This window comes from Taudactylus pleione, unplaced genomic scaffold (genome assembly GCF_031769625.1).
Source record: "Taudactylus pleione unplaced genomic scaffold, aTauple2 ptg000762l, whole genome shotgun sequence".
NCBI lineage: Eukaryota > Metazoa > Chordata > Amphibia > Anura > Myobatrachidae > Taudactylus > Taudactylus pleione.
Window position 1 is genome coordinate 3,461,497 of NW_028285164.1, and position 141,004 is coordinate 3,602,500.

General features: G+C 46.0%; 1 protein-coding gene across 2 annotated transcripts; it reads left to right on the forward strand.

Moving 5' to 3' along the window:
• The first annotated feature begins 61,915 nt into the window (after positions 1–61,915).
• On the forward strand, positions 61,916–117,064 carry LOC148476924 (NACHT, LRR and PYD domains-containing protein 1b allele 2-like). Of its 2 annotated transcripts, XM_088457515.1 has the most exons (10): positions 61,917–61,992; positions 63,651–63,749; positions 65,163–65,266; positions 70,094–70,140; positions 76,676–76,896; positions 91,174–91,463; positions 103,913–104,035; positions 107,217–107,364; positions 113,036–113,077; positions 115,270–117,064. In XM_088457515.1, exons 3-10 carry the CDS (start codon positions 65,165–65,167, stop codon positions 115,566–115,568), a joined length of 1,272 nt encoding a protein of 423 aa, XP_088313641.1. In that variant the 5' UTR covers positions 61,917–61,992; positions 63,651–63,749; positions 65,163–65,164; the 3' UTR covers positions 115,569–117,064. The 2 variants fall into 2 exon arrangements, with proteins under 2 accessions (XP_088313640.1, XP_088313641.1); XM_088457514.1 differs by lacking the exon at positions 63,651–63,749 and having other exon boundaries at positions 61,916–61,992.
• Positions 117,065–141,004: the final 23,940 nt, after the last annotated feature.

A 141,004-nucleotide genomic window follows, 5' to 3' on the forward strand; every position in this document is an offset into this window, starting at 1 on the left:
AGGGTTAGTCACCCCCCCGGGAGGTTTAGGCTGTGGGAACAGGGGGGGGGTTAGGTTTAGGCACTTAGGGGGGGTTAGGGTTAGGCACTAGGGGGGGAGGTTAGGGTTAGGCACCCGTAAGGGAGGGTTAGAGGGGGGAGTAGGGTTAGTTTTACTTACCTTAATCCCCTGTCGGGATCTTCACTCATTCATACTGATTCCTTTAGGGATATCCGTAAAGTTGTGTTGGTTTGTTTACGTTGGGAATACAGATACTTGTGAGTTTCTCAGTCAGGCGCTGGCGGCCTGGAGCGAGAGGTGAACAATGGCGCCACATACGAGACACATGCCCTCACCCCCACTATATCTCCAACTAAGGGGGAAATTAACTGGAAATTGTCATGGTATTGGAATATGTCATGATTTAGGGACAAGGAACCAGTCATCACTGGCGTAACTACCATTGGTGCAGGGGCTGTGGCTGTGTGGAAGGCTGTGCTGGGATCACGTGTTTGATCCCAGCATCAGCCGAGGTGCAGGGGCAGGCAGAGGGGATGTGTCCTCTGCGGGACACATCCGTTGCCGGCGCTGGGACAGTAATGTCCCTAGCGTCAGTGCAGACACCGCGGGCACCTGGTGAAGGGACCGCCTGGTCCCTTTCACCAGTGCCGGCGGTACTGTGGCGCCGGGAGAAGCTTGGCTCCGGGCGGAAGCTCAGCGGAGCTTGGCGCCCGGCAGCCAAGAAGCGGCGGGTAGCCGGCGCTGGGAGAGAGTACCTGCTCCCAGCGCCGGTCAGGCGTTGGGCGCGGCAGTCAGTGCGGCGGGCATTTGGCTCTGGCCAGCAGCCAAACAGAGGCGGACGCGACGAGCCAATCGCGGCTCGCCGCGTCATAGCCCTGCCCACTCGTGCCGTCTTGTATTAGACGGCGCCGAGTGGGAACAGTCGGTTCGGCGGCGGAGAGGGAGGAGAGAAGACCTCCCGAAGAGCAGAAGTTCGGCGCGTCAACAGGGGCGGCGGCCGCGGAAGAGGCCAGAAGATGCCACTGTCAAGAGAGAAGACAGGCGGCGCCGGCTGGAGGAAGAGAAGAAGAGGCGGCGCCGCTGGCCAGGACGGGCCAGCGGCAGAAGAATGCGGCTGAGGACCGGGGAGGACTGCGGGGGAGGGAAGTAAAAGAGCGTCACGAAGTTCCCCCCCGCAGCCTCTTCCAACGTCGCAGGTAGGCCCTCCGTGAGGCCCACCATATACCCCCCTCCCTAGACCGCCAGGGTTGTTGGGCGCTAGGCCCGTGGAGCATTGTCGGGCACTAGGCCCGTGGGCAATTAGTCGGGCACAAGGCCCGGGGCACAGTAGCGGGCATTAGGCCCCATAAAAGGATCCCCTCTTAATCAGGTATAAGTGGCCTGGGTACTAGGCCCAGGTCACTACTCAATAAAGTAGGCGGGCACCAGGCCCTTGGCCATAAATCAGGCATAGGCCTGTACCCATACAGGAGGGCACTAGGCCCTATATATGAGCCCCACCGATAGGCAGGCAAATAGGCCTGAGCCCCATAATAAGTGGTCTGGGCATTAGGCCCAGATCACTACCAGAGCCCACCGTTTGGCAGGCACCTAGGCCTGAGCCGCAGGTAAGACCCTGGGCGTTAGGCCCAGGGCCCTGAGCCCATTAGCTGCAGCGCTAACAGAGAGGCGGATGAGAGGTGTGAGCAGTGGTGGAGAGCTGTACGGCTTCCACCCATGAGATAGTGGTTTCCCCAGTCACCGAGAAGAGCAGCTGGCCAGCTCTGGATAGGTAGGTAGTAGACATTTAAAGAGACAGTACTGTGTTTTACTCTTGTATATTTAGTCTGTGATTGGTGTTCCGTGCAGGGCAAATGTTTAGTTGTTGTTATATCTGTCGCACTACACACAAAATAGGTTGAGGATGATGCCGTTTTAGTATGTGTAGTTGCTTGACATAGGTTTAGGCCTTGCACGGCTGTGTTGTGTATCTCCTTACAGGGACCTGTAGGCGAGTGAGTGGACGAAGAGCAAGAGTGGACACGGTGAGGAATATCTGTGTGTACTGTCTCTCCCTGTTTGTCACTATCTATCTCCTTCCTTCTGGGCGGACGGTGAACCTTGCAACCCGGTGCAAGGACGGATCTTCACCTGGTGCGTGAGTACCGACAGGTGAAAATTCGGGATCTGAGGCCAAAAGTGCCAATGATGATCTTCACTTAAAACCTGAATTTATCCCCCGGTTCGGTAGGGCGCGTCAGTCGACGTGAGGAAGGACGGTCCTCACCTCGTCTCCTTCCCCCTAGGTCATCGTGTCCGTGTTCTATTTGGAGGTTCCAGGACCGTCTGCTCAACACACGGCCTGAAGGTGAGAGGGTGCGACGCAAGGTAAGTAACAGACGTACACCTGCACGGCAGCAGGCTTTGCACCGCACCCACCCCTCACATTTTGGCGTAGTCGGCAGGATCACGGACACGATGTGGACCACCAGCAAGAGGACCCCCCTATGGACAGCTCCGGAGTGGAACCATCCCCGGGCGTATGAGGGCAAGAGTGACTGGATTACGGTGTCGGGAGAAGACATCATGAAGATGGTGCAGCGGTCGGTACAGTGCGGCAAGGAAGAGCGCCGGGAGAAGGGGCGCAAGAAATCCGCTGTGACCCCCTGCAAGACGTGTCAGCGGCTGGGACATGATGCCAGCGAATGTCCCTGGCGTGAATTTAGGGCGACAGAAGAGGAAGAAATGTCCCCGTTGGAGATCACACAGATGGCCCAGAAAGCGGTCCAGAGATGTGGTCAGAAGAACTCTGTGAAGAAGAGACTCTGGTGTATGCTCTGCGGAACCTAAGGGCATGAGCATAATAGCTGTCCACGTGATGAAGAGTGGCACCAGGAGGACGAAGAATTCCGGTGTGAAGGATGTGGAGATCCAGAGCATGAGCTTCGAGATTGTCCTTGGGACAAAGACCGGATGATCTTGGGTGGCAGAGCCCAGAAATGGATAGAAGCAGCCAGGGAAGTGGAGCAGAAGAGCCTGCTGGAAGTACGTTCGCAGGTGCCCATTGTTCCTGAGCAGGAGCCGAAGGGTAGAGACCCCTTTGTGATGAAGATGGCAACAGCACCCCCATGCTGGAAGTGTCGGCGGCAGGGACACTTTGCCCATGAGTGTTCCTGGGAAGATGCAGTGGCACTGTTATTCCCCGAAGAGGTCCCAGTGAAGAAGAATCCTTGCCCGCAGAGGACGGATGTGGATGACTGGGAGGTGAAGATGCCACGCTATAAGGAAGAGCGTGATGACCCAGTGGCAAAGAAGTCTAGGATCTCCCCATGCTGGAAGAGTCCGCGACCTGGATACCCGGAGATGTCAGCGGAAGAGATGGAGTACGCTGAAGGAAATTGTCGCCTGCTGCAGGAGTCTGTGGAGAAGAGTCCAGATTCTTGTAAAATGTCGGCAGAGACCCGGGAAGAAGAGGATGCCCCGGAGGAAGCGACTATTGGGTGGTGGTTAGTGCCACACCTTGAATACAGTGAAGATGCCCCAGACCAGTTGGAAGAAGAGTGGGTGGCTGCGGCACCCTCGGAAGAAAATTCCCCATGGTGGCCCATCGTGAGTGGCACTTCCGAGTTGCCACTCCCACAGAGGATCCGCAGAGTGAAGTCAGGAGGTACGAAGATGGAGAGCCCGGAGCCAGTGGAGAAGGAATGTGGGGTCATGGTCGGCCCCGGCTGGGCCCTTGAACAGATCCTCGCTGGAAGGACCATAGAATACCCTGACCCGCGGACGATGGAGATGGAAGAAGACTTTGTAGGGACTTCAAAGGAAAAAGGGGGGGGGAAATGTGGAAGGCTGTGTTGGGATCACGTGTTTGATCCCAGCATCAGCCGAGGTGCAGGGGCAGGCAGAGGGGATGTGTCCTCTGCGGGACACATCCGTTGCCGGCGCTGGGACAGTAATGTCCCTAGCGTCGGTGCAGACACCGCGGGCACCTGGTGAAGGGACCGCCTGGTCCCTTTCACCAGTGCCGGCGGTACTGTGGCGCCGGGAGAAGCTTGGCTCTGGGCGCAAGCTCAGCGGAGCTTGGCGTCCGGCAGCCAAGAAGCGGCGGGTAGCCGGCGCTGGGAGAGAGTACCTGCTCCCAGCGCCGGTCAGGCGTTGGGCGCGGCAGTCAGTGCGGCGGGCGTTTGGCTCTGGCCGCGAGCCAAACCTGGCTCGCGGGCCAGCAGCCAATCAGAGGCGGACGCGACGAGCCAATTGCGGCTCGCCGCGTCATAGCCCCGCCCACTCGCGCCGTCTTGTATTAGACGGCGCCGAGCGGGAACAGTCGGTTCGGCGGCGGAGAGGGAGGAGAGAAGACCTCCCGAAGAGCAGAAGTTCGGCGCATCAACAGGGGCGGCGGCTGCGGAAGAGGCCAGAAGACGCCGCTGTCAAGAGAGAAGACAGGCGGCGCCGGCTGGAGGAAGAGAAGAAGAGGCGGCGCCGCTGGCCAGGACGGGCCAGTGGCAGAAGAATGCGGCTGAGGACCGGGGAGGACTGCGGGGGAGGGAAGTAAAAGAGCGTTACGAAGTTCCCCCCCGCAGCCTCTTCCAATGTCGCAGGTAGGCCCTCCGTGAGGCTCACCATATACCCCCCTCCCTAGACCACCAGGGTTGTCGGGCGCTAGGCCCGTGGAGCATTGTCGGGCACTAGGCCCGTGGGCAATTAGTCGGGCACAAGGCCCGGGGCACAGTAGCGGGCATTAGGCCCCATAAAAGGATCCTCTCTTAATCAGGTATTAGTGGCCTGGGTACTAGGCCCAGGTCACTACTCAATAAAGTAGGCGGGCACCAGGCCCGTGGCCATAAATCAGGCATAGGCCTGTACCCATACAGGAGGGCACTAGGCCCTATATATGAGCCCCACCGATAGGCAGGCAAATAGGCCTGAGCCCCATAATAAGTGGTCTGGGCATTAGGCCCAGATCACTACCAGAGCCCACTGTTTGGCAGGCACCTAGGCCTGAACCGCAGGTAAGACCCTGGGCGTTAGGCCCAGGGCCCTGAGCCCATTAGCTGCAGCGCTAACAGAGAGGCGGATGAGAGGTGTGAGCAGTTGTGGAGAGCTGTATGGCTTCCACCCATGAGATAGTGGTTTCCCCAGTCACCGAGAAGAGGAGCTGGCCAGCTCTGGATAGGTAGGTAGTAGACATTTAAAGAGACAGTACTGTGTTTTACTCTTGTATATTTAGTCTGTGATTGGTGTTCCGTGCAGGGTAAATGTTTAGTTGTTGTTATATCTGTCGCACTACACACAAAATAGGTTGAGGATGATGCCGTTTTAGTATGTGTAGTTGCTTGACATAGGTTTAGGCCCTGCACGGCTGTGCTGTGTATCTCCTTACAGGGACCTGTAGGCGAGTGAGCGGACGAAGAGCAAGAGTGGACACGGTGAGGAATATCTGTGTGTACTGTCTCTCCCTGTTTGTCACTATCTATCTCCTTCCTTCTGGGCGGACGGTGAACCTTGCAACCCGGTGCAAGGACGGATCTTCACCTGGTGCGTGAGTACCGATAGGTGAAAATTCGGGATCTGAGGCCAAAAGTGCCAATGATGATCTTCACTTAAAACCTGAATCTATCCCCCGGTTCGGTAGGGCGCGTCGGTCGACGTGAGGAAGGACGGTACTCACCTCGTCTCCTTCCCCCTAGGTCATCGTGTCCGTGTTCTATTTGGAGGTTCCAGGACCGTCTGCTCAACACACGGCCTGAAGGTGAGAGGGTGCGACGCAAGGTAAGTAACAGACGTACACCTGCACGGCAGCAGGCTTTGCACTGCACCCACCCCTCACAGCTGCTAAGGGGCCTGGGGCCTTCCCCCTGCACCTGGGGTGCCAGGTCAGCCATGGTCATGTCCTCCTTCAGCAGCAGTGTGCTGGGCTGCGCAGGGCAGGCACATCTGCCTTCCTGGTTGACTCCGCATCTGTCTGCCTTCACTGACTGATACTGGGAGGAGGCGTGGCCATGATTCGGGGATATCCCAGCAGGCTCAGCACGGCTCCTCCCAGCATCAGTCAGTGAGAAGAGATGGAGTCGACCGGGAGAGGAGTTGGGCCTGCCCTGCGCAGCACACTGCTGAAGGAGGAAGAGACCATGAAACAGAGGTGTCATGGAGGGGGAGGGAAGAGTGCAGTGGGGGTGGGAGGGGGCGATTGACCTAGAGTGGCCCGTGAAAATGTTGCTATAGGTCCCCCCTAGGTCTAGTTACACCCCTGCAGGTCATTAATATATTTTGCAGATAGTCTCACTTATATTAATATTGAGGATTTTGAAAGGTTGATACTCATTTTATCCCAGTCTTTCGGGTCAAAGGATTCTATAATGTCCTTCTCCCATTTGATCTCACGTGGATCCATTTGGTTGATTATATTTCAGCATCAAGCTACAGAGAGTTGATATGAGAGCTCTAGAAGAAGTTCTGTATAATTAAAAAGTCTCCAAGGGTGTTACATGTGCCGCTGCGGCTCTCTGCCTGATTGGCTCTCAGTTGTTATCCTAGCTACCTGGACGGCTGCTATGTGCAGTTACTCACCTGTTGGTAGTCTCATTACCTGACCTCAGCCTGATGGACCAATCACATCTCCCTTCATTAGGGATTCAAGTCAGTTTCAGCCTGCCGGTGATATTAGCATATCAGTGGCCCATGATACAGGCCTGCCCACCAGCGTCAAGGTCACCTCATTGAGCAGGTCCCTAACACTCTGGACTTTTCAGGACATGCAGTATAGAAATAACACTGAACAAATGCTGACAGGTACAGGATACTGGAACTGTGGCACTTGGGAAGAACGGCAAAAGTTCAGACGTCAGAGAGCCATGCATACACTGGTAGTCAGACAGTATAACCGGCACTTGATGCAGAATCCAAGTCGCAACTATGGCTGGGACCTGCAACAAAGATGATCCACTACCCACGGATCATAACAGTACCCCCCTTGAGGGTGGACTCCGGACACCCCAATGTCACTAAGGGGAGCATGAATCTTGGTGTAACAGAGAATGATTAATGTTTCTTACGATATCTCTTTTTCTTCCCCACCTGTTTAGGCTTCACAATGGGGAGACGTTATTATCGTCCACAGGAAGCTCCACCAAGAATCTTCCGTCTGCTACTGAATCATAGTCAGAACTAGAGCCATAATCTACAGGCTGAACCATACACTTTATTTATTAGAAAATGTTTGCTTCACAGATAGAGAAGCTAATGACTTACTCATTTCCAAATTCAATGGAGATCCCATCCCTTGGTATGTTAACAAGCATCTAGAGTGGAGATATGTAGGGCGAGTCTCATGTGGATATGAAGATATAGTACACTCCTGAGGAAGTTGAGACTTGCTGGTTGATTTAGCTGATCTTGATTTGGATAGTCTTTTGGAGGTGCAAGTAGAACTTCTAGAAGGCTCAGCAATAAATATGTCCAGACCTCCAAACCTCCTAAGGACAGCACAGACAAATAAATCTAGATGGTAGAGAATGGCATCATTAGATGTAATATAGGGTTCAGCCCATTTCTTAGCTTCTCCTTTAAATGCCAAAAGCAGGAACATAATTTTTTTAATACGAGATAGACCTGGATTTCAAGCATTAAGTCCCGAAATTGTTCTAATTCCCCATTAAAGATAAAGCAATCAGGGTCCTGGTCTTGCTTCACTGACTGAAGAGCCCCAGCTGGAATAGATACATAAGACTCTCCTCTTGGGAACGGAACATCAGACTTCTCTTTCGGGATTGGTAACTCGAATGCCCTCTTGGTGTTGGTACTTAACACCTCTCCTCTGAGGTTGGTACATCAAACTCCCCTCCTGGGAGCGGTACTACGGAGACTTCTGAAAGCGGTACATCAGGCACCTTTTCTGAAGTCGATACATGGGACTCTCCTTTTGAGGTCTGGATAACTGGCATTTTGGAAACCCATTCAAGAGTTGGAACATCAGACTCCTCACTTGAGGTCGGTACATCAATCCCCCCTATTGGAGTTGGTACTTCGGACACCTCTATTGAGGTTCGTACATCTGAGACATTGGAAACCCCTTCAGGAATCGGAACATCAGACTCCTCACCTGGGAGAGGTACTACAGAGACCTCTTCTGAGGGCAGTATATCGGACACCCCTTCTGAGGTAGGTATGTAGGACTCAGAATCTAGGGTCTGGATGACTGGTATATCGGAAACACCTACTTGGGTTGGAACATTGGACTGCTCACTTGAGGTCAGCACATCCGTCTCCCCTGCTGGAATCTTGATGATTGAGACATCGGAACTCCATCAGGAGTGGGTACATCAAACACTTCAATAGGTGTCGGTACTTTCGACACCTCTTCAGAGGTGGGAGCATTAGTCATATTCTCTGTAGACACAGTCGAAGTCAACACACCAACTTCAATATGGGATGTTTTTTTCTGCAAACAAATGTACTGAACCCTTGCTGGTAACATAGGAGTCTTTATGTAAGCGGTTCCCAAATTTGAGATTTGGTCCTCTAGTAACAGGACCCCAAGTATAAATAACTGGCTCCTTTTGGGGAACATTAGCACCTTTATTGGGTATTACGGAGTCTGTGGCATAAATAGGCTTACAAGGCGAGTTGACAAACTTGAGGCCTAGGACTTTGTGACCGGTCATTTTTCCTGGGTTTGCACAAAGAATAGGCTACAATAAAATGATCAGCATTCCCACAGTATAAACAGAGGAGATTTTTCTTATGCCGTTGCTGCTCGGCTTCAGAAAGCCTGGGTCGTAAGTAGCTCTGAAAACCACTTATTTTCTGCATAGTGGATAGCACAGTAGAAGCGGGTGGAATGGAGTCTGTCACCTCAGTTTCTGTTAGGAAGGGTGGAATAATATCAAAGTCAGAAAAATTCCCAAAAAGTTTTTGTACTAACAGATTAGTACTACACAACAAATTCTGCAACTGTTCAGTCTTTAGAAATTCCTGTAGCAACTCAGGATCCATCAATCCAAAAGACTGAGATGTTCTGAAACAGTTTTCACTTGGGGTGCCGTCCAATTTTTCCTCCCTAGATAGATGTTTGCAATGCCTAGTTGCTTCCACTGAATTCTGGGAGGCTTGAATTGTTTGCTGCTGCAGCACATCCACCCAAGGTGATAATCCTAGGAAAGCCTGTAGCAGCAGTGTTTGCATACTCTCCAGGGTCAGAATTTTATTTGTAAGTCCCAAATCAGGGTTCAAGTCTGAGGTCTGATTTGGCAAGACCTGAACTGGATTTGACAAAATAGAGACTATGTTGAACACTCCAGTAGCGTCTGTTCTGTGGCCGGTTATAATGTTACGAACTCACACGATGGTGAGGCCGCAGGACTGCTGACTGAGGGCTAAACAAGATGATGAGGTGGCAGTCCTTCCACTTCGGGGACTAGCTGGAGTGTGGCTGTGGAAGGATAGCACTATTCAGAGCAATCTGGTCGTAGGTAACAATACTAATTGCTGCAGGGCAGGAGTGACCTGGACTGAGATGTAGCAGGATACAGACAAGACTAGACTGGAAAAGACAAGAATAGACTATGACAAGACTGACAGAAAAAACAGACAGGAACTAGACGGACACAACAAAATAGATACAAGGTACTAGATGTGGCCTTGAGGCCATGGTGCGGCTTAGACAGCCAGGATACGGCTTTGAGAGCTGGGTGATACTTGGCTGAGACAGCCGAGGTGTGGCTTTGGGAGTCAGGTAGTACTTGGCTAGGAAGCAGCCTGCGGGCTGAGGTGCAGCTTTGAGAGCCAGGTGATACTTGGCTGGAAGCAGCCTGCGGGCTGAGGTGCGGCTTTGGGAGCCGGGTAGTACTTGGCTAGGAAGCAGCCTGCGGGCTGAGGTGCAGCTTTGAGAGCCGAGTAACACTTGGCTAGGAAGCAGCCTGCGGGCTGAGGTGTGGCTTTGAGAGCCGGGTAGTACTTTGTTAAGAAGCAGCCTGCGGGCTGAGGTGCGGCTGAGACAGCTGAGGTACGGCTTTGGGAGCCGGGTGATACTTGGCTGGAAGCAGCCTGTGAGCTGAGGTCTGGCTGACACAGCCAGGATGCTGAAACCAGATGGCAGGCAGGCGAACACAGATGAAGCCGAAAAACAGACTAAAAGCAACTTGAGAGAGCACAGCAGGTTGAATAGCTGAATACTGACACTCAGTTTGACAGGACATGCAGTATAGAAATGACACTGAACAAATGCTGACAGGTACAGGATACTGGAACTGTGGAACAAGGGAAGACTGGGAAAAGTTCAGACTTCAGAGAGCCATGCATACACTGGTAGTCAGACAGTATAACCGGCACTGAGTGCAGGGCTGTCTGTAACTTAAAGGAAGCAGGGTCCAATCAGAACCTATTCCTAGAGAGAGCAATTCCTAATCAAAGGCTTGCACACAGACAGCTAGTTAATTAGTGAGCACATGAAATCAGCACACAGACAGGCAGGAATGACAGGCTATGAGCTGTACACAGACAAGACAGGATTAGATGCAACTATGGCTGGGACCTGCCACCAAGATGATCCGCTACCGCACGGATCCTAACAGCTTGATGGTGAATGTTGCATAAATCGGCCTCTTTTTTAAAATTCCTGCACATTTTTGTTCAATTGTGCATGCAGTCTGCAGATATCTATGCAGATATCTATGGTGGTTTCTAGAGTCAGTGCCTATTCCCTTAGAAAGTGAGTGCGTGTGGTATTGTTACATATATAACATAGTGTGTCCCGTGTCAGTTCCATCTGTATGTGCACCATAGTCACATTTCAATGTTTACAACTTCAGCCATACCACATGTCTGTATAGATTCTGTACGATCCTGTATTAAATGCATGTCTGTACATTCTCACATTATTCATACAGTAGGCAGATTTCATCAATATCTCAGGATCCTATTTATCCTCCCCCTCACCAAACACAAAATTGGCAGTCTTATCCACCGCTGCATCGCCAGCCAGGCTTAGATGGGTGTACCCCTGTTACTTTTTGGAACTGTCTGCCAAGTCCCTGTAGCAGTATACAGTATGCGCAGTTCGGAATTGCAACCACGAGTCTGACACATAAAACACATCATCAGTTATTTATTATTATTTATTAACAGTTTCTTATATAGCGCAGCATATTCCGTTGCGCTTTACAATTGGAAACATTGATAGAACAAAACAGGGTAATAACAGACAGACATAGAGGTAAGAGGGCCCTGCTTGCAAGCTTACAATCTATAGGGAAACAGGCATTGATACACAAGGATAGGTGCTATATATATTGCAATTTGGTCTGGCCAGAATGCAGAGTTTCTTGGTGGGCTGCATGATCCAGTCACAAAGGAATGTCGGCCAAATGTCAGGAGTATGTGAAAGAAAGACAATATGTGAGGTAATGTGTGGACTGTGAGAGGGGATGTGATAAGACATGGAAGCTATGAAGGTTATGTGGTCGGTTCTGGAATCTGATAAGCTTGTCTGAAGAGGTGAGTTTTCAGGGAACGCTTGAAGGATTGAAGAGTAGAGGTAAGTCTTATTGTGTGTGGTAAGGCATTCCATAGAGTGGGTGCAGCCCGAAGAAAGTCCTGTAACCGTAAATGGGAGCAAGTAATGCGTGGGGATGAGAGACGCAGTTCTTGTGCTGAGCGGAGAGGTCGGGTTGGGAGATATTTTGAGATGAGTGAAGAGATGTATGTTGGTGTAATTCGGTTAATGGCCTTATGTGTAAGTAACAGTATTTTGTATTGAATACGGTAGAAAACCGGCAACCAATGGAGGGACTGACAGAGCGGGGCAGCAGACGATGAACGTTTGGCAAGGAAGATAAGCCTCGCAGCTGCATTCATAATGGATTGTAATGGCGATAGCCTGTTTTTGGGAAGACCAGTAAGGAGACTATTGCAATAGTCAATGCGGGAAATAATGAGTGCATGGATTAGAGTTTTTGCAGTGTCTTGTGTGAGATATGGTCGAATTTTGTATATGTTTTTTAGATGTATGTAACATGATTTTGAGACAGATTGAATGTGGGGAACAAAGGACAATTCAGAATCAAGGATGACACCAAGGCAACGAGCTTGTGGGGTGGGGTGGATTGTTGAGTTATCAACAGTGATAAAGAGATCAGATTGGTAACTGTTATTGGCTGGTGGAAATATAATTAATTCTGTTTTAGAAATATTAAGTTTCAGGTAGCGAGATGACATCCAAGATGAAATGGCAGAAATACATTCAGTGACACGGACCAATACAGATGGTGATAAATCTGGAGAGGATAGGTAGATTTGAGTATCATCCGCATACAGATGGTACTGAAATCCAAAAGAGCAGATTAGTTTGCCAAGAGAGGTGGTATAGATTGAGAATAGCAAAGGACCTAAGACAGAGCCTTGCGGTACTCCAACTGATAGAGGTAGCGAAGAGGAGGCAGAATCAGAAAAACGAACAGAAAGAGAGCAATCAGATAGGTAGGAAGAGAACCAAGCAAGGGCTGTGTCCTTAAGACCTAGGGATTGTAATGTTTGTACGAGAAGAGAGTGGTCAACAGTGTCAAAAGCAGCAGAGAGATCTAGAAGAATTAGAAGTGAGTAATGGCCTTTAGCCTTGGCAGTGACCAAATCATTTACTACCTTAGTCAGTGCTGTCTCTGTGGAGTGCTGGGAACGGAAGCCAGACTGAAGTGGGTCCAATAAGTTGTGGGTGTTAAGAAAGTGTGTGAGGCGGGTGTAGACAAGTCTCTCCAGTAGCTTGGAGGGGCATGGGAGCTGGGAGATAGGATGGTAATTAGAGAGAGTGTTAGGGTCAGAATTTTGTTTTTTCAGAATGGGAGTAATCACTGCATGCTTGAACAGTGATGGAAAGATGCCAGTAGAAAGAGAGAGATTACAGATTTTAGTTAGGGTTGGGATGAGCACAGGAGACAGAGCTTTACTAATTTGTGAGGGTATAGGATCTAGAGGAGAGGTAATAGAGTAGGCGGATGAGAAGAGTGTAGATACTTCATCTTCATTTGTGGGGTCAAATGAAGAGAATGTGCCAGAGGGTTCAGGTACGGAATTGAGTAGGTCACTAGCTGAGGAAGAGAATAACATTTCATTTCGGATATTATCAATCTTGTCCTTGAAATAGGAAGCAAGATCTTGTGCACAGATAGTAGCAGGTGGCTTGGGTGAGGGAGGGGTAAGAAGCAGTTTAAATGTATTAAAAAGTCGCTTGGGGTTAGAGGCTTGAGCAGAGATAAGAGATTGGAAATATATTTGCTTGGCAGTGTCCAGAGCAGTACGATAAGAGTTGTAGATAGACTTATATGTGAGGAAGTCACTTGGAGTGCGAGACTTTTGCCACTGACGTTCTACTTTACGTGAGAGTTTTTGTAGATGCCTTGTTAAGTTAGAATGCCACGGTTGACGTCTGAGTCTACGCGGAGTGTGATGGGTAGCTGGAGCTACTTCATCGAGGGCTTTTACTAAAATCTGGTTTAGCTGTGATGCAGCAGTCTCAGGAGAAGTGAGTGCAGAAATTGGTGAGAGTTGTTGTTGTAGAGAGGTAGATAGTTGTTGAAAGTTAATCACATTAATATTTCTGCGGGTTTTAGAAGGTTTGGTTGATTTCACTGACATTGAGGTTGATGTAATGGAGGAAAGTGTGCAGGTGATAAGACTGTGATCTGAGAGAGGGAAAGGAGCATTAGTGAACTCAGAAACTGAGCATAGTCTGGTAAATACAAGATCAAGGCAGTGGCCCTCCTGATGAGTAGAGGAGTCAGTCCATTGGGAGAGGTCAAGAGAGGAGGTTAGAGAGAATAGTTTGGAGGCATGAGGAGATTGTGGACTGTCAATGGGGATATTGAAATCACCCATAATGATGGTGGAGATGTCTGAGGATAGGAAGTGAGGGAGCCAGGCTGAAAAATGTTCCAGAAATTGTTGCGGTGGCCCAGGCGGGCGATAGATAACAGCAACTCGCAGAGAGAAAGGGGTGAAAGTCCTGATAGAATGTACTTCAAATGATGTAAATGTGAGTGAAGGTACCTGTGGGAGAACTGTGAATGTGAAAGATTGGGAGAGTAATATTCCTACCCCACCTCCTTTACAATTGCCAGGCCTGGAGGTGTGTGAGAAGTGTAGGTTACCATGTGAAAGTGCAGCAGGGGAGACAGTGTCTGATTGTGTTAGCCATGTTTCTGTTATTGCCAGAAGGTTGAGGTTGGTTGAAATAAAGAGGTCATGGATGGATGTTAGTTTGTTGCAGACAGAGCGTGCATTCCATAAGGCACATTTTAGTGACTTGGATGGTGAAGGGAGGCATGCAATATTTATGAGGTAAGCTGGATTTATAGTTCGTTGTGGGTGTGGCATGTGGGTTGGGCCTGGATTTGGAGATATGTCACCAGCTAATAGAAGCAACAGGAGCGAGATATAATATATTTGTGGGATTTGACTGAATGTTTGTTATGGCGAGAGGTTGTGGATGTTATTGTTAATGTGTTTAGATAAGTTAAAAGCTCATATGTGTTTGTAAGAGAAGAGGAAAGTACTGAGGCAGCAATATGTACAAAAGGATGAGCTGCAGGGAGAGTAAAGGATGTAGTAGTCTTAGAGATGATTCCATGGAGTGAGATCATTAATAGAAGTTTCTGATACATTTTTGCAATACATTCATAAATGTACAACACACAAACTACTGGTAAGGAATGATATTGTAATTACCTTGTCGTAGATGTTGTTCAACTGTTATATAATTACACTTTGTGTTATAACACACTTAGTGCTTATAATACACGACTGCCATCGACATCCACGGCTGCCTCTATACTGATTCTAAACTTAAAGAAAGTCTGAATGAAACATGCTACAGCTGACCACAAATGCTAACTAATCAATGAAGAAATTTGGCACTGGGTTTGTGTAAACACAAGCAGTATCCTACCATAAACTAGGCATCACTGAACAACATCCCCCACCCAGGTAATACAAAATACAATCAAGTCATTACATCTAAATCTTTGCTAACAGAAATAAATTCCATTATGCAGAAATGTAAGAGCAATATGTTGCTTGCTAGATGGGAATGGGTAACATACTTTTTAAAATCCAAACAGCTGATCTGAGTGATTGCAAAGCACTAGTTAGACTATGCTGCTTGTAAAATGGGTAACATACCTGCAGGGATGACAAGAAATAGTTCAGTTCCAATAGCTCTCCAATTATTATGTCATAAAACAAAACAGTTAAAAAACATACTAAGGTGGGGTATCCAATTAGCTCAGGAAAATTTTAATCCGCAAAAAAACTATTTTTTGTTCCGCCAATGTTCGGGTCTTTTTTGCCGATTTTTTATCTGTGCTATCCAATTAAACCCCCCGTATTTTACGCCCGAACATTTTCTGTTTTTCTCATGAAAAGACATAGGATCCGTGAAAAGTCGCGGACCTATGTATTTTTACTGCCGCGATCGGGAGAAAAAAAGTTTCTGAGGCAGGCGACACAAAATCCCCAATAAGTGCCGGCATAGGCGCTAATTGGATACCCCCCGAATAAATTCTGAATTCTCTTTCAGTATATTTAATTTGGACAAGCAGCACAAGGTAATTAAATAATGCCGCTGAAGTACTGATCATTTGTGTGGCAGTGATAGGTTAATGAGAAGCATCTATGTTGTAAAGTGCAACAATAATGACTCCAGTAATGACACTGAGGTGGTGAATATATCACCTCACACTTGGGACAGTTCAATGATCTATGATGTGATACGACAGCATCAAGGATTTACAGATGTGTCCTACTGCACCTAGCCTCAATAGTCCATAAGGCGCTCCGAGAAAACTATTAGTGATTATAAATAGGCCCCTTAGTGTGGAAGACTGTATCTGAAGATTTCATCCATCCTGGCCGCGGGCGGTCTTCTTTTGGTTGACGTTTCTGACGTAGAGGAAGTTGCACTCGCCCTAATGACATTTAATTTTTGAAGGAGTTTGATTCCTTTGTCGGGAGTCTTTGCAGTATAGTTACTAGGGGTGAGCGGGTTCGGATTTCTGAAATCCGAACCCCCCCGAGCCCCCCCGATCCGAGTCCGATCCGAGTCAGGCTCGACTTTTCCCGCCTGACTCGGATCTGAAATCGAGGCAAAACGTCATCATCCCGCCTTCCGAGTCTCGCGGGTTTTGGATCCTATATAAGGTACCCGCGTCGGCGCCATTTTCTCACTCGGCTGTGGACAGTGAAGAGGGAGGGTGGGAGTTAGGGCTGGCTGGGCTGTGCAGTGTAGTGTAGTGTAGTGCAGAGTAGTCTTGTGCTGTGCTGTGCTGCGCTGTGCTGCTGTTGTCCACTACTTCAAAGTCCATAGGGGCTGGCTGTGTTGTGCTGTGCTGCTGTTGTTAATAGGGGCTGTGTCCACTACTTCAAAGTCCATAGGGGCTGGCTGGACTGTGTTGTGCAGTCAGTTCTCCATAGGGGCTGTGTCCACTCCAAAGTCCTGTGCAGTGTCCCAGTCCTAAAGGGGTGCTGTAGTGTTGTCCAGGGGGTGCTCTGTCCATCAGGGGTGCTCCCCCCAAGTGCTAAAAAAATAATATATTTTCTGTGTTTGTGAATTGTGTGCGCAGTAGCCGCACGTGCATCAACAAAGTAGTGCCAAGCGTGCGCCTGTGTCATAAGTAAAGGGCCGGCTGGCTTGACCGTTAAAGGGTGCTGTAACCCCCAAAGTACACTCCAGTCCAAACCAAAAAAATATATATTTTCTGTGTTTGTGAATTGTGTGCGCAGTAGCCGCACGTGCATCAACAAAGTAGTGCCAAGCGTGCGCCTGTGTCATAAGTAAAGGGCCGGCTGGCTTGACCGTTAAAGGGTGCTGTAACCCCCAAAGTACACTCCAGTCCAAACCAAAAAAAAATAATTATTTTCTGTGTTTGTGAATTGTGTGCGCAGTAGCCGCACGTGCATCAACAAAGTAGTGCCAAGCGTGCGCCTGTGTCATAAGTAAAGGGCCAGCTGGCTTGACCGTTAAAGGGTGCTGTAACCCCCAAAGTACACTCCAGTCCAAACCAAAAAAAAAATTATTTTCTGTGTTTGTGAATTGTGTGCGCAGTAGCCGCACGTGCATCAACAAAGTAGTGCCAAGCGTGCGCCTGTGTCATAAGTAAAGGGCCGGCTGGCTTGACCGTTAAAGGGTGCTGTAACCCCCAAAGTACACTCCAGTCCAAACCAAAAAAAAAAATTATTTTCTGTGTTTGTGAATTGTGTGCGCAGTAGCCGCACGTGCATCAACAAAGTAGTGCCAAGCGTGCGCCTGTGTCATAAGTAAAGGGCCGGCTGGCTTGACCGTTAAAGGGTGCTGTAATCCCCAAAGTACACTCCAAACCAAAAAAATAAATATTTTCTGTGTTTGTGACTTGTGTGCACTGTGGCTGCACGTGCATCAACAAAGGAGCAGCGCCAAGCGTGCGCCTGTGTCCCATAAGTAAAGAGCCGGCTGGCTCATTTCTTAAAGGGTGGTGTAACCCAAAAAGTGAACTACTCTCCAGCAAAAATAAAAAAATATTTTCTGTGTTTGTGTGCGCTTTAGCCGCACGTATATATCAATATAACATAAATGGAGGACCAAACTTTCTCCGATAAAAATAAAATAGGGAAAGATCAAGAACCACTTCCTCCTAGTGCTATTGCTGCTGCTGGGAGTTGTTCATCATCCCAGAGAGGAAGTAGGAACATCACTACTTTTACTAAACAATTGACCCTCCAACAGTCCCTAGCGATGAGGATGAAGTACGACAGCAGTCATCCTGAAGCAAAACGTATAACTGAGGCCTTGACTGCTATGTTGGTGTTAGACGTGCGTCCGGTATCCGCCATTAGTGCAGTGGGATTTAGACAATTGATGGAGGTAGTGTGTCCCCGGTTCCAAATCCCGTCTAGATTCCACCTGCATCCTCAAAGCAGCAGCGACAAGCGTGCGTCTGTCTGTTAAAGGGTGGTGACACCCTCAAAGTGTGCTACACAAACAATAAAAATATTGTTCTTTTTTTTCGGTGTTTGTGATATGTGTGGGCTGTAGCCACACCTGCATCCTTAAAGCAGCAGCGACAAGCGTGCGTCTGTCTGTTAAAGGGTGGTGACACCCTCAAAGTGTGCTACACAAACAATAAAAATATTGTTCTTTTTTCTGTCTTTGTGAATTGTGTGGGCTGTAGCCGCACCTGCATCCTTAAAGCAGCAGCGACAAGCGTGCGTCTGTCTGTTAAAGGGTGGTGACACCCTCAAAGTGTGCTACACAAACAATAAAAATATTGTTATTTTTTTTTCTGTCTTTGTGAATTGTGTGGGCTGTAGCCGCACTTGCATCCTCAAAGCAGCAGCGACAAGCGTGCGTCTGTCTGTTAAAGGGTGGTGTAACTCTCAAAGTGCTCCAAAAAATAATAAACTATTTTTTTAATGTGTTTGTGACTTGTGTGCGATGTAGCCGCACTTGCATCCTCAAAGCAGCAGCGACAAGCGTGCTACACAAACAATAAAAATATTCTTCTTCTTTTTTCTGTCTTTGTGAATTGTGTGGGCTGTAGCTGCACCTGCATCCTTAAAGCAGCAGCGACAAGCGTGCGTCTGTCTGTTAAAGGGTGGTGACACCCTCAAAGTGTGCTACACAAACAATTAAAATATTGTTCTTTCTTTTTCGGTCTTTGTGAAATGTGTGGGCAGTAGCCGCACCTGCATCCTTAAAGCAGCAGCGACAAGCGTGCGTCTGTCTGTTAAAGGGTGGTGACACCTTCAAAGTGTGCTACACAAACAATAAAAATATTGTTCTTTTTTTTTTCGGTCTTTGTGAAATGTGTGGGCTGTAGCCGCACCTGCATCCTTAAAGCTGCAGCGACAAGCGTGCGTCTGTCTGTTAAAGGGTGGTGACACCCTCAAAGTGTGCTACACAAACAATAAAAATATTCTTCTTTTTTCTGTCTTTGTGAATTGTGTGGGCTGTAGCCGCACTTGCACCCTCAAAGCAGCAGCGACAAGCGTGCGTCTGTCTGTTAAAGGGTGGTGTAACTCTCAAAGTGCTCCAAAAAATAATAAACTATTTTTTTAATGTGTTTGTGACTTGTGTGCGATGTAGCCGCACTTGCATCCTCAAAGCAGCAGCGACAAGCGTGCGTCTGTCTGTTAAAGGATTACATCGGTGACAGCATCCAAGTAGGCATGTCAGACAGTCCATACCTGTACTGGCAGGAAAAAGAAGCAATTTGGAGGTCCCTGGACAAACTGGCTCTATTTTACCTGAGTTGCCCCCCCTCCAGTGTGTACTCCGAAAGAGTGTTTAGTGCAGCCGGGAACCTTGTCAGCGAAAGGCGTAGGAGGTTGCTTCCACAAAATGTGGAGAAGATGATGTTCATAAAATGAATTATCAACTCTTCCAGGAAGACCAGCCTCCAGAACGTACAGAGGGACCTGTGGTTCCAGTGGGGACGAATTAATACTCTGTGAGGATGAGGATGTACACACTGAAGAGGGTGAGGAATCGGTGGATGAGGAGGATGAGGATGACATCTTGCCTCCGTAGAGCCAGTTTGTGCAGGGACAGATTAATTGCCAGCTTGTTTTGTGGGGGCCCAAACGAACCAATCATTTCAGCCACAGTTGTGTGGCAGACCCTGGCGCTGAAATGATTGGTTTGTTAAAGTGTGCATGTCCTGTTTATACAACATAAGGGTGGGTGGGAGGGCCCAAGGACAATTCCATCTTGCACCTCTTTTTTTTCTTTGCATTATGTACAGTTTGGGGCCTAGTTTTTCAAACTGCCATCCTGTCTGCCACTGCAGTTTCACGCCTAGATGGGTCACGTGTTTGTGCCGCCCACTCGTGTCGCTTAGCATAGTCATCCAGCTACCTCGGTGCAACCTTTTGGACATAAAAACACTATTGTGAGGTGTGAGGTGTTCAGAATAGACTGGAAATGAGTGGAAATTAAGGTTATTGAGGTTAATAATAGCATAGGAGCAGAAAAACCTACAAATTCTGTGATTTTAGCTGTTTTTATGCTTTTTTTCAAAAAAATACAGATCCAAAACACAAAACCCAGAACCCAAAACACGGAAGGGTGGTTTTGGCAAAACCAATCCAGATCCAAAACACGAAGAAAGATCCAGATCCAAAACCAACACACAAAACACGAAAAGTGGCCGGTGCACACCCCTAATAGTTACATCTAATTTCGTGAGATCATAGAAATTTTTTATTTTTCTTCAGCAAAATCTCACCAATTTTTCCAAAATTGTTGCAGCCAGGTCCTTAAAGATGAGGGCGTTTGTCCCAGACTAGATGTTCTTAATATTTATGATTCTTCTGGATTTTGAGTGGGTAATAAATGTTAATACAAGATGTGACTGGATGACCTCACTTGCCGGCCGATCACAGATTGCGTTTTGATCCCCACTGGATCTTTGGGTATCAGGGCTTCCCTTTACCATCAGTAACTGCCTGTTACTGACTCTGCCCACTTCCTGATTGGTGTCGGCTGATACCCCCTGATCCCTCGCAAATGGTCCAGGCTTTGTATGGTAGCTGGCAGAGGGCATGAGCTTGGAGGCACAAGGGCTCGATCCAGAACAGCCGGAGAACGGAATTGCATTTGGCGCAATTCTGTTGTCACAGGACTTGGATGCAGTCGTTGTTAGGCAAAGATGTTTATTGCGCAATAGTCTTACATTGCATTACACAGTTTGGGCCAATTGTCCAACAATGTCACTTTAGCCACTCTAGATGTCACAAGCCTCTATACTTGTATACCCCATGAGGTGAGTTTGATGGCTGTTAGACATTTAATAATAGGCAGTATACAATACAATGGACCAGATGTGGACCTTTTCCTAAAGCTTCTGGAGTTTACGTTAACACATAATTATTTCTTAATTAACGGTAGATTTTACAAACAACTAAAAGGCTGTGCCATGGGTTCTGCGGTGGCCCCGTCCTTTGCCAACAGTTTTATGTGGGAGGTAGAGAAGGCCCTGTGTTTTGAGAACCCTGTGATTGCTGAGGCCATGAGGCTGTATTATCGGTACATAGATGACTTGTTTATCCTGTGGCAAGGAGATATACAACTGCTGATAGAATTGGTGTCCCAACAAAATTCATCTAACAGTCCCAATAAATTCACTTTGTTGCACGATAGGGAACAAATTTGTTTCTTAGATATTCTGATCAAGTTGGGGAGGGTGATATTGTCACCACCCTATATTCTAAACCGACAGATCGCAATACGCTATTACACTTTAACAGCTTTCATCCCAGGGTGACTGTCAGAGGTTTACCTTATTCCCAATTTATTCGAGTGTGCAGGAGTAATAGCAAAATTGAAGTGGCTAAGATACAATTGGATGCCATGCTGTCCAAATTCTTGGAGAGAGGGTATCCTTTACAAGAATTCATTAAAACAAGAGATAAGGCATTATCCATTGAGAGAAAGCAACTTTTATCTCCTGAGCCAGGGATGGGGAACCTCCTGCCTGGGGGCCTTATAAGGCCCTCGGAATCATTTAATCTGGCCCTCTGAGCTGCCAGAATAGCACCCTGCAGCCAGAATCTATGCAGCAGTGCCGCCTGGATCGTCCTCAGGATGCTTCAGACAGTCACACCGCTGCCCTTACAGCTCCCTGGAGCATCCTCAGGATGATCCGGGCATTGCTGTAAACACTGGCGATTGTGGCCCCGTCCCCATGTGATGTCACGCGGAGGGGGCATGGCCTGAACCAGGCCCGCATATAATGTTATATATATATCAAAATGGCCCTCGACAGAAAAAACGTTCGCCACCCTTGTCCTAAGCGATGCAAAGATACCAAAAGATCATGTCATGGGTTAATGAATGTAACACCAGTAGTCAGATAACCAACAAAGAAGCTAAAAAATTGTGTCCGGCACCCCCCCCCCCTTCTTGCATCACTGCAGACCAGCACACGCTGTTGTGTGCTGGGTTGCACTGGAGACTGCTCACAGCGCTTCCCCCCTCCCCAGTGCGCAGCCTAAAGGGGCGTGGCCCCGCATACCACGATTAAGCCACGCCCTCTTTTTACCTGGGCAGCTATTGGCGAGCCTGCCTAGCTATACAAGGGGGAGAAACATTAAAGATTTTATTGTTAAGACAGATGTCACAGGGTTTTGTACGAATAAACCCAAAAATTTTGACCCGGAAAAATGGATGCTGTAAGTGTCTCGGTTGTACCACTTGTTCATATTTGAATACAGGTGACACTATTATACACCCATACTCTGACATGAGGTTCAAGATCAGAGGGCCTTTAACTTGTAGTACTAGCTACGTAAGTTATGTGATCCTATGCCCCTGTGGTCTGTATTACATAGGGAAGACCACATGTCAATTTAAAATTAGGATGGCTCAACACCATTGGGCCATTAGGGCTGCTCTTCAATCTGGTAATAGTGAACAACTGATGGCCCGTCATTTTGCAGTTCTAAAACACAACATGGCTATGTTAAAACACAAAATTATTGATCATGTGCCAGCCTCTATCTGTGGTGGAGACAGGGCTAATAAATGATTACAACTGGAATCCAGATGGATATTTCGTTTGGATACCCCAGCCCCACAAGGTTTGAATGATTCTCTGGGTTTGGTTCATGTTATATGAAATTTATTTTTTCAGCTTTTTCCCATTAATTTGAGATTGATCTCTTTTATGCATGGCATTCTATTTTTTGTCCACTAGACGGCGATAATTAATCTGGACTGATGTTTTCTGCTGAATATAAGCCAAGGTGATACTGATTCTAGGGAATCGGTATGAAATACCGCCAACCGCACGTCAGCAGCGCTTGGCCGACAAAAGCAGAGTTCCCGGCAGTGGAAGCCCGACAGCGCTGGAAATCCTGATCGTCCCTAAGGTAAGTATAAACTAACCTAACCCCCTAACCCTATCCCTCCTTAGGGGTGCCTAACCCTAACCTCCCCCCCAAGTGCCTAACCCTAATCCCCCCTCTAAGTGCCTAACCCTAACCCCGCCTTCCCCGCTGCCTAATCCTAAATCCCCCGGGGGGGGTGCCTAACCCTAAGTCCCCCCCGTGAGTGCCTAACCCTAACCCTCCCTCCCTCCCCCTAGCCTAACCCTAAGTCCCCCCCGGGTGCCCTAAACCTAACCCCGCTCGCGGCGGCCGGCATCCCTTCGATTGGGATGCCGGGCGCCGGTCTCCCGGCGTCCGGTAAATGTCAGGCGTCTACATCTAGACGCCCGGCATTTCACCCTCGCGGGATATGACAGTCGGGAAGCCGGCTGTCAGTATTAAGGCAGCCGGCTTCCATTGTATACCAATTCTAGTTATGATGTTTTCAGTAATTCTATATTTACCATGGTCTGGAGTCTGTAACCTGATCAAGATATTTTTGATATATTGAATATGTAGTGTGTTGGTGTTATATATTTATATACTTTAATACAGTCTCAATATGGTGCCACAGCACAGGGTTAACCCCTTCAGTGCCGCTGCCGCCATTAGCCACGTGTATATTTTATAGTTCTATTCTGCTAGTTTTATACTGGTAAAGGAATGTACTGTAACTATAGGTAATGCAGATGTTATCTTGAAGCTTGCTTAATGGTGCCCTCTTGTGGTGTTTAAGGGCAATGCAGCTCTGTTAAACAATTGTAACCACTTACTGGTGCTTTGTTGTTTAGGGGCCTAATTATTAAAGATTTGTTTGCACAATTATTAAGGATCCCCTGAATGTATCTATGGGGGACTGCAGCAGATTTTGGAGATATCTGCTGCGATCCCCAGTTTCCTTTGGCAAAAGCAGCCTCCATAGATTTCTATAGGGGCTGCTTAAATGCCAAATTTACCAAGAAGCATCCTTAGATGCTACCTCTACGGACTACATTCTGCACATTTTATTTGGGAGAGGGATGTCTCCCTGGCGCTGTCCACTTGCACATGTGCAGTAGTGCTGCGGGGTTCTCAAAGCAGGTAATAAAGTGATCACATATGCCCTGTATATATATATATATATATATATATATATATAGCTGGTGTTTGCAGATCAGCTATAAGGCACCAAAGGGCTGTCAGGCACTTAGCTGGGATTAGCAGGGAATCTGGACAGGTATGTGCTGGAGGTGGTCCCAGCGTGGAAAATGCACTTGAGCTGTGGTATTGTAGCCCTCTAATCCGGTGATAAATACATTAATATCTATTGCAGGACACTCATTGTCCTGTGCATCTGAACTGCTTGCTTACCATGTAATGACTAAAAAAACACCTAATAATGGCACTGGATTGGTATTCACCAACATCTAGTGCTGGGGCCCGGCTGTCAGTAACAGGCTCCTCTCCAGCTCTATGCAGGGAACCATTGGATGGACTTTGTGGGCACATCAGACAGTTCCAAAGCTATATGAGATATGACCGTAGGTCTAGATATCAGTAGCTTTACTTTATTAAATGTTTGAATGGGTCTATTGCATCTGCATTCAAACATTTTTTTTGCCATATACAGACCTTTCCCTGGTGTGCTAGAGGGGTGCCTACAGAACCTGGCCATCCACACAGGGGAACCCAATGCTTTTCAAGCTGGCTGCAGTGCACTTATCCATTCTACACACCAGCTCCCCGCTGCCCCATGTCACTAATGTAATGAGATGTGTCTCTGATTATCACTCTTACCCCATGCACTGACACGGTCCTGCAGCTGGAGAGGAACGCCTCCGGATAATTTATTAGTGGCTGTTGCTCATCGCCGCACATTATTTAGAGTAACAGGGTTCAGACTGTCCACGGATGGCGGAACTGCTTAGTGGATGCCTCTGTGATCAGCAACAAAGGGGCAGATGCTGCTTCGGACGCAGTTCCGGTAATGGTTGATGCTTTTAAACTGAACGTGCGTCGAAGTAGCTAGAAGGTTGCACAGCGCACGCTGCCCATGGTGTGTATGCACAGAGGCACACTAGCAATTGAGACACATAATATCAGATAAGCATTGGAAATGTATTGGGTGGTGACTGGGAGGTGGCTTTTCAGACGCACGGAGGTGCACTGTCTTATGGGGGCGTTACGGGAGTGTCTCGGGCGTGTCACATTACTGATTGTAAGCTGACGTGCTCAATTGCTTACTCTGCTGGAGATTCTGCACCTAGAATGGCACCGATGCAAGTTTTGTATGGTGCCATCCGACAGCGGCATCAATAGTCGCACCCAGCGGGATTGGTGTAAGTGGGCGTCCCAGCCCTTGCACTGTCAGACACACACGTGTGTACCATGTGCTGCACATAGGTCGCACAGCTCAGTATATATTACATTGAGGATTCCCTGCAAGCTACAGAGCGTAAACTATATATTATAACTGGATACTAATTAATACCATGCTCTCGGATGTATTTTGCCAGGCTTTGTGTTTATACAACTGACTCGTGTGGTCTTATGCTTAATTTACTCACAGGAGATTTCATTGCAATGTATTACTTGTTACTTATTATACTATACATTTTTATCTCATACACCCCCCCCCCCCCCCCTCAACCTCCCTGCTTCCAGCGGGACAGTCTGGCTTTTCAGGCACTGTCCCGCCATCCCACCAGCAGGCCATAGTGTCCCGTGGGTGGGGTTAAGGTTGGGGAATAGATGATGTGTGCATGCAGCTCAGGGAGCTACGGGCACCCAGCGTGATGTAAATTGGGGCGTGACTCATGTCCACGCCCTTGTCATGAAGCCACACCCCTTTTTGGATGGGGGTATGTTATCTGCACTGGCTTTAAGTTGAATCTCTTATATTACTGTCCCTGTTTTTTGGAGGTGGTAGCACCCTTTATTTGCTAGTGGCTTTGTTTAGTGAATTAGTTATTGATACAGACTCTCTGTTCTGAATGACTGCTTTTCTATTATTTTTGTGACTATTACTAATCCAGCAAAGTACATTAACTCACCTGTACATGATTACAGGGGCAGACCAGGCACTTTGTGTCATGGGGCTCTGACCTCTCAAATAATGATTCATAGATCTATGGGAAGGAGGCAGGGCCAAAATGATGCAATTCTCATAGATAGAGCCACAAATCGTGATTAGGGGCGGAGCTAAGGGGTAAAGGAACTTGGCACCTCAGTCCACCCATTGCTCTATCCCCATCCTACCTGCTGCTCCACCCAACCCCAGTTCTGTCCCAGATTTTGTCCCACTCCCTCCCCACTATACAGTATACTAAGCCATCCCGACACAGATCGGTAAGGTCCTCCGGCTGAGGTCTGTCCCCTCGCTCTGCGCATGCATGTACTGTATGTAGAAGGTGTGACAGACCTTACCAGATTATTATATAGATTTATTTATAAAGTTATTTATATAGAGCACCCACATTCTGCAGAGCTTTACAGAGAATATTTTGATCACTCACATTAGTCAGATGACATCAGCTCTATCTACATACTTGCAAACTCTCCCGCAATGGCTGGTAGGCTTCCGAAAATCGGTTGGCGTTCTCGGCCCCCGCAAGCAAGGGCAGGTCTCCTGGACTGGCTGCTCCCACCCACGGCACTCCTCACTTCCCCCCACTTCAACCCGCACCCCCCCCACTTACCTGGCAAAAGTGGGCAGTCCGAAAGGGTCCCATGACACGATTTGTGCTGAATCACGGCATAGTAGCCCCTCCCCCTGATTTACAATGCTGGAAATATCAGCATTGTATAGCAGAGGGCTTCCGCACCGCCTACTACCATGCCCCCTGCTGTGCCGACCTGGCTGCCTCCCCCCGAAGTGGGCATCCAGAAAGCTGAAAACAGACAAATCTCAGGTGCACAACTCCAAATTACTGATAATATATATTATAAATGCAATAAAATGTAGCAATCTATAGAGGTTTTTAGCATAATCATGGCCAAGGTTATGGGCCTACCCACCATATCCAGGTAACCTCTTTAGGGTAGGTCCCTAATATACTAGGGTTCAAATCCATAGCGCAGGACACCCCCAAACTAGCCCAGCTATGCCGCCCCAGGGCATCGCTCTAATGAGAAAAGTGAAGTAAAAAAAGTAAGAGCAGCTATGGCTGCATAGAAAGGTGAGAATACCAATATAATGAAACAAATAAAGTATTACATTTGTGCAGAAAAGAAAGAATGTGTTATAATGCGATGCCCTGCAGCAGATCAACCAAAGCAATCCAGGGGACCCACGCCCCAAAAATCAACCCAAAATTGCACTACAGTATATAACTTGTAGGACTTACCTAAAATGGCGCCTAATACTAGTGTGCATATTCATTACCATACTCCATGCTTTTAAACCAGTAGCTGCTCTCACTATTGCAAAGCCCTGGGGCGGCTTAGCTGGGCTAGTTTGGGGGTGTCCTGCGCTCTGGATTTGAACCCTAGTATGTTAGGGACCTACCCTACAGAGGTTACCTGGATATGGTGGGTAGGCCCATAACCTTGGCCAAGATTATGCTAAAAACCTCTATTGATTGCATAATTTTATTGCATTTATATATATTATCAGTAATTTGGAGTTGTGCACCTGAGATTTGTCTGTTTCTGTGTCTGCAATTAGTCTCATCAGATAGCACCTCCCATTATATATATTCAGGGTGTGCAGTCCAGGAACCTTTCCTACAAAGATCCAGAAGGCCGGCAAGCTTGTCTATCTATTTTATAGTAAAGGAGGGAGGGGGAAAAGTGTATAAGCAGAACGTGTAGGTGCAGGTCCTTTAACTGCCATCTACTAATGACTGAGCTTTCTTCCTTTAGCGCAATGCAGTGACTGCCATCATAGACCATGTGCTTTATCTGTGTTCTTCTTTAGGGGTAGCAGCATCTCTGCCGACGTTTAATGGAGTGTCCAGGTTTTTGCTACACAATATATTTCCTGGAACTTTTTTCTCTGATTTGCAAATATAGTGGTGGAAATATGTTTATAATTACATGAAATATTATTTGCTACAGTTTAGTTTCTTTAATTGGATTGGAATTGAACCTGTGTAATTTATGAGCGTCCGGTTTAAAAGGATAGTATGGTAAGCCTATGTGTATATATAAAGTGATAGTATGGTAAGCCTATGTGTATATATAAAGTGATAGTATGGTAAGCCTATGTGTATATAAAGGGATAGTATTGTAAGCCTATGTATATATAAAGGGATAGTATGGTAAGCCTATGTATATATAAAAGGATAGTATGGTAAGCCTATGTATATATAAAGGGATAGTATAGTAAGCCTATGTATATATAAAGGGGTAGTGTGGTAAGCCTATGTATTATATATAAAGGGATAGTATGGTAAGCCTATGTATATATAAAGGGATAGTATGGTAAGCCTATGTGTATATAAAGGGATAGTATGTTAAGCCTATGTATATATAAAGGGATAGTATAGTAAGCCTATGTATATATAAAGGGGTAGTGTGGTAAGCCTATGTATTATATATAAAGGGATAGTATGGTAAGCCTATGTATATATAAAGGGATAGTATGGTAAGCCTATGTATATATAAAGGGATAGTATGGCAAGCCTATGTATATATAAAGGGATAGTATGGTAAGCCTATGTATATATAAAGGGATAGTATGGTAAGCCTATGTATATATTTAAAGGGATAGTATGGTAAGCCTATGTGTATATAAAGGGATAGTATGGTAAGCCTATGTGTATATAAAGGGATAGTAAGGTAAGCCTATGTGTATATAAAGGGATAGTGTGGTAAGCCTATGTATTATATATAAAGGGATAGTGTGGCAAGCCTATGTATATATATAAAGGGATAGTATGGTAAGCCTATGTATATATATAAAGGGATAGTATGGTAAGCCTATGTATATATATATAAAGGGATAGTATGGTAAGCCTATGTATATATATAAAGGGATAGTATGGTAAGCCTATGTATATATAAAGGGATAGTATGGTAATCCTATGTATATATAAAGGGATAGTATGGTAAGCCTATGTGTATATAAAGGGATAGTATGGTAAGCCTATGTGTATATAAAGTAGGGGTGTGCACCGGCCACTTTTCGTGTTTTGTGTTTTGGTTTTGGATCTGGATCTTTCTTCGTGTTTTGGATCTGGATTGGTTTTGCCAAAACCACCCTTCCGTGTTTTGGGTTCTGGGTTTTGTGTTTTGGATCTGTATTTTTTTTAAAAAAAGCATAAAAACAGCTAAAATCACAGAATTTGTAGGTTTTTCTGCTCCTATGCTATTATTAACCTCAATAACCTTAATTTCCACTCATTTCCAGTCTATTCTGAACACCTCACACCTCACAATAGTGTTTTTATGTCCAAAACGTTGCACCGAGGTAGCTGGATGACTATGCTAAGCGACACGAGTGGGCGGCACAAACACGTGACCCATCTAGGCATGAAACTGCAGTGGCAGACAGGATGGCAGTTTGAAAAACTAGGCCCCAAACTGTACATAATGCAAAGAAAAAAAAGAAGTGCAAGATGGAATTGTCCTTGGGCCCTCCCACCCACCCTTATGTTGTATAAACAGGACATGCACACTTTAACAAACCAATCATTTCAGCGCCAGGGTCTGCCACACAACTGTGGCTGAAATGATTGGTTCGTTTGGGCCCCCACAAAACAAGCTGGCAATTAATGTGTTCCTGCACAAACTGGCTCTATGGAGGCAAGATGTCATCCTCATCCTCCTCATCCACCGATTCCTCACCCTCTTCAGTGTGTACATCCTCATCCTCACAAAGTATTAACTCGTCCCCACTTGAATCCACCACCACAGTTCCCTCTGTACCTTCTGGAGGCTGGTCTCCCTGGAAGAGCTGATAATTCATTTTGATGAACATCATCTTCTCCACATTCTGTGGAAGCAACCTCCTACGCCTTTCGCTGACAAGGTTCCCGGCTGCACTAAACACTCTTTCGGAGTACACACTGGAGGGGGGGCAACTCAGGTAAAATAGAGCCAGTTTGTACAGGGGCCTCCAAATTGCCTCTTTTTCCTGCCAGTACAGGTATGGACTGTCTGCCATGCCTACTTGGATGCTGTCACCGATGTAATCCTCCACCATTCTGTCAATGGTGACAGTATCATATGCAGTGACAGTAGACATGTCAGAAATTGTTGCCAGGTCCTTCAGTCCGGACCAGATGTCCAAACTTGGTCCTGCCTGCCCTGCATCACCGCCAGCGGGTTGCTTAGGATACCTAAGTTTTTTCCTGGCAGCCCCAGTTGCAGGAGAAAATGAAGAAGGAGCCGTTGACGTGTCACGTTCCGCTTCAGCTGACAGTGTGTTCACCAGCAGGTCTTTGCACCTCTGCAGGCTTGTGTCGGCCGGAAAGAGAGACACCACATAGGCTTTAAACCTAGGATCGAGCACGGTGGCCAAAACGTAGTGGTCTGATTTCAACAGATTGACCACCCTGGAATCCTGGCAAAGCGAATGAAGGGCTTCATCCACAAGTCCCACATGCCGAGCGGAATCGCTCCGTCTTAGCTCCTCCTTCACTTTCTCCAGCTGCTTCTGCAAAAGCCTGATGAGGGGAATGACCTGACTCAAGCTGGCAGTGTCTGAACTGACTTCACGTGTGGCAAGTTCGAAGGGCTGGAGAACCTTGCACAACACGGAAATCATTCTCCACTGCGCTTGAGTCAGGTGCATACCCCCTCCTTTGCCTATGTCATAGGTGGATGTATAGGCTTGTATGGCCTTTTGCTGCTCCTCCATCCTCTGAAGTATATAGAGGGTTGAGTTCCACCGCGTCACAACCTCTTGCTTCAGGTGATGGCGGGGCAGGTTCAAGAGTGTTTGCTGGCGCTCCAGTCTTCGGCACGCAGTCGCTGAATGGCGAAAGTGGCCAGAAATTTTTCGGGCCACCCAAAGCGTCTCCTGCACGCCCCTGTCGCTTTTCAGAAAATTCTGCACCACCAAGTTTATTGTGTGAGCAAAACATGGGACGTGCTGGAATTTGCCCAGATGTAATGCCCGCACAATATTGGTGGCGTTGTCAGATATCACAAATCCCCAGGAGAGTCTAAGTGGGGTAAGCCACTGGGCGATGATTTCCCTCAGTTTCTCTAAGAGGTTGTCGGCGGTGTGCCTCTTACTGAAACCGGTGATACACAGCGTAGCCTGCCTTGTAACGAGCTGGCATTTCTGAGATGCTGCTACTGGTGACGCTGCTGCTGTTGCTGCGTAAGGTGATACATCTACCCAGTGGGCTGTCACAGTCATATAGTCCTTAGTCTGCCCTGTTCCACTTGTCCACATGTCCGTGGTTAAGTGGACATTGTGTACAACGGCATTTTTCAGGACACTGAGGACACTTTTTCTGACGTTTCTGTACAGTCTCGGTATCGCCTGCCTAGTGAAGTGGAATCTAGACGGGATTTGGAACCGGGGACACACTACCTCCATCAATTGTCTAAATCCCACTGCACTAATGGCGGATACCGGACGCACGTCTAACACCAACATAGCAGTCAAGGCCTCAGTTATACGTTTTGCTTCAGGATGACTGCTGTCGTACTTCATCCTCCTCGCTAAGGACTGTTGGAGGGTCAATTGTTTAGTAAAAGTAGTGGTGTTCCTACTTCCTCTCTGGGATGATGAACGACTCCCAGCAGCAGCAACAGCAGCAGCAGCAGCAGTAGGCGTAGCAATGCAGGATCCTCCGGAGGAATCCCGGATAGGAGAGTCAGTCATGCCAGTGACATGGCCTGCAGGACTACTTCCGATCCTAACTAAGGAGGAAATTGACGAGGAGGGAGTTGACGGTGTGGTTTGCAGGCGCTTGGATACAACAGGACAACGGGATTTAGGTGTCCCTGGACTGCTTACGGTCTTAGCCAAAGTTTCTGAACTTGACAGTAACTTTTTATGAACGCGCTGCAGGTGCCGTATAAGGGAGGATGTTCCTAGGTGGTTGACGTCCCTACCCCTACTTATTTCACCTTTACATATGGTACATATGGCAAGACAGTTGTTGTCCGGATTTGGATAGAAATATTGCCAGACCAAAGAGGTGGAATGTTTGGTCTTCTGCCCAGGCATGACCGTGATGGGCTTTTTCATCCCACGGACAACAACTGTCTCCCCCGGAGCCTGATTTAAACAAACCACATCACCATCAGAATCCTCCTCGCCAACTTCCTCCTCAGCGCCAGCTACACCAGTATCCTCATCCTGTTGTACTTCAACAGTGACATCTTCAATTTGCATATCAGCAAGTGGACTGTGGGTGCTCCTTTCAGCACTTGCAGGGGGCGTGCAAATGGTGGAAAGAGCCACCTCTTCCCGTCCAGTGCTGGGAAGGTCAGGCATCGCAACCACCACCACACTTGGACTCTCCTTGGGGATTTGTGATATCTTCTTAGAAAGCACAGTTCTTCGCTGTGCTTTTGCCAGCTTAACTCTTTTGATTTTTTTAGTGGGAGGAGGGCTTCCATCGTCATGTGAAGCTGAACCACTAGTCATGAACATACTAGGGATCGACCTTAGCCGTTCCTTGCCACTCCGTGTCGTAAATGGCATATTGGCAAGTTTACGTTTCTCTTCAGCTGATTTAAATGTCTTTTTCAAGGTCATTTTCCTGAACTTTGCCATTTGGGATTGTATGTGCCCTCTACTATGACATTGGGCATCGGCCTTGGCAGACGACGTTGATGGCATGTTATTGTCTATGTCATGACTAGTGGCAGCACCTTCAGCACTAGGAGGAAGTGGTTCTTGATCTTTCTCTATTTTATTTTTATCGGAGAAAGTTTGGTCCTCCATTTATGTTATATCGATTTGATATATACGTGCGGCTAAACACAGAAAATAATTTTTTTTTGGGTTTGGACTGGAGTGTACTTTGTGGGTTACAGCACCCTTTAACGGTCAAGCCAGCCGGCCCTTTACTTATGACACAGGCGCACGCTTGGCACTACTTTGTTGATGCACGTGCGGCTACTGCGCACACAATTCACAAACACAGAAAATAATTTTTTTTTGGTTTGGACTGGAGTGTACTTTCGGGGGTTACAGCACCCTTTAACGGTCAAGCCAGCCGGCCCTTTACTTATGACACAGGCGCACGCTTGGCACTACTTTGTTGATGCACGTGCGGCTACTGCGCACACAATTCACAAACACAGAAAATAATTTTTTTTTTGGTTTGGACTGGAGTGTACTTTCGGGGGTTACAGCACCCTTAACGGTCAAGCCAGCCGGCCCTTTACTTATGACACAGGCGCACGCTTGGCACTACTTTGTTGATGCACGTGCGGCTACTGCGCACACAATTCACAAACACAGAAAATAATTTTTTTTTGGTTTGGACTGGAGTGTACTTTCGGGGGTTACAGCACCCTTTAACGGTCAAGCCAGCCGGCCCTTTACTTATGACACAGGCGCACGCTTGGCACTACTTTGTTGATGCACGTGCGGCTACTGCGCACACAATTCACAAACACAGAAAATAATTTTTTTTTTGGTTTGGACTGGAGTGTACTTTGGGGGTTACAGCACCCTTTAACGGTCAAGCCAGCCGGCCCTTTACTTATGACACAGGCGCACGCTTGGCACTACTTTGTTGATGCACGTGCGGCTACTGCGCACACAATTCACAAACACAGAAAATAATTTTTTTTTTGGTTTGGACTGGAGTGTACTTTCGGGGGTTACAGCACCCTTAACGGTCAAGCCAGCCGGCCCTTTACTTATGACACAGGCGCACGCTTGGCACTACTTTGTTGATGCACGTGCGGCTACTGCGCACACAATTCACAAACACAGAAAATAATATTTTTGGTTTGGACTGGAGTGTACTTTCGGGGGTTACAGCACCCTTTAACGGTCAAGCCAGCCGGCCCTTTACTTATGACACAGGCGCACGCTTGGCACTACTTTGTTGATGCACGTGCGGCTACTGCGCACACAATTCACAAACACAGAAAATAATTTTTTTTTTGGTTTGGACTGGAGTGTACTTTCGGGGGTTACAGCACCCTTAACGGTCAAGCCAGCCGGCCCTTTACTTATGACACAGGCGCACGCTTGGCACTACTTTGTTGATGCACGTGCGGCTACTGCGCACACAATTCACAAACACAGAAAATAATTTTTTTTTGGTTTGGACTGGAGTGTACTTTCGGGGGTTACAGCACCCTTTAACGGTCAAGCCAGCCGGCCCTTTACTTATGACACAGGCGCACGCTTGGCACTACTTTGTTGATGCACGTGCGGCTACTGCGCACACAATTCACAAACACAGAAAATAATTTTTTTTTGGTTTGGACTGGAGTGTACTTTCGGGGGTTACAGCACCCTTTAACGGTCAAGCCAGCCGGCCCTTTACTTATGACACAGGCGCACGCTTGGCACTACTTTGTTGATGCACGTGCGGCTACTGCGCACACAATTCACAAACACAGAAAATAATTTTTTTTTTGGTTTGGACTGGAGTGTACTTTCGGGGGTTACAGCACCCTTAACGGTCAAGCCAGCCGGCCCTTTACTTATGACACAGGCGCACGCTTGGCACTACTTTGTTGATGCACGTGCGGCTACTGCGCACACAATTCACAAACACAGAAAATAATTTTTTTTTGGTTTGGACTGGAGTGTACTTTCGGGGGTTACAGCACCCTTTAACGGTCAAGCCAGCCGGCCCTTTACTTATGACACAGGCGCACGCTTGGCACTACTTTGTTGATGCACGTGCGGCTACTGCGCACACAATTCACAAACACAGAAAATAATTTTTTTTTTGGTTTGGACTGGAGTGTACTTTCGGGGGTTACAGCACCCTTAACGGTCAAGCCAGCCGGCCCTTTACTTATGACACAGGCGCACGCTTGGCACTACTTTGTTGATGCACGTGCGGCTACTGCGCACACAATTCACAAACACAGAAAATAATTTTTTTTTGGTTTGGACTGGAGTGTACTTTCGGGGGTTACAGCACCCTTAACGGTCAAGCCAGCCGGCCCTTTACTTATGACACAGGCGCACGCTTGGCACTACTTTGTTGATGCACGTGCGGCTACTGCGCACACAATTCACAAACACAGAAAATAATTTTTTTTTTGGTTTGGACTGGAGTGTACTTTCGGGGGTTACAGCACCCTTAACGGTCAAGCCAGCCGGCCCTTTACTTATGACACAGGCGCACGCTTGGCACTACTTTGTTGATGCACGTGCGGCTACTGCGCACACAATTCACAAACACAGAAAATAATTTTTTTTTGGTTTGGACTGGAGTGTACTTTCGGGGGTTACAGCACCCTTTAACGGTCAAGCCAGCCGGCCCTTTACTTATGACACAGGTGCACGCTTGGCACTACTTTGTTGATGCACGTGCGGCTACTGCGCACACAATTCACAAACACAGAAAATAATTTTTTTTTTGGTTTGGACTGGAGTGTACTTTCGGGGGTTACAGCACCCTTAACGGTCAAGCCAGCCGGCCCTTTACTTATGACACAGGCGCACGCTTGGCACTACTGTGTTGATGCACGTGCGGCTACTGCGCACACAATTCACAAACACAGAAAATAATTTTTTTTTTGGTTTGGACTGGAGTGTACTTTCGGGGGTTACAGCACCCTTAACGGTCAAGCCAGCCGGCCCTTTACTTATGACACAGGCGCACGCTTGGCACTACTTTGTTGATGCACGTGCGGCTACTGCGCACACAATTCACAAACACAGAAAATAATTTTTTTTTGGTTTGGACTGGAGTGTACTTTCGGGGGTTACAGCACCCTTAACGGTCAAGCCAGCCGGCCCTTTACTTATGACACAGGCGCACGCTTGGCACTACTTTGTTGATGCACGTGCGGCTACTGCGCACACAATTCACAAACACAGAAAATAATTTTTTTTTGGTTTGGACTGGAGTGTACTTTCGGGGGTTACAGCACCCTTTAACGGTCAAGCCAGCCGGCCCTTTACTTATGACACAGGCGCACGCTTGGCACTACTTTGTTGATGCACGTGCGGCTACTGCGCACACAATTCACAAACACAGAAAATATATTATATTTTTAGCACTTGGGGGGAGCACCCCTGATGGACAGAGCACCCCCTGGACAACACTACAGCACCTCTTTAGGACTGGGACACTGCACAGGACTTTGGAGTGGACACAGCCCCTATGGAGAACTGACTGCACAACACAGTCCAGCCAGCCCCTATGGACTTTGAAGTAGTGGACACAGCCCCTATTAACAACAGCAGCACAGCACAACACAGCCAGCCCCTATGGACTTTGAAGTAGTGGACAACAGCAGCACTACACTACACTACACTACACAGCCCTAACTCCCACCCTCCCTCTTCACTGTCCACAGCCGAGTGAGAAAATGGCGCCGACGTGGGTACCTTATATAGGATCCAAAACCCGCGAGACTCGGAAGGCGGGAAGATGACGTTTTGCCTCGATTTCAGAATCCGAGTCAGGCGGGAAAAGTCGAGCCTGACTCGGATCGGACTCGGATCGGGGGGGCTCGGGGGGGTTCGGATTTCAGAAATCCGAACCCGCTCACCCCTAATATAAAGGGATAGTATGGCAAGCCTATGTATATATAAAGGGATAGTATGGTAAGCCTATGTGTATATAAAGGGATAGTATGGCAAGCCTATGTATATATAAAGGGATAGTATGGTAAGCCTATGTATATATTTAAAGTGATAGTATGGTAATCCTATGTATATATAAAGGGATAGTATGGTAAGCCTATGTATACTGTATATAAAGGGATAGTATGGTAAGCCTATGTGTATATAAAGGGATAGTATGGTAAGCCTATGTGTATATAAAGGGATAGTATGGCAAGCCTATGTGTATATAAAGGGATAGTATGGCAAGCCTATGTGTATATAAAGGGATAGTATGGCAAGCCTATGTATATATAAAGTAGGGGTGTGCACCGGCCACTTTTCGTGTTTTGTGTTTTGGTTTTGGATCTGGATCTTTCTTCGTGTTTTGGATCTGGATTGGTTTTGCCAAAACCACCCTTCCGTGTTTTGGGTTCTGGGTTTTGTGTTTTGGATCTGTATTTTTTTGAAAAAAAGCATAAAAACAGCTAAAATCACAGAATTTGTAGGTTTTTCTGCTCCTATGCTATTATTAACCTCAATAACCTTAATTTCCACTCATTTCCAGTCTATTCTGAACACCTCACACCTCACAATAGTGTTTTTATGTCCAAAAGGTTGCACCGAGGTAGCTGGATGACTATGCTAAGCGACACGAGTGGGCGGCACAAACACGTGACCCATCTAGGAGTGACACTGCAGTGGCAGGCAGGATGGCAGTTAGAAAAACTAGGCCCCAAACTGTACATAATGCAAAGAAAAAAAGAGGTGCAAGATGGAATTGTCCTTGGGCCCTCCCACCCACCCTTATGTTGTATAAACAGGACATGCACACTTTAACAAATCAATCATTTCAGCGCCAGGGTCTGCCACACAACTGTGGCTGAAATGATTGGTTCGTTTGGGCCCCCACAAAACAAGCTGGCAATTAATGTGTCCCTGCACAAACTGGCTCTACGGAGGCAAGATGTCATCCTCATCCTCCTCATCCACCGATTCCTCACCCTCTTCAGTGTGTACATCCTCATCCTCACAAAGTATTAACTCGTCCCCACTTGAATCCACCACCACAGGTCCCTCTGTACCTTCTGGAGGCTGGTCTCCCTGGAAGAGCTGATAATTCATTTTGATGAACATCATCTTCTCCACATTCTGTGGAAGCAACCTCCTACGCCTTTCGCTGACAAGGTTCCCGGCTGCACTAAACACTCTTTCGGAGTACACACTGGAGGGGGGGCAACTCAGGTAAAATAGAGCCAGTTTGTACAGGGGCCTCCAAATTGCCTCTTTTTCCTGCCAGTACAGGTATGGACTGTCTGACATGCCTACTTGGATGCTGTCACCGATGTAATCCTCCACCATTCTGTCAATGGTGACAGTATCATATGCAGTGACAGTAGACATGTCAGAAATTGTTGCCAGGTCCTTCAGTCCGGACCAGATGTCCAAACTTGGTCCTGCCTGCCCTGCATCACCGCCAGCGGGTTGCTTAGGATACCTAAGTTTTTTCCTGGCAGCCCCAGTTGCGGGAGAAAATGAAGAAGGAGCCGTTGACGTGTCACGTTCCGCTTCAGCTGACAGTGTGTTCACCAGCAGGTCTTTGCACCTCTGCAGGCTTGTGTCGGCCGGAAAGAGAGACACCACATAGGCTTTAAACCTAGGATCGAGCACGGTGGCCAAAATGTAGTGGTCTGATTTCAACAGATTGACCACCCTGGAATCCTGGCAAAGCGAATGAAGGGCTTCATCCACAAGTCCCACATGCCGAGCGGAATCGCTCCGTCTTAGCTCCTCCTTCACTTTCTCCAGCTGCTTCTGCAAAAGCCTGATGAGGGGAATGACCTGACTCAAGCTGGCAGTGTCTGAACTGACTTCACGTGTGGCAAGTTCGAAGGGCTGAAGAACCTTGCACAACACGGAAATCATTCTCCACTGCGCTTGAGTCAGGTGCATACCCCCTCCTTTGCCTATGTCATAGGTGGATGTATAGGCTTGTATGGCCTTTTGCTGCTCCTCCATCCTCTGAAGCATATAGAGGGTTGAGTTCCACCGCGTCACAACCTCTTGCTTCAGGTGATGGCGGGGCAGGTTCAAGAGTGTTTGCTGGCGCTCCAGTCTTCGGCACGCAGTCGCTGAATGGCGAAAGTGGCCAGAAATTTTTCGGGCCACCCAAAGCGTCTCCTGCACGCCCCTGTCGCTTTTCAGAAAATTCTGCACCACCAAGTTTATTGTGTGAGCAAAACATGGGACGTGCTGGAATTTGCCCAGATGTAATGCCCGCACAATATTGGTGGCGTTGTCAGATATCACAAATCCCCAGGAGAGTCTAAGTGGGGTAAGCCACTGGGCGATGATTTCCCTCAGTTTCTCTAAGAGGTTGTCGGCGGTGTGCCTCTTACTGAAACCGGTGATACACAGCGTAGCCTGCCTTGTAACGAGCTGGCGTTTCTGAGATGCTGCTACTGGTGACGCTGCTGCTGTTGCTGCGTAAGGTGATACATCTACCCAGTGGGCTGTCACAGTCATATAGTCCTTAGTCTGCCCTGTTCCACTTGTCCACATGTCCGTGGTTAAGTGGACATTGTGTACAACGGCATTTTTCAGGACACTGAGGACACTTTTTCTGACGTTTCTGTACAGTCTCGGTATCGCCTGCCTAGTGAAGTGGAATCTAGACGGGATTTGGAACCGGGGACACACTACCTCCATCAATTGTCTAAATCCCACTGCACTAATGGCGGATACCGGACGCACGTCTAACACCAACATAGCAGTCAAGGCCTCAGTTATACGTTTTGCTTCAGGATGACTGCTGTCGTACTTCATCCTCCTCGCTAAGGACTGTTGGAGGGTCAATTGTTTAGTAAAAGTAGTGGTGTTCCTACTTCCTCTCTGGGATGATGAACGACTCCCAGCAGCAGCAGCAACAGCAGCAGCGGCAGCAGTAGGCGTAGCAATGCAGGATCCTCCGGAGGAATCCCGGATAGGAGAGTCAGTCATGCCAGTGATATGGCCTGCAGGACTACTTCCGATCCTGACTAAGGAGGAAATTGACGAGGAGGGAGTTGACGGTGTGGTTTGCAGGCGCTTGGATACAACAGGACAACGGGATTTAGGTGTCCCTGGACTGCTTACGGTCTGAGCCAAAGTTTCTGAACTTGACAGTAACTTTTTATGAACGCGCTGCAGGTGCCGTATAAGGGAGGATGTTCCTAGGTGGTTGACGTCCCTACCCCTACTTATTTCACCTTTACATATGGTACATATGGCAAGACAGTTGTTGTCCGGATTTGGATAGAAATATTGCCAGACCAAAGAGGTGGAATGTTTGGTCTTCTGCCCAGGCATGACCGTGATGGGCTTTTTCATCCCACGGACAACAACTGTCTCCCCCGGAGCCTGATTTAAACAAACCACATCACCATCAGAATCCTCCTCGCCAACTTCCTCCTCAGCGCCAGCTACACCAGTATCCTCATCCTGTTGTACTTCAACAGTGACATCTTCAATTTGCATATCAGCAAGTGGACTGTGGGTGCTCCTTTCAGCACTTGCAGGGGGCGTGCAAATGGTGGAAAGAGCCACCTCTTCCCGTCCAGTGCTGGGAAGGTCAGGCATCGCAACCACCACCACACTTGGACTCTCCTTGGGGATTTGTGATATCTTCTTAGAAAGCACAGTTCTTCGCTGTGCTTTTGCCAGCTTAACTCTTTTGATTTGTTTAGTGGGAGGAGTGCTTCCATCGTCATGTGAAGCTGAACCACTAGTCATGAACATACTAGGGATCGACCTTAGCCGTTCCTTGCCACTCCGTGTCGTAAATGGCATATTGGCAAGTTTACGTTTCTCTTCAGCTGATTTAAATGTCTTTTTCAAGGTCATTTTCCTGAACTTTGCCATTTGGGATTGTATGTGCCCTCTACTATGACATTGGGCATCGGCCTTGGCAGACGACGTTGATGGCATGTTATCGTCTATGTCATGACTAGTGGCAGCAGCTTCAGCACTAGGAGGAAGTGGTTCTTGATCTTTCTCTATTTTATTTTTATCGGAGAAAGTTTGGTCCTCCATTTATGTTATATCGATTTGATATATACGTGCGGCTAAACACAGAAAATAATTTTTTTTTTGGTTTGGACTGGAGTGTACTTTGTGGGTTACAGCACCCTTTAACGGTCAAGCCAGCCGGCCCTTTACTTATGACACAGGCGCACTCTTGGCACTACTTTGTTGATGCACGTGCGGCTACTGCGCACACAATTCACAAACACAGAAAATAATTTTTTTTTGGTTTGGACTGGAGTGTACTTTCGGGGGTTACAGCACCCTTTAACGGTCAAGCCAGCCGGCCCTTTACTTATGACACAGGCGCACGCTTGGCACTACTTTGTTGATGCACGTGCGGCTACTGCGCACACAATTCACAAACACAGAAAATAATTTTTTTTTGGTTTGGACTGGAGTGTACTTTCGGGGGTTACAGCACCCTTTAACGGTCAAGCCAGCCGGCCCTTTACTTATGACACAGGCGCACGCTTGGCACTACTTTGTTGATGCACGTGCGGCTACTGCGCACACAATTCACAAACACAGAAAATAATTTTTTTTTAGGTTTGGACTGGAGTGTACTTTCGGGGGTTACAGCACCCTTAACGGTCAAGCCAGCCGGCCCTTTACTTATGACACAGGCGCACGCTTGGCACTACTTTGTTGATGCACGTGCGGCTACTGCGCACACAATTCACAAACACAGAAAATAATTTTTTTTTTGGTTTGGACTGGAGTGTACTTTCGGGGGTTACAGCACCCTTAACGGTCAAGCCAGCCGGCCCTTTACTTATGACACAGGCGCACGCTTGGCACTACTTTGTTGATGCACGTGCGGCTACTGCGCACACAATTCACAAACACAGAAAATAATTTTTTTTTGGTTTGGACTGGAGTGTACTTTCAGGGGTTACAGCACCCTTTAACGGTCAAGCCAGCCGGCCCTTTACTTATGACACAGGCGCACGCTTGGCACTACTTTGTTGATGCACGTGCGGCTACTGCGCACACAATTCACAAACACAGAAAATAATTTTTTTTTGGTTTGGACTGGAGTGTACTTTCGGGGGTTACAGCACCCTTTAACGGTCAAGCCAGCCGGCCCTTTACTTATGACACAGGCGCACTCTTGGCACTACTTTGTTGATGCACGTGCGGCTACTGCGCACACAATTCACAAACACAGAAAATAATTTTTTTTTAGGTTTGGACTGGAGTGTACTTTCGGGGGTTACAGCACCCTTAACGGTCAAGCCAGCCGGCCCTTTACTTATGACACAGGCGCACGCTTGGCACTACTTTGTTGATGCACGTGCGGCTACTGCGCACACAATTCACAAACACAGAAAATATATTATTTTTTTAGCACTTGGGGGGAGCACCCCTGATGGACAGAGCACCCCCTGGACAACACTACAGCACCCCTTTAGGACTGGGACACTGCACAGGACTTTGGAGTGGACACAGCCCCTATGGAGAACTGACTGCACAACACAGTCCAGCCAGCCCCTATGGACTTTGAAGTAGTGGACACAGCCCCTATTAACAACAGCAGCACAGCACAACACAGCCAGCCCCTATGGACTTTGAAGTAGTGGACAACAGCAGCACTACACTACACTACACTACACAGCACTAACTCCCACCCTCCCTCTTCACTGTCCACAGCCGAGTGAGAAAATGGCGCCGACGCGGGTACCTTATATAGGATCCAAAACCCGCGAGACTCGGAAGGCGGGATGATGACGTTTTGCCTCGATGTCAGATCCGAGTCAGGCGGGAAAAGTCGAGCCTGACTCGGATCGGACTCGGATCGGGGGGGCTCGGGGGGGTTCGGATTTCAGAAATCCGAACCCGCTCACCCCTAATATAAAGGGATAGTATGGTAAGCCTATGTGTATATAAAGGGATAGTATGGCAAGCCTATGTATATATAAAGGGATAGTATGGTAAGCCTATGTATATATTTAAAGGGATAGTATGGTAATCCTATGTATATATAAAGGGATAGTATGGTAAGCCTATGTGTATATAAAGGGATAGTATGGTAAGCCTATGTGTATATAAAGGGATAGTATGGCAAGCCTATGTATATATAAAGGGATAGTATGGTAATCCTATGTATATATAAAGGGATAGTATGGTAAGCCTATGTGTATATAAAGGGATAGTATGGTAATCCTATGTATATATAAATGGATAGTATGGTAAGCCTATGTGTATATAAAGGGATAGTATGGTAAGCCTATGTGTATATAAAGGGATAGTATGGTAAGCCTATGTATATAAAGGGATAGTATGGTAAGCCTATGTGTATATATAAAGGGATAGTACGGTAAGCCTATGTGTATATAAAGGGATAGTATGGTAAGCCTATGTGTACATATAAAGGGATAGTACGGTAAGCCTATGTATATATAAAGGGGTAGTATGGTAAGCCTATGTATATATATAAAGGGATAGTATGGTAAGCCTATGTGTATATAAAGGGATAGTATGGTAAGCCTATGTGTATATAAAGGGATGGTATGGTAAGCCTATATGTATATAAAGGGATAGTATGGTAAGCCTATGTGTATATAAAGGGATGGTATGGTAAGCCTATGTGTATATAAAGGGATAGTATGGTAAGCCTATGTATATATAAAGGGATAGTATGGTAAGCCTATGTATATATAAATGGATAGTATGGTAAGCCTATGTGTATATAAAGGGATAGTATGGTAAGCCTATGTGTATATAAAGGGATAGTATGGTAAGCCTATGTATATATAAAGGGATAGTATGGTAAGCCTATGTGTATATAAAGGGATAGTATGGTAAGCCTATGTGTATATAAAGGGATAGTATGGTAAGCCTATGTATATATAAAGGGATAGTATGGTAAGCCTATGTGTATATAAAGGGATAGTATGGTAAGCCTATGTGTATATAAAGGGATAGTATGGTAAGCCTATGTATATATACAAAACAAATATATAAATACAAACTAAAATTATATGAAGTTAAATAACATCTATTGCTTTCCCGTTTTAAAACTGAAATGGCAATTTGTCCTGCACTAGTCCATAGTAAATAGTGAGCTGTGTAATGTGAATAGGCGGCCGTACATGATGTTATATAGCTGCAATGCTACCGTCAGCAGGAGAGGTCAATCCGCAATCAGCCAATCATAGAGCAGCTAATAGTCACCATTCTGTGCGGTTTTCCAGCACTGGTTAGAGATCCGCCTCCAGACTGTCCCTGACTGAGGGCCTCATTTACTGACGTAACTTACTACCAGTGTCATATTCCATGTACTATCACAGTGATACTAATGAATATGCCGTTGGTATTCATCATTATTTACACCTCCAGCGAGTTCCGGTGAGGACCAGCGAGGACGATCTTCCTCCTCAGCGACGTCTTACCTTCTGTTGCTGGCAGCCTATCGCTGCTACTGTACTTACTAATGCTATGTGACTATAGTGCTTTACAGCAGTGTTTCTCACATTTAGGGACTCATTTATCCACAAGTATTATCTCTCACAACGTATGATAATGATGCTCCAGCCAATCAGCTCCCAACTGTCATCTGTTTGAAAAAAATGACAGTTGGGAGCTGATTGGCTGGAGCATCATTTATCATACGCAACGAGTTTTATCACCCGTTGTAAATGTTAAAACTCATTGCTAAATGAGCCCCTAGGAGACAACGTACAACTGCAAAGTAATAAATTAAAAACAACTTGTTAAATAAAAAATGTAAAACCAGAGCACGGCTGTGCCAAAGCGTCCATGTCTGAATTAGGCCCTTAGCCATTATATATAGTATATACAGATCCAGACGCTGAGTATTTATTATAACAGAACATATTCGGCCACGAGCAGCGAGAACTGTCCTCCCCATTCACCGCTGGTCTGCCCATCTTTAGTGGGCACTTACTGTTGTATAGTGGGTACCCTTTGTATTAGAACCCCCCCTCCTGGGTGACGTAGGCATCACCGTACCTATATACCTAATGCCGAGTCAGTCAGTGGCTCAGGCTCCTGTAATACCCATCAGCACATTTTTTAAAGTGGCAATCATTATAAAGGTTAAACCAAGCTGTTTTAGCCTTTATAATGATTGCCACTTTAAAAAAAACAGGGAGACTCGCATAAATCCCTGCAGTGCTGGGAATCTCAGATGCTGTTACATTTAGCCTTTTCTACTCATCCAGAAATGATGATCACTTTGCCTGTATAGAGCAGGATTACTCAGCAGCAGGTATATGGAGACACCCATGTTGTGTCCTGGCCAGATTCACACCATGCAGCTGATGACACGTCTGGGCCTCTCTGTGATGTCACAACAGGCCCTGCCAGGACCAGGTATAAGGACTAGGCATGCCAGGGTCAGTCTATTCCTAGTCCATCTCTGGATCAGTCACCACCAGTGCATCCAGCCAGGAAGGCCAGGGGGGAGAATGTGTATGGAGAGGTTCAGCCGGCGCTCCATGAGAAGGGGCAGGAGACAGAGGTACAGCAGCCGCCGCCGCAGCTGCAGCCCTGGCTACGCCTACACATACAAGTCCTCAGGAGCCCGCAGGAGAGGGAGACGCAGGAGGAGACGCTAAGTAGGTAGATTGTAGATAAGGCCGTGCAGAGACCCCTCACACTGCCCCCTAGCAGCTGGGAGAAACGCGTCACATAGATATAGTCATTATGCCACAGAGGGTTATATCATCATATGGATGTTTTCAAATCATTTTAATTATTTATATTGTGCTGTTTCTGGTTTCTCTATTGCCTGTAATAAATGTGTATCTGGATCATTCTGGGCTTCTATAAAATAGCGATAAGTAGAATCTGATTGGTTGCTAATGGCAACATCTCCACTTCTAAAAACTTGCACCTTAGTAAATATAAACCTTAGAACCCTGCCCCATACATTAGATAGCTGTAACATTTCCTGTGTCATATCCTCGGCTGTGTATAAATAATTTGCCTGTCACATGCAAAACTGTTTCACATTTCCACTGTCTCATAGTAAATGTTCATATAAAATCTTTTATCCTCAGTTTTACAATACAAGGTGATGCCTGTTTTATATTTGGATGATCTTTTCACAGGTTCCCATCTTCCCAAAGGCAGTGACATCATTAGCCATGTGATAGCGGTGGTCTCCTGATAAGGGGCCACGTTTCCTGCATCCACCAGGTGGCCCCTGAGAGAAGATAAGATGGGACCACGAGGTCCTGTGTTCCGCTACCTCTGTACTTCCTCTAAGCAGCGTTAAATAAAAGTAACAGCAAAGTATTTTCTCTGGTTCTGTCATTTGTAGCTGGTGGGTGAGGCTGGGGATTGGCAGAATGATTTAACCCTCTGTGCTATGCTAGTCTTCATATGATTGATATAAATGTGATAATAATGTATTCATTTTATATTTATGTAAATAATAAGGCTGGAGTGTTGGATGGTGGGAGCCGATGTTCCTTAGGGTCCCTGTAACTTATCTTTGACCTTCTACATTGATTTGATGATGGAGTCGTGCTGTCGGATTTGTTGTACACAGATATTTGTCATGAGTTTTTCAGTAGCCAATGTTAAGTAATTCTAGATTCACTACAGGGGATCAGTGTCCCCAAGTGGCCAGTGTGGCTTCCTGAAGGGCTCGTGACCAGTGCAGAGCAGGATTTGTTTGGAAAAATGACAATTATAGCAGATTACCTGACCCCAAATACACAGATGTGCTCTGTCCTAACTAGAGTAGATGCAATTGCAGCTATAAATCGTGCTGCAACTATCACAAGATACGTGCAGGCCCGGACCAGTAACTTATGTGTCTAGCCTACGCCAGGCAAATGTCACATACACTTACACATGTTTATAGCCATTTGCTTTGATTGCAAAATATGCAATTGCTGTTAGGCAATAATATGGTTTATGAGTCTTTTACCAGGTCTGCATGAGCTCGCAATCGCACAAAGTCACCCATGCTGTTCTTGGCCTACGTTACAATGCCTCCGTCTTACCTGATCCCGGCTATCCAGGTGCAGGCTGGCGTAAGTGGCAGTATTACGCATAGGTGCATATGAGCGAGCGTACATCTCTGGACGTGCGCAGAGCAATGTCACCCAAGCTATGCTGTGCCAACTGGTATAATACCCATCAGGACCTAGATGTGCACAACTGCAGAGCTTCTTCCTGGTTATCAATACTCAGCTATTTGGACCCTGCGCCTCTGGTTAGACCTTAGTGCATACATGCCTACCCTCCCGGTTTTCACGGGAGGCTCCCGATTTTTCGGGTAACCCCCCGCACCCCCGGAAGGGTAGGCATTTCTCCCGCATTCTGCCCAATTCCTAGTGAAGTGGGTAAAATGAGGAGAATTCTGGCGGCGATGGCGGGTCTCCGTGTAGGGGGCGGGGCTTAGGACGTGATTCTACATGAATCACGTTATTTGGCCCCGCCCCCTATGTAAATTCTAACCAATCGCGGCAATTTTATTGTGAGGGGGCGGGGCTTAATGATGCGAATCGTCAGTCCCCGCCCCCGTCACCCCCCTGCTGCTTCTCTTACCCGGGCTTCTCCCGGGAAGAGCTACTGAAAGGTAGGCAACTATGCCTTAGTGATACCATGATGTCACAGGTTTCTGGCAGATTAGTGCTGCAACATCTACAGGAGACATGACCCGGGATGCAGGAGCTGCAGGTTTCAGTATACAGACCGGTCTCATACTAGCTGTAAATTACTCAGGTGTTGGGGAGATCAGGGAGTATTTGTGATCAGGACACAGAACAAATACCAGTAATAAAAAATCAATAAGCTGAACCCATAGGAATGAGCCAATATAGGCAGGCACAGGGGCGGCCGAGAGCTGGGACACACTATAGGCTGAGGAACAAGAAGGGATAGGACACAGAACAGAAACCAGATGGGGTTCCAGAAAAGGCTGAACAAAGCAGACACAGCCCCGAGACTCCAAATAAACAAGAACCCCTTCCCAGGAATACAATTAGCAGGATCAGGGGCAGTCAGAATGAAAATCCCTGGTAATTCCCGGATCTCCAACCCTGTTTTTTTTGCAGGGTTATAGACCTGGGAATTAAGTCCCGGGTTGACTCTTTCACACAGGGAAAAATCCCGGGTTGTTTAGCAAATTACCGGGTAAAAGTGAATCACCCAGGATTTTCATTTTCAATGTGAAAGGGGTATAAAGTATACTTCATTTATATAAATATTCCCCCACTATATGAATACTTATAAAGTTATTTGTAGAGGACCGACAGTTTAAAGCACTTTACAGAGTTTTGTTTATTCATCAAGTCACTGCTCCAGTGGAATTTACAATCTATGGGGTCAATCCAGTTAGCCGCCAAGGGTGCGAAGTGCCGTTGCCACAGCGTTAAAACTCCGGCAGTGGCACCGCATCTCACACGCCTCGCGGCCCGCTCCGAGCCCGAACTTACATAATTTTTCTCTGAGCCCTATGGGGCTGCGAGCACTTTTATGCGAATTCAGACTGTCATCAAGCATGTCTGTTGTCGCAAGGAGTACATTGCGTGTAATTGGATTGACCCCTATATCTCCTACCACATTCAGACCCTTCTGAGAAAAGCACACTGATGTACTGAAACGCGTCAAGGTTTATTTTTTTTATATTACAAGGACCTGAGGGCCTGATTCAGACCCGCTCGCAAGAAGGTCGATGGTGGCCCAGTGCGCATGCGCACGACGGAGCCGGCTCCATCGTGCGCTTGTGCGAGACCCGGATGGCGACGGGCAATCCGTCGCTCCGGGTCTCGTACCAAAGGGGGCGTGCTGTCGATGTTGAGTGACAGCACGCCCCCTTTGGTGGGCGGGCCAGGGGCATGGCAGCCCAGACGGAGGCGTTCCCATAGGGAACGCTTACCGTCTGGGGCCGGCCCCACTGACATCACAAGTGATGTCAGTGGGAGTGCTTTCGGCTCTGTTAGAGCTGAAAGCACTCTGGAGCTTGCGGCAACGAGACCCTACCACAAGGGTCTCGTGGCAAGCCCAATGGTCGCGATGGTCTTGACCATCGCGACCATCTTCCTGGCCGCTCGTTATAGCTGTGGGTGGTCACCCACAGCTATGCGAGTGGCCAGGAGGCCGCTTTAAAAAACCAGAGGGCCGGCCCTGATTCAGAGCGAGCGCTCTGTCAGAGCGTCCGGCTCTGAATCAGGGCCTGAGTTTGGACACTTATTTCTCTTGGATATATCCATACATTTGGACTTTATACCAGAACTCAATTCGGAACAGCCACCACACTATCAGATTCTGACGGCAGTCAGCGCAGCAGATGAGAACGGCTGCACGTGGTATTCATTGTAGCATGTACCAGTGTGCGATCCAACTGGATGGGGCTTTGGTTCCTTACTGATCTATACAGGCCGGGTCTCCTACAGCCCCACATGTACTATTTCAGCTATCCTGTACTTTTCTATGAGTCCAGCTTTGGGAGATGTATTTGATCTTTAATCATTTCTGTGACACATATTACTACAAAAATGTTTGTATTGGGACAATACTGAAATGCTTAACTTTTAACCAAAGGTTCCCGAATTACATATAATGTTCATATTTTAAAATAGTCTTTATTATTTTTATTTTATTTTAATTTTAGCGCAGCCAATTTAGGGCCTGATTCAGACCCACTCGCGAGCGGCTGTCCGCTCGCAAGTGGGTCGATGGTCTGCACTGAGCATGCGCACGACGGAGGGAGCTCCGTCGTGCGCATGCGCCAGACACGACGAGCGAAGGACTTTCCTTCGCTCGTTGTGTCCGATCAAAGGGGGCGTGCTGTCGATGTTGATTGACAGCACGCCCCCTTTGGTGGGCGTGCCGGGGGCGTGCCTCCCTGACGGGGGCGTTCCCACGGGAACGCCTCCCGTCAGAAGCCGGCCCACTGACATCACTAGTGATGTCAGTGGGAGTGATTTTGGCTCTGATAGAGCCAAAATCACTCCGGAGCTTGCGGTTGAAAACCTCAACCGCAGGCTCCGGCTCGCAATTTCGATGGTCGCGATGGTCACGACCATCGCGACCATCAAAATGCACGCTCGTATAGCCTGTGGGTGGTGACCCACAGCTATACGAGCGTCCAGGAGGACGCTCCATGAAAATGGAGCCCGGCCCTCATGCAGAGCGTGCGCTCTGCTCAGAGCGTACGGCTCTGAATGAGGGCCTTAGTCTTTAGTTTTGGCAGCTGCTCATTTCAGGGTCCCAGACCGCTGTTTCTTTCTATAACACACACTAATGCTGATTTTTGACAGAGACCAATTTACCTATTTGGAGTGTGGGAGCAAATGCAAGCATGGCAAGAACATACAAACTCCACACCTATTAGGCCATAGTGGGAATTGCACCTGCTCTTTTCCACATCAGCCTAGCACACTTTTCCACGCCAAGCTGAAATCTCCCACAAGAAAGTCACCTTTAACGGATGAAACATTGATCATTTAAGTTTAACAATGCTATTCTGTCTTCATTTTCATTTTAATTATTTGTATTTATTCCTTCCCAACAACATTGTTATATATGTATTCCCTCATCAGTTTATTTCCACTTTCATTTACAGATTCCCTTTATTTATTTTTTTACAGCAAAGTTCTAAAAGCAGAAACCTCTAACATATATTATTCTAGATATCAATCTTAATTGCATTTCTTACTTATTATAACCGGGTTGGGTATGGGATGCTGGCTCTCAGGATCCTCGCTATCAGAATCTCAACGCCGGCATCACGAAAGGGCTAGCATACCGACACTACTTGGTCTGTATGGTAATCCTCCCCCTCTCGCTACCCTAACCCTCCCTCCCCGGTGCCTAACCCTCCCCCCTTAGTGCCTAACCATAACTCTCCCCCCCTTAGTGTCTAACCCTCCCGTAACCCCCTGATACTTACCTTTGGGATGCCGGTGGTCAGTATACTGTAGACAGGATTTCGACTGCTGTTGGGATTCCGGTGCCGGTAATTAGACCATCGACGTCCCGTAAGCCGGGATTCCGACTGTATCCCATTATAATAACCATCTAACAAGCCAATTATATGTCATCACTATCCATTATATATATGGCTTGGAGTATATTTAAGAAGCAGGATTCTCGGCAGGGTTGACCTCACAATTTAAAGCACCAATGATATTAATTGCACCTAATATTAGCGCTTTAAATATTGAGGTAAAAGCTGCTGCTTCGTAAATGTCCATCACTTATCTCCATGGAACGGGTGCTCACCTGCAGATATGTCTCAGCAACCAGTACCTAGCCCAAACTATGGAGCCTGATTCAGAGCTGTACGTTATTCTGATGTATATTATGGAGTTGAGGGATTATCAGTAAAGTCGCACTGCGCATACGTCAAGGACCATTATGTAGCCACTTGCAGTGATTATTTATTTGCAGTATGATTGACAGTCAGGGAGCATTTGAGAAAGGTAACGGGGAGTGCAGGCATGTCGCGACCAGTTTGGGAATGTTGCGCCCCGTGACTATAATCCTGTACGCAAGGAATATGGTTCTGGTATCTCAATTCCCCAATGGCCATTCTGCGCAACCATAGACTCGCTCAGGACTGCAACTGTATACAAGGATTGTGTATAAGCCGCATTGTGCATGCGCAGTGTTTGCATTACAATTATGGACGTACGGATGGATCCATTGCAAAGTGAGTGACAGGCTGTCAGTGTTTGGGGGTAGTGACGGGGGGATGGTTGGCAAAACGCAGGCCTGTCTGTCTGTTTCAACAACATTTCATGGGCATGCATAAATTAGCAACTGCAATTACATACGCAGCATGAGAGCTCTATATGTGCGAGGAGCAGGGCCGCTGCAAGGTTTCTTGGCACCCTAGGCATTTCTTCAACTTGTGCCCCCCCTACCCTCGGATAGCTACACAAGCCCTTATGCAGTGCCCCCAGTAGTGCCCCTTATACAGTTCCTCCAGTAGTGCCCCTTAGACAGTGCTCCCAGTAGTGGTCCCCCTATGCAGTGTCCCTTATATTGTGCCCCAGGTAGTGGTCCCCCTATGCAGTGCCCCTTATATAGTGCCCCAGGTAGTGGTCCCCCTATGCAGTGCCCCTTATATAGTGCCCCCAGTAGTAATCCCCACCTATGCAGTGCCCCCAGCAGTAGTCCCCACTTATGCAGAGCCCTCACTAGTGGTCCCACCAGTGCAGTGCCTCCAGTAGTAGTCCCCCCAGCAGTGCCCCCAGTAGTAGTTCCCCCCAGCAATGCCCCCAGTAGTAGTCCCTCCAGCAGTGCCCCCAGTAGTAGCCTTCCCCAGCAATGCCCCACGTAGTAGTCCTCCCAGCAGTGCCCCCAGTGGTAGTCCCCCCCAGCAGTGCCCCCAGTGGTAGTCCCCCCCCAGCAGTGCCCCCAGTAGTAGTCCCCCCAGCAGTGCCCCCAGTAGTAGTCCCCCCAGCAGTGCCCCCAGTAGTAGTCTGTCCCCCCAGCAGTACCCCCAGCAGTGCCCCCAGTGGTAGTCCCCACCCAGCAGTATCCCCAGTAGTAGTCCCCACCCAGCAGTGCCCCCAGTAGTATCAACCCCCAGCAGTGCCCCCACTAGTAGTCCCCCCCAGCAGTGCCACCAGTAGTAGTCCGCCCCCCCAGCAGTGATCCCAGGGCCAGACACACACGTAAAAAAACAAACTCCACTTACCTTAATCCCCGCTCCGGCATCCACTCCTCTGTCCCCCAGGGCTGGCCCGCTCTGCATGATTGGAGAGACATCATGACATCATGACGTCTCTCCCATCACCCACTGTGGGATCTGGAAAATGGAGCTCATAAGTGAGCTCCAATCTGGCTCCGGCAGTGGGCGCAGCAGCCGATGAGAGTCTGTCTCTCATCATCGGCGGCTGTGTGTTTGTTACTAGTAGTGTAGTGCGGGTTGCATGTGCAGCCCGCACTACACATTATTCCAAGGGTGCCCTGCAGTGACCGGCGCTCTAGGCAGCTGCCTAACTTTGCCTAGTGGTAGTTCCGGCCCTGGTGAGGAGACTTGCCGTGTTTGCGGCTGGTCAGACTGAGTGATCTGCAGATATAATAGCAGATCATGATCATTCATACACACTGAACGGCCATCATCTGCTTGTGCCCTCGGGTCCAGGCGGCCAGTGTCCGACCATCCCCCTCCTCACGGCTGCCACTGTGTGTGTATGGGTGGGTCTGTCACCCGTACACAGCTGCCGATGGACAGATATGTCTGCAGACATATCTATCCATCGGCTCTGCAGCACAGCCAATGCGATGAACGGCGATGTTCACCGACATATCGCGGGTACACACTGGCCAACGTGCAGCAGATACATTGGCTGATCAATTGATCGGCCAATGTATCTGTCAGTGTGTACCCTGCAATAGGTTCTCTGTAGTAATAGTGGAAACTAGGGGCCCCTTAGTGATATGTTATTTAATTCACTCCTCACAGAGGCAGTGTAGTCATGTACTATACTCCACACTCATTAAATATGCTCTGTACAACTGTACTCAGAAACGCTGGACGTGCCCCTGTGGGGTATGCAGCTTACTTGAATGATAATGGAGAATTTATTGCAGAATTATACTCCACACATGAGTAATAAGATTAATACCTGGGATATATCTAGTTGTAATGGTCCTTGACTATATAGAGTTTTAGATGATGGCTATATATGTGCAAGTTACTGCTAAGAGAATTAACAGGTAGCTATATACTATGCTGAGCCAATTACTGTGAGGAGAATTAGCAGGTAGCTATATATTATACTGAGCCAATTACTGTGAGGAGAAGTAGAAGGTAGCAATATACTATACTGATCTGGATACTGTGAGGAGAAGTAGAAGGTAGCAATATACTATACTGATCTGGATACTGTGAAGAGAAGTAGCAGGTAGCAATATACTATACTGAGCCAGTTACTGTGAGAAGAATTAGAAGGTAGCAAAAAACTATGCTGAGACAGTTACTGTGAGGAGAATTAGCAGGTAGCAATATACTATGCTGAGCCAGTTACTGTGAGGAGAATTAGCAGGTAGCAATATACTATACTGAGCCAGTTACTGTGAGGAGAATTAGCAGGTAGCAAAATACTATACTGAGCCATTTACTGTGAGGAGAATTAGCAGGTAGCAATATACTATACTGAGCCAGTTACTGTGAGGAGAAGTAGCAAATAGCAATATACTATGCTGAGACAGTTACTGTGAGGAGAATTAGCAGGTAGCAAAATACTATACTGAGCCATTTACTGTGAGGAGAATTAGCAGGTAGCAATATATTAAGCTGAGCCAGTTAATGTGAGGAGAATTAGCAGGTAGCAATATACTATACTGAGCGAGTTACTGTGAGGAGAATTAGCAGGTAGCAAAAAACTATGCTGAGCCAGTTACTGTGAGGAGAATTAGCAGGCAGCAATATACTATACTGATCTGGATACTGTGAAGAGAAGTAGCAGGTAGCAATATACTATACTGAGCCAGTTACTGTGAGAAGAATTAGCAGGTAGCAAAAAACTATGCTGAGCCAGTTACTGTGAGGAGAATTAGCAGGCAGCAATATACTATACTGAGCCAGTTACTGTGAGGAGAAGTAGCAAATAGAAATATACTATGCTGAGACAGTTACTGTGAGGAGAATTAGCAGGTAGCAATATACTATGCTGAGCCAGTTACTGTGAGGAGAATTAGCAGGTAGCAATATACTATACTGAGCCAGTTACTGTGAGGAGAAGTAGCAAATAGCAATATACTATGCTGAGACAGTTACTGTGAGGAGAATTAGCAGGTAGCAAAATACTATACTGAGCCATTTACTGTGAGGAGAATTAGCAGGTAGCAATATACTATACTGAGCCAGTTACTGTGAGGAGAAGTAGCAAATAGCAATATACTATGCTGAGACAGTTACTGTGAGGAGAATTAGCAGGTAGCAAAATACTATACTGAGCCATTTACTGTGAGGAGAATTAGCAGGTAGCAATATATTAAGCTGAGCCAGTTAATGTGAGGAGAATTAGCAGGTAGCAATATACTATACTGAGCGAGTTACTGTGAGGAGAAATAGTAGATGACTATATACTATACTGAGCCAGTTACTGTGAGGAGAAGTAGCAAATAGCAATATACTATACTGAGCCAGTTACTGTGAGGAGAAGTAGCAGGTAGCTATATATTTTACTGAGCCAGTTAATGTGAGGAGAATAATCAGGAGGCAATATACTATACTGAGCCAGTTACTGTGAGAAATAGCAGGTAGCTATATATATTATACTGAGCCAAGTACTGTGAGAAGTAGAAGGTAGCAATATACTATGCTGATCTGGATACTGTGAAGAGAAGTAGCAGGTAGAAATATACTATGTAGAGCCAGTTACTGTGGGGAGAATTAGCAGGTAGCAATATACTATACTGAGCCAGTTACTGTGAGGAGAAGTAAAAGGTAGCAATATACTATACTGATCCGGATACTGTGAAGAGATGTAGCAGGTAGCAATATACTATGCTGAGCAAGTTACTGTGAGGAGAATTAGCAGGTAGCAATATACTATGCTGAGCCAGTAACTGTGAGGAGAAGTAAAAGGTAGCAAAATACTATACTGATCCGGATACTGTGAAGAGATGTAGCAGGTAGCAATATACTATGCTGAGCAAGTTACTGTGAGGAGAATTAGCAGGTAGCAATATACTATGCTGAGCCAGTTACTGTGAGGAGAATTAGCAGGCAGCAATATACTATGCTGTGCCAGTTACTGTGAGGAGAATTAGCAGGTAGCAAAATACTATACTGAGCAATTTACTGTCAGGAGAAGTAGTAAATAGCAATATACTATGCTGAGCCAGTTACTGTGAGGAGAATTAGCAGGTAGCAATATACTATACTGAGCCAGTTACTGTGAGGAGAAGTAGCCAGTAGCAATAAACTATACTGAGCCAGTTACTGTGAGAATTACCAGGTAGCTATATATTATACTGAGCCAATTACTGTGAGGAGAAGTAGAAGGTAGCAATATACTATACTGATCTGGAAACTGTGAAGAGAAGTAGCAGGTAGCAATATACTATGCTGAGCCAGTTACTGTGAGAAGAATTAGCAGGTAGCAATATACTATGCAGAGCCAGGTACTGTGAGGAGAATTAGCAGGCAGCAATATACTATACTGAGCCAGTTACTGTGAGGAGAAGTAGCAAATAGCAATATACTATGCTGAGCCAGTTACTGTGAGGAGAATTAGCAGGTAGCTATATATTATACTGAGCCAATTACTGTGAGGAGAAGTAGAAGGTAGCAATATACTATACTGATCTGGATACTGTGAAGAGAAGTAGCAGGTAGCAATATACTATGCTGAGCCAGTTACTGTGAGAAGAATTAGCAGGTAGCAAAAAACTATGCTGAGCCAGTTACTGTGAGGAGAATTAGCAGGCAGCAATATACTATACTGAGCCAGTTACTGTGAGGAGAAGTAGCAAATAGAAATATACTATGCTGAGACAGTTACTGTGAGGAGAATTAGCAGGTAGCAATATACTATGCTGAGCCAGTTACTGTGAGGAGAATTAGCAGGTAGCAATATACTATACTGAGCCAGTTACTGTGAGGAGAAGTAGCAAATAGCAATATACTATGCTGAGACAGTTACTGTGAGGAGAATTAGCAGGTAGCAAAATACTATACTGAGCCATTTACTGTGAGGAGAATTAGCAGGTAGCAATATACTATACTGAGCCAGTTACTGTGAGGAGAAGTAGCAAATAGCAATATACTATGCTGAGACAGTTACTGTGAGGAGAATTAGCAGGTAGCAAAATACTATACTGAGCCATTTACTGTGAGGAGAATTAGCAGGTAGCAATATATTATGCTGAGCCAGTTAATGTGAGGAGAATTAGCAGGTAGCAATATACTATACTGAGCGAGTTACTGTGAGGAGAATTAGCAAATAGCAATATACTATACTGATCCGTATACTGTGAAGAGAAGTAGCAGTAAGCAATATACTATGCTGAGCCAGTTACTGTGAGAATTAGCAGGTAGCAACGTACTATGCTCAGCCAGTTACTGTGAGAATTAGCAGGTAGCAACGTACTATGCTCATCCAGTTACTGTGAGGAGAATTAGCAGGTAGCTATATATTATACTGAGCCAAATACTGTGAGAAGTAGAAGGTAGTAATATACTATACTGATCCGGATACTGTGAAGAGAAACGGCCGGTAGCAATATACTGTGCTGAGCCAGTTACTGTGAGAAGTTGCAGGTAGCTATATATTATACTGAGCCAAATACTGTGAGAAGTAGAAGGTAGTAATATACTATACTGATCCGGATACTGTGAAGAGAAACGGCCTGTAGCAATATACTGTGCTGAGCCAGTTACTGTGAGAAGTTGCAGGTAGCCATATATTATACTTAGCCAAATACTGTGAGGAGAAGTAGAAGGTAGTAATATACTATACTGAACCGGATACTGTGAGGAGAAGTAGCAAATAGCAATATACTATACTGAGCCAGTTACTGTGAGGAGAATAAGCAGGTAGCAATATACTATGCTGAGCCAGTTACTGTGAGGAGAATTAGTAGGTAGCAATATACTATGCAGAGCCAGTTAATGTGAGGAGAATTAACAGGTAGCAATATACTATACTGAGCCAGTTACTGTGAGGAGAATTAGCAGATAGCTATGTATTATACTGAGCCAGTTACTGTGAGAATTAGCAGGTAGCAACGTACTATGCTGAGCCAGTTACTGTGAGGAGAAGTAGAAGGTAGTAATATAATATACTGATCCGGATACTGTGAGGAGAAGTAGCCGGTAGCAATATACTGTGCTGAGCCGGTTACTGTGAGAAGTAGCAGGTAGCAATATATTATACTGAGCCAGTTACTGTGAGGAGAAATAGCAGGTAGCAATATACTATGCTGAGACAGTTACTGTTAGTAGAATTAGCAGGTAGCAATATAATATGCTGAGTCAGCTACTGTGAGAAGTAGCAGGTAGCAATATACTATACTGAGCCAGTGAATGTGAGGAGAAGTAGCAGGTAGCAATATACTATACTAAGCCAGTTACTGTGAGGAGAAGTAGCAGGTACAGTAGCAATATACTATGCTGAGCCAGTTACTGTGAGGAGAATTAGCAGGTAGCAAAATACTATGCTGAGCCAGTTACTGTGATGAGAAATAGCCGGTTGCAATATACTATGCTGAGCCAATTACTGTGATGAGAATTAGCTGGTAGCTATATATTATGCTGAGCCGGTTACTGTGAAAAAAGTAGAAGGTAGCTATATACTATCCTGAGCCAGTTCCTGTAAGGAGAAGTAGCAGGTAGCAATATACTATACTGAGCCAGTTACTGTGACAATTAGCAGGTAGCTATATATTATACTGAGCCAATTACTGTGAGGAGAATTAGAAGGTAGCAATATACTATACTGATCCGGATACTGTGAAGAGAAGTAGCCGGTAGCAATATACTGTGCTGAGCCAGTTACTGTGAGGAAAGTAGCAGGTAGCAATATACTATACTAAGCCAGTTACTGTGAGGAGAAGTAGCAGGTAGCAAAATACTATGCTGAGCCAGTTACTGTGATGAGAAATAGCAGGTTGCAATATACTGTGCTGAGCCATTTACTGTGATGAGAATTAGCTGGTAGCTATATATTATGCTGTGCCAGTTACTGTGAAAAAAAGTAGCAGGTAGCTATATACTATCCTGAGCCAGTTCCTGTAAGGAGAAGTAGCAGGTAGCAATATACTAGGCTGACCCAGTTACTGTGAGGATAATTAGGTAGCAATATACTATGCTAAGCCAGTTACTGTGAAGATAATTAGTAGGTAACAATATTCTATACTGAGAAGTAGCATGCAGTCTTATACTAATGTGAGCAAGCTACTGTGAAGAGAATGCTAAGATAGCAATGTACTATGCTGGGTTTTAGTGTGTGGTTCTAAATTAACAGTGTGTGATATTGCCTCAACTATCAGTATCCAAGAGACATAAGAGTATACGTACCCTCTTCTCCTCCTTTCCATAATCTGACCTGCATCCCATGGCAGTGCCCCTCCGTCTGGTCCCATCCTCTCAGATCACAATCACTGAGGTAAGATAATGGCGAATGACTAATGTGATTGCCAGTAGCACCTCCAAACAATCTCTGGTCCTCACCACCCTGTCTGTCACCTTCCCCAGGGTGGGAGCTTTCTCCATCACTCCTGGCCACCATTGTGGGTAATCAGCTGCTCCAGAAACATCCACCTCATTCCCAGCAATCTCCACAGATTGGCTCTCTCCCTCTCTAATGCCAGCTGACTGACTGACTCTTGGTGGGCAGTGCTCTTACATGCTCTGCCTGTCTTCCCACCCACTCCTTGCACTGTCGCTTAGTCCATAAAAGGAGCTGAGCACAAGACAGTTCTAGAAACTTCTGATCCTCGCTCCATCCTCTCCTCAGAGTTTTCTCAGTCTCCCTCACAAACATTGCCTATGGATGTACCTTTTCCATTATAACAACAATAATGTCTAACAAAGCTGCATAGATCACATTACACATGAATAAAGGTTCACTATAACGTCTTTGGGTTTACATATAATACAAGAAATCATATGTATATTATTATAATTACAAATATAGTGCATTTCGTGATCCTGAGCCTGCAGAACCAACTTGCCGAGTACTTCACCTATAACATCCCCCTTTCCTAAAACTACTATGGTTCACTGGTATGGTAACCAGGACTTAAACTTTATGTAGTGTAGGCTCAAGATCACAGACACATACATTAAAATGGAACAGGACACTTAAAATGACTAAATGGCATGAGAAATGAAAACACTAGCTAAATGTACCATTTAAGATGGCAGAAGGAACTAAGAGCTTGTTTCAGACCTGGACGCTAGCAATCATTCGCTCGTAGTCTCCCAATGTTTTGCAATGTGCGCATACGTATGCATCGCAGTGCGTGTGTGTGAACTAGCGATCGGAAAGCGCTTGCTCGCCCAGCAAAGACAGCCCAGTTGAATGAGTGACAGCAGAGGCTGTTTGTGGGTGGTAACAGGGGCAGTCCACTAGAAACAGGGAAGTGGAGGTGCAAACGCAGGCGTGCCTGAGTGTCTCAACGCCATTTCAGAGGTGTGCATAATTAACAGGCAGCGTCATAGTACACGTCACCTGGCTGGTTTTTACTCTGAAGTGCTTGCAGTGCTTGCGGTAGGGTATAGTCAACCTCAATCGCTGCAAATGCATCCGATGGTGCCCGATGTACCGATGGTTACATACACTTCCTGGAGATGACATGTATAAGTGGGCATCTTAAGACAGGCTGGTGGGCATCTGCATATACAAAGCGATCACACGCCAAGACATAGTGGGTGTGCTTATGCCTTGCCGTGCGATCGCCTGCCTTGCTGGGTGTGTTCTGAATTTGCATATGCTGGGAGCGAGCATACGCATCTAGAGACTGGGTCTGAATCATGCTCTAAATGCACTAGCTGAATATGGCAACTAAGTATGAATAACAAAATAATACTAAAACTATTTATAGAAAATAGCTAACCAAATATTCAAAGTAGTACTGGTAATTACACTGAAGAATATGCTAGCAGATCTTCTGAATAGCACAGATAATTATTTCTACATGGTGCACAAGTATTTTGCACAGTAAAGAAATGCTAACACCTAACAGGTTTTCTGCACAGCACATATAATTGCATTATAGAGAAATGCTGGCCAGATCTTCAAAATAGAACAAGTAATTAGCATAGTAGAGAAATGCTGATCAGATCTTCCAAATAGCACAGATGCTTTACACGGTAAAGAGACACTGGGCAGATCGAATAGCCAATTAGTTGCACTGTAGTGATACTGACAAGGCTCCAGACTCCTAAATAGCACAGATGATTGAACTGTAGTGAGATACTGGGGAGGTCTTCTGGATAACCCAGATTAATTGAAATGTTAAGAATTGCTGGCAGATCTTAGAATTGAACTCCACTACGCAGCACAGAGCAAGTATCCAAGTAGGCACCAGGACTGATAGGATCAGACTGTTTACAACCCACAAAGAGTATCAGAGGGAAATCCCTAAATAGGCTAAACAGACAATAATCACGTTCAGAAACTATCAAGGCTCTGAACTCAGCTGCAGGAATAGCCCAGCATGGGAATTCCTGGCCTGCACACCTGACTAATTGCCAGGAGACTGATTACCGCCAGTAGTGCTAACCTCACCAGGAGCTGCTGGTCGGTGCTTCTTCCGGGTTCTACCAATAAGGCAGGAATATTCTTAGAAAACAGCCCCATTACCAATATATATATTTCTCCAATACCCCTACATGTCCCTTATATAAAAATTATTTAATTTTAACCAGGGGTTACATCCATACGCCTGATCCATCTTGTTTTTAATTTTATCCTAACCGAGCTCTGTCATACAGCATCATTGCTATACAGTGTTATCATTTATTATGTATTTATTACCAGTTATTTATATAGCATTCACATATTATGCAGCATTTTATGTCTTCATACACTGATGTTTGGGATGGAGCGTTGCCATCGTTATTAGTATCTGCTAATGTGACTTTCGCCTAGCATAGACGTGCTTGCTAAGCTCTTTTTCCAAACTCGAGTTGTATCTCAGGAATAGTTGTACTACTTGGACATAACATCCAGAGACTGATGGGTCTTAGGTGATGGGCAGACTCATGGCTGAAAGATGGTTTATAGCGGTGTCTCTCAAACCCGGTCCTCATGGGATCCTGACAGTACATGTTTTCCAGATCTTTTACCTGGAGCACAGGTGTGTTAAATGACTAACACAATAGATCTACAGATGGTGCTAATTTTTGCTGAGGACACCTTGAAAACATGCACTGTTAGGGTTCCATGAGGACCGAGTTTGGGAGGCACTGGTTTATATGGATAGAGGTCATGCGAGCATTAGAGAGGAGGACAGCAGAGCTCAGAGTAGGTGACGGAAGCAGAGATGAGGTCCTGAGTTCTCCAGTAATGACTACAAAGTACATTAATGATGTGCAAACGTTTCATGCATTGCAGTAGCAGAGATATATATATATATTTGGTGAGCTGGCCCACCAGCCTCAGCAATGCCTAACAGCCAGTGCACTTTATCTGAGTCATACTGTTCCCAGGTCCCAGGCCTCCATATGAATGCAGACCACCACACCCTTCCCAGGCTGCAGATTACATGCATGAGTATAAAACGCGGCAAACAGGCCTTACACAGAGGTGTGAAGGAGAAGGACGGTAATCATCGATGCTGCAGAGCAAAGCTCAGGCAGGGGGAGTGGGGTGGGAGGGGGGAGTGGTGTTAGTCCTGCCTCCTGTCTCTTATAATAACCAGGAGCACTTGGAATGGGGAAACATCAGACTGTGATGTCAGCATGTAGGGATGTGGCTGAGACCTCTGTACCCGACCAGGCAGCCAGCAGCTGCCCTGCTCTCCCTCAACCAGTAAGTGGGTCTAATCTGAGTGCAACCTGCTCTATGGACTGCACCCCCCTCCTCTGTATCTATTTACTACACATACTATATATACATATATATTTACTATACTTACATGTGTTTATACATGCTATACACACACTCTATGCATGCACTCTACTCTCACACTGTATACTCACGCTCTACTCTCACACTCTATACTTACATTTTACACTCACGCTCTGTACTCTCACTCTTCTCTCACACTGTATACTCACACTGTATGCATGCACTCTACTCTCACACTGTATACTCACACTGTATGCATGCACTCTACTCTCACACTGTATACTCACACTCTACACTCACACTGTATACTCACACTCTATGCTCTGTACTCTCACTCTGTACTCTCACCCTATCCTCACACTCTGTACTCTCACTCTACACTCACACCCTATCCTCACACTGTATACTCACACTCTATGCTCTGTACTCTCACTCTACACTCTCACCCTATCCTCACACTCTGTACTCTCACCCTATCCTCACACTCTGTACTCTCACTCTACACTCACACCCTATCCTCACACTCTGTACTCTCACTCTACACTCTCACCCTATCCTCACACTCTGTACTCTCACTCTACACTCACACCCTATCCTCACACTCTACACTAACACTGTGTACACTCACTCTACACTCACACCCTATCCTCACACTCTACACTAACACTCTGTACTCTCACTCTACACTCACACCCTATCCTCACACTCTACACTAACACTCTGTACTCTCACTCTACACTCACACCCTATCCTCACACTCTACACTAACACTCTGTACTCTCACTCTACACTCACACCCTATCCTCACACTCTACACTAACACTCTGTACTCTCACTCTACACTCACACCCTATCCTCACACTCTACACTAACACTCTGTACTCTCACTCTACACTCACACCCAATCCTCACACTCTACACTAACACTCTGTACTCTCACTCTACACTCACACCCAATGCTCACACTCTACACTAACACTCTATACTCTCACTCTACACTCACACCCAATCCTCACACTCTACACTAACACTCTGTTCTCTCACTCTACACTCACACCCAATCCTCACACTCTACACTAACACTCTGTTCTCACACTCTACACTAACACTCTTTACTTACATTCTACACTCACACTATGTTCTCACTCTACATTCACACCCTATCCTCACACTCTACACTAACACTCTGTACTCTCACTCTACACTCACACCCAATCCTCACACTCTACACTAACACTCTGTACTCTCACTCTACACTCACACCCTATCCTCACACTCTACACTAACACTCTGTACTCACACCCTATACTCACACTCTACACTAACACTCTGTACTCACACCCTATCCTCACACTCTACACTAACACTCTTTACTTACATTCTACACTCACACTATGTTCTCACTCTACATTCACACTACACTGACAGACATAGATAGTGGACTTTAGCCCCCATACTGTATTATAGATATGATTTATTAATTTATATTCCATTTCCATCCTGATTTGGAGTTTGTGGCCCGGCAGTACTCTCCCCAGTGCTATGACTGTGTGAGGATTGTTATTTGCCTGTCTTATTACTAAGTGTGAGCAGCTATTCCCTCTCCCTTTGCCTATTAGGATGTTTACTCCCAGGACCGGCCATTTCCAGTTGCAGTGGTGACGCCCCATACAGTACATTGCGTAACCATTTCAGTCTCCTCCAGCTCTTATAGAAAGGTAGGGAGCGCCCAGCTGACATACTACTCCCAGCACTGGCTGCTAAGTATCTTTGGCTCCGCAGATGTATCACCTGTCATATAGTTATTATGTAACTGCTGGCACAAATCATGGGCGTTATTTTATGTGCTGTGCTCAGCATTGGAAACACCTATAACTCCATATTTACTAAGTGGAGATAAACCCTTTTCCCAATGAAAAGGGCTGTTCCAAATAACCCGTCATTCCCCAGCAGACATTTGTTACTTTTCAGTGTATGTGAATCGAACACAATATAAAAATTATGTTTAAAAAACACCTTTAACTCATTAACTTCCACAGTACACGTGATCTGGGGTTACAGAGAGATAGTATACAGATCACTCCTATACAATTCATCATCATTACAAATAATCTATATATATTTTTAACTAACCTCATCCAATTTATTTATTAGTAGCGTAATGACTTCAAACTCTCACTGGGTGTATCGTATAATGGTGCAAGGTGTGCGGTGCACACGGGCCCCTGGGTCCAGGTGGGCCCACAGACCACACACCCTGCACCCATATAAATATACTTACCGCTCTGGTGGCCTGGTGCTGGCTGCAGAAATCACAGGGAAAATGGCCACCGTGGCCACCATTTTCCGGTGATTCGCACATGTGCAGATCTGTACTTAGCATATGCAGCTCTGTGTCTGTGATAATATATCCTGGCGTGCTGAGGCCTGTGGCTGCGTCCTTGCACGCAACTTCACTGGCCGTGGAAGCATGAAATACAAATATTACCTCAGGGTTACTCAGATGACCAATGTTCAGGCAGATGATCAGATGCTGCCCCTTTGGATGCAGCAGAGGATCACGGAAGCCGGAAGTGGGTGTTTTTTTTTACTACAGACGCCTCCTACTGCTGTTACATATTATCACACAGCGGCTGCATCTACAGACTGTGTATAACTGTGGTTCAGGCCCCATAATGGCCAACACGCTCTCTATGAATGATAGCTGCCTACAATTGTTACTACACACCTGTTAAGAGGTAACTATCTATCACTTGCAGTCCTCTGCTATAAGTGACTGACCGGTAAATCTCATTCATTCATTTTACATTAACTATAAAACAAGATCAAACCCTGCGCTGAGACATCTTATATTGCAGGTTCAACTTAGCAATGGTGAGCACATTGCAAAGCATGGTGGTAAATAGTGGGACCCTTGGGATAATCAACCGATAACATCACTTAAATCACTTTATTCACCTCAGAGCATATTGAAAAGCTACAAACCCAGACTGAGCGACAGTAACACCAGATTTCTCTTCAAGACAGTAATGTTCATTTCCATTCATTTTCATGTCTCTCTCTATGTCCCCCATAATCATTTGGGGGTGTCGTCCTTTCACTTTAATTATTTATATTGAATTGTTCTTTAGATATGAAAGACCCATTTACAGAAACAAGTGGTGACATCATTTCTGCCAAGATCAGTTGTGTTCAGCTGGAGGGTGCTATGGCGGATTCCAATCTATGTGCTAAGGTAATAGATGTTGCAGAATATGCTTCTTTGGTCAACCGTCAATGTGCAGGGATTTTTTTTATTTTTTTTAATTAACGGTAGTGTGACCAGACCAGTATATAGCTTCATAACATAATGTGGAAGATTAACAAATGTGTAAATACACCAAAACAACAAAGAGAGATTACACAGTGACATCTTAAATCACAGCGCCACCTGCTGTCCCTCCAGTACAGCTTCTCATGTCATATATAGCCTAGAAGCTGTTACACTCCAACACTACTTCTCTACAGTTTCGCCTATTAAAACTGTTTTCCTTAGAAGATTGTAATGCCTGTACCAAGATAGAGTGGTCTATTTACTAAGCAGTGTTAGGAGACAGAGTGAAAAGTGATAAGAAAGTGATAAGGTGCCAGCCAATCAGCTCCCAACTGTCATCTCACTGGCTGTGTTAGAAAATTGACAGTTGGGAGCTGATTGGCTGGCACCTTATCACAGACATCACTTTTCACTCTGTCTCCTAACACTGCTTAGTAAATAGACCCCAGAGCTTTATATCAATCATCTGTGCCATCTGTGTTTCACTGTCTTTGGACATCCCCTTGCACACTTTGGCCTCACTCTCTTTTCACATATCAGTGAATAGCAGGCTATGATGTTGGAGTTTATATCCTCTTTAGCTACTTTTGTCCATCTGTTGGCTTCAGATATGTCTGGGTTCATGTATACTAATTATACTTTCTTTGTATGAGAAGCATACTGATGGTTTATCCATGTTTTCCTTTGTAAAATATGTTTCACCCAAAAACTTTGGTGTACTTTACGCTATCTCACCATGCCAAAGTTCATGTGGAGTTTTCTCCCACCATCTGGAGACTAATCTGTTTTACCAGTAAGTAACGGTCATTGCTGCTAGACCCCCTTCATTTTCAGACAATGCAGACTTTGCATGTATGTCATCATTTTAGGTTTACAAGGAAATCAGGGAAAAGCTGGGAGACCTGAGCACAGGTGGGTTGGAACTAGGGATGTGCAGGCTCGGATAGGTTCGAGTTTGCACGTGGAGTTCGGATTTTTCCCTCCAAAAAAACGGAACTCAGAACGAGGCAAAACGTCATCTTACATGGACGAACATCATCATTCCTGGACAAAAGACCAGGAATGATGATGTTCGTCCATGTAAGATGACGTTTTGCCTCGTTCTGAGTTCCGTTTTTTTGGAGGGAAAAATCCGAACTCCACGTGCAAACTCGAACCTATCCGAGCCTGCACATCCCTAGTTGGAACTGATCCGAAATTTATATCAATTTATATGTAATAATGGGGTGCAGTATGTATTACCGCCAGCCGCATGGTTAAAATCCCGACAGCAGAAACCCAGCAGAGGTGAAGAGCCCGATCGCTAATAAGGTAAGCATAACTAACCCTATTTTCCACATAACCCTCCCTTAGGGGTGCCTAACTCTAACCTCCCCCCAAGTGCTTAACCCTAACCCCCCTGTAAGTGCCTAAACCTAACCCCCTTCCCCACAGCCTAACCCTAAGTCCCCCTGGGAGCCCTAAAACCTAACCATCCCCCCCGCAGCTGTCCGTGCCCAGTGCCCGACTTACATTCGTTCGGTATGCTGGGTGTCGGGCTCCCGACGTAGGTCTAATGACAGGCGTTGGGTTATCGACGCCTGTCATTTGTACCTTGCCGGGATTTGAAAGTCGGGATGCTGGCGGTCGGTCTCTAGACCGTCGGCTTCCTGACTACATCCCGTAATAATGCTAAAGGTATCCACAATTGCAGAGGAAATTACTATTATGAATAGTCACTCATGTGGAGGTGCTCCCCTGAGAGTACATGTGTTAATGTTAAGAAGACAAAAGAATAAAAGGAACTCTCATCTTTGCTGGGGGCACTCTTTGACAAAATAATCAAATATAACTTTATCATGTATGATAAAATGATCTTAAGAACAAACAAACAACATACAACACATAAAAAAGTATCAAACGATGATATAGCAAAAATATGAATAATAAATAGTATGATATTACTGAGTGTTAATACACAGTAGTATAGGCAGCAGTCATGTTCAAGTAAATAGGCAACTCTCTATATAATACGTAGTAAGAAAACATATAATACCTGGTAATAGCTTAAATAGAGTTACCTAGTATAGTCTTCTAATAGACCAATATGTAGTCTCATTAGCACTCACTACTTCTTATCTCCAACATATAATAACTACATATACATTTATATACAGTTTTTCAAAATATTGAGATAACATGAACCAATGGTACAATATGTATTGCCGCCCATCAATAACGGCAATAAGTCAATGCAAATAAATGGTTCCGCTGAACATACTGTGGTATAGGTTTAGTAGTACAGGTAATAGGTATGTCTGCTAAACAATATCAGCCTATAGCCACAAAAACAATTTATATACCAATTAGAGCGGATCAATAGATGGTATTGAAAAAGATGCAGCAAGGTTGCTCTAATGTATCAAAGTATCATGTGATAGTTATGTTGGTTGCTATACCAAAATAGTTATTGGCTATATATAGAGAAAAATAGCTTTTGCCAAAAATATGGTAGTGTGTAGAGGTATCTCCAAAATTGTTTTAAATAAAGCTACTCCATTACAGACATATGAAGAAGGCAGCTGCTGCTCTGTGTGACATGCATTTATACTGATCATCCTAGGGTGTTACATGTATTTATACAAAGAGTGAGTGTACCCTCGGATCGTCCTAGGGTGTGACGTATTTATACACAGAGTGAGCGTACCCTCTGATCGTCCTAGGGCGTGACGTATGTATACACAGAGTGAGCGTACCCTCTGATCGTCCTAGGGTGTGACATGTATTTATACTGATCATCCTAGGGTGTGACATGTATTTTATACAAAGACTGAGCATACCCTCTGATTGCCCTAGGGTGTGACATGTATTCATACAAAGAGTGAGCGGACCCTCTGATCGCCCTAGGGTGTGACATGTATTCATACAAAGAGTGAGCGTACCCTCTGATCGCCCTAGGGTGTGAATAAGTTTATAGGGCATCTGCGTTTGTAACGTAGATAGAGGTGCACTCTGTTGAATCAGCGCAGGGATCTCCTAAATCACCGACCCAATGGGACTGCCCAAAGAAATAAAAGGAAGTGTAGAATGTAGTTTAGAGAATCAAAGTATGAATAAAGAGAAATAATGTCATAATCGTGCAGTGGTGTGTGCTGCTGTCCCCTATTTAGTAACAAGCATTGATGGGGAGTGAGCAGTATACCGCTGTGAGTGGTATTTAGAAGAGATAAGATATAGGTCGGGTGGATCACTGAATGGGGCAGTGAGGGGGCCCTGTTGTCAAAAGGACATTGCAGGGTCACAGCTAACACCTGTGCCAGCAAAACACCTCCTACCTGAAGGCGATACCTGAACAGGCTGCCGGGAACACAGGTCTGTAGTCCATCGGCGGTGAAGTGGAGTGCTGGTAAGAGAAAAAGAAAAATTGCTGCTGCAAAATTGTACGGGACACCTAAACATGCACAGCTGGTATCCACTAAGTCACAGATGACCATTTCGCTGAACTGCTTCCTCGGTGTGTATCAGAAGGTCTGTCCTGACTGTCATTCTTATGCAGATGAGAGTTCCTTTTTCTTTTGTCTTCTTAACATGTCATCATTTTAGTCAGGGTTCTATTCTTCCTTTCAACTCTAACATTTTCCTCAGGTGTATATGGATCTGGGGGCCTAATTCAGACCCGCTCGCAAGTGGGTCGATGTTTGGCCACTGCGCATGCGCACGTTGGAGTCGACTCTGACATGCGCATGCACGAGAACCGGCTAGCGACGGGCGCTCCGTCGCTACGGGTCTCGTACCAAAGGGGGCGAGCTGTCGATGGTGATTGACAGCTCGCCCTGTTTGGGAGGCGGGCAGGGGGAGGTGGCTGGCCAAACGGAGGCATTCCAGAAGGAACGCTTGCCGTTTGGGGTTGGCCCTACTGACATCACGAATGATGTCAGTGGTGAGCTTCTGGCTCTATTTAGAGCCGGAAGCTCACTGGGGCTTGCGGTCACGAGACCCTACCGCAAGGGTCTCGTCGCAAGCCCGATGGTCGTGATGGTCTTGAATACGGGCCATAGTATCAGTGCAAAAAAGATTCCCTGCAGATCTAAGGACAGTTACAGCGACCTTATGTACAGTCCTGGCATCACCTTGCTAAATATTTGTTTCAGTTATGAAAATGAGGAATGGATTTAGGGGCTGATTCAGCACGGATTGCAATTGCGATCGCAGCTCCGTAATTGCATGCAATGCATCTGTGAAAATAGGCTAATGTCTGCTACCGCTCAGCCAGCACAGAGACGCCCACTGCTGCTTTCTCACATCCGTAATACCTCGCAGTCCTGCGTAAACATCAGTAACATCAGAGCACATCGGCCCCTCACGCACAATTACAGCAGGTCTGACCCACCGCAGAAATTGCAAGTATCGTCGCACGCAGTGAGTACTCAAGATGCATAGGCCATCGCTGTGGCTAATATATGCACACCTGTACAACAGCATTCTGCGTTTCTCTGACCCCCCCCAAATGCTCATGGCCTGTCACTCACTCTGCGATGGAATCCTATGTGCATCAGTAATCACGGTGCAATTGCCGCACACAGTGCAGGCTTATGCATGCACAGTGCTAAACAATTGGTCGATCTGCGTGCGCAGTTGCAATTGTGATACATGCTGAATCGGGCCCTTTGTAGTAATTTAGCTATCGCACGCTGGACGTCCTTTATTTCATTTCAAGCTTCTGTTTATTATGATTAAATATTTCATGTAATTTTCTTTTTTTCCCACCAGACTGAGGCAGAATCAGTGACACCCGTTATAGATGGCAAAAAGTACAGGTAAGACTAGCACAATATATCTTTCTATAATCACTGTCCACGGGCTGTTCAGATCTGGTGATCAACTCCAGAGAGTATATGAGTGTGATGTATATATATTTTTTGGTGTACGAAATATTACACTGCGGTACGACCGTCAGTGTCACTATACTTGTATTATTATTACACTACGATATGACCTACAGCGTCGCAATATGTGTATGAATATTACATTGTGGTACGGCCGGCAGCATCACAATACTTGTATTATTATTATTATTATCCTTTATTTATATGGCGCCACAAAGGTTCCGCAGCGCCTTACACAGTACATAAATGAGCACACAAGAAAAACAGTTATTAGCCGTACAATACAATGCAGGACAAGGACATGGTTATAAACATAGCTGCATAACACAAGCAGCAGGACATGAGCAACCGAGTGTTAGGTGCCGTTGTGGGACGTTAGGAGTAAATTATACTATAAGTATGGGGAGGAGAAGTACATGAGGGATGAGGGCCCTGCTCGTGAGAGCTTACATTCTAAAGGGGAGGGGCAGACAGACAGGGGCGGCACAGATGGGGTAGATAGTGAGGAAGGAGCATGGAGCAGTGGGTTAGGATATGTGCTGTGGAATGTGTGTGTATAAGATGACCTGATGTTATGTAAAAATGAAGTCCTTCATACATCTGTCTCTATTACAGAAAATAGATTGTTTGTGTTATTTACATGAGAGATGTACAAAATAAAGTTGTAGCACTTTAATTGTTGTGTGTTACAATTTAGCGTCTATATACAGCCTGACAAAAAATGCAGCTATTATGGGACTGCCCCGCCATCCTAATAGTGACTACTTTAGTCCCAGCTGCTGGGTGCTATGCCATGCTCCTGTGAGTGGGTGCATCTCACATGCTAGACCCACTCAGAAATGGGTGCAGCCATACATGATGTGGCCCCAGAGGATGTTGCAGTACCTGGGCCCAGAATTTCTCTTGGCAGCCCTGGAGGTGACAGACAGAACCAGGAGGGAATGGGGCTTAGTGGTGGGGTAACAAGGCCATGTAGGGAGGGAGGTGGTTGAGAGTGGAGGAACAGGAAAGGCGGGGGAAAGAAGCTGAGGGTTGGAAGGCACACTTCTATACTTTACACTGCACTATCACTCTTTTTCCATTTTCGTGTGATGCCCAGGGGGGTCCTGGGCTGGATGTTTTTTGGGGTGCACTGCGCCCCGAACGTGAACCTCTTAGTGTTAGGGACTGCTAGTGACAGAGAAGCCGTGAAGAGGCCTAGCAGCTTCGTATGTATTTGCAAATGCATGCAACCAATATCTCTGATTTCTATTGCCATATAGTGTTCATATGTTGTTGCTAGTACAATTCAGTGTGCTGAGGAGCAATAGGGGGGTTAAAACCCCCCTCTCTTTTCTACTTGGTATGACCCCTCCCTTTCATGCACCTGAAAAGTACTATCAGATTGATTGAGCAGCTGCCATTTTTTGTTTGTTGTATGAATATTACACTGCGGTACAGCCAGCAGTGTCACAATACTTGTATGAATATTACACTGTGGTACAGCCTACAGCGTCAAAATACTTGTATGAATATTACACTGCAGTATGAATGACCTACAGCCAGCGCCGTAGCTAGACGGAAGTGCGCCCTGTGCAGCACTGCCACCCCTCTCACTCCCTATCCGCCCCCCTCCTCCCCCCTGAGCGCTTACCCTTACTTCCGAGGGGAGGAGGGAGGGCGGGATCCTGCGCCGACATTCACTGTGCGGCGTGCACCACTGCCGGAGGTCTCTTCCTGCAGACCTCCGGTGCAGAAAAGTGTGTGGCCGGTGCGGCTGGAGGACTCCGCCCTGTGCGGAGGCACCGGCCGCACCAGCCTCCCTATGGCCGTGCCTAGAGCATCACAATACTTGTATGAATATTACACTGCGGTACGGTCTACAGCGTCACGATACTTGTATGAATATTACACTGCAGTATAAATGACCTACACGTCATAATACTTGTATGAATATTACACTACGTTAGGACCTAAAGCATCACAATACTTGTATGAATATTACTCTGCGGTATGACCTACAGTGTCACAATACATGTATGATTATTACACTGCAGTAGGACCTACAGCGTCACAATACTTCTATGAATATTACACTGCAGTATGACCTACAGCGTCACAATACATGTATGAATATTACACTGCGATACGGCCTACAGCGTCACAATACTTGTATGAATATTACACTGCAGTATGACCTACAGTGTCACAATACTTGTATAAATATTACACTGCGGTATGACCTACAGCGTCACAATACATGTATGATTATTACACTGTGGTATGACCTACAGCATCACAATACTTGTATGAATATTACTCTGTAATATGACCTGCAGCGTCACAATATTTGTATGAATATTACACTGCGGTACGGCCGGCAGTGTCACAATACTTGTATGAATAAATCACTGCGGTATGAATGACCTACAGCGTCACAATACTTGTATGATTATTACATTGTGGTACGGCCGGCAGAGTCACAATACTTGTATGAATATTACATTGCAGTATGACCTACAGCGTCACAATACTTGTATGAATATTACACTGCGGTACGGCTGGCAGCATCACAACAATACTTGTATGAATATTACACTGCAGTACGGCCTACAGCGACACAATACTTGTATGAATATTACATTGCGGTATGAATGACTTACAGCATCACGATACTTGTGTGAATATTACTGTGGTACATCCGGCAGCATAACAATACTTGTATGAATATTACACTGTGGTATGACCTACAGTGTCACAATACTAGTATGAATATTACACTGCGGTTTGACCTATAGCGTCACAATACTTGTATGAAACTATGAATATTACACTGCGGTACGGCCGGCAGCATCACAACAATACTTGTATGAATATTACACTGCAGTATGGCCTACAGCATCACAATACTTGTATGAATATTACACTGCAGTATGACTGGCAGCATCACAACAATACGTGTATGAATATTACATTGCGGTACGTCCGACAGCATCACAATACTTGTATGAATATTACACTGTGGAATGACCTACAGCGTCACAATACTTGTATGACTATTACACTACGTTAGGACCTATAGCATCACAATACTTGTATGAGTATTACTCTGCAGTATGACCTACAGTGTCACAATACATGTATGATTATTACACTGCGGTAGGACCTACAGCGTCACAATACTTGCATGTATATTACACTGCAGTATGACCTACAGCATCACAATACATGTATGAATATTACACTGCGGTACGGCCTACAGCGTCACAATACTTGTATGAATATTAGACTGTAGTATGACCTACAATATCACAATACATGTATGAATATTACACTGCGGTATGACCTTCAGCGCCACAATACATGTATGATTATTACACTGCGGTATGGCCGGCAGCATCACAACAATACGTGTATGAATATTACACTGCAGTACGTCCAGCAGCGTCAAAATACTTTTATGAATATTACACTGTGGTATGACCTACAGCATTACAATACTTGTATGAATATTACACTACGGCAGGACCTACAGCGTCACAATACTTGTATCAATACTACCTTGCGGTAGGACCTACAGCTTCACAATACTTGTATGATTAATACACTGTGGTTGGACCTACAGCGTCACAATACAAGTATGATTATTACACTGCAGTATGACCTACAGCGTCACAATACTTGTATGAATATTACACTACGGTAGGACCTACAGCGTCACAATACTTGTATGAATATTACACTGCAGTATGACATACAGCATCACAATACTTCTATGAATATTACACTGCAGTATGACCTACAGTGTCACAATACTTGTATGAATATTATTCTGCAGTATGACCTGCAGCGTCACAATACTTGTATGAATATTACACTGCAGTACGGCCATCAGCATCACAACAATACTTGTGTGAATATTACACTGCAGTATGGCCTACAGCATCACAATACTTGTATAAATATTACACTGCGGTATGGCCGGCAGCATCACAATACGTGTATGAATATTACACTGTGGTACATCCGGCAGCGTCACAATACTTTTATGAATATTACACTGTGGTATGACCTACAGTGTCACAATACTTGTATGAATATTACACTACGGTAAGACCTACAGCATCACAATACTTGTATGAATATTACACTGCAGTATGACCTACAGCGTCGCAATACTTGCATGTATATTACACTGCAGTATGACCTACAGCATCACAATACATGTATGAATATTACACTGCGGTACGGCCTACAGCGTCACAATACTTGTATGAATATTACACTGTAGTATGACCTACAATGTCACAATACATGTATGAATATTACACTGCAGTATGACCTACAGCGTCACAATACATGTATGATTATTACACTGCGGTATGGCCGGCAGCATCACAACAATACGTGTATGAATATTACACTGCGGTACGTCCGGCAGCGTCAAAATACTTTTATGAATATTACACTGTGGTATGACCTACAGCGTCACAATACTTGTATGAATATTACACTACGGCAGGACCTACAGCGTCACAATACTTGTATCAATACTACCTTGCGGTAGGACCTACAGCGTCACAATACTTGTATGATTAATACACTGCGGTAGGACCTACAGCGTCACAATACATGTATGATTATTACACTGCGGTATGACCTACAGCGTCACAATACTTGTATGAATATTACACTACGGTAGGGCCTACAGCGTCACATTACTTGTATGAATATTACACTGCAGTATGAGCTACAGCGTCACAATACTTCTATGAATATTACACTGCAGTATGACCTACAGTGTCACAATACTTGTATGAATATTACACTACGGCAGGACCTACAGCGTCACAATACTTGTATCAATACTACCTTGCGGTAGGACCTACAGCGTCACAATACTTGTATGATTAATACACTGCGGTAGGACCTACAGCGTCACAATACATGTATGATTATTACACTGCTGTATGACCTACAGCGTCACAATACTTGTATGAATATTACACTACGGTAGGACCTACAGTGTCACAATACTTGTATGAATATTATTCTGCAGTATGACCTGCAGCGTCACAATACTTGTATGAATATTACACTGCTGTACGGCCAGCAGCATCACTACAATACTTGTGTGAATATTACACTGCAGTAGGGCCTACAGCGTCACAATACTTGTATAAATATTACACTGCGGTATGGCCGGCAGCATCACAATACGTGTAAGAATATTACACTGCGGTACGTCCGGCAGCGTCACAATACTTGACCTACAGTGTCACAATATACTTGTATGAATATTACACTACGGTAAGACCTACAGCATCACAATACTTGTATGAATATTACACTGTGGTATGATCTACAGCGTCACAATACATGTATGATTATTACACTGCGGTATGACCTACAGCATCACAATACTTGTATGAATATTTCTATGCAGTATGACCTGCAGCATCACAATACTTGTATGATTATTACACTGCGGTATGACAGAAAAAAACAAAAACTTTTTTACACTGAAGCATAGCCCCTGGATGGACACAGCAACCCCTAGATGGACACAGAAGCCCCTGCCCTGGATGGACACAGCAGAGCCCCTGGACAGACACAGCAGAGCCCCTAGACAGATGCAGCAGAGCCCCTGGACAGACGCAGCAGAGCCCCTGGACAGACGCAGCAGAGCCCCTGGACAGGCGCAGCAGAGCCCCTGAACAGACGCAGCAGAGCCCCTGGATAGACACAAGCAGCAGCCCCTGGATGGACACAGCAGCCCTTTGGTAGAGCACAGCACATCCCTGCACACTCCTGGATTGGTCAACACAGCTCCCCTGGACGGAGCACAGCCCAGGAGTCAGCAAGGAAACGGCGCCGATCACTGCAGGGAGGGACTTATATACAATCGAAAACTTGTCAAAATCTGATGCAGGATTCATAACGTTTTGCCTTGTTTTCGGATCCGAGTATAGTGGGAAAACCTGAGCCGGACTCGTATCCGACTCAGAATAGCGATGTTCGGGTAGGTCCTGACTCTTCTCTATTGGAGAGAGATAAAGTGAAGAAGTTGACCGAGGCATCCAACCAGCTTCTGTCACTTTATAGACTGTGCTATGTAAATGACAGCTAGAAGCTGATTGGTTGCTTTGGGCAATTTCTCCACTTTATATCTCTCCAAGTTTTGCTACATTTCCCCCATCAGTGTTATTTATTTTGGTTTTGCAAATGACTCTCCATGAGAGGGGAACCTAATGCAAGTAATGCAGCTAACTATATATATTACTACAATGACTTTCCCCCTAACTAATGCATTTAAATATTTTTTTTTAATAAGGCAGCAACCACATTAATTACAATTATTTGCAAGTAATCTTGTTAATTAGCAAATATAATTAAATATATCTCTGTATAGCTCCGTTATTTAAAAAAAATATATATATAATCACTTCGTTGTTCTGCATAATGAACTCTCTTCTCTTTTATCCAGGCTCAATCTGATTCCTAATCAGCTTTTCCACTGCACAGAGACTGGAATTAAGTTCTGGGTGAAACGTGCAACGACCATTACATATGAGCTGGAATATAGGACGGACTATATGCTACAGATTCAGGAGAATGGATATGAGATTGCGGGTCCTCTGTTTAAGATACATGTTGAGTCTGGGGCAGTGTCGTCGATGTATCTGCCACATTATGTGTGCTTAGAAGGTAAATCGCACAAATATAGTGACTCCTGTGTGACCTACTTTGTTATGAATGTGCAGTGGCGGATCCAGAAAAAAATTATACAGGGGGACTGTAATCGGGGGTGGGAGTCAAGGTGGTGACCAAGTGTATGAGGGTAGGAGGCCACGTGTTGGTTGTGACTAGAGGGCACGTGGCGCACCACTGGAGGGGCTGCAGGTCCTTGCAGGGGTGCATTGGGAATTTAAAGTAGCCCTGGAAAATTCACCTGAAGCGGCCCTATGTGCGCGCGCCATAGGCGCGTGCCTAAAGAGGGGGCATGGTTTTGTGACAAGAGTGTGGATTTGTGTTTGCCCCCGTTTTGTCATGCTGGGGGCATGCCCACTGCACTGGGAACTGCTGGATATGCCCCCAGTCCCTCTCTCCAGTGAATAAGCACAGCGAGCATGTGAATGAGCATTTTCTTACCTGTAGGATTTCTCTGCAACGGGGAACCTCTGAAGAAACTGATCCTTTGTGGACAGGCAGCATCTTAAGTCGGTATTCACTACTTTTGCAGGAGATCACATGGTCTGGAAGCCGCCTGTTTATGTAGGAATAAAGCCAATGTCATCAACATGTAGTGGCTATAAAGTCAATGTTTAATTAAGGAAGAGGGGGGTACCATGAGATGCTGGAGGACAGGAAGGCGAGTATGGAAAGACAGGGAGAAAAGAGAGAGACAAGGGGTGGGATGTATTAGCATTGCATTCGCGATGCGGCACATCCCGCCAGTCTTCGGGTACATACTGCGGTTGATTACCACGGTACTATGTACCTAGAGTATCGCAAAGGACAGCTCTCCCAATAAGAACTGTCCTTTGAGATGGCTCGGACAGAGGGACTTCTGGGTTTAACACCCAGAATTCCCTCTGCCCTCCTTCTGCGCATTTGCAGCAGGATGCGGGCTGTGGGGGGTGATGGGAGGGATCCCCTCACACAGCGAGCCCGCTCCACCTCACCATTGACGGAGACGCTGCTCTGTCTACCCAGCCGCCTGGACCTGCACGTGGAGTGCTGTCGATCCCTTCAGCGTTCCAGGCTTTCAGGATCATTACTGGGAACAATTCACTCCAGCACGTGGCTCTCCCTTCTCAAGCTACAGAGAGCCACGCTCACCGCCGACCATTGAAAATACAGGTACCTGTTAAAGCACTGATTTGACCGGGACGCCGGCATTCAGTGCAAAAACACACTGGTGTTATTTGGATCTCACCATAGAGATATCATCGGCTGTTATACACATAATTTATCAGATTCCAGTTCCCATATTAAGCCAATTGACTGATTATATGCATCATTCATTACTACTTCCTTGCTGGGTTTGACTGCATGTGCGGGACCTTTGCTTTTCTGCTTATACAGCTATATCTATAGGCTTTCTTGCACACGTGGACATACTAACACATGCGATGCCCTTTTGATCTATAGCTTTGCTTGCACTAACAGCTGCTGTGTTATGTTTACTGCACTAACAGACCTATACATTGACCTCATGAGGAGCTCTATATGTATTTAAATCTCCAATATACCTAGATCTGGTTGATCCTAGGCTTAAGTAATTTCCATCATTTTTACCATTGTTATGTTATTTTATTGTGCTGTATTTATTGACCATACTGGTTTTTTTTTAAGTGAAATTAAATATATTATTCTTGTCCAGCGCTCTCCCTATTCCTTTCTTTTCTAGCAGTGTGAGAGGGAACAGTGAGAGAGACAGGGAGCAGTGAGACAGGGAGCAGTGAGACAGGGAGCAGTGAGAGACAGGGAGCAGTGAGAGAGAGAGACAGGGAGCAGTGAGAGAGGGAGCAGTGAGAGAGAGAGAGACAGGGAGCAATGAGAGAGAGACAGGGAGAAGTGAGATGGAGCAGTGAGAGAGAGAGGCAGGGAGCAGTGTGATAGCGAGACAGGGAGCAGTGTGATAGCGAGACAGGGAGCAGTGTGAGAGAGAAAGATAGGGAGCAGTGAGAGAGGGAGCAGTGAGAGAGGGAGCAGTGAGAGAGACAGGGAGCAGTGAGAGAGGGAGCAGTGTGAGAGCGAGACGGAGCAGTGTTAGAGGGAGCAGTGAGACAGGGAGCAGTGAGAGAGAGACAGGTAGCAGTGAGAGAGAGACAGGGAGCAGGAGAGAGGGAGCAGTGTGAGAGCGAGACGGAGCAGTGAGAGGGGGAGCAGTGTGAGAGTGAGACGGAGCAGTGTTAGAGGGAGCAGTGAGACAGGGAGCAGTGAGAGAGAGACAGGGAGCAGTGTGATAGCGAGACAGGGAGCAGTGTGTGAGGGAAAGATAGGGAGCAGTGAGAGAGAGACAGGGAGCAGTGAGAGAGAGAAAGGGAGCAGTGAGAGAGGGAGCAGTGTGAGAGCGAGATGGAGCAGTGTTAGAGGGAGCAGTGAGACAGGGAGCAGTGAGAGAGAGAAACAGGGAGCAGTGTGATAGCGAGACAGGGAGCTATGTGAGAGAGAAAGATAGGGAGCAGTGAGAGAGAGACAGGGAGCAGTGAGAGAGAGACAGGGAGCAGTGAGAGAGGGAGCAGTGTGAGAGCGAGACGGAGCAGTGTTAGAGGGAGCAGTGAGACAGGGAGCAGTGAGAGAGAGAAAGATAGGGAGCAGTGAGAGAGAGAGACAGGGAGCAGTGAGACAAGGAGCAGTGAGAGAGAGACAGGGAGCAGTGAGAGAGAGACAGGGAGGAGTGAGACAGGGAGCAGTGAGAGAGAGAGAGACAGGGAACAGTGTGAGAGAGAAAGATAGAGAGCAGTGAGAGAGGGACAGGGAGCAGTGAGAGAGAGACAGGGAGCAGTGAGAGAGGGAGCAGTGTGAGAGTGAGACGGAGCAGTGTTAGAGGGAGCAGTGAGACAGGGTGCAGTGAGAGAGAGAGAGAGACAGGGAGCAGTGTGATAGCGAGACAGGGAGCAATGTGAGAGGGAGCAGTGAGACAGGGAGCAGTGTGAGAGAGAAAGATAGGGAGCAGTGAGAGAGAGACAGGGAGCAGTGAGAGAGAGAGACAGGGAGCAGTGAGACAAGGAGCAGTGAGAGAGAGACAGGGAGCAGTGAGAGAGAGACAGGGAGCAGTGAGACAGATGGGGAGTAGAGAGACAGAGAAGAGAGAGAGAGAGACAGACAGCAGTAAGAGAGAGAGACAGGCAGTAGTGAGAGACAGGCAGCAGTGAGAGAGATACAGTGAGCAGTGAGAGAGAGAGACAGGGAGCAGTGTGAGAGAGAAAGATAGGGAGCAGTGAGAGAGAGACAGGGAGCAGTGAGAGAGACAGGGAGCAGTGAGAGAGGGAGCAGTGTGAGAGTGAGACGGAGCAGTGTTAGAGGGAGCAGTGAGACAGGGAGCAGTGAGAGAGAGAAACAGGGAGCAGTGTGATAGCGAGACAGGGGGACGGCGTCCCCCTGCTCTGTTATTGCCCGCCCCGCGGTTGCCGCTGTACCCGGAACTGCCAGGGCCAGTGAAAAAAGTTTAATATAGATATATATAAAAAAACAAAATGTGCAGCCAGCAGCCCTCTGAGCCTTCGGCCCACCGGGAAAGTTACCGCTGAAGTTTACGGCTAATCCGCCCCTGGGTCCTTGGCTGTACATCGCGTTGCTGGGTGAAAGGTTTTCTAAAAGTTTCCATAATAGCATTTTATGTATGTTCACAAATCAGAATCTCACTTAATGGGGCAATAGAGCCCCAAGAATTACAGGTAGCAGATTGGATTGGAATATTTTACCATCTTATGCTGAGACCAACCTGTAAGGGAAGCTTAAACAGGGGTGGTGCATGGTTTCTTGACACCCTAATACCCCTTTTACACCGGAGCTAAAACCCGGTTTATTGCAGGGGTAACCCGGGCAGCTCCCTGGTGTAAAAGGGGAAAGGGTTGGATCGCCGGGTCGATTGACCCGGCAATCCAACCCAGGTAAATAGCAGGGTTTAACACGGGCATAGCCCGTGAAACCCTGCTGTGAGGTCACGATGACCTGGAGTGTGCTGCAAGCTGGCCAATTGGTCCGGCTTCAGTGGCGCTTGGAGATGACGTCATCTCCAAGCGGCCACTTTTACGCCGGGAAAGCCGGGTCTATGCAGACCCGACTCTGGTGTGAGCGGCGCCGACTTTGGAACATCCCGAGTCGGCGCCGGGTAAATTCCGGGTCTGATCCGGATAGGAACTCTGGGCCTGATTCAGAGCCGCACGTAAGCGGCTGCCCGTTCGCTCCAAGCGATGGTCGCACATCTGCGCATGCGTATGGGTCATAATGCACATGCGCCAACCAGTCAGTGCGGTCGGAAATTGTGTGCTCGCAAAATAGCGAGGGGCTGGTAATTTAAGTGACAGGATGAGGCGTTTGTGGGTGGTAACAGGGGAAGGTGCTTGAAAACGGGGAGTGGAGATCGGAATGCAGGCGTGCCAAACGGTCAAAACGGGCGTTTTAAGGGTGTGCATAATTAACAAAGCAGCGTCATCGACCACGTCACTTGGTTGTCTTTTAGCCTGAACTGCTCGCATGATTGCGGTAGGAAAATCCAACCACAAGAATAGCGAGCAGTTCATACGCCTTTCGATGTACTCGATTAATCTAATAAATAGCGGAGACGACGTATGATGCGAGCGGCCAAGGGGCGTCTTTACAAAATGTTTTGTTCGCTCGCTCAGACATAGAGGCGTCAACAGACCGCAAAGAGCGAGCGCTCAATTTAAATATCCGGCCCCTTTTTCAGAACGAGCGACCGCAAATAGCGTCCGGCTCTGAATGAGGTCCTCTGTTCCAACTCCGGGTCAGACCCGGAATTTTGGTGGAAAAGGGGTATAAGTAAAAACAGTTTAGCTGTGTGCTGCCATGTCTGCAGCTGAAACATCCATTCTGATTAATGCCGGAACTGTCCCGGCCAGTGGGTGGTAGCAAAATATTGCAACTGAGACTGGGTGATGGGGGGTGGCAAGGGTGCAGCTCCCAAGCACTGGTGCTCTGGGCACTGATTAGTCATTGGTGCAATTCAGGTGCAGAAGGCAGTATTCTGGATGGGATCAGTCATTTATCTGATCATTTGGGGGATGGGCTCTGCAGGAAACATCAGATAGCGGAGTCAGGACAGTGACATCCAAATCTCCTGCCTTTGACAGCTAGCTCCAATGCCCAGCTGTTTGTAAGAAAGCCCCCAAAATAACAGGAGGGCATGTGCCCCACCCCCCCTCCTGAATCTACCACTATTTATGTGTCATTATGTGTCAGATTTGTTACCAATTATGGGATAGCAGCTCGGTAGTGGCAGATATCGAGTGGCTTCATTGAGTGATTAGGAGATATCTACTGTATGTAGGATATAGGCATGTTTGTGGTTTGGAATATACATATCATTCTGAAATCATTAAATTAATGTTTTGTTTCTATCTGTTAATAATTTTATGAACTTTCTTTTAATGATCCCTCTATTTTTAGTAATTAGCTTCTTTAAAAAGCTCCATTATGCTTGTAATGACAGCTGTGGAGTCAGGGGCATAGTGAAATATAAACTTTTTATTGAAACAAAAACATAGTGCAGGCAATGCAGGGAAATCAGGAGTGATACTTTAACTGGACTGGAACTGGACTTGAACAGAAACTTGAAGGTCTGCAAAACTGGATACAAACAAGAACTATATACTGCAGAGATGATGAGTCAGATTAACATGCAGCAATAGGAGGAACAGCTTGCAGAGGGCCAGTTAGCCGGAGCTGCACAGATAACAGGCTGGTGATATACAGACTGGATACAAGCAAAGACAAAAAGCCTCAGAGTAGATGAGACAGACTCACAGACAGCAGTGGAGATGCAGTTTGCAGAAGTTCAATTGACAGGAGCGCAGGTTCAGGCAATGACAATCCAGAGAAAACAATCACTAAACCAGCAAGGTGCATTGTGAGGAGAAAAAGGTCCAAATATAATAGCAACACCTCTGGTAACACAGAGCTACTGCAAGCCAGATTCAAAATAAGGACAGATCACTCCCATTAGCCTGTAATCAGCTGAAAGTTATATTTATATAACTATTGGTAATTTGAAGATCTGTTTGGGCCCCATAGAAGTTACCATTACTATAAATATTACCCAGTCATTTCCTCATATTATTATTATTATCATTTATTTATATGGCGCCACAAATGTTCCGCAGCGCCTTACAAAGCACATAATAAAGTTGTAGACAAGCGACTTACAGAACAATACAATACAGGACCAGGACATGGATAATATACATTGCTACATTAGTGACCATAACACCCAGATAAGCAACAGAGCATAAGCAACCAAGTGTTAGGTGCCCTAGTGGTGAGTAAGAAGTAGATAAAACTAAAGTAGGGAGAAGCACAAGAGGGTAGAGGGCCCTGCTCGTAAGAGCTTACAGTCTAAAAGGGGAGGGGAAGACAAACAGGGGTGACACAGATGGGGAGGAGGGAAGCATTCTCCCTTGCTTCTGTAGATTTGTATATCACCTTCATATTTGTTTATTATTTATGTATTTTTTCACACACATTCTACCCTTATCATTATTATAACACTTGTTAATTACTTTACACACCTGATACTTTAACACTTCACTGTCACTCTTTTTTTCGAGTGATGCCCTGGGGAGGTCTTTGGCTGAGCTGACTTTTGGGGTGCTCTGCGTCCCAGATGTGAACCCCAGAGTGTTAGGGACCTGCTCAATGAGGTGACCTTGATGCTGGTGTGCAGGCCCGTATCAGTGGCCATTGATATGCAAACTACCTCTGAAATTCTATATTATAAATTTATATGTATACAGTAATGAACGCATAGTGCATCTGCAACTCTGTTTTTTGTATATGCCACTTTGAAGTCTCAGCATGATGGCACCTTTCATTACTATTAGGATGTGCAATATAAATGAGATTCAAGATAGAAACCTAGAATTTGACGGCAGATAAGAACCACTTGGCCCATCTAGTCTGCCCTTTTTCATTTATCCTTTTGGCAACTTCAACCCTATTTGTTCCTTAGGTCTCTCTTAAGGATATTCATATGCCTATCCCAAGCATGTTTAAATTGTTCAGCCGTTTTAGCTCCAACCACCTCTGATGGGAGGCTATTCCACTTATCCACTACCCATTCTGTGAAGTCATTTTTCCTCAAATTTCCTCTGAGCCTCATTCCCTCCAGTGTCAGTGCATGTCCTCGTGTCCTTGTACATCTCTTCCTCTGACCCTCCGTCCCCCCAGTCTCAGTGCACGTCCTCGTGTCCTTGTACATCTCTTCCTCTGAGCCTCCCTCCCCCCAGTGTCAGTGCATGTCCTCGTGTCTTTGTACATCTCTTCCTCTGACCCTCCATCCCCCCAGTCTCAGTGCATGTCCTCGTGTCCTTGTACATCTCTTCCTCTGAGCCTCCCTCCCCCCAGTGTCAGTGCATGTCCTCGTGTTCTTGTACATCTCTTCCTCTGAGCCTCCCTCCCCCCAGTGTCAGTGCATGTCCTCGTGTTCTTGTACATCTCTTCCTCTGAGCCTCCCTCCCCCCAGTGTCAGTGCATGTCCTCGTGTTCTTGTACATCTCTTCCTCTGAGCCTCCCTCCCCCCAGTGTCAGTGCATGTCCTCGTGTCCTTGTACATCTCTTCCTCTGAGCCTCCCTCCCCCCAGTGTCAGTGCATGTCCTCTTGTTCTTGTACATCTCTTCCTCTGAGCCTCCCTCCCCCAGTGTCAGTGCATGTCCTCGTGTCCTTGTACATCTCTTCCTCTGAGCCTCCCTCCCCCCAGTGTCAGTGCATGTCCTCGTGTTCTTGTACATCTCTTCCTCTGAGCCTCCCTCCCCCCAGTGTCAGTGCATGTCCTCTTGTTCTTGTACATCTCTTCCTCTGAGCCTCCCTCCCCCAGTGTCAGTGCATGTCCTCGTGTCCTAGTACATCTCTTCCTCTGAGCCTCCCTCCCCCCAGTGTCAGTGCATGTCCTCGTGTTCTTGTACATCTCTTCCTCTGAGCCTCCCTCCCTCCAGTGTCAGTGCATGTCCTTGTGTTCTTGTACATCTCTTCCTTTGCAGAATGCTTCCCTCCTGTCCCTTGTTAAGACCCTTCATGTATTTGAAAGTTTCTATCATGTCCCCCCTTTCCCTTCTCTGCTCCAAACTACACATATTAGCATCTTTTAGTCCTTCTTAGGGATGAGCGGTCCGGATTCCATAGAATCCAGACCGCTTCGAACATCGGGGATCAGAGTCCACCTGAGTCGCGGCTCGGGTGTTCCCGCCGACTCGGATCCCACTGCGAGGCCGAACGCCAACCTCCTGATGTCCGAATCAGGAGGCCAGTGACTGTGCTGGCAAAGTGACTGCACAGCCACTGGCCTCCTGCATGCTGATGTATGACTCACTGCATGTTGATGTATGGCACACTCACTGCATGCTGATGTATGGCACACTCACTGCATGCTGATGTATGGCACACTCACTGCATGCTGATGTATGGCACACTCACTGCATGCTGATGTATATATATATATGTGTGTGTGTGTGTATGTATGTATATATATGAGTGTATATGTGTATGTATGTATATGTGTATATATATATATATATATATATATATATACATACATATTTACTTACTGACTTACAATGCTCGGGACCAGGAGCATTTCGGATATGGGATTTTTCTCAGTATTTACAATATGTGCGGGTCCGGCTTGCGTTACGGGAGTTCAGTGGCATCGATAGCAGGGTGTGGGGGTCCAGCAGCGTCCGTCATGGGGTGCGAAGGGGTCCAGCGGCGGGGTGCGGAGGGGTCCAGCAGGGGTGTGGGACCATCGTTTGTTTGCGAACCGATGTTAAGGAAACATCTGTGTCTGTGGCCTCAAACATCCAATGGTTTCTATAGATAGTTGAACACATCGGCCAAAATTGAAATTTTTATGGTATACAGTGTTTTTAAAAAAATATTTTGGGAATAATAATTTTTCAGTTTAGTGGTTAAGTAACATCTTTACACCACGTGAAGCACCTGGAGCCAGAAATGGGACGGAGCACCCGCCCGGCCCGTGCACAATGGATGACATCATCAATCGATGAGTCATCAGTATGCTCCCCATCACCATAGAAACACAATATACTTTAAGAAAAAAAGAAAACCAGCACATACATACAGATGGATGCAAGCCATAATAGATAATACCAGAAAAAGACATCCTAGACAAGGCAACATATTATAAATAACTAAATAGCAATTGCAAGACAAAAAAATAACCTAATCTAGAGCAGAAAATACGTAATATCAGAGAAATATTATAAATAAAGTAGCATAGTTATTGTATCATAATTAGTTTAGATGCTAAATACAGCCATAATGATAGACAAAAGGACACGATATTACCGACTAATTAAGGATTACTAAATATACACCTATAGTTATAAGAAACTATTTAGACCGAAATGCTTGTTGAGCCCCTTGGGAGCAAGGGTTCCCAGCCGAAATATCCAACGGGTCTCCAGCTGAAGTAACTTCACTGTTCTGTTTCTTCCTCTGATAGATACAGGGACTTGGTCTATCATTCGATACTTTAAAGAGGCTAGTGGAAGATGAGCCTGGCAAAAATGGCGAGCCACAGGTTGTTCGCTATTGCCATTTACAATAGCCGCTCTAATGGCTGACCTGTGGACTGCCATATGTTCCTTGAACATACGTTCGGTTTTGCCAATGTATGACAGTCCACAGGGGCAAATCAGCTGATACACTACAAACCTAGAACTACAGGTTAATCGATGGCGTATATACATAGTTCGTCCTGTCTGGGGATGTTGAAAAGTATCCCCCTGGATCATATACTGACAGGTAGTGCATGAACATTTTATACAACCTTTTTTAGTTCCCAGAAAATTCTTAATAAGGTCCTCTCTCCGTGTGGCATCTGACTTAACCAGGATGTCCCTAAGATTTTTACTACGGGTATAACAAGACATCAGTCTTGTGTCATCCAAATTTAACTCTGAATCGGACTGTATGATATGCCATACATTTTTAGATATATTATTAATACCTGTACTAGCCGGATTGAAATGACATACCCATGGAATCATCGATTGATGCTTTCTCTGTGTACACTGATTAAGTAGTATATTACGGTCTATCTTTAATACTTTTTGTTTAGCCTGTTCAAGTAAACTAGCCTGGTAACCTCTTTGCTTAAATTTTAAGTATCATATTATCCATCTGTTGTTCTGCAACAATTGGATCAGAGGTAATCCTTTTAATATGTAAGAGCTGCAAATAGCGTAACCCCTGTTTTAGTGGTTTGGGGTGAAAGCTATTATACTGTAACATCATCAGTTGGTTTAGAATAGAATGGTGTGGTTATCTTACCATCAGATAACCTAATCTCCACATCAAGGAAATTAATGATAGAACCACTAATAGTATACGTCAATTTGATAGAATGGGATTTTTTGTTATGGTCATCAATGACAGTTATAAGGCTTTCTTTTGTACCCTTCCAGAAGAGCAACATATCGTCCATATATATCGACTTGTAAAAACTAATGGTTCCAGCGACCAACGGATTGCTAAAAAATATGTCTTGTTCTACCTTAAACATAAAGATGTTTGAGAAGGCAGGGGCCACACTTGAGCCCATGGCACAACCTCTGCCTTGTAAATAGAATTTACCGTCATTAGAAAAAACATTTTTTGTCAGAACCATATGTAGCATTTCGATGCAAAACTCAAGATTCGGACCTTTATACTCGGGATGTCCAGAAAGATACTTAGCAACAGCTGATAAACACATAACATGGGGAATCACTGTGCACAAACTTTGTACATCAATACCACATAAAATCACATCTGAATCAAAACTAGACAATGCATTTAGTTTCCTAAGTAGGCTAGTTGTATCAAGCAAAAATCTAGGATTTGACTGAATACAGGGTATTAAGAGAAATAGGATCAGTATTGGGATTTGAAGTCAATTTTGAGAAATCAACAGTACTTTATTTGAAAAAAGGATTTGCATGTCCAGCCTGGTTTAGGGAGATCCCCATTGAGTGGACAACTAAATCAATCTCATATCTAGTAATACAATTACCCAAATATCTAGATAATCTATATACTATTAAAAGTATTTTACACAGTATTACGGAGGATACTGAGAGATGGCGATATCTTAATCTTTCATATCTAGGCAGAGCAAACCTGGTTAAAATTATCTTATTTCCAAGACTTCTCTAAACTCTCCAGTCACTTCCCATCTTATTGACTAAAAAGGACACAATGGAGATTGAGAGGATGATACACGTTTATTTGGAATGGTAGGAGAGCGAGAATTGGACTTGTAAAACTTCAGCAACACAGGTCTAATGGTGGTATTAATCTACCCAACATTAGTGCATATAGTCATGCTGCTCACTTACGATACTTGAGAGACTGGATACACAATAAAAATAAATGCGCAAATATTATGTTGGAAACAGCTTTCCTAGATAAAATTGGTATTATTCCCTTTTTACATTTACATGATGAAGAGATACCTGTGTCAATTCGAGCTAATCCCTTACTGATGTCCACTCAAAGAATGTGCCATACGCCACAAACACTCAATAAACCCATATGCGTCCCTACATCTCCTACTCATACGTAACCCAAATTTTCAAAATGGGGCTGCAGAACAACCTTTTACTGTATGGTACAGACGGGGACTGTCTGTGCCATACAATTTATAGATTGCAATTCAAAGAAACCGCTGACGTTTGTGCAAGCGGTAGAAAAATATCTAATACTTGGCTCTTCGCCTTTGGCGTACCTGCAGGCCTAACAATATCTAGCCAATCTTTCTAGAAAACTCTCTCCAGATAACTATAATAACTGACTAGATGACTTGTTACTGGGAGAAAATCCCCAATATAAGGCCATTTCAATACATTACTCATTCCTACACATTCCTATACAATACGGTAATCAGGAAGTTGGTCTGGCACAGTGGAGGGATAATTTTCCATCTCTAACTACAGAAAACTGTTGCGATCATTCAAACTATCTGTCAAACTGGTACCAGCAACATCATATACAGAACTTTTCCTGAACATACTACATAGAACATATCTATCTCCCCATGCAGACATGTTATGGGACTGTTAGAAGATTCTGCATATCTTCAGTGTGGTACGAAGGGGGCTGAATTAATGAGGGTCTTTGGGGATGCTAACAGACATTTAGTGAATTGTATACCCGTAACACCTGAATGGGCAATATTTGGTATTACACCTATAGGTACTAGAATAGCACAAGGGGTTAGAAAATTACTAATAATTATATCGGCAGTGGTGAAAAAGTGCATTTTGCAAGTATGGCTGCAACCCACAGCTCCTACACTCGCCTTATTTTTGGGAAAAGTGCGAGAAAGTGTGAGTTTGTACTGTTACTAAAACTGACACCCTATTACATTTGGCCCATTGTCTCAGTCACTTAAAGCCCAGATATGAAAATGTTTCATACATACACTTTGGTATGAGACACGTGTTTGTGAGCAAGACCCTCCAATCTCCCTTAATGCTATCTAGTTTGGATATGGGCCCGGTGTTACGGACCCCATCACACACTATTTTGTTTAATCTTATTTGTTTACCATTGTGTAATGTGTTGGCAATTTAATATATTTGAATACCGGACAATGGTTATTATTCTGTAAAATACTATACTCACAAATGAATGTGCTTATTTTCAATTTTATGTCATAAGTCTGTTATGCTTCAATAAATAAAAACTTGTTTAAAAAAAAAAAAAAAAGGATTACCTCTGATCCAATTGTCGCAGAACAACAGATGGATAATATGATACTTAAATTTAAGCATAGAGGTTACCAGGCTAGTTTACTTGAACAGGCTAAACAAAATTATTAAATATAGATTGTAATATACTATTTAATCAGTGTACACAGAGAAAGCAACAATCGATGATTCCATGGGTAATAGTTCAGGTTACCATGGTTACCGCAGACGCTTCAACCACCCGCTACCTGAGGTCTATCACTGGGATGGGTGTGTCATACTGACCTCGTCACACGCCGAGCGTCATGACGTGCTGAGTGACTCGTCGGACGCATGCGGATGACGTCACCCACCCGGAGCCAGACAGGAGGGGCGGCCATGCACCACACTTTACACGCTGTCCTATAAAGGTATGTTCACTTGTATTTTGATGTTGTTCTTGACAAAAGTGTAACAAGACTGAAACGTTGAACTACACTTTTGTGTCCAGGATTCTTTTTTCTTCTTTTGGAAGTCCCGTGAGTGCAGCTGTTTGTTTTTGTCTCTATATATATATATATATATTACACAAGTCCGGCACTTCGTGTAATAATGGTTACTTAGCTGGTTGCCCCCACAATGTTCACTAACACAGAATCCATCCGGTGTGGCACTCCACGCAAATAAGATAAACTCCACACACAGCTTGAAGGTGTCAACGTTTCAATGCTTATGTTATAGCATTTTCATCAGGACATTGTATATTATAATATATATACATTTCACATACATACATATGCTCATATATTTATAATACTGTGTGCGGTGGTGGGACAGCGGGCATCCTTTCCTTCAGCTCTCAAGCTGGCTGCTTTTCTTCTCGACGGCCCGCCGCCCGGGGAAACACTGAGGCAGGGTGAATGGCTACTTGAGTGTTCCGACTCAGCTGCTATGCCCCGCACACACTGCAGGGCAGGCAGCCTGGGCTCTTCTCTCTGAGACCGACCAGCCACAGTCTCGCAAGATTTTCCATCATAATCTCATGAGACTGTGACTGTCTATGTAGTGAGTCTCCTCCGCAGCCGCTGTAAGAGAACAGCTGAGCTGCCGAGGACAGTAGCAGGAGCAGTTAAATGTTAGTAGAAGCGGCTGGGAATCGGGGACAGTGTGTGTATGGACCCCTTATGTGTGGGGGCCCTGAGATGACCGCCCCTGTTGCTCTGTCCTTAATCCGCTCCTGACTGTGGGCTTCAGAGCCGTAACTACAATAGAGCTGAGTGAGCAGTACCACCAGGGCATAGGGTGCAGGCCTAGGGGAGAGCACAGTTGCTTCACCATGGCACCTGCATTTGTCTGGCCTACAACATCAAACTTCAGCCTGCAAACCCGCCTGGAGCATCCTTAGGACCCCCCAGGCACTGCATTTCTTCTTAGTCCCGGTGATCCTGCCCCCTCGGCACAAGGCAAGGTCACATGTTTGCGGTTTAATATGTCATTGGCGGACTGTATGTTGCTACCACAATCTCAATGTCTGTATATACCGTATATCTTGCTATTGTATTTCTGCAGATTGCAGTGGAGACAAATCGCTTATAAAATGGGGTCACTTCAAAGATGGTAAAATGACTGTAAAATCTCCGGATAAAATTGAGCCTTCTTATATAATGCTGGAGGACCCCACCTTCTCCTGTGTGGCTGCCGTAGTGGGCCGATCCACCTTTTGGAAGTTACGGAAGAAATACACCCCGTTTAATGGGAAGGTCCTGTTATACTTCCGCGTCGTGTCTCCCGATGATATAGAATCTATGCAGTATAGAATCCATCTCTATCTGATTCCGAGAGACCAACCACAACAAAAGGTACGATAGTGTCATTGAAGGTAAGTTAGCATTGGAATGTAATCATTTTCAGTAATGTGTCATTTGTCATCATTATGCAATAATTTAAAAATTAAGCGCCTGATTCAGGCAGGGTCCATACAAAAGGCCGACAAATGAAAAGGCCAACAATGATTTGGTCGATACCACAAGGTCAACATGACAAAAGGTTGACAGTACAGAAGGTCGACAGGTGCGATTGTTTTAGTGTCCACATCTGAATCAGGCTTGATAGTAACAGACATAACAGTTTACTGAGGTTAATCCCTGAAATGTTCAGAATAGCACCAGGGGCTGATTGGGAATTTAAAGTGGCCCTGGAAAAAATTATGACTGTCGCCTCATTTAGGCAGGACTAATCAACTGCAGGCAGAGTCGGCACAATATACACTTTTCCCTAGTTGTGTAAAAGAAAATGATAAATCACACTACCTTTGCCTATATGTACCAACAACTTAGAGCATAATAGTGGCATACAATACAGAGATCATTCAAGTGAACACCATACAATACAGAGAGCCTCCTGGTCTAAAATACAGACTGCATCCTAGTGACAGCTTGTGAGGATACGGGGTTCTCTCAATAACCCAGACACCGAGCAGATGAAACAAAAGTATGGTTTATTTTTCACGGCACACAGAAATAGGTAATATGCAATGGCAAAGGGGTAAACACAGCGATCAGGAAATATGTAGGTAGCAGTCCCCCTAGAGTATAAAGTGCCAGGACAAGTCGACCAAATAGCTAATAACACCCAGTCCCCACAGGAGAAACTATTACCAAATCCACACAGTGGTAATAGCGGATTAGTCTACCCAGATGTTTCCGGCATACCACACAGTCGAAACTACCACAGTGCACACAGCAGTGATAAAGTACAAGTCCCCACCGGAGAACAAAGATCTGGACACAGGAGTTTCCAAATGTTTTCGTCCACACACTATCACCAATCACACAGCAGTGAATAGCGTACACGTCCACACAGGACTGGCGATGCGTTCCACTAAGCACTTTGGGAGAGATTACCTCTTAGCCGAAATCAGTGACTAACATGAGGAGCTGCCTTCGGTGTCCTCTTTTGAAACCTTCCAATTTCCTATGATATTGTGACCACCATGGGGAGTTGCACCATTTCCTGATTGGTGTGGGTCCCTTATCCTGTAACTTCCTCCTACATCCCCCAGATATTACTTCCCTGACGAACACCTGCTGGGTTAGCTCCGTACAGTCTTCCAGACTCCAGTGAGGGACAAATTTAGGCAATGGAAGGAGGTGCAAGTCCTGAGTGTCTCCTGTGGTGGTGAAAATTAACCCATAAGGTCTTTTGTTCTGTGAGATTTTACATTGCTCTACTGGTTATGAATAAAACAGGCATATAGACAAGGCTACACATCAAGGGCTAAACAGTATTAAACAATACATTTCCTCACATTAGTACAGTAAATAATATACCTTCTAATGGAAATGTATAAGTCCTTTGAATGAACACACATACACCTGCAGACGGATAGGGGGACGAAAGGTCTAAAAAGTTAATTAATCGCTGCAGGGAATGAGATGCTGCAAATAAATTTTTAACATATCTCATTACCTCACACAGCTATACAAAAGAGAGAGAGAGTATCCTAGTACCTGCTATACAATACATAGTGTAACCGAATGACCTTTCTACTATACAAAGAGCTTCCTTATTACTGCCCTTTAATAAAGTCTCTTCTTACCACCACATACTGTAATATAATCCCCTAATAATTAACTCCTCATCAAAAATATACTTCAGCATCATTGCAACAACATAATTTCTTTGTAATAATTAATTCTCTCATTCCCATTATTATTTGCCCACCACATCATAAATTAATCCTGTTCCTAATTAACTCCCTAAAGATCATTAAGCCATTCACCTGCATAATTAAAATTATCATAACTAAACACCTGATTGTTAACCTTGATTCCCAGAATTCGTTATCCAGTGGTTTCGCAAGTAAACTTATGCACTACGTATTATATATATTTTACTGTTCTCTAAAAGTTTATCATTATTTCAAAATGGTAACAATTATAAGCGGTACATACATATACCTGTATATCAATCATTATGTGTACCAGCTGTATAGTAAATTAAAATACATCCAAACACCAACCCGCCTTTGTCAGGAAGCAGTTTACAGATGAAAAATAAATTTTACAACTGAAATACATTATGAAAAACATGATAGCTTTTGTTTTTGAAGTCATTGATGTGCGGGAGGAGACACTGGCCGGTGGAGTCGGTAAACCAGCCCACACTGTTATATACTCGATACAGGTGTAATTCTCCCATGTTAGGTTTTTTTTAAATTGTTTATTACTAAAACTTTTATGCACTATGGAGTGCCTTCTTATATATATTGCAACAGGATCACCAGAGATGGCGATAGTGAGCCATTGATTCTGTGTGGGGCTGGAGGGATCTGCCCACACAGGAAACTTAAGCAAGGTGTTAGCTCATCTAATGGCTGCCCAGTGGATTCAGTCCAGGGAGAACTGAGGCAGACAAGCCAGACAAAGCTCACTGTGCTAGCAAGCCACTGAAGGCCAGGAGGCCTGAGCCAAAACCTGTGGGAGACAGGGAAGGCCACCAACCTCTGGTACTGAGCTATATGAATGTGAGTAGGCCAGAGCCTATGTTACCTGCAAGGAAGCAGGCCAGACTGTGAGACTATGGCAGCCAGCCACCTAAAGTCCAGGCCAGAGCTTGTATTAGGACAGCTGACAATTGTGAAGCCAGAGGCTAAGTCAGGCTAATTATCCCAGTATTACTCTGCAGCAAGCAAAGTGTGAGACTTTGGAGTATGTTTGTAGACTAGCTGCCCAAGGTTAGTCAGGGGCAAAGAAGTGAGTCAGTGCCCTGATTGGGGCTGTTACGATCCTCTAGCAATTGCTTGGACCGAGATGGACTTGTTGGATATACGTAGCACATCGAAGAACAAACACAAGAAGTATAGTTAAATCATGGCAGTTTACTAAATAAATGATATGATAGACCAGTGAAAACACAACATGTCAATGGTGCAATAAGGAGCTGAAACCATAGGACAGTCAATAGAATATACTGTAGGTTTACAGCCCAAACTAAAGTTGTTAAATGGCCAGGAGGCCTAGTAGACAGCAATGCTTGAAACGTGGTGAAGAAGCAGGATTGCAGTATGGCCTGGAGGGCCTAGCAGACAGCGATGCTTGAAACCTGGTGTAGAAGCAGGATTGCTGTATGGCCAGGAGGGCCTAGTAGAGAGTGGTGCTTGAAACGTGGTGTTGAAGCAGGGTTGCTGTATGGCCTGGAGGGCCTAGTAGACAGCGGTGCTTGAAACCTGGTGTTGAAGCAGGATTGCTGTATGGCCTGAAGGGCCTAGTAGGCAGCGTAGCTAGAAACGTGGTTTAGAAGCAGGATAGCTGTATGGCCAGGAGGGCTCAGCAGACAGCGATGCTTGAACCGTGGTATAGAAGCAGAATAGCTGTATGGCCTGGAGGCTCTGTAGACAGCGATGCTTGAACCGTGGTATAGAAGCAGGATAGCTGAATAGCCTGCAGGGCTAAGTAGACAGCGATGCTTGAACCGTGGTATAGAAGCAGGATAGCTGTATGGCCTGGAGGGCTTAGTAGACAGCGGTGCTTGAACCGTGGTATAGAAGCAGGATAGCTGTATGGCCTGGAGGGCTTAGTAGACAGCGGTGCTTGAACCGTGGTATAGAAGCAGGATAGCTGTATGACCTGGAGGCTCTGTAGACAGCGATGCTTGAACCGTGGTATAGAAGCAAGATAGCTGTATGGCCTGGAGGGCTCTGTAGACAGCGATGCTTGAACCGTGGTATAGAAGCAGGATAGCTGTATGGCCTGGAGGGCTCAGTAGACAGCGATGCTTGAACCGCGGTATAGAAGCTGGATAGCTGTATGGCCTGGAGGCTCTGTAGACATCGATGCTTGAACCACGGAATAGAAGCAGGATAGCTGTATGGCCTGGAGGGGCCTGCAGACAGCATTACTTGAAATGTGGTATAGAAGCAGGATAGCTGTATGGCCTGGAGGGCCTTGGAGACAGCGTTGCTTGGACCCAGGGTACTTGGGTAATTTAAATCCGGTGAGCAGAATACACGCAGCATGTAGAAAATATAGCTGGAAGTCTGGATGCACAGATAGCAGGTGCATAACCAAAAGTTCCACATGAAAACTCTATAGCTGACAGGGTGGCAACAGTCCAGGAAGTTCAAATAGGATCAGGTGCCAATCAGGCAACACTAGGAGGAAATATGTGAAATCCTCTGACGGCTGGGTCTCCTAGCAACCGGCAACCTAGACGCATGGTCAGGAGCAGGAGGAATACTGGCAGGAGACAAGTCCTGGACTGGACTTGTAACAGGGGCTAGGTGTTTGTTATTTTTGTTTCCATATTTATGCTGACAGTAAAGCACTTTTCTTTTATTTATAACCTGAAATGCTATGTGTGGACCCTGATTCAAGCACCTAACACTGCACCACTGACACTCTACCAAGCAAATTACCCCACAACACCACAATATGGTGGAGAATGCAGGCAGTTCGATATGTGCAGAAAAGGTGGAATACAGCAGCTAATGGTTGTGTACTGCAACTGTATAGTGGACTCAACAGTGCAATACTCATCAAAGGAGTGAAGATAAGTCATTATGAAGTTTTGTTTGAAGAGAATTGTCTGCAAATTGGGAGATGCAAAGTTTGCCAGAAGCAAAAGTTTTTGGAGTATTGTTTATCTGCAAATTGCCTGCATACAGTTTATGGAAAACCATTATGACACATACAAATGTTTGGGAATTGCCAGATATGAAATATATATTGTGTCTGTGAAGAGAAATGTGCATACATGTTGAAATTCCTGCAAAAAAAAGCAAAGCATTTAAACTTTTGCAGCATTGGAAGGGTTAAAGGAAAATGTGTTGTTTATTCTGCTGAAATGCTCAAGCTCATTAAGTCAGGTGTGGCTAATAAAGTGTGGTGTGGAGCAGAGATTCCTTTTGAAAGGCTGTTAAAGAGACAGTGCTTGGTACATACTGATAATTGTAGTGGCACATGAAGAGAAATGTTTTGCTGTATTGAAAATACTTTTGAAGGCAAAGTGTGATATAGTAAATAAAAGCTGTTCCTGTGTTTATGCTGTGTGCAGATAAATATAAGAAAAAAGATGCAAGCTCTTAGAAAAGGCATGTTGCCTAGTTATTCAAGCTGAAGAGTCAGAAGTACAGGACTGGAGTGTCCAGTCTGAATGTGAACAAAGTGTTTTACAAGGAAGTGATTTAATGTTGTTTGAAATCCTCTGTGGTAACTCTTCTTAAAATGCTGGGACTCCAAGTAATGTTCCAGAGAAAGAGACATTTAAATTGCTAAAGCAGAGTAAAACTGTCAGTGTGTGTAATAAGGTGCTTGATCCACCAGATTATGTGGTGCATGGAAAAGTTTGACCATATGAACAAAGTGATGCATGATAGACTGACATATTGTTATGCTCAAATAAGTGACGTGGAGAGGAAGCTGAAGAAATGTTTGTACATAAGCAAGTTGAAGAAAAGTTGTTCAGTGAATTGTCCTCTTTGAAAATGTCACTTAAACATGAGCAAGATGAGAGAGAGCTGGAAATTGAGGCTCTTAAAGAGAGAGACCTCAAATTGACAACTATGCCTGAATACCTTGAGGAGGCTGAAGCATTCAAATGTATTACAAAGTATGATAATGATGTGCTGCTTGCAAAGAATGACGTATTAGAGCAAGACATTGTTGAATTGCATGAAAAGTATGCAGTCCTTCAGCAGAAAGAGGAAGAATTAAAAGAATGTGTTAAGGGACACCAGAGTGACGCAGAGTGCACACAAGTGAAAGTGGCGGCTCTAACTATGATGTTAGAAGAAAAAGACTTTCTAGTGGTCTCCACAAAAGCAAGACTTGCAGAGTGTGAGTTAGAGAGAAATTCTCTGTCTGAGAAGCTTTGTGAATGTTCAGAAGAAAGGGAGAAATGTCTCCAGATGCTGCAGAAAGAGCGTGAGGCAAAGGAGGTTGTCCGTCTTGAGGCAAACTTTAGGGAGCAAATACAGACACTCCAATCCAACTTGGTTGCTGCCACAGTAGTTTCAGAATGTCTGACAGAAAGGACTTTATTTCTGGAGGAAATTCTGCATAAAGCAGAGTGCAAATTGGAAGACACCATGGTTAAAATTGCCTACAGTAGCTGGAAGAGCAGCTGTTTGCAACTCATAAAAAGTTCCACATGGTATTGGGAAAATCAGAAGAGGAAAAAAGCTGGATGACACTCTGAGATTGGATTCTGGACCTAAAATGACGTCTGATGTGTTCCCTGAACCCAGTGTAACAGAAGTACATAAACACAAGCAGCAATTACTACAGGTTGATCCTGAAGAGGCTGGCATGAAGAATGATCTGCTACCAGTGCCAAGTGTCTTGTGTGATGATCAGTGGATGAGCATTGAGATGCTTGAACGAGCAAGATGTCCCAGAAGAATGATGTTTGTCAGAAGCAATTTGACAAGGAAGATGTCCTCATCTTCACAGTGCCCAAGAAGGGACAAAAGTATCAAAGTTGGGAAATTTTCTGAAAGACTGTCTTCCAAAAGGGGGTGAAGTACCTTGCAGTGTCTTTTAGCTTACAGTAATAGTTGAGGATGTGAAGTCCACACAAAGAGTTACAGATCCAGATAACCAAACTGTGTCTAAAGTTGATGCCAAAGAATTGACAAATACAGATGGTGACCGTATGAACTGTGAGGCAATGGTACAGGATGTACAGAAGTCTACAGAGATAGTGATGGCTTCAAAGGATGAGACTCTCTTGTTGCCATGTGTTCAGAGTGATATGAATGTGACTCAATCACACAGTTTTGCTGTGGACAGCAGAACCTTAAAGAAAGTTAATACTGACAGTCTTGTGAAGAGTAATTCATATATCTGAAACAATGCCTTCATGCATGCAGGATGGAACTTGCACTGCTGCTGATTTTGTCTGTGGGGAAGTGAAGTTGGCTCACATTACAAAGCTTGAAGCAAGTAGCCCAGCTAATCAGTACTTAAATATAAAAACCTCTGTGGAGAGTGAACTTCAGCCTGTACTGGTGGAACGTGTGGAAGTTCATCATATTTTCAAGGCTCTAAAAGCAGATGCACAAGAAAATCCAAGAGAGCTATGCTTTAATGAAGTGGCAGATAGCCATCAAACCCGTGAGATAATGTTTGTGAATCAATGGAGCAAAGATTCAAGTATCTTACCTGGACATGAGAGTCTGGAATCTGAGGGTGGTAGTGCCCGTTATATGATATGATAACAGAAAGCCAAAGTCTGGAAATTGTGATGCTGGTGACTATCAGGATGAGGGTGGCTCTTTGAAAGATAAGAATTTGCCAGTGAAGTATGCCAATAGCCAATACAATACTTCAAGGTTGAAAGGTAAAGCAGAAATTGGCCAATGGGTGTGTCTTTAAGAGGTTTAAGCAAGAGAAACCTTTAATCTGTCAAAAATAAACAAAGAAGAAGCTGTTCTTGGTCTGAACCAAAAGATTCTGGGAAAAGTAACTTCAAGTTTTTAATGCCTGATATGGTACCGAAGGATGAGCATCAAGTACAAGTATAGAATGCAACGAAATCAAGTGGTACCATAAACTTAGGAAAAAAGTTAAAAGAAAGGAAAACCACAGAACTTGGAAAGGGAGGCCACTGATGATTATCAGTGCCTGGATGTTCTTGGATGTGGTAGATGGCTCGCATGAGATGAGTGAAAATGCCTTATCCCAAGTTGCTTAACAGTGGGGTTTCAAGCTGGGTAGGGAGCAGGGTTGGCTGGTTTAAACTAGAGATGAGCGGGTTCAGATCTCAGAGATCCAAACCCACCCGAACTTAGGGGATCCAAGTCAGATCCGAGCCGGCTCGGGTTTTCCCGCCTGACTCAAAACGAGGCAAAACATCATCATCCTGCTGTCAGATTTTCATTGGTTTTGGATTGTATAAAAGGTCCTCCGATCACCGCCATTTTTCATTACGGCTGTGGAGAGTGAAGAGGGAGGGATAAGGGAGCTGTGCTGCTGTGCATAGGGGCTGGCTACAGTTGTATTGTCACTCAGGGGCTGGCTGCTTAATGTCCATAGGGGCTGGCTGTTGTCCATATAGGGGCTGGCTGCCTGTTGTGAGGTTGTCCTGTCCATAGGGGCTGGCTGGCTGTTGTCCATAAGGACTGGCTGGCTGTTGTCCATAATCCAAATAGGGGCTAGTTGACTGTTGTCCTGTCCATAGGATATGGCTGTAGTCCATAGGGGCTGACTGGCTATTGTCCATAGGGGCTGGCTGGTTGTTCTGCTGTGTTATCCAGGGGGTGCTCTGTCCAAAAAAATAAAAATATATATTTTTTATTTCTGTTTGTGCATTAGTCACACTTATTATCAGCAATGTAGGTGCGCAGGGGTGCTGCCTGTGTCATTTATCAAGGGGCTGCTCCCTCGATCAGGTGTGCTTTCCCCCCAAGTGCCCCCCAAAAAATAAAAATAAAAAATATGTTTTTTTCCTGTGTGTGTGCGTGTTAACAATCCGCACTATTCCGCAACATAGCTGCACTAGGGGTGTTGCCTGTGTCATTTTATCAAGGGGCTACTGCCTAATTCAGGGCTCCTCCCCCCCCAAGGGCCCTCCAAAAATTCTAATAATTTTTCTCTTTTTCCTGTGTGTGTGTCTTAACAATCAGCACTTATCCGCAATGTAGCTGCACTAGGTGTGTTGCCTGTGTCATTTATCAAGGGGCTGCTGCCTAATTCAGGGGTCCTCCCCCCCCAAGTGCCCCCAAAAAATGTAAATAAAAAATATTTTTTTTCATGTGTGTGTGTGTTAACAATCCGCACTTATCCGCAACGTAGCTGCATTAGGAGTGTTACCTGTGTCATTTATCAAGGGGCTGCTGCCTAATTCAGGGGTCCTCCCCCCCCAAGTGCCCCCAAAAAATGTAAATAAAAAATATTTTTTTTCGTGTGTGTGTGTTAACAATCCGCACTTATCTGCAACGTAGCTGCATTAGGAGTGTTGTCTGTGTCATTTATCAAGGGGCTGCTGCCTAATTCAGGGGTGCCCTTCACCTCCAGTGTGAAAAAAATAAAAACAATTTTTTGTGCGCGCCTGTTAGCCACACTTATCAGCAATGTAGGTGCGCAGTGGTTCTGTGCTGCCTGTGTCTCATTTATCAAGGGGCTGCTGCCTCGTTCAGGGGTGCTTCCCCCCCAGTGTGAAAAAAGAAAACAACAATTTTTTGTGTGTGCGTGTTAGTCACACTTATCATCAACGTAGGTGAGCAGGGGTACTGTGCTGCCTGTGTTGTTTATCAAGAGGCTGGTGCCTCCCAAGTGCCCCCCAAAAATTAATTCAATCAATCAATGTGTTTTTTTTGTGTGTGTGCACGTTAGCCACATTTATCAGCAACATAGCTGCACAGGGTTACTGTGCTGTCTGTGTCATTTAACAAGAGGCTCGTGGCTTGCAAGCTTTCTGCCTCTATGATCTATGTAGTGTATAAGGGACCACGCGGCAGATGTCATCTCACTCCAGCTGTGGAGACTGAACAGGAAGGGTGGGTAGTGTAGGGCTCAGAGAGGTGCTGGTGTTGGTGCTCGTGCTGTGCTGGTGCTGTCTGCTGTGTCCTGGGCTTGCGCACTGCTGATCCATCTGGTGCTGTCACTGCTGTGCTGTCTGCTGTGTCCATATGGGCTGGTGCTGATCCATCTGGTGCTGTCACTGCTGTGCTGTCTGCTGTGTCCATATGGGCTGGTGCTGTGCTGTCTGCTGCATCCAACTGGGCTGGTGCTGATCCATCTGGGCTGGTGCAGTGCTGTGTCCATCTGGGCTGTTGCTGATCTATCTGGGCTGGTGCTGTCTGCTGTGTCTACCTGGGCTGGTGCTGTGCTGTCTGCTGTGTCCATCTGGGCTGGTGCTGTGCTGTCTGCTGTGTCCATCTGGGCCCAAATTTTGGACACCCTAAAAAAAATAAAAAATAAAAATAAATAAATAAATAAATATATATATATATATATATATATATATATATATATTGTCAATGTATTTTCTGTGTGTGTGTGCATAATAGGCTTAGCCGCATAAGATACAGCAATGCAACCTAGTGCTGCCCGACTCCAGTCGTCATCAATCGGTGCTCTGGGCCCAAATTCTGGACCGTCAAAAAAAAATATTGTCAATTTATCTTCTGTGTGTGTGTGTGTTAGGCTTAGCCGCATAAGATACAGCAATGCAACCTAGTGCTGCCCGACTCCAGTCATCATCAATCGGTGCTCTGCCCCAAATTCTGGACCATCAAAAAAAAAATATTTATATATTGTCAATTTATTTTCTGTGTGTGTGTGTGTTAGGCTTAGCCGCACAAGATACAGCAACATAACCTAGTGCTGCCCGACTCCAGTCGTCATCAATCGGTGCTCTGGGCCCAAATTCTGGACCGTCAAAAAAAATATATTGTCAATTTATATTTCATGTGTGTCTGCGTGTTAGGCTTAGCCGCACAAGATACAGAAACGCAACCTAGTGCTGCCCGACTCCAGTCGTCATCAATCGGTGCTCTGGGCCCAAATTCTGGACCGTCAAAAAAAATATATTGTCAATTTATTTTCCATGTGTGTCTGCGTGTTAGGCTTAGCTGCACAAGATACAGAAACGCAACCTAGTGCTGCCCGACTCAAGTCATCATCAATCGGTGCTCTGGGCCCAAATTCTGGACCGTCAAAAAAAAAAAATATATATATATATATATTGTCAATTTATTTAATTTATTTTATTTAAGTGTGTGCATTTTGTAACCACACCTTGGCTACACTATTGGTGCTTGTGACACTGCTTCAAGACCACAGAAAATATGGAGGGCTGTCGCATGACAGGAGAGCAAGGCCAAGAACCACATATTGTAGCTGCCGCCAGCAGTGCAAGGCCGTCGACTTCCTCGTCCTCTATGAAGGTCCATGCCCCAGGGCCATGCCATCGATATGGTAAAGCTACTTATACTGAAGTTAAGAAAAAAATATTGAAAGGCAAGTTGCCTTTAGATAAAAAAAAATTGGCAATATGCCATTCACTACACAAAGTGGCAAGGAAAGGATAAGTCCTTGGCCTTTATTTATGATGATTGCTGGTTCTGATTCTGATAGCCCTTCTGCTTGTAGTAGTAGTGGTGGTGGTACCATTAAAAAATTGAAAGTTGTTAAGATGAGTTAAACAGCTCTGGAAAAACCAACTGTGTGCCCTGAGAAATCGAAATCACAATTTTCCTGAGGAGAGTGCAAGTGTGTCCTCGGTTGCCATGTGTGAGCCAGACCTAAATACTAATGTACTGGAGGATCCTCCAAGTTCCAACATTTGTGTGCCCTCTGTAAATGTGGGTAAGGGCAGTCAACATCTTGCAGACGTAGTCAGTAAGGATGCTTCTGTGGAATTGCACATGGAGGAGGATATTTTGGCATTTGAAGGCGCTAAGCATGATGAGGATGTTGATGATGAAGATGTTGGTGAAGAGGATGTTGATGCCGTGGATGTCCTTTGTGTAAGTAAGGTAACAGCTGTTGCCCATGGATTGAAAATGCCAAAGCCCATTGTTGTCATGCTGGGGCAAAAGACATAAAAATCCACTACTCACGTGTGGAATTATTTCAGCCCCAATCCGGACAACAGTTGTCAAGCCATATGTATCCATTGCCAAGCAAGAGTGAGTAGAGGGAAGGACCTAAACCACCTAGGAACCTCCTCCTTGTTTTGTCACTTGGAGCACATTCATCAAATATCAAAGTGTATGTCGCCAAGTTCCAAAACTCAAAACGTAACAAGTTCACTTACCTGCTCCCTCTCTGTGGGATCCAAGCGCCTTCGATCTACAACACCAACACCTTTATCATCAACATCCTCATTCGTCATCGGGAGTAGTCCTGCTGCATCCAATGTTGTTATTCGAAGCATGATTGACTCCCCTCCTGTCCGTGAATACTTAGAAGGATCCTTGATGACTATGCCTGTTGCTGCTGCTGTTGCTGTAAGTGGATCTTCATCCCAGAAGGGGACCAGGAAGAAAACTACTTGTAGTGTACTTGTAGTGTATCCTCCAAAAAACAATTAACTGTCAAACAATCGTTTGCAAGGGCAAACAAGTATTACATTTGGTGACTTTCGTTGATTCTCATTTTATAACCAGTTGTCTGGTGGTTTGGCCTTTGCTGCCTATGGGGGTTTTCATCTCAACGGAAAATGCAGATGTTACAGCATCACAGGCTGTTACATTCACCCCCAGCCTCTGTTATGACCTGGTTTTGTCTTGCGTGTTGCAGAAGAAGTATTGTGTTATATTTGCTTTATAAATCATTTCTGTTATTGTTTCCACCTCACCCAGAGACTTGATGAACTGAAAAAAGACTTTAAGAGGGTTGACAAACCTCACCACACCAAAATCTCACTGCATACTAAAATGAATTATACAATCAGTGGAAAACCAGATCTGGATTTGTCCGATGAGGTAACATCACACATATACAAGCATACGAGGTATGTCTATTAAATAACGAGACTGATTAAATGACTCATCTTTATTTATTGGTATTACAAATTGAATGTTTGCCCCCTTCAATATACTCCCCATTGGCACTAATACATCGCTGTAGTCTTGTTTTGCACTGGTGGAAGACATGGAGCAAATCAATTTCTGTTAGTTGTTTCAACATATCTGCCGTTTTCTTCTTTACAGCATCAACTGATTCAGAATGTGCCCCTTTAAGCACTGATTTAACTTTTGGGAAAAGATAAAAGTCGCAAGGTGCTAAATCGGGCGAGTATGGAGGATGTGTAAGTGTAGTAATGTGATTGTCGGTCACAGAAAGTGCTGTGTGAGCGGGCGCGTTGTCCTGGTGAAGAATGGAACCACTTTTCCACAGTTGCGGCCGTTTCGTTCTGATTCTTTCTCTCAGCTTTTTCAAAACTTCCTTATAATAACGCTGGTTACCTGTTGTGCCTTCTGGAACCCATTCTTGCAAAATTACACCCTTGATATCGAAAAAAAATTTACAAAAATTTTCAAAACGACACGTTGTTCAACTTTTAAACGTAGCATTTTTTTGGCACTCTACAGAAAACACAACCAAATTAAATGGTGACTCGCAATCAACTGAACGTCATAGAGTGTTGCTGCTTGTCATGGAGGTTCAGACAAGTTCAAGGTTACTACATATGCAGTTAGAACCGGTTCTGACTACTTTGTTTACTAGGTGGAATCACAGTCTCGTTATTTTATAGCAAAACCTCGTACACTGCATTTTGATGGTAGTGATGATAAATTTTTGAAGAGTTACTAGAAATCATGTTTGACATCACCAGAATGTTTTATGATCTAAAAACCCAAATTTACTTATCAGCGTATTTGACTGACTATTTACATTCGATAGTGATACGATTTCTGTTGTGTGCGAGATCAGTCAATTTGCTCCACTTACAATAACTTTTGCAGACCAATCAAAGCATGAATCCACTGACAGTTGGCAGCAGATTCAAAGGTCTGCACAGATCAGTACAGGTTGAGTTTCCCATATCCAAATATTTTGAAATACAGAATATTCCGAAATACGGAATTATTTTGGCATGACTGAGATAATGAAACCTTTGATTTTTGATGGTTCAATGTACACAAACTTTGTCTAAGGCATAACTTATTAAAAATATTTTATAAAATTACCTTCAGGCTGTGTGTGTATAAGGTGTATATGAAACATAAATTAATTTCATTTCTGTACACAAACTTTGCTTGAGCCGCAAAATTATTGAAAATATTGTATACAATGACCTGCAGGCTGTGTGTATAAGGTGTATATAACACATAAATGCATTCTGTGTGTATATTTGGGTCCCATTCCCAAGATATTTCATTATGATATGCAAATATTCCAAAATACGGAATATTCCATTATCCAAAATACCCCTGGTCCCAAGCATTTTGGATATGGGAGACTCAACCTGTATTATCTGTGCAGGCTTTTGTGTTAAAAGGATTAAATAAAGGGATCATGTAAAAAAAACCTATTGCGTGCGGTCCCCCCCAAAAACAAAAACAGCTCCGGATCTCTGAGCCAGGTCTGGTACTGGAACGAAAACCAGCATGGGGTATCCCTATTTTCCAGTAACCAGCACCGGGCTCAACCAGCTGGGGGCTTACACAATAGCAAGGAGACTAACAGCCTGGGGTCCCCCTGCCATAATGTAAACCAGCCCCAAACTGGTCAGCCCAAGGCTGCAAATCCTCAAAGTGGGGACCCCAAAAATAAAATGAGGTTCCCCCTCCTGAGGATTTACCAGCTCTTCCCTGCACCCTGGTGGCGGTGGTTGCATGGATGATAGTATAAAATATAGAATTAATATTGTTCTTTACAGTGGAATTCAAGGTTGCCTGTTTCTTTATACCTTTTAACACTAAAGCCTGCACAGATCATATCGATCTGTTCAGTGATTCAGTCAAACACTCAGCTCACAGGCAGATCTTTTTATTTTGTGTATTGTGCTGCAATTTTGGTGTGATTTTTATTGATTTGACAAACACAATTTCAGTACATTCATGATTTGTATTTGACTCCTTGTACGTGATATAATGTTTGGTCGTTTGGTGTATTGTGCCGAATTGGTGTGTTAAGTCATGTTTCACCTGCGAATTGCAGTCAAATTGTCCTTTAGTGAACCTCTGATTTGCAAAATCACACCCAAATGACAGAAAAACACCAAATCGACAAAAATCAAATGTTAGTAAATTTACCCCATGCTTCTAATATCTTCTTTCTATGTCTATTAAAAATGTGGTCCTTTTATCAATTTACTGTGAAAGTGACTGCATTCCAAGTCACAGAATGATTCGGAATTATCTGTTGTAATCTTTATACCCTCCACATCCCCTCCCCCCCTCTGATATGTTCCTTAGATGACAAATGGTACCAGACAGAACAATGACCATAATGAACAGTAGTCATTTTAGTAAATATGAATAATAGCTATTATCTTCTAGAAGGCAGGAGATGCCAACATTCTGGCTGCCCCTTTCGGGAGGGGCAGCCAGAACTGTATAATTGGGGGGCGTGGCCATCATTTGTGGACTGAATGGGGGCATGGTCACGCAATCGCATCATTTTGGCCCCACCCCCTTTACACAATGACGAGGATCCCGGCATTGTGAAGCAAGGGGCAGGGCCAAAATGACGCGATTCACCGCCTCCTTCCCATCCTGCTGCGGGGGATTCTCATATGATTGCGGGGGAGATGGGGGGGTGAGGCAGGAGGGGTTGGCGGCTGCCAGGAGGCTTGCCTGCCTTTCCAGGGGGCCGGGAGTGGCACACGATTTTTGGGAGGCTCCCGGCCAAATCGGGAGGGTAGGCAAGTGTGCTAGAAGGTGCTAGTTAAATGTTAAGTAGAATCTGATTGGTTGCTATGGGCAACAGCTCCACTTCTAAAGTCGCTCACTTTAGTAAATAAACCCCCAAACCAGAATCCGCTTCTCTGGTGTAATAAAGTCCAAAGATGTTTATGTTTTTCAAAAAGGAATTCCCTGATCTCCTCTACTGCCCAGAGTTCCCAAATGTTCAGGAAACACCCCAAATAGGTGGGCCCATGGGGTGATTATGTGGCAAGGGTACTCTATTAAGAATCAAATTTCATTGTATCTCTAGAGTCTACATCTTAAAATCCATACAGAACTAGAGAATTGTCCCTTCATAGAGATTAATGTGAAAGGAATTGCAGAGGAAATTACATTGTCCGTGTTACCGGAGGGGAAGGACAATCCTGATCCAGTTTGGAAAGGAAAACTCACTAAAGGTAACATATATACCGTACTGTCCCCTAAATGTGTCTATAATACAATGTTACACAATTAGCTCTACTGTATATTCCATCTACTGTGGAAAAACACCAATGTAGATAATTATTCTGTGAAATGTGATAAATTAATTAAACAGAAAGGAAAGAAAATAAACCATCACAATAAAACAACAATGACAGCAATAATGTGTAATAATCGCCATATAAAGTATATTTTTTGAAAGTTGCTCATTTGTTGCATGTAGAAACTGAGCAAAATTTTCCAGCTAAAAATTGATCTTTAAACGTACTTAGGTGCTCTCCCAGCAATAATGACCTCATGGGTAGCAGTGGTGTATAAGTTACTGCTCCACCAACATAATATCCACTGATGGGCAACCGGGCACAACTTCATGTGCAGCCCTCTAACCTGATAAAGGGCCACTATTACCATTAATGTCTGTAATAAATTAGATCAATACATTAAATGAAAGGGACACCACATGCCCATAGAATAGATTCCCATATGTACTTCTCAGAACCAGTTGGGTATGGGATGCCGGCACTCGGGATCCCAGTAGTCAGAATCCCGATGCCAGCAGGGTTAGGATATCGACACCTGTCGGTAAGTATCCTAACCCTTCCCCTCTCCCTAATCCTAACTCTCCCTCCCCGCACCCTAAACCTAACCCTCCCTCCAGTGCCTGAACCCTAATACTCCCCCTAACTAGTGGCATATTTGGAGCCCAGGAAAAAATTAAAAATGGGCCTCCACCCCATCTGTGCTTGTCACCGAAAAGTTGGTGTGTCCACGTGCCACAAGGGGCGTCGCAACTGAAAAAATTTAGGGCGTGTCAACATAACCCCCCCATTTCTTGTCACTCTGGGAAGATTCCTTTTTGTTCCATATGCACCTTAATGCCCCCAGTAGTAGTGCCCCTTATGCAATGTCCCCAGTAGCAGTGCTCCTGGTAGTGCACCCTTATTCTGTGCCCCTAGTAGTGCAGTTATACAGTGCCTCCAGTAGTCCCCCTTATGCAGTGCCCCCAGTAATGCCACTTATACAGAGCCCCCCTATGCATTGACCCCGATAGTGCCCCTTATACAGTCCCCCTATTCAGTGCCCCCAATAGTGGTCCCCCTTATGTAGTGCCCCTGATACAGTGCCCTCCTATGCAGTGCCCCCAGTAGTGGTCCCTCTTATGTAGGCCCCCAGTAGTTCCTCCCTATGAAGTATCTCTTATACAATGCCCCCAGGAGTGGTCCCCCTATGCAGTGCTCCCAGTAGTGCCCCTTTTATAGTCTCCATTATACAGTGCCCCCAGTGGTGGTCCTCCCTATGCAGTGCCCCCAGTAGTGCCCCTTATACAGTGCCCCTGATACAGTACCCCCAGTAGTAGTTCCCCCTATACAGTGCCTCCGGTAGTGTTACAGTATTGCTATACATTGCCCCTGGCCAGTAGTGCCCCTTACATGTATAACATGACTACCATACAGACAAAAACCACTTACCTGAATCCCCACTCCTGCTGCACCTGCCGCTGTCCTCTCCTCCGTCCTCCCGCTCGGTACTATGGGAGAGATGTCATGACGTCCCCTCCCATCACCCAATACGGGAGCTGGAAGGAGGAGCTCATGAGTGAGCTCCAGCCAGGGTCTGGCAGTGGGCACATCAGCCAATAAGAGTCTGTCTGACTCTCATTGGCTGCTTAAACACACACACCGCCGCTGGGTACTACCAGTGTACTACCCAGTGCTGGCAGCGGTGTGTGTTACTGTGTAGTGTGGACTGCACTCACTGCGGTCCGCACTACACTAGTGACTTTACCGGACCTGGACTGCGGCCGGCATGCCCTGTTTACGCCACTGCCCCTAACCCTCCCCTTAACCCCCCCCTAACCCCGCTACTTACCATGGCGATGCCGGCATTTGGGATGTCAACTACATCACCTCAGAACACCTTTCTAATTTGCCCATATGCTAATACAACTCCAAATTCTCTGGCTCTGATAGAGCCAAAAGCACTCCAGGGCTTGCGGCAACGAGACCCTACCACAAGGGTATCATCGCAAGCCCGATGGTCACGATGGACTTGACCATCGCGACCATCTTCCTGGCCGCTCGCTATAGCTGTGGGTGGTCACCCACAGCTATACAAGCAGCCAGGAGGCCGCTCTAAAAATTAAGAAGGACGGCCCTGATTCAGAGCGAGCGCTCTGTCAGTCAGAGCGTCCGGCTCTGAATCAGGGCCTCTGTTCGACTCGGAACTAAAAACATGATCTGAAATGGGACTGTTCAACTCAGAACTCCTAAATTCGGTTGTTGTCGGCTTTCTGTAAACCGGGCACGCACATATCTATTTAATGTGGACCTGTTTTTGTTCGTTTAGTACAATTAACATCAATAATTTCCAGTGAATTTTGACCACCTCACAGCACCTGAAATCATGAGGGTGGGACTTAAATGCAATCTGAAACACACGAGATCCAGTTTTAAATCCAAGTTCCAAACTGCAAGACTCAGCACTACACAGAACCCCAAAGTGATTCCGAACTGGGACTTCATTCCACTCGGAACCCCCTACATTCGGGTGTGTTCGTTTTTCACTAAACTGAACCTGCACATCTCTGCTTTTAGCCCATAGATGGCCTAGTGGCTAGCATTACTGCCTCACAGCACTTAGGTCTTGGATTCAATTCCCACCATGACCGTAAGTGTGTGGAGTTTGCATGTTCTCCTCATATTTGCATTGATTTCCAAGTGGCAGGGAATATAGATTGTAAGCTCCACTGGGACAGGGACTGATGTGAAGGCCAAATATTTTCTCTGTTATGTGCGTGGGATATATAAATAAATGAATCCCCTCTATGACATGTTTACTGGATATGAGTTAGGGGTGTGCACCGGTCACTCTTCGTGTTTTGGATCTGGATCTTTCTTCGTGTTTTTGATCTGGATTGGTTTTGCCAAAACCACCCTTCTGTGTTTTGGTTTCTTGGTTTTGTGTTTTGGATCTGTATTTTTTGGGAAAAAAGCATAAAAACTGCTAAAATCACAGAATTTTTTTTTTTTTGTTCCTACGCTATTATTAACCTCAATAACATTAATTTCCAGTCTATTCTGAACACTTTACACCTCACAATATTGTTTTTAGGCCAAAAGGTTGCACCGAGGTAGCTGGATGACTATGCTAAGCGACACAAGTGGGCGGCACAAACACGTGGCTCATCTAGGAGTGACACTGCAGTGGCAGACAGGATCTGCAAAGAAAAAAAAGAGGTGCAAGATGGAATTGTTCTTGGGCCCTCCCACTCACGCTTATGTTGTATAAACAGGACATGAACACTTTAACAAACCAATCATTTCAGCGCCAGGGTCTGCCACACAACTGTGGCTGAAATGATTGGTTAGTTTGGGCCCCCAGAAAATAAGCTGGCAATTAATCTGTCCCTGCACAAACTGGCTCTACAGAGGCAAGATGTCGTCCTCATCCTCCTCATCCACCGATTCCTCACCCTCTTCAGTGTTGTCCTCATCCTCACAGAGTATTAGTTCATCCCCGCTGGAATCCACCACCACAGGTCCCTCTGTTCTTTCTGGAGGCTGGTCTTCCTGGAAGAGTTGATAATTAATTTTGATGAACATCATCACACTTTGTGGAAGCAACCTCCTACACCTTTTGCTGACAAGGTTCTCGGCTGCACTAAAAACTCTTTCAGAGTACACACTGGAGGGGGAGGCAACTTAGTTAAAATAGAGCCAGTTTGTACAGGGGCCTCCAAATTGCCTCTTTTTCCTGCCAGTACAGGTACGGACTGTCTGACATGCCTACTTGGATGCTGTCACCGATGTAATCCTCCACCATTCTGTCAACGGTGACAGTATCATATGCAGTGACAGTAGACATGTCAGAAATTGTTGGCAGGTCCTTCAGTTAGGACCAGATGTCCAAACCGGCCCTTGACTTATGACACAGGCGCACACTTGGCACTGCTACTTTGTTGATGCATGGGCAGCTACAGTGCACACAATTCGCAAACACACAAAAAATTAATTTTTTATTTTTTTGGAGTGCACTTTGAGGGTTACACCACCCTTTAACAGACGAGCCAGCTGGCCCTTGATTTATGACACAGGCGCACACTTGGCACTACTTTGTTGATGAACGTGCGGCTACAGCGCACACAATTCACAAACAGAAAAATATTTAAAAAATGTTGCACTTGGGGGGGAGCACCCCTGATGGACAGATCACCCCCTGGACAACACTACAGCACCCCTTTAGGACTACAGCCTTTATGGGACCCTGCACAATACAGCCGAGCCAGCCAACCCCTATAGACTTTGGAGTGGACATAGCCCCTATGGACAATTGACTGCAGAACACAGCCCAGACAGCCCCTATGGACAACAGCAGCACAACACAGCCCTATGGACTTTGGAGTGGACACTGGACCTGATTCACGCACAGCACTCGCAAGCGGGTCGATGGTCCCCCACTGCGCATGCGCGAGACCCGGCCAGCGACGGGCGCTCCGTCACTACGGGTCTCGCACCAAAACGGAGCGGCTGTTGATTGCGATTGACAGCTCACCCCGTTTTGGAGGCGGGCAGAGGGGTGGCTGGCCAAATGGAGGCGTTCCTGAAGGAACGCCTGCCATTTGGGGGCGGACTCAGTAGTGAGCTTCCGGCTCTATTAGAGCCGGAAGCTCACTGGGGTTTGCGATGGACGAGACCCTACCACAAGGATCTCATCGCAAGCCTGATGGTCGCGACCATCGTGACCATCACCTGGCCGCTCGCAAAAGCTGTGGGTGGTCACCCACAGCTTAGCGAGCGGCCAGGAGGCCGGCTCTCAAAAAAAAGAGCGTCCAGCTCTGAATCAGGCCCACAGCCCATATGGACAACAGCAGCACAGCACAACACAGCCCAGCCAGCCATAACTCCCACCCTCCCCATTCACTGTCCACAGCTGGAGTGAAAAATGGAGCCGACGCGGGGACCTTTTATAGAATCCAAAACCCGCGAGATCCGACAGCGGGATGATGACATTTTGCCTTCAGATTCCTTAAATCCGAATTCGCTCATCCCTAATATGAGTATAACAATTTTGCAACTGAAATATGCCTCTTCAATCAATGGTATAACGCCCGTGTGAAAGCAAAGTACTGTAGGTGAAGGGCTGCGTGCAGGATGCAGAAACATATTTTTCTTTCTATTGTTGGTCACTATAGATAAATACTGTAGGGTGACATCTCTAGAGCCTGGGAACGTCTATTTAGCAGACATAGGAGCTCTGTACATTGGAACCAGAGTCTGTGACCTCACTCTCCATCATTCCTGTGAGAGTCTCCAATACCAAAGTAATTCAGTGGGTGAGAAGCGTCTGGTAGCTCTGATGGCATCTGTGGTCAGTGATAGTAATGGGGAGAGGGGTGTCAGGGGGCTCAGGTCGGGGTCTCTGGGCCTTTAGCTTTATCACTGGGTGGAAGTGGGCACAGAGAGAAAAATTAAGCTGATGCGCATTGAACCGTACAATGTAAATACTGTATATAGCTCAGTGGCTGAAAATTGTTTTATTGAAAAATTTTAAAATGTTGCTATAGTGGACTTTACATTATCATTAATGTACATATTCTATAGGGATCACCCTGTAATATTCACTAATGCTAAATATTTTGCTTTCTAGGGGATTTACGAGAATTGACACAGCATTTTACCCACATGAAAGGTATGTTACATGTTGTGGTATAACGTTCTCCTTACACTGTATCTGTGTCCTGTTACACATGAGCTGCTGTGTATCACCTCAAATGCTGGCCTCCCATTTATTTCACCTTGTGACATTCCCTTAAGGGCTGTTGTTCTATGTATTTTATAGATGCTCTTGTCTTGTGAGAAGCTCCAGTGATGGCCGGGGGGTATCTCTACGCGTTTTATAGATGCGTTTGGCTTGTGAGAAGCTCCTGTGCTCCAGTGATGGCCGGGGGGTATCTCTACGCATTTTATAGATGCTTTTGGCGTGTGAGAAGCTCCTGTGCTCCAGTGATGGCCGGGGGCATCTCTATGCGTGTTATAGATGCTTTTGGCTCGTGAGAAGCTCCTGTGCTCCAGTGATGGCCGGGGGGTATCTCTATGCGTTTTATAGATGCTTTTAGCTTGTGAGAAGCTCCTGTGCTCCAGTGATGGCCGGGGACAACTCTATGCATTTTATAGATGCTTTTGGCGTGTGAGAAGCTCCTGTGCTCCAGTGCTGGCTGGGGACATCTCTATGCATTTTATAGATGCTTTTGGCATGTGAGAAGCTCCTGTGCTCCAGTGATGGCCGGGGGCATCTCTATGCGTTTTATAGATGCTTTTGGCGTGTGAGAAGCTCCTGTGCTCCAGTGATGGGCGGGGACATCTCTATGCGTTTTATAGATGCTTTTGGCGTGTGAGAAGCTCCTGTGCTCCAGTGATGGCCGGGGACATCTCTATGCGTTTTATAGATGCTTTTGGCGTGTGAGAAGCTCCTGTGCTCCAGTGATGGCCGGGGGCATCTCTATGCGTTTTATAGATGCTTTTGGCGTGTGAGAAGCTCCTGTGCTCCAGTGATGGTCGGGGGGTATCTCTACGCGTTTTATAGATGCTTTTGGCGTGTGAGAAGCTCCTGTGCTCCAGTGATGGCCGGGGGGTATCTCTACGCATTTTATAGATGCTTTTGGCTTGTGAGAAGCTCCTGTGCTCCAGTGATGGCCGGGGGCATCTCTATGCGTTTATAGATGCTTTTGGCGTGTGAGAAGCTCCTGTGCTCCAGTGACGGCCGGGGACATCTCTGTGCGTTTTATAGATGCTTTTGGCATGTGAGAAGCTCCTGTGCTCCAGTGATGGCCGGGGACATCTCTATGCGTTTTATAGATGCTTTTAGCTTGTGAGAAGCTCCTGTGCTCCCGTGATGGCCGGGGACATCTCTATGTGTTTTATAGATGCTTTTGGCTTGTGAGAAGCTCCTGTGCTCCAGTGATGGCCGGGGACATCTCTATGCGTTTTATAGATGCTTTTGGCGTGTGAGAAGCTCCTGTGCTCCAGTGATGGCCGGGGGCATCTCTATGCGTTTTATAGATGCTTTTGGCGTGTGAGAAGCTCCTGTGCTCCAGTGATGGCCTGGGGGTATCTCTACGCATTTTATAGATGCTTTTGGCTTGAGAGAAGCTCCTGTGCTCCATTGATGGCCGGGGACATCTCTATGCGTTTTATAGATGCTTTTGGCGTGTGAGAAGCTCCTGTGCTCCAGTGATGACCGGGGACATCTCTATGCGTTTTATAGATGCTTTTGGCGTGTGAGAAGCTCCTGTGCTCCAGTGATGGCCGGGGACATCTCTATGCATTTTATAGATGCTTTTGGCTTGTGAGAAACTCCTGTGCTCCATTAATGGCCGGGGGCATCTCTATGCATTTTATAGATGCTTTTGGCGTGTGAGAAGCTCCTGTGCTCCAGTGATGGCCGGGGACATCTCTATGCGTTTTATAGATGCTTTTGGCGTGTGAGAAGCTCCTGTGCTCCAGTGATGACCAGGGGCCTTCAGCTGTGTTACCTTTGCACAGCCTCTGTTACCCTGAGCCCCACACCTGAGCAGCAAATTAATAACCCTCAGAATTCCATCTCTTGCTAGTCTGATTTAGAAAATTTCACATTGGCAGAATTCTTATTTTCCAGACCTCTGATCTTTCATTTGATCTAAACCAGTTTTCAAAGTCCCAAACTCTTCCTCTCTGGATCTGTTTGTGCATGCAGAGCCCTTGTCTCATCGAAGATAAGTTTTATCCATATCTGTAATATGACGTGTTTAGAAAGTGTCTTTTTTTTTGTTAGAGTGGCTTATGTATTTTTTTCGCTGTACTCCAATATATATATATAATGTGTGTGTGTCTGTATGATTACAGGTAATTCTCTGACTGAGGCACACTTTGTAGATAAACATCGGGTAGATCTGATCCATGGTGTGCCCCTGGTAGAGCCACTTCTGGATAGACTCAAAAGAGAGAATCTTCTAACAAATGAGGCCTGTAATACTGTGCGCAGCAAGCCGACCCCCGAGGAGAAGATGAGGGCACTTTATGATTTTATTAGGTCTTGGGGTGACGGTGACAAGAGCAAGTTTTACAAGATTCTAAAGGGCACCAATGGGCCTCTTATCAAAAAGCTGGAGCAAGCTGATGATCATTCCTCTGAAAAAAATTAGAAATATTGTATTAAGGCTCTAGAGTTCTATTGGGCGGTGGGTTTGGACAATAAGCAGTGAATGGTCAGAAATGTCTGCAGGCTTTTGCAACTTATCTTAAATGTCACATTTAAATGCCATTAAATTTGGACACCTGCAAATAAAATTGTTCCTTGTGAGCCACATCCAGCCACAACCTCTAGGGGGTGCTGTCTGCTTTATCATCTATAGAGAGGACAAAGGGACATATTCATTATTAATAGTTACTGCAGGAATCTAGCTCACCGTGATTTGCAACGGCACAAACCAAACTACAGGAGCAATTCTGTATTGCTTCAGTGCCGGGACAGCTGCTCCGAAAAGCCGCCTTTGCGTGATTCCTATGCTTTCACCACAACTTAATGGTGGCAGTAGTTTATATTGGATCACTATTCACATTACGGATCTCCTTGCAGGAGTGTGGCCTAGCGGATGGTGTTAGTACTCTCAGTTAAGCTCCAAAAAGTGATTGATAAAATTATGTTCCCATATGTATGAGGACAGCGCTCTGAATTGGGACTCTGCTGTTTGCAGGAAATATGAGTGATATCTCCTGCTTTGTAGCAATGATTAATGTCTATGGCCCTGATTCAGAGCCGGACGCTCTGACAGAGCGCTCGCTCTGAATCAGGGCCGTCCCTCTTACTTTTTGGCGCGGCCTCCTGGCCGCATAGCTGTGGGTGACCACCCACAGCTATAGCGAGCGGCCAGGAAGATGGTCGCGATGGTCAAGTCCATCGTGACCATCGGGCTTGCGACGAGACCCTTGCGGTAGGGTCTCGCTGCCGCAAGCCCTGGAGTGCTTTTGGCTCTATCAGAGCCAAAATCACTCCCACTGACATCACTAGTGATGTCAGTGGGGCCGGCCCCTGACGGTAGGCGTTCCCATGGGAGAACGCCTCCATCTGGGCAGCCACGCCCCCGGCACGCCCACAAAAGGGGGCGTACTGTCAATCACCATCGACAGCACGCCCCCTTTGGTGTGAGACCCATAACGACTGCTTGGCCGTCTTTATTCGGGTCTCGCGCATGCGCACCACGGAGCCTCCTCCGTCGTGCGCATGTGCACTTGGGCAACATCGACCCGCTTGCGAGCGCTCACTGCTCGCGAGCGGGTCTGAATCAGGCCCTATGTTCCTTAAACCATGTGGAAAATATTGTCTGATGAATAGGCCTCTAAATCATTTTAGTCAGAAATTGCAAATAGCAATATCTGCAAAGGGATGCAATCGGGAAGCCGGTTGACATTATACTGACAGCCGGCTTTCCGACTGTCATTTCCCGGCAAGGGCGAAATGACCGGCGTCTAGATGTATACGCCTGTCATTTTACAGACGCCGGGAGACCGGTGCCCGGCATCCCGATCGAAGTGATGCCGGGCGCCGCTGCGGACAGCCGCGGGGGGGTAGGTTAGGTTTAGGGCTCCCGGGGGGTACTTAGGGTTAGGCACCCCCCCCGGAGGTTATGGTTAGGCTAGAGGTAGGGAGGGTTAGGGTTAGGCACCCCCCAGGGGGACTTAGGTTTAGGCGGCAGGGAAGGGGGGGGGTTAGGTTTAGGCACTTAGAGGGGGGATTAGGGTTAGGCACTGGGGGGGAAGGTTAGAGTTAGGCACCCTAAAGGAGGGTTAGGGGGTTAGAATTAGGTTAGTGCATACTTACCTTAGACGATCGGGATTTCCTCCTCTGCCGGCCTCCTGGTGTCGGGATTCCAAACGCTGGCCAGGGGACCGCCGGTAATTCGTATGTATTCCTCTGCAAATGTGATAATATCAACTGGTGCTGTATGAGAGACTGAGAGGAATGTTTTTTTTCATATGTTATCCATTTAGTCAGGCTTGCCTACCCTCCTGATTTGGTGGGGGCCTCCCGAATATCGGGTGCTACTACTGGCCCCCCTGAAAGGCAAGCAAGGCTCCCGGCAGCCACCAACCCTCCCCAGCTCCCCCCCAAAATAATGGCATTGTGAAGAGCGGGTGGGGCCACGATGATGCGATCGTGCAGCCCCACCCCCGGATCCACCCCCAATGTGCTATAAATGTCCTCCGGAAGGAGGGAGCTGATTGTTGGCAAGTATGCATTAAGTATACAATCACATTTTATAATTTTTTTTATACATAAATATATGAAATCAATTATGCTTTTCATGTTAACGCTATTTTCATTGATGAAAATGTGATCATGCAATATATAAAAACATACTATAATCCAGTATATTAATAATCAAAATGTATGTGCAATAAATGTAAAACAATGTTGATAAGCATAAATAAAATAAAATAAAAAAAACTGTGTTTAGGATGAAATGCTTGAAGTCTACAGTGCAAAATGATTATAAAACTAATGTGCCATACAACGCGGCCTCTCAGATTACGCTGTATAGTGTTGTAGCTATGCTTAGGATTGGGGTAAAGGATGTGCCTATAATTTATGGTAACATTGTATTCAGCAGAGCAGTAACTTATTCCCCTTTTAGTAACCTAAACAAACAAGTGATCGCTTCTAAATAACGCGATAGTATGTATATAATATAGTGTAGGCTGGTCTGGGCTGCCCGTACAATGTGGATCTGGATCCTCCACAGATGTATGTATACTAATAACATTTTTTTAGTAAAGGTGCCTATAACCAGCTGCTGATTTAAAGTATTTTTACTTCAATCAATATCATATAAACATATAAAATACAAGTGGAAAATCGTTTCTTTGGATAAAAGTAATTGGCAACAACAAACAATACATATACTCATTCAATTGGAATTAATTCCTAATAATGTCATGTGCAATGATTATGGTGACAAAGCACACTTTGGGGGTCATTCAGAGTCGGTCGCAAGCGCTGAGCGCTCGCAACCGACTCGATGTTGCCCCACTGGGCATGCGCACGACGGAGCCAGCTCCGTCGTGCGCATGGGCGAGACCCAGCTAGCGACGGACGCTCCGTCGCTAGGGGTCTCACAGCAGACGGTGAACTGTCGATGGTGAGTGACAGCTCACCCCGTTCGGGAGGCGGGCAGGGGGCGTGCCTGCCCAAACTGAGGCATTCCCGCCGGAACGCTTGCCGTTTGGGGGTGGCCCCACTGACATCATTGCTGATGTCAATGGGCAGCTTCCTGCTCGTTCAGAGCAGGAAGCTCCCTGGGGCTTACGAGTGCCCAGACCCAACCTTAGGGTCTGGTTGTAAGCCCCGATGGTCGCGATGGTCTTGACCATCGTGACCATCACCCATGTTGGTCGCTAGAGCTGTGGGTGTTAACCCACAGCTTAGCGATCGACAAGGAGGCAGTCGTTCAGGATGCAAGGGGCTGCCCTGATTCAGTGCGACCGCTTGCAACTAACGACCGCCTCTGAATGAGGTCCTTAATTCAGACAGTTCATCCGTAGATTTTAGTGGCAGCAGTGAAGTTGTTAATAAAGCAGCTTATTTTCAATAGCACAGTTCAGCAATTTGTTAGTAAGACAATGTGTTATAAGCCAGCAGTTAATAAATGCAAGGTACATGCATACAAATTTGTAGCTTCCTCTACCTAATACTGTATAAGGGAGGATGTTTCCATAAAAGTCGGTACCTTGGCTTTCACATATGATATGCCGGTGTTGTGGCTTCTTAGCACTCAAGAGCCGGACTCCACACTGCTCAATTGGGCGGACTGTGTACTGCTGGCTCAACTCTCCGGCTGATCAACCGGCCAATGGTGGCACCAAGTCTCAGCGCAAAGGGACCTCCGCTCCCGTGACATGGCCCCTCCACAGGTCCTGGACGAGGGCATGCGGGTAGTGCTTCACCGCTACCACGTGCTGCTAGCCATCGGATGTTGGTTAACAGGCGTCCCGTTTCTGCGTTCCACCTGCGTGTCACTTTCAGCCGACCAACTGATGCATTTCTCCACCCACAAACACGCCGGTTTCTTCAGAGGTATGGTCTTACAGCAGTCATAGCCTTCTTAAATACTTCATATATAAGCTGCTGATTGGTTGACATTTTTAACTGTTTCTTTGAGTCTTTATAATCAGCTATGGCTCCATGATGAAGAACACTAATTCATTTATATATGTAAAAAAATTTATATTCAAAAAATAAAAACATTTAAATGAAATTTAATAGCTTAAAAATATATATATGACACTGAGGTGTAAAAAACATATACCGGTATATGAATATAAACGCCAGCATTTCCCATCGATCGTGACAATCAGTCGCTGATGTTTGGGCAGCTTTAGTTGCTTCTGAGGCACTGCACTAATTACTGCCTGTCTGGGTGCAGTGTCAGGTGCACACTAATTGATTCTCCTGTCTGTGCACAGTCCAGGTGCACACTAGTCTGTCATTAGGGAGGCTTGCTCTGGTTGTTCCCTGGTTCTGTTAAATTCCAGCCAGCCCTTCACTCTATGCCGATGATAGCGTTTCATGTGTTTCCGGTTGTTGTTTGGTCTCCTGCTCGCAGTCGAGTTTCCAGTATCAAGCCAGCTCCATTGTTCCTGGCAATTGTGTCATCTTGGCGGCATGGTCCGCACTTGCACCACCTGCCGTTTGTGTCATCTAGGCGGCATGATCTACATTCCTGCCTTTGCCGTTTGTGTCATCCAGGCGGCATAGAACGCACTCAGAGTCTAAAGTGCACAACCCAGCGTCCTGTGGCTCATGTCAACCCGGCGGCACAGGCCGCACATCAGAGTACACAATCCTCTGTACTGTCGCTTGTGTCTTTCTGGCAGCATAAAGCGCACCTCAGCGTCCTGTGTACGCAACCCTGTGTACAATCGCTGGTATCATCTCGGCGACACTGTGCGCACCTCAGCATCTTCCAGCCAAGTCTTTCAGCCCTCAATGCTGCACTCAGCCCAAAGGCTGCTACACCCCTTAGTGACTGTATCTCGGCCCAGCGGCCGCATCCTGCCAAGGCAGCAACTCAGCCCAGAGGCTGCTACCGGCCCAAAGGCCGCATCAATACTTATTGGCCCACAGGCCTCAACCAGCCCAGAGGCTGCTACTGGCCCAAGGCCGCATCAAAACTTACTGGCCCACAGGCCACATTTAGCCCAGAGGCTGTAACCAGCCCAAAGGCCGCATCACAACTTACTGGCCCACAAGCCCATCCAGCCAAGAAGCTGCTACCGGCCCAAAGGCCACATCACAATCATTTGGCTCATAAGCCACATTCTGTCCTAACACCTCTAGCCCTCAAGGCAACTACACGGCCACATACAGCCAAGATATTCCAGCCCTCAAGGCTGTGCAGGACAATTCCCTGTTGCTAGTGCTGAGCCATAATATTATCACTGGTCACAAATTATATATCCTCAGGGGTTGTGACTTCTCATCATAGACCCCGTTCAGAATCCAGCTCAGATCCTGGCTGGCCAGATCAAGATGTTGACACAAAAAGTGCAGGAGCTGTCTCTCCGAGTGGAGGAAACTCATGGTGCCTCTGCTTCCATTATAGTGGAACCCAAACAAAATCTTCCGGATCGGTTCTCCAGAATCCGGAAAGGATTTCTTGAACTTTAAAGAGAGCTGTAAGCTCTATTTCAAGCTCCGGCCCAAATCTTCGGGTTCCAAGACCCAGCGAGTAGGCATTGTTATTTCTCTGCTTCAGGGATATCCACAAACTTGGGCCTTCGGGCTTCCTTCGTCTAGTCCGACTCTGCTGACAGTGGATGCATTCTTCACTGCTTTAGGGTTACTTTACGATGACCCAGATAAAGCAGCTTTGGCGGAGGCAAGTCTCATATCCCTAAAACAGGAGAGTAGAGCTCCAGAAAATTACTGCACGGAGCTCCAAAATGGGCTGTTGATTCAGGATGGAATGATCCAGCCTGGTGTAGTGAATTCCATTGGGGCTTATCAGATGAAATTAAGGATATCCTGGTCCAGTATCATGCCCCAAGTTCTCTGGAAGACCACATGAGCGTGGACATTCGTGTTGATCGACGGCTCCAGGAACGCAGATTGGAGAAGAAGTTACTTCCTCAAACCCATTGGTCTCCATTATGGACAACGCCATCCGACTTCGATGAACCCATGCAGCTGGGAGCATTTTGCCTTCCTCCTGAGGAGAAACGTAGGAGACCCGTTCGTTGGGCTTATGTCTCTACTGTGGAGGTAAAGGTCATGTGGCCTAGCTTTGCCCTCTGAAGTCGGGAAAAGGCAAGGTCTATGTGAACTTGGGGAGGTTCATCTAGGCCTTGCATCCATCTCCCCGGAAAATTCTGTCCTGATCCACGCAGTTATTCACCTATCCAAAACGCAGGTCTCCGTCCCTGCATTCATCGACAGTGGTGCAGCAGATATTGCTATGGACTTTGTTGTCAACCTACTGGTGTCTTCACATTGTTCTGTCATCTGGACTGTTGTGGATCGATTCTAAAAAATTATGCACTTTATTCCCTTGGGCAAATTACCATCTGCTAAGGAGTTGTCAACACTATTTCTTCACCATATCTTCAGGCTCCATGGACTTCCAGTGGATATCATCTCAGACCGTGGTACACAGTTCGTTGCCCAGTTTTGGAGATGCTTCTGTGCCGATCTGGGTATCAACATCAGCTTGTCCTCTGGCTATCATCCACAGTCCAATGGTCAGACGGAGCAGGCCAATCAGTCTTTGGAACAGTTCCTCCACTGTTTCATTTCCAAATGCCAAGACAATTGGGTTCTGCCCTTTGCGGAGTTTGCATACAACAACTCCTGCCACTCTGCTTCCTTCGTCTCTCCTTTTTATTGCACCTATGGGATATGTCCTCGGAGTAATTCATTTGAAGCTTCAACTACTGGAACTCATTCCTCATCTTCTGTTTCAAGGCTACAGTCAGTATGGAAGAAGGTATGCCATGCTCTCCTTAAGTCGTCTGGTCAGTCCAAGGTGCGGGCGGACAAACATTGGAGACCTTGTGATTTCAGAGTCAGTGATTTAGTATGGCTGTCTTCCAAGAACATCAATTTGCACCAGAAGTCACAGAAGTTGGGACCTAAATTTATCATCCCGTTTCGCATCATTGCTCTGATTAAACCCATAGTATTCAGGCTGAAGTTACCAAAGACACTTAGGATCAATAGCACATTTCATTGTTTTCTCCTTAAGCCAGTGTTCTTTTCCTCCAGGTTCACTTCTAGGCATCCAGTCAGCCCTCGTCCAGGGGCGCCAAGAGTTTGTGGTGGAGAAGATTCAGGACTCTAGATTTTATTGTGGACATCTTCAGTTTCTGGTTCACTGGAAAGGGTATGGACCAGAGGAGTGTTCTTGGGTTCCAGAAAGATCTTTGCATGCTCCTGCCCTGAAGAGAAGATTCTTCTTGGACTTTCCAGACAAACCAGGGTTTAGGGGTTCCTTAACCCCTTGTCAAAGGGGGGGTACTGTTAGGATCTGCAGTTAGCAGATCATATTGTTTGCAGTTTTCATTCTTAGTTGCTACTGAGGCACTGCACTAATTACTGCCTGTCTGGGTGCAGTATCAGGTGCACACTAATTGATTCTCCTGTCTGTGCACAGCCCAGATGCACCCTAGTCTGTCATTAGGAAGGCTTGCTCTGGTTGGGCCCTGTTTCTGTTAAATTCCAGCCAGCCCTTCACTCCATGCCAGTGATAGCATTTCACGTGTTTCCAGTTGTCATTTGGTCTCCTGTTCACAGTTAAGTTTCCAGTATCAAGCAATCTCCATTGTTCCTGCCGTTTGTGTCATCTAGGCAGCATGGTCTGCATTTGCTTCACCTGTTGTTTGTGTCATCTAGGCGGCACGGTGTGCACGGTCTGCACTTGCACCACCTGCCGTTTGTGTCATCTTGGTGGCGCGATCTACAGTCCTGCCTTTGCTGTTTGTGTCATCCAGGTGGCATAGAACCACTCAGAGTCCAGAGAGTGCAACCCAGTGTCCAGTGGCTCGTGTACCTGGTGGCACAGGCCACACATCAGAGAACGCAATCCTGTGTACTGTCGCTTGTGTCATTCTGGCGGCATAAAGTGCACCTCAGCATCCTGGGTATGCAACCCTGTGTACAACCGCTGGTGTCATCTTGGCGGCATTAAGTACACCTAAGTGTCCTGTGTATGCAACCCTGTGTACAACCACTGGTGTCATCTCAGCGACACTGTGCGCACCTCAGAATCTTCCAGTCAAGTCTTTCAGCCCTCAAGGCTGCAATCACCCCTTAGTGACTGTATCTCGGCCCAGGGGCCGCATCCTGCCAAGGCAGCAACTCAGTGCAGAGGCTGCTACCAGCCCAAAGGCTGCATCACAACTTATTGGCCCGCAGGCCTCAACCAGCCCAGAGGCTGCTACCGACCCAAAGGCCACATCACAACTTACTGGCCCACGGGTCACATTTAGCCCAGAGGCTGCAACCGCCTCAAAGGCTGCATCACAACTTACTGGCCCAGAGGCCCATCCAGCCTAGAGGCTGCTACCGGCCCAAAGCCTGCATCACAACCAATTGGCTCATAAGCCACATTCTGTCCTAACACCTCCAGCCCTCAAGGCAACTACACAGCCGCATCCAGCCAAGATATTCCAGCCCTCAAGGCTGTGCAGGACAATTCCCCATTGCTAGTGCTGAGCCATAACATCAACAAGCCTATCTGTTTACAGCTGGTAAACTGAGGTGGTAATCCTAGCCACCTTTAACAGTTGGCACATATCTTTCATCAAAAGGGGTACCTTGCTCCGTTAAGACCTCCTTTGGTATTCCTAAACAGGTATATAGCATCAACAATTCCCGGGCAATAGTGCTATGTTCCATGTTATGAAATGGGATGGCCTCCAAGTACCTAGTCGCATAATCTACCACCACTAATATGTATTGATGCCCACAAGCAGATTTTTCCACCGGCCCTATCAGATCCATACCAATTCTCTCAAAAGGTACAGAAATGACAGGGAGGGGAACCAAGGGTGCCCGAAACCCTGGCTGGGGTGCTGTCTTCTGACACACTGGACATTCCTGACAATACTTTTTTACTGCTGCATGAATGCCAGGCCAGAAGAATCTTAACTGAATATGCTGGAGAGTTTTCTCCTCCCCCTAAAGGACACCTAACCGGTGTGTATGAGCCACCCTTAACACCAACTGCTCATGTTTCCGGGGAACCAACAATTGGTCTACTCTCTCACCCTGCAAATAGGTTACACAATATAACAAATAATTTTTCAATGCAAAGTATGGTACACCTTCTGCTGGTAAAGCCGTGATTACTTTACCATTTATCTCTACAACATTTTCAAATGCATTTATCAAGTTCCCATCATTCTGCTGATCCTGGCCAAAGTCCTGCAAGGACACTTCCTTGACATTGGGAACCCACTGTGTCTCGATCCCACTCCTCTCCGGTTGCTCACTGGCCAAGGAGGGAGATACAGCCACCAAACTTTGGGAAACAGCAGAGCTTGGCTCCTGGGACACCTCTGATGTGGACCTTCTGCTGTCATCATGCCAAGAAACCACCTCTTGTAACAACGGAAAGTCCCGACCTAGGATCAATGGGTAGAGTGGCCTGGCGGCTACTGCAGCTACCTCCTTCAGGGATCACCCTTTGATCACTATTGGGAGGTGTGCTCTGGGGCATTCTTCTACATCCCCATGTACACATATAATCTTTACCGGGGGTAGTACCTGATCAGCCCCAGGTGAAACCAGGTTGGCAGAGATGATGGTTAATTTGCTGCCAGTATCCACTAAGGCCCAGACCTCCCAGCTTTTCACTTGCGCCATCAAACAAAACAAGGTGGTTTGCACCGGTGAAGTGCTTCCAGCAGCCATGCTGACAACTGGCCGAGTTGTGTTTCCAGCCCTACAGTCCATTGGCTCGCCCTGCTTTGGGCAGTGCCGGCGCAAATGACTGGGCTCTCTGCAGTTAAAACACATCACTGGAGGTGGGTTGTTGGCTCTAACACCTGGGACCTGGGTTCTAGGCTTGGGAACTGGCTGGAATCCCTCTTTGGCTTTGTTTAACTTCCCAAAAGTCAGGTTTCATTCAATCCCCACAGCTAACTCCTGAAACATTTAAGGATCAGCCTGTAGATCCTCAAATGCACCACATGATCTAGTATTTGCACAGCATGGTCCAAAGCCACCACCTCTACTATACTCTGAGCAGAGTTCTTATCTGGCTGCAACCACGTCTTACTCACCTGGCTAGTTTGGCCAGCTGGACCCTTCAGATGAGCATCAGATGAATTTAGCCGCCGTTCCTGAAACTCATGAGCTTTGCTAGGTCCAGTTACTCCAACTCTGCTTAATATGGCCTTTTCAAGTGCGGTAGGAGTTTTCCTCAGTCACGTTTAAATCAACATATGCTCTCTGAGGTTCCCCTGTGAGACAGGAAGAAAGTCTGGCAGCCCACTCCTCCTCAGGCCATTTTAAACGTGCAGCAGTACACTCAAAGGTGCACAGAAAAGCTCCAATGTCATCAGATGTAGTAAGCTTCTGTGGGTGGATCCGGTCACTGTATCTGGGCTCTTGCTGCGTAGCAGTATCCAGCAAGGCCCCACGTTGGGCGCCAAATGTGACAAGAATCACATAGACCGGGTAAAATCCATCAGTAGCTTTTATTGCTCAACACAGGCAGGTACACAGGATATGGCAGTTTCACAGGCAAAATGTCATACAAAGTCTTCCAATACAGCAATATGTCTTCAGTGGACTCGCAGGTCCAGGAACCCTAACACTAGTCACCCTCGGGCCTATAAGCTGGGTGACTATTTCACCGTCAGTTTCCCCAGTGTCTCTGCAGCTCTTAAACTAGCTTCTTACAGGTGTCTGTAATCAGCTGCCTTTCCAGGCACTGATTGAGGCAACACCTGAACTGGACATTTACACAATCATAATGCCTTTGCTCTGCCAAACCTAGGATATCTGGACATTCCACATTCACTTCATGTGGAACTATGCTGACCCTGTCACAATTAGTAGATAGAATGAACAGAGGCCCTGATTCAGAGCCGGACGCTCTGACAGAGCGCTCGCTCTGAATCAGGGCTGTCCTTCTCTTTTTTTAGAGCGGCCCACAGCTATAGCGAGCGGCCAAAGAGATGGTCGCGATGGTCAAGACCATCGGGCTTGCGACGAGACCCTTGTGGTAGGGTTCGTTGCCGCAAGCCCTGGAGTGCTCTCGGCTCTATCAGAGCTGAGAGCACTCCCACTGACATCACTTGTGTTGTCAGTGGGGCTGGCCCCAGACGGTAAGCGTTCCCATGGGAACACCTCCGTCTGGGCAGCCACGTCCCCGGCACGCCCACCAAAGGGGGCGTGCTGTCACTCAACATCGACAGCTCGCCCCCTTTGTTGCGACCATGCACACTGGTCCACCATCGACCCGGTTGTGAGCGCACAGTGCTTGCGACCGGGTCTGAATCAGGCCCAGAATACACTGTTGATCCAGAAGGACCTCCTGCTATTCAGGGTGTTATCAACATATGCTAATCTTATAATGTTTCATCCAGTAGACAGAATATAACAGTTAGTGCCATTGTGAATAAATGATTAAGGGCTCTATTTACTACAATCCGCATTGGTAATGCAGATTGTAGTGTGATATTACCGACTGAATTCGCATTGCAAATTCAGGCAATATCACAGGGATTTACTACAAATCCCTTGCAGGGACAGAGTTTGCGATAAAACTCTGTCCCTGCGAATCCCCTTCGAAGCCTTATCACGGTATTTTCGCAAAAAATACCGTGATTAAGTGCCCGAGCATGTGCCGACAGGCTGCCGCTGCTAACCCCCTTCCGGCGCTAAGCCACGCCCCATGCTAAGCCCTGCCCCCGCAATCGAGAACCCCCTGTGACCCCCTCTCCCCCCCGTGACCCCCCTCTCCCTTACTTACACTTACCTGCCTTCCCCGGGCCTCCGGTGATGTTCTCCATTCCTCCGGTCAGGTGATCTCCCATACTGCACTGGGGCCCGACCACCTGATGACCGGGCAGCAGTGCACTGTGGGAGACCAGCTGACCAGAGGGAAGTCATCACCGGAGGCCCGATCACCGGTCCCTGGAGTCAGGTAAGTAAATTTTTTTTTTACTATTTTTTTTTTCATTTTTTTACAGTAATCAGCTTGCGGTCTGTTTAGACCACACAGCTGATTACAGGGACCGACTACCGGCTCTGCTCTCCCCATTAGAGCAGGGCAGGAGGCCGGTAACAGGGGGAGACCCTGGATAACGCCACCTCCAGGTGGCGTTATTATCACAGGGCTTTCCCTGATATTTTTTTTACATTTATTTTTAGTAACTTTGCTTGGATCACATTTCCCATTACAGTTATGGGAAATGCGATCTGCTTTACTAAAAATAAGTGATACTTAGGGGTTGGAGTAGAATTTTACGAATTCTACTCCAATTGTCCTATAGTAACTATAGGTGATACTAAAATAATGTGAAAAGGGTGTGAAAACACCCTTTTTCACTTTATTTTAGTAAAAATAATGTTAATAAATAGAGCCCTATGTGTATAAGAAAGATCACGTAATGTAGAAATCCATGCAGTAGAATTAGTAGATGTGGAGAGGAGGAAATGGGAAAAGAATCATGATACTCATAACATTAATAGCATCCACAGTGACGCTCATTTTGACATCACACTCTTGTCCATTCTCTGAAGTAGTGAATTAATCCTTAAAATTTGTATGCTATTCGCATCACAGACGCAATGAGACACCACGCACAGTGCACTAGAGATGCTGGACTGCGACTTTGACCGCACAGGAATTAGCTCTAAACACGTGAAATGTCGCAGGTGAAGCTCAATGGAAATTGTTGCGAAAAAAAAGCTTCGGCCGCTGCATCTCTGCACTTTGTATACAGATTCAGGCTCAGTCGCAGACAGATGTACAAAAGTCGCACATTAAATTAATCTGTGTGATCTAGGAAAATAGTTTTGTCACATCAAGTTCATTTATTAGTGCGATCAAGACGTGCATTTTGATCCAATAAGACGCTCGGCGCGGCTGAGTCGCACAGAGCCTGACACACTGAGAGTGACAGTTTGGTGCGACTTCGGCCATGGTGGATGACGACACTTCTGTATGTTTTGATATAACAACTTATCCTCCCGAGGTATGTATGTACTTATTACAGCGCAATTTCCTTTTTTAACATTTTTATTTATATGACGCTTGATGAGTTTGATGTTTAATTTTAATCCGTTAACATAAATAACTGCAAATGTTCAGTACATCTTGCACATGTATAGGATCTGTTATCCGAAAATACAAAGGGCCTGATTCTCAGTTGGACAAATCTGGCGATCTCAAGCCGCTCGAGCATGTACTTTAATCTGAAAACATGGTATGCATATTCATTGCACGATGCATTCAAAGTAGTAGCTGCATCTGTGTCGCATCTCAAGTGGATGGAGTCTAACTTCAAGAAGGAGTTTCTGGGCGGCAGCAGGCCAGCTAGTGTTAGGCACATGGAATGGTTGCGTCTCATGAAAGAGTCATGGGAGCGTTGTGGAAGTGTAACTTCAGCAGAAGCAACGTTGTACTGGCAATTTGGGCCAGTCAGGAAATGGAATTTATAGGGCTGAGCGTTCAGGGATTGGATGCTGCATGGCTGTGCCCATAGTGAGGTTTTGGAGGGATCTCTGGTGTGCAGCCTGAACACTAGCATGATGTGTAGACACAGATAGAGCAGCGCGCTGCGGGTAGTCACTGTCATGTCCAGACATAGAACACTCAGAGGACTGAGCAGGAATCACACAGACAGACCTCAGAGCCAATTGGGAGCGATATGCAGTGCGGGCAGGCCTCTGCCTCATCCAGGAGTGATGTGCAGTCATAGCGTGAGCGGACCTCAGCGCTAGCTGGATCATACCTTACAGAGGTAAGAAAGTGGTTTTAAAAGTCCAGAGCATGACACTGACCACCCTTGCCAATTCTGCAGCTCCTGTACAGCTCCTGTATTTTTGTTATGTCCTGGTCTTCAACCTGCCTTAGGACTTTGTCTGCCATATGGATTAGCTTGTCTTCAGTTACCCACAGACCTCTGCATGTTAATCAGGATTTCCTGTCTGCTACCACTCATCTCTGCAAGTGAAAACAGTTTCCCTCAACTTCAATCACAGACCTCTGCATGTTTACCGGATATTCTAGTCTGCTACCACTCATCTCTGCAAGTGATAACAGTATCCCTCATCTTCAATCACAACCCTCTGCATGTTAATCAGATTGCCTTGTCTGAGTTCACTCACCTCTACAAGTTTCATTGATTGCCTTATCTCCCCGTCACTAGTTTCTGCTGATAGATTGAACCTGTTACGGCCTTGCTGAATTGATCCCTGCACTGCAAATTGGTGAGCTACTGTTTATTTACAGTACATTCCTTTTATGCTGTTTGTGCTCTGTCCATATACTAACATTAGAACAGTTTCTGATAGGATTGCAGCTCCGATATGTCAACTAAGACGTTTTGAGTATTGAGGGATTTTGTTTAATGCATTCTGCGATCTGGGTTCGGCCTGTTTGAGATGTTGAGATGGAGATGGGATTTCAGTTCCTGACAGATCTATTGCACCCACCCTGGGGTGAGTGCAAGTCAGATACTATTGATGACAGGTGCAGCAAAGATGCAAAAAAACACAGTTGGCGGTGCGACCAGGACGCATGCAGAAGACAGATACACACATAGGGCCTGAAGTTGAATTGCTCCCACGTACCAAGCACGAACTTCCAGCAGCTTAGGTTCATGTATAACAAAACACTAATGTACGTCCACATGGTGGTGCATCTGCACAGTGCAGGTAAGTTCTTGGCTTGACACGCCCACCTGCCGTAGTTGCGCGCTTCTGCATGTGTATGTACAGAGCCATTCGCACCCATACATACCATACATCAATTCAAGTATACTCCAAGCCATTCAGTGTTCTACTCGCTACATTCTGATCATGAAAAGGGCAGCAGACATCTTACTACCATATTGACCGATTTTATAATTAATTATACTATTATTCATTAAAGAACAGAATTAAATTTAATTAATGATTGAGCAGACACATCCCTAGCTTCAAGTGCATGTCCTGGAACATCACATTACAGTTTATTTAGTGACTAAAATGGTAGTCGAAAGCTGATTAGGCCTGAGAATAGGTAAGAATCCTAGTTTTTTTGCTGATTGGTTAGCATGACAGCCTTTTTGCTGGGTAGGTTAGTTTAATTTAGGAGTCAGCTGCTTTAGTTTTGGCCAATGCTTTGCTCAGGAGGTGTTTAGGAATTCTGGTATATAAAGGGTGTTCTCTGGTAGAGACAGCCTCTTTTCCATTTGGAACCCACCATCCCACCTAAACCCTTTGCCAATTGGTTGTTGTCCTAACCTTTATTCTGCATTTAGGGGAGGTGCAGCATTGGCGGGAGAACGCTGCATTTCAGTGGCTTTATTGTGGCACAGGAAAGTGTTGTGAGGGCGCTTGCCCTCTATTTACATGGCGAGTTTGCCCTCTCTGTGCGGGGGGACTGAAGTGCTTCCCGTGTAGAACGCTCGAACTGTGCCCATGAGGGAACCGAGGGCCTGATTTAGAGCCGAACGCTCTGACCAGAGTGCTTGCTCTGAATCAGGGCCCTCCTCCCTAAAAATGGAGCGGCCTCTTGGACACTCGCATAGCTGTGGGTTACCACCCACAGCTATAGCGAGCGTCCATGATGATGGTTGCGATGGTCAAGACCATCGCGACCATCGGGCTTGCGACGAGACCCTGCGGTAGGGTCTCGCTGCCGCAAGCCCTGGAGTGATTTTGGCTCTAACAAAAACACTCCCACTGACATCACTAGTGATGTCAGTGGGGCCGGCCCCAGACGGTAGGCGTTCCCATGGGAACGCCTCCGTCTGGCAGCCACGCCCACCAAAGGGGGCGTGCTGTCAGTCACCATCGACAGCACGCCCCCTTTGGTGCGAGACCCCGAGCGACGTATTCCTCGTCGCTCGCCGGGTCTCGCGCATGCGCACGACGGAGCTCCCTCCGTAGTGCGCATGCGCATTCGGGCACCATCGACCCGTTCGCGAGTGGGTCTGAATTAGGCCCCGAGTCCTTCCCATCATAAGTGTGTCTATAGGGGGGACTTTTAAGTAATTCCCTGAGTGTTTCAGAGATAGGAGGCTAGAACTAAGGGTCCGATTCAGATCCGCTCACTAGATGTGTTCGCACACAGCCGAAAGCTGCCAAAGTATGCAAATCCCGCGATCGCACAGCAAGACATTAGTACGCCCACTATGTCTTTGCATGCGATCGCGTTATGTATTTAGGCGCCCACATTTCCTTTGTAACACACGTCATCTCCAGGAAGTGTATGCAACAATCGGTAACATGGAGTAACATCGGACCCATACACAGCACTTGTGGTTGACCATACCCTACAGCAAGCACTGCGAACGCTGCAGTGTTTAATACAGCCATGTGACATGTACTATGATGCTGCGTCTTAATTATGCATGCCCCTGAAACAGCGTTTTGACGCTCAGGCATCTCAGGCGTCTATGTACAGCGTGGAAAGGTTCCCGATCGCAGTGACTGGTTCACGCACGCGCACGGCGTCTTATGTGCATGCACAGATTGCGAAAATCGGACGGCTACATGCGAACGCAGCTTTGCGAGTGGGTCTGAATCCGGCCCTGAGTTTCCAGCATCTCCTGGCCACCTCATTTAGGTTAATCATTTAATAATAAATAAAAGCTGTGACCTTTAACCAAGCTGTAATGTGTCCGTGTCTTTATTTATTAGTTTAAGTAAAGTATTATAAGGTGGTTTGAAGTTAATTAAGCAATGTATAAGGAATGCAATATTAACACTAATTTCCCACTGTAAAGGAGTGAAATTGTGTCATTGTGTAAAGCCAAATGCATCTAAAGGCCCCCATACATCAGAGATTGATTGCAACAATCGTGCAATTTGCAATTGATTGTGTATAAAAATCTTTCCCTTTTTCAATCGATTGTGGCAATTTTGCAATCGATTGAAAAAGGGAATGATTTTTATACACAATCGATTGCAAATTGCACGATTGTTGCAATCAATCTCTGCTGTATGGGGGCCTTTAAATATTACTACTAACCTCTACATAATTTACTTTAAAAAAACTTTTACAGTATGTACAAAATGTTTTTTTTTTTTTAATAAAAGGCTGAACACACACATACATAATACATTCATTAATATAACTGAAATTTACTCCAGAAAAATGTTACAAATACACATACTGTAGCAGATAATCTTATATTTATATATAACCAATTAAAACACACACACAAGCACATATTTTGGTCCTGACCATTGCTTCTGACAGGGACACTGGGCTTCATTCAGAGCCGCTTGTAAGCGGCCGCTCGTTCATTATGACCGATGTTCGCACATCTGCGCATGCGTACGGATTGTAATACGCATGCGCGAACCAGTCAGTGCGGCCGAAAATAGCGAATGCCTGCTATTTTGAGTGACAGAATGAGGCGTATGTGGGTGGTAACAGGGGAAGGTGCTTGAAAACGGGGAGTGGAGATCAGAACGCAGGCGTGCTTAAAGGTCAAAGCGGGCGTTTTATGGGTGTGCATAATTAATACAGCAGCGTCATTGACCACGTCACTGGGTTATTTTATAGTCAGAACTGCTCGCAAGATTGTGGTAGGAAACACCAACCCCAAGAATAGCGAGCAGTTCATACGCTGTTCGATGTACTCGATTAATCAAATAAATAGCGGACATGACGCATGGTGCGAGCGGCCAGGGGGCGTATTTTTCAAAATTACGACCGCAAGTTTTGTTCGCTTGTTCAGACATAGAGACGTGAACAGACCGCAAAGAGCAAACGGTTCATTTAAATAGCCACCCCCTTTTTTGTGAACTAATGACCGCAAATAGCGTCCGGCTCTGAATCAGGGCCACTGTATGACACAGCGGCCTCACTGCCTGCCGGTATAGGACACTCTTCTACTGCAGTCTCCGCCTCCCTGCTTACAGCTGCAGCTTAATATGTGCATTAGGGGGCCTGTCCTAACCGTGCATCCTGATTGGCTCATTGGGTAGTTAAAAATACCCTCAGGACTTCATTGCTGGTTATAGTGCCCATGCCAGTCATAGATGTTATAGATGTTTTAGAGATACTTTTGCAGAGTGTAAAAGAAAATGGACAAATATGACTTTGCTGGGGCACGCTTTCACAAGATACATATTGAAATCCGAAATGGTGATGTTATTGATATTAATAAAACGTAACGTTTAATATAGAACCTTTAAAAGAAATTCTCCCCTAAGGGTAGAGTATAAATCACATAACATACATATGTATAAAAGACAAAAGTTCGTCCAATCAGGGTTAGGTGGTAGTAAATAGTATGCTCCTATATAAGGTGAGTAAATTTTTACCTCCATGTATTACTATAGACAGATGATTCTAGTGATGACAGCAGGATAGTTTGCCTTGTTATTCGGAATTCAGAAGTAAGCGCGTTGTACTACAACACATGATAAATATAAAGGAAAAAACAGATTATTCAATCAGGATCAACGGTAGTAGATAAAATGCTCCTCTTGAGGGTGAGTGAATTGTCACTACCATGTATTGCTGCCCACCAATAGTTCTATTTGAGACAGCAAGATGGTTCACAATATATGTTCACAATCTATAAAGAAGCATCATTTACTACAATATAAAACGGTTGTATAGGGCGAAAATATTAATATGTTAGATCTCTGTTCCTGATCAGCATGTTTATAAATAAACTAGGGGTGAGCGGGTTCGGATTTCAGAAATCCGAACCCCCCCGAGCCCCTCCGATCCGAGGCAGATCCGAGTCAGGCTCGACTTTTCCCGCCTGACTCGGATCTGAAATCGAGGCAACACGTCATCATCCCGCCTTCCGAGTCTCGCGGGTTTTGGAACCTATATAAGGTACCCGCGTCGGCGCCATTTTCTCACTCGGCTGTGGACAGTGAAGAGGGAGGGTGGGAGTTAGGGCTGGCTGGGCTGTGTAGTTTAGTGTAGTGCAGAGTAGTGTTGTGCTGTGCTGTGCTGTGCTGCGCTGTGCTGCTGTTGTCCACTACTTCAAAGTCCATAGGGGCTGGCTGTGTTGTGCTGTGCTGCTGTTGTTAATAGGGGCTGTGTCCACTACTTCAAATTCCATAGGGGCTGGCTGGACTGTGTTGTGCAGTCAGTTCTCCATAGGGGCTGTGTCCACTCCAAAGTCCTGTGCAGTGTCCCAGTCCTAAAGGGGTGCTGTAGTGTTGTCCAGGGGGTGCTCTGTCCATCAGGGGTGCTCCCCCCAAGTGCTAAAAAAATAATATTTTTTGTGTGTTTGTGAATTGTGTGCGCAGTAGCCGCACGTGCATCAACAAAGTAGTGCCAAGCGTGCGCCTGTGTCATAAGTAAAGGGCCGGCTGGCTTCACCGTTAAAGGGTGCTGTAACCCCCAAAGTACACTCCAGTCCAAACCAAAAAAAAAATTATTTTCTGTGTTTGTGAATTGTGTGTGCAGTAGCCGCACGTGCATCAACAAAGTAGTGCCAAGCATGCGCCTGTGTCATAAGTAAAGGGCCGGCTGGCTTGACCGTTAAAGGGTGCTGTAACCCCCAAAGTACACTCCAGTCCAAAGCAAAAAAAAATATATTTTCTGTGTTTGTGAATTGTGTGCGCAGTAGCCGCACGTGCATCAACAAAGTAGTGCCAAGCGTGCGCCTGTGTCATAAGTAAAGGGCCGGCTGGCTTGACCATTAAAGGGTGCTGTAACCCCCAAAGTACACTCCAGTCCAAACCAAAAATATATATATTTTCTGTGTTTGTGAATTGTGTGCGCAGTAGCCGCACGTGCATCAACAAAGTAGTGCCAAGCGTGCGCCTGTGTCATAAGTAAAGGGCCGGCTGGCTTGACCGTTAAAGGGTGCTGTAACCCCCAAAGTACACTCCAGTCCAAACCAAAAAAAAAAATATTTTCTGTGTTTGTGAATTGTGTGCGCAGTAGCCGCACGTGCATCAACAAAGTAGTGCCAAGCGTGCGCCTGTGTCATAAGTAAAGGGCTGGCTGGCTTGACCGTTAAAGGGTGCTGTAACCCCCAAAGTACACTCCAGTCCAAACCAAAAAAAAAATTATTTTCTGTGTTTGTGAATTGTGTGCGCAGTAGCCGCACGTGCATCAACAAAGTAGTGCCAAGCGTGCGCCTGTGTCATAAGTAAAGGGCCGGCTGGCTTGACCGTTAAAGGGTGCTGTAACCCCCAAAGTACACTCCTGTCCAAACCAAAAAAAACATTATTTTCTGTGTTTGTGAATTGTGTGCGCAGTAGCCGCACGTGCATCAACAAAGTAGTGCCAAGCGTGCGCCTGTGTCATAAGTAAAGGGCCGGCTGGCTTGACCGTTAAAGGGTGCTGTAACCCCCAAAGTACACTCCAGTCCAAACCAAAAAAATATATATTTTCTGTGTTTGTGAATTGTGTGCGCAGTAGCCGCACGTGCATCAACAAAGTAGTGCCAAGCGTGCGCCTGTGTCATAAGTAAAGGGCCGGCTGGCTTGACCGTTAAAGGGTGCTGTAACCCCCAAAGTACACTCCAGTCCAAACCAAAAAAAAAAATATTTTCTGTGTTTGTGAATTGTGTGCGCAGTAGCCGCACGTGCATCAACAAAGTAGTGCCAAGCGTGCGCCTGTGTCATAAGTAAAGGACCGGCTGGCTTGACCATTAAAGGGTGCTGTAACCCCCAAAGTACACTCCAGTCCAAAGCAAAAAAATATATATTTTCTGTGTTTGTGAATTGTGTGCGCAGTAGCCGCACGTGCATCAACAAAGTAGTGCCAAGCGTGCGCCTGTGTCATAAGTAAAGGGCCGGCTGGCTTGACCGTTAAAGGTTGCTGTAACCCCCAAAGTACACTCCAGTCCAAACCAAAAACAAAATTATTTTCTGTGTTTGTGAATTGTGTGCGCAGTAGCCGCACGTGCATCAACAAAGGAGCAGCGCCAAGCGTGCGCCTGTGTCCCATAAGTAAAGAGCCGGCTGGCTCATTTCTTAAAGGCTGGTGTAACCCACAAAGTGCACTACTCTCCAGCAAAAATAAAGAAATATTTTCTGTGTTTAGCCGCACGTATATATCAAATCGATATAACATAAATGGAGGACCAAACTTTCTCCGATAAAAATAAAATAGAGAAAGATCAAGAACCACTTCCTCCTAGTGCTGAAGCTGCTGCCACTAGTCATGACATAGACGATAACATGCCATCAACGTCGTCTGCCAAGGCCGATGCCCAGTGTCATAATAGAGGGCACATACAATCCCAAATGACTAAGTTCAGGAAAATGACCTTGAAAAAAACATTTAAATCAGCTGAAGAGAAATGTAAACTTGCCAATATGCCATTTACGACACGGAGTGGCAAGGAACGGCTAAGGTCGATCCCTAGTATGTTCATGACTAGTGGTTCAGCTTCACATGACGATGGAAGCCCTCCTCCCACTAAAAAAATCAAAAGAGTTAAGCTGGCAAAAGCACAGCGAAGAACTGTGCTTTCTAAGAAGATATCACAAATGCCCAAGGAGAGTCCAAGTGTGGTGGTGGTTGCGATGCCTGACCTTCCCAGCACTGGACGGGAAGAGGTGGCTCTCTCCACCATTTGCACGCCCCCTGCAAGTGCTGAAAGGAGCACCCACAGTCCACTTGCTGATATGCAAATTGAAGATGTCACTGTTGAAGTACAACAGGATGAGGATACTGGTGTAGCTGGCGCTGAGGAGGAAGTTGGCGAGGAGGATTCTGATGGTGATGTGGTTTGTTTAAATCAGGCTCCGGGGGAGACAGTTGTTGTCCGTGGGATGAAAAAGCCCATCACGGTCATGCCTGGGCAGAAGACCAAACATTCCACCTCTTTGGTCTGGCAATATTTCTATCCAAATCCGGACAACAACTGTCTTGCCATATGCACCTTATGTAAAGGTGGAATAAGTAGGGGTAGGGACGTTAACCACCTAGGAACATCCTCCCTTATACGGCACCTGCAGCGCGTTCATAATAAGTTACTGTCAAGTTCAGAAACTTTGGCTAAGACCGTAAGCAGTCCAGGGACACCTAAATCCCGTTGTCCTGTTGTATCCAAGTGCCTGCAAACCACACCATCAACTCCCTCCTCGTCAATTTCCTCCTTAGTCAGGATCGGAAGTAGTCCTGCAGGCCATGTCACTGGCATGACCGACTCTCCTATCCCGGATTCCTCCGGAGGATCCTGCATTGCTACGCCTCCTGCTGGCGCTGCTGCTGTTGCTGCTGCTGGGAGTCGTTCATCATCCCAGAGAGGAAGTAGGAACACCACTACTTTTACTAAACAATTGACCCTCCAACAGTCCTTAGCGAGGAGGATGAAGTACGACAGCAGTCATCCTGAAGCAAAACGTATAACTGAGGCCTTGACTGCTATGTTGGTGTTAGACGTGCGTCCGGTATCCGCCATTAGTGCAGTGGGATTTAGACAATTGATGGAGGTAGTGTGTCCCCGGTTCCAAATCCCGTCTAGATTCCACTTCACTAGGCAGGCGATACCGAGACTGTACAGAAACGTAAGAAAAAGTGTCCTCAGTGTCCTGAAAAATGCCGTTGTACCCAATGTCCACTTAACCACGGACATGTGGACAAGTGGAACAAGGCAGACTAAGGACTATATGACTGTGACAGCCCACTGGGTAGATGTATCACCTTACGCAGCAACAGCAGCAGCATCACCAGTCGTAGCATCTCAGAAACACCAGCTCGTTCCAAGGCAGGCTACGCTGTGTATCACCGGTTTCAGTAAGAGGCACACCGCCGACAACCTCTTAGAGAAACTGAGGGAAATCATCGCCCAGTGGCTTACCCCACTTAGACTCTCCTGGGGATTTGTGATATCTGACAATGCCACCAATATTGTGCGGGCATTACATCTGGGCAAATTCCACACGTCCCATGTTTTGCTCACACAATAAACTTGGTGGTGCAGAATTTTCGGAAAAGCGACAGGGGCGTGCAGGAGACGCTTTGGGTGGCCCGAAAAACTTCAGGCCACTTTCGCCATTCAGCGACTGCGTGCCGAAGACTGGAGCACCAGCAAACACTCTTGAACCTGCCCCGCCATCACCTGAAGCAAGAGGTTGTGACGCGGTGGAACTCAACCCTCTATATGCTTCAGAGGATGGAGGAGCAGCAAAAGGCCATTCAAGCCTATACATCCACCTATGACATAGGCAAAGGAGGGGGTATGCACCTGACTCAAGCGCAGTGGAGAATGATTTCCGTGTTGTGCAAGGTTCTCCAGCCCTTCAAACTTGCCACACGTGAAGTCAGTTCAGACACTGCCAGCTTGAGTCAGGTCATTCCCCTCATCAGGCTTTTGCAGAAGCAGCTGGAGAAAGTGAAGGAGGAGCTAAGATGGAGCGATTCCGCTCGGCATGTGGGACTTGTGGATGAAGCCCTTCATTCGCTTTGCCAGGATTCCAGGGTGGTCAATCTGTTGAAATCAGACCACTACATTTTGGCCACCGTGCTCGATCCTAGGTTTAAAGCCTATGTGGTGTCTCTCTTTCCGGCCGACACAAGCCTGCAGAGGTGCAAAGACCTGCTGGTGAACACACTGTCAGCTGAAGCGGAACGTGACACGTCAACAGCTCCTTCTTCATTTTCTCCTGCAACTGGGGCTGCCAGGAAAAAACTTAGGTATCCTAGGCAACAAGCTGGCGGTGATGCAGGGCAGGCAGGACCAAGTTTGGACATCTGGTCCGGACTGAAGGACCTGGCAACAATTTCTGACATGTCTACTGTCACTGCATATGATACTGTCACCATTGACAGAATGGTGGAGGATTACATCGGTGACAGCATCCAAGTAGGCATGTCAGACAGTCCATACCTGTACTGGCAGGAAAAAGAGGCAATTTGGAGGCCCCTGTACAAACTGGCTCTATTTTACCTGAGTTGCCCCCCCTCCAGTGTGTACTCCGAAAGAGTGTTTAGTGCAGCCGGGAGCCTTGTCAGCGAAAGGCATAGGAGGTTGCTTCCACAGAATGTGGAGAAGATGATGTTCATCAAAATGAATTATCAGCTCTTCCAGGGAGACCAGCCTCCAGAACGTACAGAGGGACCTGTGGTGGTGAATTCAAGTGGGGACGAGTTAATACTTTGTGAGGATGAGGATGTACACAATGAAGAGGGTGAGGAATCTGTGGATGAGGAGGATGAGGATGACATCTTGCCTCCGTAGAGCCAGTTTGTGCAGAGACACATTAATTGCCAGCTTATTTTGTGGGGGCCCAAACGAACCAATCATTTCAGCCACAGTTGTGTGGCAGACCCTGGCGCTGAAATGATTGGTTTGTTAAAGTGTGCATGTCCTGTTTATACAACATAAGGGTGGGTGGGAGGGCCCAAGAACAATTCCATCTTGCACCTCTTTTTTTTCTTTGCATTATGTACAGTTTGGGGCCTAGTTTTTCAAACTGCCATCCTGTCTGCCACTGCAGTATCACGCCTAGATGGGTCACGTGTTTGTGCCGCCCACTCGTGTCGCTTAGCATAGTCATCCAGCTACCTCGGTGCAACCTTTTGGACATAAAAACACTATTGTGAGGTGTGAGGTGTTCAGAATAGACTGGAAATGAGTGGAAATTAAGGTTATTGAGGTTAATAAAAGCATAGGAGCAGAAAAACCTACAAATTCTGTGATTTTAGCTGTTTTTATGCTTTTTTTCAAAAAAATACAGATCCAAAACACAAAACCCAGAACCCAAAACACGGAAGGGTGGTTTTGGCAAAACCAATCCAGATCCAAAACATGAAGAAAGATCCAGATCCAAAACCAAAACACGAAAAGTGGCCGGTGCACACCCCTAAAATAAACACACACCTAATGAGTAAGAATCTGAGATAGCACTCGTGATGCTTATTTACAGTAAACAATTTCAAGCATAAATTACATTTGCTAATTATATCAACATATTGCAACCTTGAGATCTATGGGCCTGATTCAGAGCGAGACGCAATTAGCGCTCGCTCGTCCAGAAAATAGGGGTGGCTATTTAAATCAACCGTTCGCTCTTTGCTGTCTGTTCACGCCTCCAGGTCTGAACGAGCGAACAAAACTTGCGGTCGTTTTTTTAAAAAATACGCCCCCTGGCCGCTCGCATCCTACGTCATGTCCGCTATTTATTAGATTAATCGAGTACATCGACCAGGGTATGAACTGCTCGCTATTCTTGCGGTTGGTTTTTGCTACCACAATTTTGCGAGCAGTTCTGGCTATAAAATAACCCAGTGATGTGGTCAATGACGCTGCTGTTTTAATTATGTACACCCATAAAACGCCCGTTTTGACCTTTAAGCACGCCTGCGTTCGGATCTCCACTCCCCGTTTTCAAGCACCTTCCCCCGTTACCACCCACATACGCCTCCTCCTGTCACTCAAATTATCAGGCATTCGCTATTTTGCGAGCACATGAATTTCGACC

Bases quoted from the DNA above. Each gene is read 5' to 3' on its own strand.
- LOC148476924 (XM_088457514.1), top strand. From the start codon at position 65,165: ATGAAAGACCCATTTACAGAAACAAGTGGTGACATCATTTCTGCCAAG. The intron at 65,267-70,093 runs GTAATAGATGTT...TTTTCCCACCAG, and splicing joins ATTCCAATCTATGTGCTAAG to ACTGAGGCAGAATCAGTGAC. The intron at 104,036-107,216 runs GTAACATCACAC...TTGTATCTCTAG, and splicing joins ATCTGGATTTGTCCGATGAG to AGTCTACATCTTAAAATCCA.